Source organism: Lepidochelys kempii, chromosome 5 (genome assembly GCF_965140285.1).
Source record: "Lepidochelys kempii isolate rLepKem1 chromosome 5, rLepKem1.hap1, whole genome shotgun sequence".
NCBI classification, from domain to species: Eukaryota; Metazoa; Chordata; order Testudines; family Cheloniidae; genus Lepidochelys; species Lepidochelys kempii.
This window is the reverse complement of record NC_136384.1, coordinates 34,000,873-34,145,051: the sequence shown is the minus strand read 5'-3', so window position 1 is coordinate 34,145,051 and position 144,179 is coordinate 34,000,873. Positions and strand designations below refer to the sequence as shown.

At 39.0% G+C, this 144,179-nt stretch overlaps 2 protein-coding genes across 2 annotated transcripts; both read right to left on the bottom strand.

The window, feature by feature from the left end:
* Window positions 1–25,620: 25,620 nt before the first annotated feature.
* Window positions 25,621–85,822, bottom strand: NDUFS4 (NADH:ubiquinone oxidoreductase subunit S4). Its single transcript, XM_073343923.2, has 5 exons — window positions 85,651–85,822; window positions 55,154–55,232; window positions 33,637–33,809; window positions 29,129–29,202; window positions 25,621–25,835 (listed from the first exon to the last, which is right to left on the bottom strand). The coding sequence occupies exons 1-5, from the start codon at window positions 85,734–85,736 to the stop codon at window positions 25,732–25,734; spliced, it is 516 nt and encodes a 171-aa protein (XP_073200024.1). The 5' UTR covers window positions 85,737–85,822; the 3' UTR covers window positions 25,621–25,731.
* Window positions 85,823–116,181: 30,359 nt separating this feature from the next.
* Window positions 116,182–121,913, bottom strand: FST (follistatin). Its single transcript, XM_073346171.1, has 6 exons — window positions 121,731–121,913; window positions 119,819–120,010; window positions 119,183–119,401; window positions 118,605–118,829; window positions 117,201–117,431; window positions 116,182–116,498 (listed from the first exon to the last, which is right to left on the bottom strand). The coding sequence occupies exons 1-6, from the start codon at window positions 121,810–121,812 to the stop codon at window positions 116,416–116,418; spliced, it is 1,032 nt and encodes a 343-aa protein (XP_073202272.1). The 5' UTR covers window positions 121,813–121,913; the 3' UTR covers window positions 116,182–116,415.
* Between the last annotated feature and the right edge of the window lie 22,266 nt (window positions 121,914–144,179).

Genomic DNA, 144,179 nt, shown 5'->3' with positions numbered 1-144,179 from the left:
TTAAAAGTACAGGCTTGCTCATTAGAATAATGTATGCTATGTTGTTGTAGCCGTGTCAGTCCCAGGATATTAGCAAGACAAGGTGGATGAAACAATATATTTTATTGGCCCCAAAAAAGATATTACCTCACCCGACCTTGTCCCATTGAAATAATTATTTTTATTTAAATGGAAGGTTGGGTGAATTGAATTGGAAACCTGTACGAAAGTGGGGAAAAGGACTTGATTTCATCCTCTAAATGACCGTGTTTTGACCTCTGGTATTAGAGTTCCGTGTTATGTGAGCTAACCCAAGATGGCTATTTCAAAGCATTGAATTGAGAAGCTTCTAGGAAATATTGTGAAATCCAATAGAGTCCCTTACCCTTTGCAGCCTCCATTCAACCTGCATGCATACATACAAGCACATTCCAATAGGCACACTACCACACTATGTTTTCAGTAGCCTTTGGTTTATACCCAGTAGCCATAGTAGGAAAAATGGTGTTAACGTTCAAGACCATTGTGGTGGGCCTGGTATAAGAGCTGAATAGAATACTTGAGATATACCCACACTCCCAGCATCCCCCACATTCACCCTGCCTGCATTCCCCACTCACGAGTTACATAATTGTTAACAAATTGTTTTTGCATTATATACTTCTATAATTCATTGGAATATTTACTAACAAATGCAGTAGATGTCTGTTCTGTACAACAGATTTCTGTAAATACACAATACAAAGGACATTAAAATGTCCTTTTGCCAGAGGATATTGTGAAGGCCAAGACTATAACAGGGTTAAAAAAAAAACTAGATAAGTTCATGGAGCATAGGTCCATCAATGGCTATTAGCCAGGATGGGCAGATGCAAAATCATGCTCTGAAGTGTCCCAAGCCTCTGTCTGCCAGAAGCTGGGAATGGGTGACAGGGGATGGATCCCTTGATGATTACCTGTTTCTGTTCATTCCCTCTGAAGCACCTGGCATAGGATACTGCCTAGATGGACAATTGGTTTGTTCCAGTATGGCCATTCTTATGTCTCTCTAAATTTCTCTATGAACATTTCATTTCCCATGCACTCTCCACTTTCCTATCTCCCTTCATACTTTCTTTTTCCTCCCTCTGTAGATTCGCAGTAGGCATTCCTGAATTTCTCTCTCTCCTTCTCATATGTCCTTCTCAGTCTCTCTCTTTCTCTTATATCTAACTGTTTCTTCTTATCTTTGACTGATTCCCTTCCCTCTATTCAGGACAGTTGTTATGTTCTGCTTAGGCCAATAACATCCTTTCAAGTTCTTTTGAAGCCACGTTTTCAAAGAAAATATTCACTTTTTCATTGCTCTAATTGACCCTTCCATCAAAATCTTTCAGCATATTGCAGACGCTCCAAACCCAAGATCCCTTTCCTTCACTCTTTTCAACACCTTTCCTTTATCCACATCTAACTCCTCATTTTCAGAGTTGGGCCCTTGTCTGGCCTTTGCTACCTTCAGTCTGAAGCAGTTTTCAGAGCCTTGTGCAGGATAATGTGAGGACCTTACCTTTTGAAAAAAATTCTATTTAATCCAATTGCCCACCATCATATTATCCTGACTTGTGAAATCACTGGTATCTCAGATGTAACCCATACTAATGACACATACAACTCATCCTAGAAGCCTTAAGATTATCTCCAACTTTCTGTCCAAAATTCTCATTATGCTAGTTTTGTGAAAAGTAGGGGAAATTCTGGGTTTCTGAAGTTTTCTTTCAAGAGGATTGGGGCTCAGATGTAATCCTCTTCCCCTTTACAACACCCCTTTGCCTTAAGTGTAACATGCAGGTCATATCTGCTCCAGTGTCATAAGTCTATCTTCATCAATAGAGCGTGTTTCATTATACTGTCAACGAATAATCGAAGACAATAGGAAATACCAAATGGTCAACAGAAACATTTCCGTCAGATTTCTGCCTATCTTCCATCCCCCTATAACTCTATATAAATGTATCCCCCTGTTTGTAGTGCAAGACAAAGAAAAGTGAAAAAAATACGTCTAATTAGAAGCTGCACCCTGTGATTTAGAAGTGCTTTTTCCAGACGGCCTATAGGGCATTTGATGGGATATTTTTCTTTGTTCTTTCTCCCAGAGACACCTACGTAGCACTACGTGGATAAAGCTAGACTACTACTGATCTTTATTCTCCTTTTTTTTTCCTGTAAAAACCTTGTCTTTTCAGTCTCCATTAGATCTACAATTTTAGACGCTTGCTTTTTAGATGAAGGAAAATCTAATAATGCACACAACTGAGATGACTGCTGTTCCAAACATTTATCAGCAATTATTGCCTGGGCAAGATTTACTCAAATTTCAATAGAGTGAAAATTAAGTGATGTTTAATATCCAATCTATCTACGTATTATACTCAACAATGCTTCAGTTGTCGTTATCAGTAAAACTTAAGTAAGCTTTTGGCAGCGGAAAATATATTAGGAATGTTGTTTCGCTATCAATATTTATTTATAGTATTCTTTAGATCATCATGTTCTCTCAAAGATTTTTAGATCAGCATGTTCCAAGCATGTTTATGTCGCTTGTGGCAAAGCTCAGAGATGTGGTCTAATTCTTGCCTTCAATACACTTTTATTGAATCATTGTTGGGGATGATGAGCATATTTTAAATCTTTCAAGTCACAGAACAAATAGAAGAAAATAGCCAGCATAACAGAATGCTAAGAATTAAATTAAAAGCTCTTTGGATATAATCTGTTCCCCTGAAAAGGACTATAAGTAATGGATTGGAGGTTTAAATACAGCTAGATTTTCAGAAAGCAGTGAGACAATATTGTGAATAACAGCTGTAATAACAAGCTCACTGTGTTCCTCACCTCAATTTGGGGTGGCGGTTCTATAAAGAACACTGGGGAAATTAATCTAAATTTATGGGAAACATCGAAATTGACCGTTGAAATAAATGATCAATATGTGAAAGTGCTTAGTACTGGACAAATTGGATCCCTAATTTGACTTTTTCTTTTTTTCTTTTTTTTTTGCACAAAGCCTATGGCCTTTCTGTCCTATTAATAGATAGTTATAACCTAACTCAAATATATTGTGTCAGATCAAGAAGAGTTATCGCCCAAGAGGACACAGTATGGTATAACATCTTCTGGTAGTCCTGTCTCAGAACCCAAAATTTAGTTTACACCATTTAATGCTTAGGTTTCAGATTAGATCTTTTATAAATATTGTCTCATTCTTTGGGTTAGCTGGAATTCATATGTCCATCACAGTTATCCTGGAGAAGCATTTTACAAATAGGCATTTGTAGGACAATCAGCTTTTTATGTTCCTCTTTTCCCCCTTAAATAGAAATAGCAACATTTTCTGGTGTTGAACTGTATTAGAGTAATTCCCATGTAAGTTGTTCAGTACCTCTGAAAACCAGAGCACTCTGGTAGGTGTCTAAAAATGGGCACTCAAAATTAAAGACCATTTTTGAAAATGTTTTTTTCTACCCAGTTGTACTTGTCTACTTTGCTGTCACATTTAGATTTACCAAACCCAAATATTACAGTAAAAGTCTCACAAACTAATAAAAAGCAATACAATTCAAAGCTAACACACCCATTGATGATGATTAATCTTAACTAACACAAATACTTCAGAGGGTTCAGAGCAAGAAAAGTATATTAACATTAAAATCATGCCAAACGGTTGAATATCAATAAACAAATCTCTGAAAGGGACATATATAATTTATATAAAATTTATATAATTTTGTAGTCGGAAAATGTGCCATGTTTTGGAATACATATTAAGAAGACAACATTTTATCTACCTGGAACAAAAGTTTAAAATGTTAATTCTAATAGTATTTTCTTTATTTCTAAGTGATCTGAAAAGATGGCAACCTAAACAGAATTTTATGTTAGGCTTTGCCCCCCCATAACGTGAGAGACCAAGGGCCCCCTCCCCTCACATTTTTTGATTTGACCAGCCCTTCCCACCCCCACCCTCAAATGCATTAACATAGCATAAATGCCTTAATATAGCATTTTACATAAAAAATAGCCCATAGTCTAAAGGCAGATTGTATGGAGCAGATTTTAGATCGCAGATTTATCAGCCTCTGAGAAAATGGCATTTTATAACATCAGCTGTGACATGTGGGAATTATTACAGACCAGTTTTATGATTCTTTTCTTATCTTCCTCCTCTTGGATATGTTTTTACCTGTAGCTTCACCATGGTCATTTCTAACACAATGCCTTAGTTAAGTGTATTTCATAATGATGATGATTACTGATATTTAATTTCATTCATATTAACAATTAAAATGCATACTAACTGATATCATTTAGAGTCACTTCATTCATCCTGGACCTACTACCACACCATGGGTGGAAGGAATCAGTCTTTAAGAAGTATATCATTATGTAGCAGTTTAAGATAGAAAGTGATCATTTAAGATAGAAGATTATGATTATGCGTTTAAGATTATGCAGCAGTTTAAGATAGATAGAAACTACAAGGATAATTTAGGGAGGCAGAATATATTTATGTGAGTTGCAATTTGGCCAGGGAAGTGGGGTTAACACTCCTACTTTGAAATAAATGCACTTTGTGTGGTTTTTGTTTCTTTATTTTGTTTGCTCTTTGTTTTTTGTTATTGTTGGGGGTTTTTGCCGGTGGAGGGTTTATAGCCACAGGCATTCAGGACCCAAAGTTTTAGGTTTCATTTGAAAGATAATGTCTATGGAAGTAGGGCACCCTCAGCAAAAATGCTGGGGCATTTGGTCAGGAAAGTCAAATGTGAAGAGTGCCACCTACTGAATCACCCAGCTTGTGTTGAAAGGGGGGTGCCTCAGGCAAGCTAGAGATAAAATGTTAAGACTCTTGTTCACTCTGACACAACATTAAAGAGTGATTGCGGTTTCATACCAAGTTATCACTGACTTATTCCCACTGTAATAATCAACTATCTTTTAAACCTCTTACTAAACACCAAAAGAGAAGGAAAACAGTTAAAGTGTTTGGAATTTATAGAATTAAGTAAGGCTTCCATTTTAACAGTTTCCCTTATTCCCTCTCTGCTTAGCTGTATAGTCTTTTAGAGAGGAAAATTGCCTGCTTGATAGTCTTGTTTTAGTTATAAACAATCCTTTTTGGGAAGAAGAGAAAGTCAATTTAGACGGTCTTGAGCTGTTTCTATTGAAATCTGATCCAGTTTCCATAAAGAGAAAACGAGATAAACTCTCTCATGAGACAGGAAAGAAAAGAATGGCAAAAACAGAGGCAAATGCAGTATCTCTGATGCTTACTTTTCATTTGCAAATTAGCTGCTAGAAAAACTCAGACACAGCACATGGCCTTGTGAGCCACTCTGAAACCTGACAAATATTTACCAGCGGGCTGTTTAAATGTTGTTTCTAGCTTGCCTTGGGGGTCACAGGCTCACAGCAGTGTAGCAAAAGGTGGAGTTGTCTTGGCTGGTTAATCTAAACTCTGATTAGAAAAGGCAAAGCAAAAGTGAGGCCCAATGGTGGCATAGCGGATTTCAGGTAGAGCTGGGAAGGAGAAGGCTTTCCCCTACCATGGCAATTTTTGAAATTTCAAAATCTTCCCCGTTCACACTGGAACAAAATCAAGATATATCAAGGTTTGTCAGTGAAAAATGAGGGAGCTCCCACACCCCAGAATAGCCAATAGTTTCGTGTTATGGCACTTATTTGCGATGTGGAAGACCCAGATAGAAGTTCCCGGTATCACGGATTCAGACCAGGGACTTGAACCTGGGTCTCCCACATCCAGAGAAGTAACACAACTACTGGATATTTTGGGATTGGTCTTTCTCAATCGCCTCCTGTTGCAGTTCTTCAACTTTGTATAAATAATTAAATATGAGAGAAGGCAAATGACTCTATATCCTAGTGGGCCAGGCACTCAGTTGGATCTGTGCAACCCAGGTTTAAGTCTCTATTTTGAATCAGGTGGAACAGGGACTTGAACCTGGGTCTCCCATCCAGGCGAGTGCCATGACCAGCAGCTATTGGCTATTCTCAGAGTGAGGGCAGGGTGCCTGACTATCTCTCTGTCCTATTTTGACCAGAAATTCTGTCTTGGAGCTGAGAAAACTTTCCTGATGTAAGTTTCATCAAAGCAGGTACACTCCCACAAACATCTTTTTGCTTAAATGAATCACCATTTTCTGATGAAAATAAATGTCATCAAAAATTCCTCGCCAGTTCTAATCCCAGAGACCCAAGAGACAGTAGGGGCAGCCAGAGCTGCCAGGATGGTGTGGCTTGTTCTTCCCAATCCACCAGTCTTGCTGTCCCTTTCAGTGACGCATGTCCAAAAATGGGTGGCAACCTCATACAAAAAATTAAGGAATCAAAACACATTTAGGTGATTTCAACTTTAAACGTTTCAGACCATTTTTGGAATCTTTCAGCTCATTCCAAATATCAACCTATGGTTTACCAGGAGCCTTGAACGTCCCTAATCACAGATGCCACTTTGTACTACGTTTTCTATCCCCAATGTTTCCTTGTTTTTAATGAACTATTTTATATAACAGGCTGCGTTGGACTTCTTACTTTCAAGAATTTAGAATATAGGTTACTGCACAACAGATAGATCCTTCCAAGGACACCAAAATCCTCTCCCTTGGGACATTTAATAAACTGTGTATTGTTCCAATAAAATGGCTATTTCATCTCAGAGAGAAGACTATTTTAAAAAAAGTCAAGAAACAATTTAAGTGTGTTGAATAAAAATACAAGAAATATATCACATAAATTTAATCTATTTGGTATGGTTTTTCACTGGTTACACTATCTCTATCATAACATCAAAGTTCACTCTTTCACACCAATTTAATACCTTGGTAAACAACCACTTGATCTCTTGACATAAGCTGAATGCTTGGCCAAAAATCAGATTTTTTACTAATGACACCCTGATTAAGCAGTGGTCATTGTTGTGCAATATATTTAGCTAAAAATTATTCATGAGTGATGCCTCAATAAAGCAACTGTTTGATTAAGCCAAGTATGAGTAACCTGCTCAGTATAGATCTGTTCTTAACTCATGAGGTCTAGAAAGTTCAAAGGCTATATTTTTCCACTGAGATTTGGAGGATCAAGTTGAGACTCAACTTCCCATTAAGAACCAGATGAATCTTAACTTTGCATATGTTCTTTACTTCTTTCAGAGCCCACAGTTGTTGTTTTTTCAAAGCTTGTATATTTCTAACTTTCCATCTTTTAAAAACACCAGGTTTGATGATTTAACAGATTTGTTAATATTTTATCAAAGATTCCCATTACTTTGAGCCAATTCCAGGAAATTAACTAGGATTTGATATTCAACTCAGTGCCAGGCTATATTCTACTTAGTCACAAGGTTACATTCACATGGTTTCAATGGAAGTTTAAACAGTTTATTATAGGAAGATTTCTTTTGCCCATTTCTTCCTTGATCCCTTCTCTGATGACCAGAATGTTGAGTCTGCAAAAAAATACATTTGTTTTCTTAACAGTTTGGGTTCCACAAATCTCTCATTTGTTTCAACAGTTGCAATCATGATCTAAATTGACAACTTTCACACTGCAGTCTGCTATCCTGATGGATAACTTCCTTTCCTTCTCCATCCATCTTGTTTGTAACTACACACAAATAATCATCAAATTAGCAAGCTGTGTTGCAAATCTTTGGACCAGCTTTCAGCAAGATGGAATGTAAACAATAGCAGTACGGTCCCCACCAAGAGTACTGACATTCTGATAAGAAAACAAAAAACTCCACATTTGTTATATGTTAGCTAGATCCAGCTCACTGTGTCTCTGTCACTTTAAAGATTAGTGCTCAAAGTTTCCTTTATTGTGAGGCTCTTCTTTACATTTGTACCTAGTCTGATCTCCCTTGCACCAATCTGATGTTATCACTTTTATTGTATACATCAGAAATGTCTCATTAGGAGGTTAACACATTCCGAGGGTTTCAATGCCATTACAAGGCAGTAAATCTAGTGTTTTAATCATTTTCATATTTAATTGCAGTTTACTTTTTAAATTTTTATACTTCTCTTAAAAACAAAGCAAATAAATTCTAATAGGAAGATGTAGCCATGCCTAAATGAAAATTTCCTTTCTTCAGCTAATAAACGCCACAGATCTGTTACAATGGTATTCTGGCCTCCTTATAATTTGAGAGCAGGACCAGACCAGTAAATGGCAGTGGGGGAATGCCCCACTTCCTGAAACGCTCTCTAATTAAGATAACTTCCACAGCAGGATCATTCAAATTACTTTCCTAAATTACAGATAGTATTAAATATATGTTGTGGAAAAAGCATAACAATTTCTCCATCTGCACAGCATGGTAAATTCCACCAATGGTCCAGAAACCAAATCTCTGGATGTCAATTTCCATCTCTGTTCTGGATGATCCGTTTGTCTACAGGATGGGACAGCCCTATGGATCTTACTCGACAAAAGGAAAATTGCAGGTGGGCATAGATACATTTTCCTATTCTACGTTCAAAGATTTGGTATAATGGAATTTTCATAGCAGTGTGCCCCCCGGATGGGCAGCAAGAACATCCCTTAAATGTGGAAATCCAAAATGAGGTACGTGACCTATGTGCAGAATTTGTTGAGCTTATATATTGATGTTTATGTGGCTGTGTAGCAGATCTCAATAGAGGAACCATGATTACCCTGCCTTGAGATTGTCAGTGCTCCTAAGGATTGGACTTTGCTTAACTGAAGGAGGAATATTTCTTTACTTGGCTTAGGGAATGATTGCTATGACAGTTGTGAGGACTACCTGTCTGAATTAAAAGTACAAGACTGGAAACTTTCTCTAATGAGACCCAATTTCAGATTTTAAAAAAAACCCTCATCTGATTGGAGAGAGTAGCCTACTCTGGTGGATCGGAAGTATAATGACCCCCTCCTGTAGAGGTTCACTCTGGATAGTGCTTTAAGGACAAAATGAGGTTCCAAGGTCATGTTCTGGGACCTTCCAGGGTTGCAATAAAGTTTGGGCCCTAAAGAAACATTTAATGTTGGGAAATGTACAAAAAGTGTCCTTTTCTTAAACTATAGAAATTTGACCATTTTGCTTGAACACTGTTATATCCCCATTGATAAAACCCTCCTAGAGAACTAAAGATACTTTTTACTGGGTTAGCATGGTAGTTAAACTGTGGACTTTGCACCAGTATGTTCAATTTGTTATCTTCTATTTTGGGAGCCATAAAAACAACAATCACCTCCTCCAAGTATTCATTTTAAACCAGTCTGGGTCCAGATGCGGGTGGGTCTTACAATCCTCTATGTGATAGACAAATCTGACAATCCAATGTTAGGCTTTCTCAAATCTAAGAACCATAGCTTCTTCAACCAGAAAGGCATACACAGTATCAATGCTGCTCTCTCATTCCTGTATTGTCCTGGAAAATAGTGGAAAAAGTGGGAAGACATATACCAGGCACCTTACCCAGCTTTGCAAGATGTCATTCCCCACCTCAAATCCTGAGTCCGGAGGCTGCAGAACACATTATTTATTGTTTCCGAGTGCAAAGAATACAAGCATCAGCCCAACCAAATCAACTTACACCATGTGAGAAGTTTCTGGGTGCAGCAGCCACTCTGCTATTCAGACATCTGCCATGTAAATTTTTGTGTTAATCTCCACCTGGGTGAGAAATGCATGTATTGTTAGGAGACCTCGTTCCACCCAGGAGGAACTGCTCTCAAGGGTAGGACTGATTGTATTCTTCTTACTTATTATTTAACCCTATCAGACACACTGACTGTTGTGGACAGAAAACATTTGTTATCCACAGAAGAAGCAGTGTTCTGAATCAAGAAGATCCTTTCAAATTCAGTTGTGGGAGCACAGAATATACAATTAAAGCTAGTTTTCTCCAACGGGTGAGATATGGAGGGAATACCTAGAATTACTGGCTAGATCACTGAGGCATGTTTGTGATGTGTGTGTGTATCAGATTAATATTTCCAATAGGCTCCAGTAAGAATTGGATTTTTGTTTCTGTGACTCCACTTGTTTTTCATTATGGCCATCTTCATGTTCTGAGATCTGACCTTGTACATGATATATATAACTGTGTGTTTGTCTCAGCTCTCTCTCTGTACAGTACCCTGATCAGAAAAGTTGTCCAGAAGCTAAAAATGAATTTATGTTTTCCCTAAAGGCAATATTTTTCCAGCTCCATGATTCTGGACCTAGACCCTAGGAGTGCATGTAAGATCAAATAGTAACAATGGAAGTTGGTGGGAAAAGACTGCAATCTAACTGCAGAACGTAAGAATTGTCTGAGGATGGTGAAAAGGGAATGGTTTGACAACATAAATGAGATAAATGGTGTGCCAAGAGGACCTTTACTGCCTGACACTTCTTCTACATCTGGACTGTCCCTCTCATCACTTCATAGCATCCATTGTGGGGAGAAGATGGAATTGGAGGCAAGGCATGGCACCTGCAAGAGAAGCTGAGTCACATAACTTAGACATTAGGGCCTGGTGACCCAAGGGGAAGCTGAGAATGATGGTAATATATGGCTATAGTTTGTCTAGGGGAGCTACAGACCTCCTAACCATAGTTGCACACTACTCAGCATACTCTTGCCTGAAAGTCTACCTGCTGTGGTTTTGTATATATTGTATGTTACTGATTTGATCTGTAACTCTGATTTGGAATGCTAGGAGTTAGGATTCCCTTTGTAGGGGTGGACATAGGCACGCCCAGAGCAATTGTAACAGGTCTTTAGCCTGTCCTTTTCTGTGTTGATCTGCCATGCTGCACTTTGAGGGGGTCAGCAGGGGAACTAAGCACTGAGGAGTATCTGCCCTGCTGTATTCTGAGAAGGGTAGCAGGGGAACAAAACTGATTATTATGAACATATTTCTCCCATACTCTTGTTTCAGAGTGGGCAGTGAAACTGGGTGCAGAGATTGCACTGAAATTATTTAAAGTGGCTTGTTATCTCCCTAGCCTGAAAGAAGCTGGGCTTATTTGTCTCCTCTTTTCAACATGATCCCTTCTAAGTCTCTCAAGGAAAGTACTGGCCTGAGGCTTAATGATGGTGAAACACTGGAATGCGTTACCTAGGGAGGTGGTAGAATCTCCTTCCTTAGAAGTTTTTAAGGTCAGGCTTGACAAAGCCCTGGCTGGGATGATTTAGTTGGGGATTGGTCCTGCTTTGAGCAGGGGGTTGGACTAGATGACCTCCTGAGGTCCCTTCCAACCCTGATATTCTATGATTCTATGACTCTTCAGAAGCTCTGCCTCTTTCTATTGCATGGGATCCACATGGGCTAGATAGGTCTGTGTTTTCCTTGGAGATCAGGAGTAGAGATTCCCTGGGACAGGAGAGGGAAGGAGCTGGACACAAGGGCCCCTTATTGCACTCTTTGGTGTTGGCAGTGCACATGCTGAGTCCAGCACCCTCTATACATGAGAAAATGGCAACTGAACTCTGCAGAGACGTGGCTGCAGGTGCAGGCTGTAGGAACTCAGGCACAATATTCCATCTGACACACTGTCCTTCTGGCTTCACTCACTTCATGGATATAGAGGAGGGTGGTGCTTACTCTGGAGCCAGTTCTTTTCCAATCCTGCCTAACTCTTCTCTTGCCAGGGGAGGGAAGGTTGAGGCAACTTCAGGCTGAGTGGGCTATGTTTTTCCCAGCAAAGCCAACCTCACCCTTTCTGCCTGGCTCCTCTCCTGTCGGGTGGAGAGGAGACTGAATGACCCCTACAGAGACTGGGCTTTGAGGGAAATTGTGTCCTGCCTGCAGAGGTCCCCAGTGAGAGACTCGATAAGGGGATGAAGCAGAAGACACAGGCCCTTCCTTTTGCCTCTGTTTTTTCTTGGCCTTGCCCCTCCCCCTACAACCTGGGAGGACTCCAGCCACCACCAGTGCCTCACAGAGGTGAAAGCAGAGCTGAGGGGACAATCTCCCACAAAATCCAATATAGTTGTAGGATATGACTGGGAATTTGATACATTACTGAACCAAATTGTTTGTCTAAAAATTTGAAATAAAGTTTGCAATTTCCCTCAGAAAAGCTTTGCAGAAAGGCCTGGCTGAGCTCCTAGAGAACTTTAGGAGGTGAGGCATTCCCCTGCTGCCAGTGACTGACAAGTCTGGCTCTGCCCCCAAGCTGCAAGTATCATGAAGAAGAATAAATTTTTTGAATCAAACTTCAATTGTACAAAGTAGAGAGATTTATAAGGAAAGCTGCAAGTCCATCCCCAATGCATCCCACTGTTTACAAAACATTTTACTGCTCAGAAACCCACCAAATCACAAGGGGGCTATTTTCTGATCTCACCAATACCGGTTTCACACCACCATAAATGGAATGAGTTCAGAGGAGTTATTCCTGATTTACTATTTTCAGTTGGATTGGGCTCAATCCCCAGGAACCAGGTTCTGCTCAGTTACAGAACCATAAATCCGAAGTAACTTGGTTTCAGTGAAGTTAATCTGCACTTACACAGGTGTAATGGAATGGAAGGGAGAGGGAATCTGGCTCAAAGGGGTGACCTATGGCCAGAAAGCCTTAACTCAGAATTGCTTTGCTTTTATTGACATAAGGTACTGTAAAGTGTTAATTATTTTAAGGCTTATTGTGTATTTCTCCTGGTCCTGATATAACACTCAATTTAGAACAAAGTCAGCTCTGTCCTGAGCATTCTTGTTGTTTAATGCAACACTTCACAAACAAATTGCAAATGCTGAATCATGAACCTGGGTTATTGTAAACTTTATACAGCTGAATAAGTGGGTTTCTTATTTAATAGTTTATTTTCTGATATTTCAGTGGAGTTTCTCCACATATTAAAAATTTGGCTTGGCAGCTAATTGTTTTAATGGTTATAGACACATACTAGAATTAGAAATACTGTATGATTTGGGATGTTGTATGGTGCAGGAGCTTAGAGAGAATTCCCCTCTCCAAACTCCATGAACAATACCTCTTGTCTCAGACCTGAAGAACACTACCAAAGTATGATTTATCAGTGAAACTGTGTTACATTAGGTCATTTGAAGGGTGCTATAATGGCAACATATCCTCAGTTTTTATGTCCAGAAAACAAAGTTATTCTTAGGTACTATCCAGACTTTCACAAATGAGGTTGTCAGCAGTGTTTAAAAACAAACAAACACACACTTAGTGAAACATTTTTTGTATTCTTTAGAAAAAGCCCATTTGGCCACACAATATCAGCGTGCCCTTTAACCAAAATAATGAAACATCCAACAATTGACTAAAAGTGCTGTACTAAGCAGAGAATCTGATTTGGGACATATGGCTACTGCCTGTTATGAACTGTATGTTCTTGTGTCAAAATTACAATGTTTCTCAGTTTGTTTTACTTCACATAACTGGTTAAAAGTGGAAGGCAATAATGACTCATTTGCATTCAATTAGAAAAATAATTTGGATCAGCTGTATTCAGCATTACTTACATATGCTTATTGCAACAGGAAACTAAGTCATAGAAGAGGACAACTGCTTCATTGAATAGGCATGCTAAGGATTTTGTAATCTTACGTAACACTGGAAAACTGAAATCTCTCTGAGTAAACAGTACTTTCACAAATTTTCTTCGCTTTTTCTTTACTTAAACATGCTTTTGCTAAGAAGAGTTTTACTGTATGGAAATACATGATTTCCTAATACTTTAGAAGGGTAACTTTATACATATTACATATAAATACACATTTTAAATGAAGCCTAGATAGCCATACATAGTTTACAACTGCAAGTTTAAGAAGCAATTTACTGTTCAAAATTATATATTTGTGTAAGTTAGGCAGTTTTCAAAAATTTCAAATATCTGTTCAGTAAAAACCTGCTTACTTTCCCCTTCCTTGATTCTTCCCATGCATCCACCAGTTCTGGTGCTTTGAGAAAGTACATGAATTCCAAGAGTTTCTTACAACATGAGGTCTGTGGGCATGATTCTGTACTTCACCAAGGAGCGCAGCCAATGGCAAGACTGGTGGCCAAGATTATAAAAAATCCTTATTTTAGACACCTAAATAAGCATTCAGGGCACTTGGCATTTTTTTTAAAAAAAAGGTGTTATACCTAAAGGAGGATTTAAGAGGTATAACTTTAGGCACCCATTTTTTAAAATCTTGGCTTATCAGTTTAAATAAATACATTGATGCATTGGTTTGTAACATACATTTTTCTTCTCTCTTTTTTGAAGGAAGAGTGAAATTATTGCAAAAATCCATACGTAACATGTAATATTGAGGTTTCAAATGTATATGAATGAAGCGTCAGGAATTTCAAAAGTCAAGATTCCCGTAGCAATGTTAATTCTGACACTTTAAACCCTCACCATAGAAAAACATCTCAGAACACAAAAACAACAAGGAGTCTGGTGGCACCTTGAAGACTAACAGATTTATTTGGGCATAAGCTTTCGTGGGTAAGACACCACTTCTTCAGATGCAACCCCAACTAAATCATCTCAGCCAGGGCTTGCCCCATATCACCCTAAAACACATATCACACTATTATTTAATTGTATATTGTCAGATACAATAAAATTAAATATTTAAATAAAATAATGTGACGGGCTTAGTGTTTCTTTGAGAAGCTTTAATTCTGAATTTCTGATTTGTGTGCTTTTATATTCTAATCATTAATCAATTGATATAGTTTTTTTAGTAATGAAGAAAACACGTGCTTTGACAAGATATTTCAACTACTGTAAAAGACCATCATGGAATGCAGAAATATTAGAGCAATGACTTTTGAAAGATAGTTGCATTATCAGCATGCCATAGTTTGATTTCCATTGTGTCTTAGTTTGTTACAATTGTCTATTTGTCTGGAATGATATTTTTTTCTTTAGCTCATTGCAAGTTTGGCTTATGTTTTTTGCAATTTACTCCTCTGTGGAATGACAAAATATGCTGGCATGAGCAATAACCAAAGATAATGTAGTTAAACATAATGGTACATGTAATAAATCCAAGCAAAGCAAAACTGAAGTTAGCCTAAGTTTTAGCTTTCCTTTTCTCCTCACTGTGCCAAAACTTTGCAGATAAGGGTGATTACATTTTCCATTTCACAATATCACTTACTGGACTGATTTGTTTTAAATTATCCATTAAATCGTGTAGTGAAGTAATATACTGCTAAAATCTGGAACTGTGCTCTTATCTTCCTGGCAGCCTTTAAGTTTCATTTCAACTTCCAGAATTTTAAGACTTGAAGGGGCCTTGTTATAATACGAAATTGTTCCATGGAAGAAAAAGTATAGATATCACCGGACTTCAGAATCATTTAGCATGCTGAAGAATGTTGTTCTTTAAAAGTGTCAGTTTTACAAAATAAGTGTCTAGGCAAAATTAAATTAAAAATTAAGCACAGTTTCAACTCTATGTCTACATTTAAGGGAAGGAAAGATCAGTTTTAAAGGAAGCACCAAATACTCTCACAATATAACCCTTGTTGATAGTCTCAGGAGAGTGGCTGAGGACAAATGGACATGGGGAGTTACGTTTATATGAGATGCTGTAACAATATGGCGGAGGCATATCAGTGGGATGATGAGAGGAAAGTTTTCCCAGTCATTGCCCTGTGTATGACCAGGACAACCATTGCCAGAGCTGTCAAATTGGCACAATTTAGTAGCATTAAAATGAAATTTTGACATTTGTTTTATTCGGTATTGTTGCTCTAAATGTACAAGTAAAATGGACAAGTAAATTGGCACTCTATCACACTGAAGAGTTTTCATATCCACCACTGTGCTGCTGCCTTCTATCCCAACCCAATACACCTGAGTTGACTCCTTCTAAAGCTGGACATTTAGCATATTCTACTCTAATCTAATACAAATCATTTCGCCCAGTGAACTGTGATACTCATACTAGGAAGGTTGCCTGTGCCGTTGAATCAAGTCACACAACAATTAGAAAACGTTTTTTCTACAACTTTGCACAGGTAGCAAGTTACCATGCACTCATCCAAATAGCACTCTTGCAAAAAAACAATGAGTGGAAAAATGTGCAAGACATGGTATGGATTTAAGTAGGAAATTGCCACTTTATTTAACATTGGGAGGGGCATTATGTGTCCTGTGTCCCACTCTGTCAAACTAGGCATTTAACTGGGTCCATGTGACATTAAGGACTCCCACCACACAACCAATAAGTTTGGAGTAGAGCACTCTGTGCTCACTGCAGGACTCAGGTTGCCTTTGAATCTTCTCCAACTCCCCAACAAGGGGAACAAGGGTGGAGGTTCCCAACAGAGGAACTCAGTCTGCAAAAGACTTCAGATTTCCCTTTTTCTCATAGGAAAAAGGCCAGCAAAATCCTGGGTCTCATTTACCTCTGGGTACTGTTCCATTTTATCCTTGAAACAGGTTCATCAGTGTGAACCTTTTAGTTCACACCAGCAGGGCTTATACAGGACAGTTAGAGCTCTACATATTAGAGCACTTTACAAATCACACCCTGGTAGACTGGTCTACAGCACTGTGAAGACAAGCCCTTAGGAATTACGTCCAGAAGGAGTATTAAGATGACTTAGTCTGATCTCCTGCCTTAACTTCACTTAATTTTTTGGACATCTAATCGGATCACAGCAGAAGGTGGGATGGGAAGACTCTGATTCCCCAAAAGAGTCATGACTTTATGATGGAAACTCACCTATATACACTATAGCATTTGATAGAACAAGTTCTCTAATTTTCCTCTCTTCAAGGCTGTATCTGTCTCCTGAGCTGTATCAGCTACTGCATTTGAGTCTGGGATTGAAGAAGGAGCACTTTTCTGAATTTACAACAAATGTGAAGGACTTTAGAAGTACTGTAGTGAAAATTTCCTGCCAAACTCCCTTTCAACATTAGTATCCTTGGATGGTCAAGGAAGGTGCCATAATCTCCAGATGTAGAGATTTTGGCACTTCAGCACCAATAGCTATTAATAATCTTTGACGGAATGTTGTTTGGGATAGCTGAGGAATGGTCATTATAGAAGATGTATCTGTTTCCACAAAACTGGTGTCCAATTTCAGGATGGGACATGTGATAGAGAATGAACAAAGTAGCATACGGAAGGGAGTCTGAGCCAAAGAAGGCAATTCTTCAGTCTTCCTGAGGCTAATATGGCTGCTGATGGAATCTATAAAGTTCTTAAAATGTCACTTTTGGACGTATAAGACTAATGAATTCCACAACTTCACTGATGAATGTGACTCCACACTTGGTATGTCTAATCAAGAACTTGTTGGGACAAGGCAGCCATCCTTGATCAGTCCAGTGACTTGACTCTCAGACACTACCAAAAGACAACTGAGCAGGAAAGATGGGTTACTGAGGCAGAAGGAGACATTTTTAGGAACTGGGAAAGGGCACTCAATGGGGCAGGTTCCAAGTAATTCCAAGTAATATCCAAATGAGCCCAAGTTTAACCAATGTCAGTTCTCATTACAAACCCCCCTTTTGCAAAAGCCTTCCTGCAATAATGAAATCTACAGAACAAGGAAGAAGGAAAATATTTATGAGGCTTAATTGTAACACTAATATAAATTTCTGTACTCGAATGCATAGATACATGGTGACTTAAAAAAAAATCAGTGGAGAAAGACCATGAGAGCTCTCATGTACCATCAACACCAACTGGAAACAGAATGTGGTAGAACAGGACCAAAATCCTTATTTTGATTGCATTTAGTTTTTCAACAAGGATTTTGATTTTTTTGAACAACTGAGGCATTAAAACGAAGAAGGGCTTTGGTTAAATGTCAGTTATGGACTAGATGGAATCAAATCTTAGAATCAAACCTCCTGAATCAAAGCCTAAAGCCATTTTTTGTAAGAGGTTGGTAACAATTCTTTGTAACATAATTTGAACCTGATTCTCAAAATGGTTTTTAACATGCTGAATTTTGAGCGTTAGACCCAAATAAATATGGCTACCACAATTCACCAGAAATGTTTGATATACCAACAACGTGTGCATGGTTTGGCCCAATACTTTTTCTAGCTATTAGAATCAGAAATGAGAAGACACCCATCATTGTTTTAACAACTATTGCATCCTAATAGTAAACATTTGTAGTATTTAGTCATCCATATAGCATAATAATAGAAATATCAATCGTAACACACAAGTTATTTTTACTAGAATATATAAAATCACTCTTTCATGCTTAGAATTTTTTTTACAGTAAAGAATGCTTTGCAGCTAGACTAGAACTAACATAGAAGCAATGGTTAAAACGCCATAACAGACACTAACTAAATGTATATTCCCCACCCTCTCAAAACAAACAAACAAACAAACAAACAAACACACACACACCATCCAGTAAGAGGACTAAAACAATGCAACCATGGATAAACAGCAGAGTAAAAGAGAGAGAGGCAAAAAGGCATCCTCTAAAAATTGGAAGTCAAATCCTACTGAGGAAAATAGAGAGGAACAAACTCTGGCAAGTCAAGTTTAAGAACATAATTAGGCAGGCCAAAAAGGAATTTGAAGAGCAACTAGCAAAAGACTCAAAAACTTAGAGCAGCATTTTTTTTTAAGTACATTAGAACAGGAAGCCTGCCAAACAGTGACCATCAGGTGCTACAGGAGCACTCAAAGAAGACAAGGCTGTTGCGGGGAAGCTAAATGAATTCTCTGCATTGGTCTTCACTGCAGAGGCTGTGAGGAAGATTTCCATACTTGAGCCATTCTTTTTAGATGACAGATCTGAAGAACTGTCCCAGACTGAGGAATCGATAGATGAGGTTTTGGAACACTCTAAACAGAGACTCATACTTAGAAGTACATTCAAGATGAGTGAACGGATAATGAAGGCAGCTGTCTTTGACCACAACATGAGTGTTCATTTAGCTGGAGTAAATGACCTCAGAGCAGCTGAAGGCAAGTACCGCCTGACTTGTTACATCCCGTTTATGAGGTCTGGGATGAAAAAGAGTGAGGGCACCAAGATTACTGACACAGCAATGCTTTCTTTTCAAAATGCACTTCACATGCAGCCAATCAAGGCCATGTTTTGGAGCTTTCTGAGGTTTGGCATTATTACTGCAATCTTGCAAAGGAAACTGGCATTGAAATTTCAGTACCTCCTGAAATAGATCACTAGCCAAGGAAAATCTCCAAGCTCATATTGGGGATTTATTTCATTTCATTGCCTGATCAATCACCTGCTGAGAGACATACTCTTAGTTACAGCCAAGTATGAATATGTACCCATCTCACAAATGATGGATTCTTGGCCAAGATGATGAGATGGCCATCCCCATTTACCATCCGCAAGAAGATATATTTCTGTCACTGGTACATGTTGCATTGAAAATTTGGGGAGATACTTTGCTACAAATGTTTCAATGTCAGCGAGGATGGTACAGATGCTTGTGTTTCAGATGGTCTGTACATGTTCCTCCATCTGCTATATGAAGGACAAGCTCTTCTTGAGGGATACAAAGCCAGCAGAACTGTGCATTTAGAACAGATTTTGAAACATGAATTAATACCAGTCCCTTTAACATTAGCACAGATTAATGGCAGCCTAAGAATCACTCAAAAGCAATACTGGGTGATGTACTGACTGATGTCCACTGCCCATCAACAGTTATCCCCGTTGGGAGAAGCTGTCTTGTGATAGATGCAGAGGCTTTGGTACAAGCCATAGGAAAGCCATCTGGAGCCAAAACATTTGGAGACTTTGCAGGCACATTTTAAAAAATAGTACTTAGGAATGGAACAGTCTTCCACAGAATAGATACTAGTACTACAAGGAATCTATTAAGCATGGTATAAGACAAAAACTCTCAAGAGGTTCAAGTCCCACTTGAAGCTATGAGCCTCTTCAAAGTAACTAGATGAATTTCATTGAGCTTTCAGAAAAATATTGCAAGGTCCTCCTTAGTTTATCTGAGCACTAATTACTCCAGCACCGCATGATAAAATAGTCATTCTGGCTGGTGATTTCAGGATGAGGCTGAAATATGCTGCTCAGCAGCAAGAGTTGACACCAGTCAGCTGTTTGCTCCTCAGGAAGAAGCAGACACAAGAATGATGTTACACTCTGCGTACAGTATACCGACAGTATGCTTCTTCCAGCCAGGGACACTGATATGCTTATTCTTCCGCTGGAGACACACCAGTTGCCCAAATCCAATACTTTCTCCTCCAAATACAGTGAATTGGAAAACAGGAGGACAGAGGTCTGATGGCACGGCTCATGTCACTGCCACCAATCACAGCAGAGTACATCGAGGCAATATCCTGTGGCTGCACAACGGGGTGCAGAAGTCAGTGATGCAAGTGCAGGACAGTACTTGTTTGTACAGGATCAAACAAATGCAGAGAACTGGAACAGGGCTCTGTCAGTGCACCTAACACTTAGTGCTTATGGATAGTATTGTGCAAATGTGTCATAGTAAGTGACCTAACAACGTATCGATTCACTCTGCCACTATATACCAATGTTTCTTAACATCTGTGCTTAACTTGTGTATATAAAAATATCTAATGTTTAATCAAGAAAAAATTTTCACCTGCTTAAAATAGAGGTTTTCAGATTATGTATTGTATTTGAGAGTTAAATAAGTATATATACTTTTGTTTCAAGATGCTAATGCTCAAGTTATAAGAGACACGTCTTGCATGGTTGTATAACATATTTTGATCACTTTTCTTACATCCTACAGCTCATTAAGATCCAACTGAAGTATGTTAATCCTAAATGAAAAGAAAATAGAGTTAGACTTCAGTGATTTCCATGTATTGCTTTTTTCTCTTTGTAGAGATCTTTATACATAACCTACAGCTTGGTACACCCATATTTGGATTCAGCAAACCCTAATGATCTTTAAAAGACTTATCAACTTTTAACAAAAAAATGCCACTTACTATTAACTTTTCTGAAAGCCTGAATAGTCTATTATCTTATCTGGCTGAGAGAGACAATTCCATGGTGTACCAAGCTTGATGAGGAACTGGGTAGTTCTTGGGAGTTCCCAAGCCTGATTCTAGATTTCATAGGTCATATTGATGACCCCTCCTGGTTGAGAATACCTGACTTTACCCAGTTAGTTACAGAGTACTTACCCAACATATTACAGGTCACCTGTTTAATCACGGAATCCTAGACTTTAAGGTCAGAAGGGACCATTATGATAGTCTAGTCTGACCTCCTGCACAACGCAGGCCACAGAATCTCACCCACCCACTCCTGTAACAAACCCTTAACCTATGTGTGAGCTACTGAAGTCCTCAAATAGTGGTTTAAAGACTTTAAGGTGCAGAGAATCCTCCAGCAAGTGACCCGTGCTCCATGCTTCATAGGAAGGCAAAAAACCCCCAGGGCCTCTGCCAATCTGCCCCGGAGGAAAATTCCTTCCTGACCCCAAATATGGCGATCAGCTAAACCCTGAACATGTGGGCAAGACTCACCAGCCAGACACCCAGGAAAGAATTCTCTGTAGTAACTCAGATCCCATCCCATCTAACATCCCATCACAGACCATGAGGCATATTTACCGCTAACAGACAAAGATCAATTAATTGCCAAAATTAGGCTATCCCATCATACCATCTCCTCCATAAACTTATCAAGCTTAGCCTTGAAGCCAGAGATGTCTTTTGCCCCCACTGCTCCTCTTGGAAGGCTGCTCCAGAACTTCACTCCTCTGATGGTTAGAAACCTTTGTCTCATTTCAAGTCTAAACTTCCTGGTGGCCAGTTTATATCCATTTGTTCTTGTGTTCACATTGGTGCTGAGCTTAAATAATTCCTCTCCCTTCCTGGTATTTAGCCCTCTGATATATTTATAGAGCGCAATCATATCTCCCCTCAGCCTTCTTTTGGTTAGGCTAAACAAGCCAAGCTCTTTGAGTCTCCTTTCGTAAGACAGGTTTTCCATTCCTCAGATCATCCTAGTAGCCCTTCTCTGTACCGGCTCCAGTTTGAATTCATCCTTCTTAAACATGGGAGACAAGAACTGCACACAATATTCTAGATGAGGTCTCACAAGTGCCTCGTATAACGGTACTAACACCTCCTTATCTCTACTGGAAATACCTCGCCTGATGCATCCCAAGAGCACATTAGCTTTTCAGATCTAGTCTTTATAGTCTACTCCAGGGTTTCTGGAGCAATTAACACTCTGCTGCATATTGTAGCATGCACAGTTCAATGAAGAGATGAATTACACCTCATACAGAGAGCTGGAACTGGAGTCCTTTTCTTCATTGTTTTAGCATCAATTTGGTGCCATAGTCATGTAATCTGGTGCAATTTGAGGTCAAACCTGGAATCATATAGCAAACCATCTTCTGATGTTGCACTAGCAAGGGGATGGAGCCAATTATCTAAAAGGTGTTTCCTATCTCTAACATTATTGTTGTGTTTGTGCTTAGTTTTTCGTATGAGGCTCCTATATCCAATTTGATTTTGAGAATAAATTTATGTCCCACATAGCAGAGCAAAAAACTTGAAGACCTTAGTAGATATAGCTATGACTAGGGGGCAGCCACTCTGAAGGTTGAGTTTATTGCACAAACCAGGGGCTCCTTGCATTTCTCCATTCCCCTCCCACACTAGTTCCCTCTGTGCCACCCTCCCATCCCCTTTTTTCAGGGGCTCCCTGCAATTCCCCCTCTTGCAAGGGTTCCATGTGCACGCTCATGGAGTCAGTTTAAGGCCAGAAGAGACCATCCTGCACATCACAGGCCACAGAACCTCATCCACCAGAACACCTCCTACAATATGCCCACCACCTCTGGCTGGAAGTCCTTGATTTCAAGTTACAGGTAATTCACCACTCACTTTGCTCTATGCCCTCCATAGCAGAGGCTCTATGTGCCCATTTTCCCCTCCCGCCCATAATAGGCCGTCTGTGTAATCTCCCTTCTTCCAGGTTCCCCCAATCTCCACCAGCAGGGGTTCTTTGTGCCCCCTATAAGCCCTCCCCCTACTCCAGGGTCCCCCAACCTTCTCCCATGCAAGGGCTCTGTGTGCCACCCCATTCTTCTCCCCCCATCCTTCTCAACCTCCCTTCTACCAGGGTTCTGTGACCCATTCCCATTTCTCCCCAATATCAGGGTCTGTGTGGTCCCTCTGTCCCCCTTTCTGTTCATAGTAGGGGCTCTGTCCCCTTATTCCCCCATCTTCATTCAAGGGTCCCCCATTCTGCCCCCATAACAGGGGCTCTGTTTGCACCCTCATTCCCCCCTTCACCATGCCAGGAACCATCTGCCCCACCATTTCCTCCTCACAATTCACACCTTCCCCCAATTCAAGAGCCATTTTGTCGTCGTCCCCCCCAATATGAGGGCTTTCAAATCTCTTTCCACCAGGGGGTCTGTGCGCCCTATTCCCCATCCCCCCCCATACTAGGATTCCACAGCTGGGGCTCTGTGCACACCTCCATTCCTCCTTCCCCCAAAAGCCATTGTATTTTCTGGCTGGGTGATAAGTCAGTCAGGATGTCAATATGTAAAACTATTTCAAGGAGTACTGTTATGCTAAAAGGCATTAGTGGGTGCCAGGAACAAGTTTGATCTATTGACAATTACAGAGGTGCCTGAGACAGTGGCTTTGCTAAGGGCAAGCAGAGTGTTCATATGTTCCCTCCTTTTTCTCCAAAAAATATGGTTCTGGCCCTTGATGCCCAAACATTCCCTGACATTTTCAAATTGATCAAATGTGGCATTGAAAAGTTATTGCGTTATATACAGAGAAATGCTGTTGAGTTGAATGTAAGGAGTGATGGTATAGTGGCAGGCTCAGCTAATAACTGGCTCTCCACCATGATCAGTGTATTTGTTCCTGAGACACTTAGCCCTGTAACTTTTAACGGCTTGCAACCAAATGCTGGAAAAGAAAGCAGGGAATGTGACTGGAGAAAATGGATAGGGTCTGGGCTTGAGGATGACTGAAGACTTCATCAAAACCAGGTGAAACTCCACTTGGTGTCAATCTGCATATTTTAGGCACCAAAAAAGCCTTAAAAAAAAAATCTAGCCCATGATGGTTAAAGAGTACTGACAAGGGTTGAAGTGGGAGCCCCAAGTCCACTACGTGGAGGCTGGATCTTGCTGTTCAGGGCTTGTGAAAGGAAACCAAAAGATTCTATCGGATGGATTTAATTACCATTGTCTCCTTGGAGGACAGAGTGCTAGTCGGGTTGAAATAGGTAGCGATGCAATGGAATCTGGGCTGTTCAAAACTCCAGTTTGGTGCACACTGGGAATTCTGGAGCAACTCGGATACCACCACACACCATCGAATGCACAATGCAAAACAAAAATAATGAACTAGGGCATGGCTGGAACATGAGTTCTTTCTGTGTTTAGAAGGCAGGAACATCAGCCAGCCAGTTGATTACACTGAAAATGGGTAAAAAACAATGTTTTAAATAAATGTCAGCCAGCACACTGGGACAACTATGTGAAATAGGGACATTACAAGAATATCACAGAGTCTAAGCCACCCCCTAGACATTTGGTTGTGTTTTCCTTTGGTCAGTGTAGCAATGGACTGCAGTTACGCCATTTTCAAGTGTCTTGTCCTTTAAATAGCTGCAGCCATCAGAAAAATGGAACTTGTCTGAACACTTTTGTGGGACTCAGGGTAAACCATTTGTTGTACACAAGTTTTATACCAACATTTACAAGTCTTGTCAGTGACTATCCGCTGATGTCTCAACTTGTCAATTACAAAATTACTGAAAATAATAAAGGGTAAATAAAAGACACTGGTAAGTGAAAGACCATAAATATAGATTTCTACGTGACAAACATTCTAACAGTTAAATAATGCACCATGACGATGCTGGGTTAGATGTTTTAGTAGTAAGGCTGATGAAACATCTGTAGTATTTTTATGGAGCCCTCAGTTTAGGTAAGTGTTTGCTTTCTATATTATTAAAAGTTAAAGTTAGGTGTGATAAAATGTGTAATTAGCATAAGTTTAATGTTACAAGAGCACCTTATAGCTGCTACCTTGCTACTCTGATTTAATTTGTAAGTTTGAGTTAAGTATTAAAATTTCCCATCTACTTGTACTTTGAAGGTGTATCAAACAGGAGAGTTTACTAATCTTTATCTTTTATACTGCAGCTCAAACTCATAGGAATATACAATATTTTTTAAACACAACCACAAAATGCTAGCTTGTTACTGAGATTATGAATGCTTCTTGGAAGTCACATTTACAGTACCGTATTAATTTGGATTGAAAGGATCTTATAGTACATGCAGTTCCACCAAACAGCTTAAATAATAAGCAGATACTGGACTTTTGCATGCCATACCATGCTGTCAGACTGATGAATTTTTCCTGTACATAATGACAGCAAAAACAGAGGAGTTCCTGTTAACAGAACATCTACATAAAAGGGTGGTGATTTTACACAACTTATTGAACTACAAAATTACTATGAAAGGCAAGCCACAATCCTTACTGTTGCAGCTGATTTCAAACATTCCTTTTAATAGATTCCAAGTACAGCAATTTCCTAGAGGTATGAACACCCCAAATCTCCTCTCTATATAGGGAAGGCTGTAACAGGTTCAATTGGAGACATCAAAAACATTTTAAATAGACACCACAAGATGCATCTGTAGTTTAAAGGTCAAATTTATTAGGAGATTAAGAGATGTATTATACGTGGACTATAAATACAGCACAGCTGACTTTATTCACAGTGAGACAGAGATAGCCAATGCCAACCTATTTCGTGGACACCCTTGTTCTTTTGTTCCAAGAAAAGTTTTCACCATAAGACTTGGATTTAGGCTTTGGAATCCTCCTCTCTTGAACATCATAGCTCCAGCCTGGGGAAAAACATGCAGAGAATTCTAAACAATACACACACAGCATATAATACGGAGCAAATGACCAAAGAAATATAAATTAAAAAACTTTAAATATTTAACAGAAAAGAAATATAAACACCTCTGATATATAATATGTATATACTTATTAGTTTCTTCTTTTGTAATCAGCAGTACAGAATGATGCTGTAACAGAGAAGCCCTAAATGTGACCTATGCCTGTTCTCAGGCTTGTCAGATCTCAGCTATTGCATACTTCAACTTTCACTGCTCCTTCCTGGGGCATTATTTCAAAAGTTATCAGTGATCAGTGGGAAAGCACAAGAGGAAGCACTGACTGAGGTATATAGTCCCATAATCTTATGGGTCCACATCTCTATATTTTATGTTAGACTGAGACACCAAGACTCTGGGAATGCATGTACCCTTTGAGGAAGGCTGGGGGAAATTCAGCAAGATGGGAAATGAGACATTAAGGAGGGGAAGGAGAGACTGGGTGATGTGAGGAAAGATAAAGGAGACCTAGGGAAAAGGGAGCAGGAGAGAATCTGAAGAGAAGGGAGACCTTGCAAGGCGAAGGAGAAAGAGGGAGAAAACAGGCCATAAAAAAGAAGAAGAAGTAATCAAAGCTAGGTAGAAAGGAATAAAAAGAAAAGTATACATAAAGAGTGTATAAAATGGGGCTAAGAGAGAATGGAATTAAAAACATTAAAAGACAAGTAATATGATTAGTTCTGCAAGGGAAATGCTAAAAAGGTCAGAAAAGTGGATATGGGAACAATACTGTTTATGTAAATCAATATGCAAATTAGGTACAGCCTCCAGGTATCTGGAAAGTTGCCCATACAACACTTGGTATTATGAAGTTTGGGCTCCCTTTTTCCAACATGATTTCACCCAGTCATTAAACAGTTGAAATACTTCCATTTTTAAAAAGAACAGGAGTACTTGTAGCACCTTAGAGAGGTTAACAAATTTATTAGAGCATAAGCTTTCTTGGGCTACAGCCCACTTCATTGGATGCACAGAATGGAATGTACAGTAAGAAGATATATATATACACATACAGAGAAGGTGGAAGTTGCCATACAAACTGTAATAGGCGAATTAATTAAGATGAGCTATTATCAGCAGGAGGAAAAAAAAAAACAAAACTTTCGTAGTGATACTCAAGATGGCCCATTTAGACAGTTGACAAGAAGGTGTGAGAATACCAATATGTGTAATGACCATTAAACATATTGAATCTATTTCCCTATGTTAAGTATCCTCACACCTTCTTGTCAACTGTCTAAATGGGCCATCTTGAGTATCACTACAAACGTTTTTTTTTCTTCTCCTGCTGATAATTATTTTAATTAATTCACCTCTTACAGTTTGTATGGCAACTTCCACAAAGAATAGTAACTTAAGTTTCCAGGTCTGCCTGTTTTAAGATCCTCAACTACATACGGTCTGAAGACAGATTAAAGGCTACACATAAAATTGCACCAGTTTAAGTAAAGGTGTGAGATTAAAATCAAATCACTTAAGCCAGTACAAACATCTGTGTAGACACTTTACATTGATTTAACCCTAGCTTATATTGATTTTACTGGCATCGGGAAGTGTACTATTGCAAACTGAACTGGTATTAAATAGATATGTTTACACAGAGGTTTGTACTGTTTTAACTAAACTGTTTTTTTGTTTTTTTTTAAAAATCACACCCCTAGTTAAACTGGTGCAGCTTCTGTGTTTAGACAAGGCTTTGTGACTTGATCCGGCAATCCCCTACATGCTGCTAAAGGCTGAACCAGCACCACTGCCACTGAGGCACAAATAAGGTAAACTGGCAGGCACAGTCCTCCACACTGAGCAGTAGTAAATGTCAGGCATCATACTCAAGTCTGCAGATTAAAAGGACAGGAGGTGAGTGGAGACTAGGCATGTCCAAGGAGATGGGTTTAAGCCTGACTTTCATGCTAATGAGATGAATAAGTATGTGTTCCCCTCTTAGGTCTTGCACCTACTAAGCTGAAAATCTGTCAGTGGAACAGAAGTGCTATCATTAAGGCCGCTCTGGGTTCTCCCGATTTCCTGCTTTGCTCATCACCTTTCATCTAGGACTTTATACATGCAGCATTGCACATGAAATGTGCAGGATCAAGCCCTTGAGGAAGATGAAGGTGCTGTGATGACTGAGTGAATACTACTGCATTCTTAAACTTTTTCTGAAATAGTAATTTGTGTATCCCAATGGAAACAGGAAGATTTTTTGGGGGGTAATTAATTCAGTTTATTTTTAATTCAGCTGTGACCACTCTAAATTCAGAAATACATTGAACAGGGAGCGATTAGGCAACGTTGTGGTTTAATACCCTAGTCTTTCACCTCTGGAGATGCAAGTTATGACCTGTAGTGACAGGAATTAAGTGAAATCTCTTTGAGAGGCTTCTCCTAGTTCCCTGCATGTGTGCACACATCATAAATACCACATAATTTGGCACAATTTGATCTGACAGGCACTCCCTGCTCATGAGGTGCCTAGGACTGAAAAAAGTAATCGTTTGTAGGCCAAGATGAAGTTCATTGGCAGAGCTGTGTGGGGAAGCTGGAGTAATGGAGCAAATTCCTTGTGCAGTTGCAAATTCCACTCGCAAAGGACATTGTTAGAAAAATGTCTGAAAAGTTATTTAACACACTGTACACTGCTTACAGTATATGTGATACTTCTAATGGTCTGTTAGACGATTAAGGCCCAAATCCTTCAGAGACTTAAGCAAGTGCTTATCTTAATGCATATGAGTAGTCTATTAGACTGCCAGATCAAAATTAAAAATGACTACTACCTAATATACTTGCATTTCTAGTGCCTTCTAGAAAACACATTAATTGCCTTGCACGTAACATGAACTGAGCCTCTCAATACCACAGTGAAATAAACATCTCAATGATGGGGAGACTGAGGGAGAGGTTAAGTGACTCACACAAGGTCAGATACAACAGAGTCAAGAATAGATCCCTGATCACATGCTATCAAATCCTATCTCCCAAATTCATAAGTAGGCATATACAACAACTAAAAGTTTTCAGAGCTGTTACTGACTATGAGGTAACTACATAATTAAAGAGGGAATTTTAATATGCAATTATCAAAATTAAAACAGGTACTTAAAAGATGTTAGTTTCAAGACACTATTGCTTACTTTATTAAATGTAACTTTTCTTCTCAAATGGTAAAGTAAAGATTATCTAAACAAAATAGACTCAAACACAAATACTGCAATAACCTAGAATTCTCAAATACATACCATTTTTTTCAGCAAAGGCAATGGCATCTTCTTTTGTAGAGAAAGCTAGAACCATGTTGGACAAAGGATCAGCACTGTAAGAAGACAGACAAAATATTAATATAAATTTGAAGTGTAACACTAAGCGTTTTGTATAACAACATTTGCACCTCACGGTCTAACGTAATGCCACCTTACGGTCTCTTTAAAAATGTATACTTAAAGAAAATGTATCATCCCCAAATAAATTAGAGCCACCTAGAGTCCTTTTACTTTTAAATTAGGATTTAATTTCAATATTAAAAGATTTTCCCATGGGAAGATTTTTCTTTGTATTTCAAACAAACAATCTGTGTTAAACCTTTCATTTTATTTCAGAAACTGATATTTTAAAATTGTAACTATGTAAGTTCTTAAGCATATGCCAATGATATAAGCAACCAGTGGTCTATTGTCTATGACAACCTTTTAATGCTAAACTGGTTGAAAAAGGAAGACAAATTTTGAGGGACTGAAAAGGTGAAAGATGTAAATACTGAACAATGGAAGGAGACAAGAAGCCTGTCTTTACCCTATTTGCTTTGTGAATCTACATTCTTGCAGAAGGGAAAGCAGGACTTCAAAGCAAGTAGACCAGGAACACTTAGAGAATACCTGAGCAAACCTCGCATCTAGAACAGGCTGAAAATTGACAGAGTTATGTTTGTGATGACCTCCACATTCACAAGTGTTTCCAGAGCAGCATTTAAATGCAACAGAAGCCATCTCTACTCTAATAAAACAAGCCCAGAAGCCCTAAGAGCTAAAAACGAGTAGAGTTCAGAAGCCCAACCACATAAGCTAACTGTTACTTGTAGATCAGTTGTCTTAGTCTCATTTCTGAAAGTTGCAAAATGGTTTTTGAAATAAATGGGTCCAACCATAGTAAAAACTATGGATCCACTTAGCAGCTATAAAAACTCCACCTAGAGCACTAAAGACACAGGATTAAAGTTATATGGTAATCGATTAACCTGCAAATTTAACAGCAATTCTAGGAAGAAATTTGGGGGAACACTACTGGAGCACAAAACCTAGTATGGCGTCCTGTCTTTCTGAGACAGCAAGTGCTCAAGAAAGTGGGAGGTGGATCACTGAGAAAGCCAGAGGCTGAATGGCAAGAACTGCAATAGGTGTTTCCTCTTGGCTGTTTATCCTAGGAAGTCACAATGACGGATGAAGAGGAAAAGCAGTACAAAGGACACGACAATCTCCATAAAGAAGAAAGCCCCTGAATGAAAAAAAAACAAACAAACAAAAAAAAAACTAGCTCCAGTGCAGAAGAGACGAAACATGTAATCTTATCCAATGGGCAAACTGATGTGCAGATGGGATCCACCAGTGAGCCAACACCTTACTCCTCAAAGAGGAAAGTGAAGAGGGGGAACAGGCTATGAATCAGCCACCAAGATAAGGATTTCTCATAGAAAGGCAATGAAGAGAATTAAAAACTGGAAACTAGTCCTAGGCATGACCACTAGGTATATTAAGGGACCAAGTGATGTACCTTTGATCTTCGCTATAGTCTTCTGTGACAAAGATTCCACCCTTTATTATGAAGTAGCAGACAGAGAGGAGTAAAATCCTGTCTGGGTTACAAAACACTCAAGTTTGTTCAGTACCAAATACAGTGACAATTTTCCAGCATCCAGATACCATGGGGATGGAGGACATATAAAGCAGATTGCCTATTGATCTCTATGTTCACCAGGGAGTATCCTGAAGAAGTTGTTCATCCTATATAAAGGTACAACTGCTGTTCCCTCTTTCTGTAAGTTGGCTATTACCATAATTAGAATGCTGAAGGTCAGAGAGCAGATGTTAGAGATTAAATGAGAGGGCATGATATTGTTAACAGAGATCTCAGAAGCAAGATTTTTACTAATACACATTTCTAAATCGTCTATTACTATTGTATATGAGCACTCTCAGTTATTTGCATACAAGAAGTCACCTCAAATGGAAACACAACTGTCCTCTATCTCCTCCACGGCAACTATTCCAGGGCAGGGCATGGCATGGCGGCCATCACCAATATATCATGGAGGATTCCGGTATGAAAAGATGGGAACCACAGATTTTGGATGTTCAATGAAGAATATTTGTACTGATAGCCAATTTGCAAGAGATATGCTGAAGAAAATAAAATCTTAGCTATATCTTGCTTTGAACAGCTAGTTGGAAGTAACTATCTAGTAGCATTGCACCTTCAGTTATCAGAGTTCAATACAAACATTAATAGGTATGAGCTAATTTATAAAACCTTTGACCCAGTTGTGTTTACACTCAATCCAATGTTCAAGACAAAAAAATTGGATAAATTTCCTTTGGCCTACTTACGGCTTATGTACACAGAACAGCTACTCCTGAATAACTATTTCTACATAATTCTATGTGGGGACACTTATTCCAAAATAAAACTGTCTTTTTTAAAATTAGCTCAATCTTTGAAATTGAACTAAGGTAAAGTAGAAAAAGGCAGTCTTATTCCAGAATAAGAGTCCACATCTGGAGTTATTCAGACAGTTATTCTGAAATCACTATTCCACTTTGAATTCACACCCCACCTTATTCCGGAATAACTATCACGTGTAGACAAGCCCTTGGTAACAACACTAATTTTTCTGGAGGATTATTTTGTAAATTTAAAAGTTGCCTTTTTGGCTGAAATTAGGCAAAATTTCACCCAGAAAAAGAATTTGAGAAAAGCTGAAAAGTAAGGGATTAGGATAGAAGTTCAAACTCAACCTTAACTAAAGCAGGGGTTACTGGATACTGCTACAGTATCATTAGATGTTTACAAATATAGATAGAAATAAAGAACATACTTTAACTGTTAAGTACTTGGTTGGTGTGGGGGAGAGTAAAGGGATGGACAGACAGGGAAAATGGTGATACACAGCCTCTCTCTTCTGAACTACTTGTTTAAAAACATTTTGGTTATGATTTACCATTTGATGACAGTTCAGTGGTTATATACAGTAATCAGCCTAATCATATTTTATTACATTATTATTAGAGCCTGATGCCCCTAAAAACTGGTTTTAAGGCTATTAAAGATCAACAGGTGAAAAGCATGGAGTCTGAGGGGAGCTGTTTAAGATGGCAAATCATTAACAGACTACATTCATAGGCTTAAAATTTCAAAATCGTTTTATTAAAATATGCTGCTTAGCAATCATTATCTCCTTCTACCAGCTAAGAGCTCACTTCTGAATTCAATATTTTTCCTGCTACACTGGGCATTAGGGAGCTGATATAGGTGTTGGTCGTATCAGCTATTGTACAGGAAATGGAACATAGCAAACAGACCTGAGCACAGTGTTAATTTTCAAATAGAAATACATGCATCTGACTAAATGGGTATTCATCCACGAAAGCTTATGCTCCAATACGTCTGTTAGTCTATAAGGTGCCACAGAACTCTTTGCACATTTTAAAACAGACTATTTTTAAAATTATGCATATATTTTGTGATTGAATTTAGAATATTAAAGAGCTAAAGCAATAAACATAATCTATACTATTTCAACTTTAAGGTTTTTTTTTTAAAACACATAGGACAAAGGTAATTAAGGGTTTGGTTTCAGTCGCTTTGGTACTAAGCTCTAATGTAATGTAAAATAATTGCTAGGGGAAACTAATGTGGACTGCGCTCTTTTCAATGTTTCAAAAAAAATTCTGGAATGGGTAAGATATTGAAACAAGTTTTTGCTGACAATGTGTAGTGCTAACTTTTCAGAATATGTCTGTCGCAAATGATATTTCAGTGGCAATTTACAATGATGTTAGGAGAAGTGTGCCAAATTCTCATAATTTATGAAATTTGATACCACTAATTAAAGTGCCTATGAAATGCTATAAAAATTCTGCAGGATCAAAACAGGGACAAGACTGTTTAGCAAATGATACTGTATACTTATCACTGTTGCAATTTTTATTTCATTTGATCAAATCAACGGAACACCTTAAATCATACCAAACCCAGCAATATATCATAATTTTGAAAAGTGGGTAAAGTGATTAAATACTTATGGAGAAATATTTTTAAAGATTGTTCATGAACTAGATACATTTATTTGAAGTTTTGGCTAATTGAAATGGACCATTCAGAGGGATTTAGGACTAGATGTAATTAATGACCCTCAACTATAGTGAGGCTGCAACTCGCTACTATATTGCATATGCAAGCATAATCCTTGATTTTGGGGTCATACTCTTAAATTAGGTGGAGAAGGAAATTGAAGATTTTTTTCCAGCCTCTTCTAGCCTGGAACAATGCAATCTAAATTTGTTTCTAAACCTATTTATGTTAACAGAGAAAACAGCATGTGTACTGTTATGTTTAAAATTTCATCATGATCATCATGACCCATCAACCATTTATAATAATTAATGTTAAATACACATGGATTTACATATACAAAGGGCATTTCAAAGTAAAATCTGCGCAGATATGAGCGGAAAAATGATTTCAAAATCAGACTCACGTAGATGCCCAGCCCATTAAAGGATTTTCCCAGCGCTCTCTGGTATCAAATTCTAGTTTCCATTTTTTTGTGTTGTTGACACCGGCCTGCATGGCATTACGTGCTGGAACAAAAATCTGAACTTTTCTGGTTTTTATGTGCTCCTCTGGAACGCCAGTTAAAGGCGTGATATCCTACAGAATGAGAAAAAAAATTCATCTTGTTTAAAACTACTCTATGAAAGAAGCTAATATAAGTGTCAATGCTCACTACTCCCACACATTTTTTCTTTATTTTAGAAGTAGTGTTCCTTTAACTTTTTATAATAAAACAACCCAAGAAGGTATACCCTGTAAATTCATCTTTCCTCAAACAGCGAGGTCTGTTTGATGAGTTTCTGATATTATGACTCATTTCACTTAAAGATATATTCTGTCTGACATTTTTGATTGGGACATTTCTAATTAAGCTTCATGCAGTGTTTGTTGTATTGATGTTCTGAGATGATATTTTCTGTTTATAAGGGGGAAAAGTCTGCAGGAACTTATAATCTAAAAAGCAAAACTGTTTACAAGTTTTAGTGGAAGAGGTTAGTAGGAGAATGCTGTAGCTAATTAAGCTATTGTCTTGTAAGCAAATGTAACTGTACTCAACAGTAAAGCACTAGATAAAGACCATGAAGACACACACACAAAGTTTTAATAGATAACAAAAATAACAGATAAAAAAATAATAATCAAGGAATCTATTCATGAGAGAGACACCGGTGAGAGTAATTTTTCTGGATATTAATTAAATTAACACTTACAAAAACTAAACAGCAATTAAATATAACTAGCACATCAATTCATCCTAGCACAGTGACACCTGCTGAACAGAGTAAAGTGGATCATCAAATTCTTCATCCAAAGCTGCTGAAAGAAGCCAGCTAACAACTCATGACTTCAGATACTTTTAAGTTTAATGCCAATGGGAGCTTCTTGGACTCTCCTTGTCTCTCTCCAGGAACAAATGCTCATGTGGTGAAGGTCCAGAAATGTGCCGCTGAACTTCGGGCATATTGAACTAATCTTGCCAGTGGTGACAAGACTTGAATTGAGCAGGCAAACAAGTCATTCTTGGTTTAAGTCTTCAGCTACTAACTTCATAGGATTTTGTTCTGTGGCAAAACTTAAAAGCTTTTGATGCTGTCACCAGATCATCCCTAGAAATGAGGAATTTCATTTTTTGTTTCACTTCACAAAATAAACTTGAAAAGGTAAGTCTGTCAGAACTAAACCAGGGAGTGAGAGTGAAATCTTTGTCCTGCATTTATAACTAAAACAGAAAGAAAGAAAAACACAGGAAGTTTCCAACTTGTAAAATTTGAGCTCAGACTATACCTAAAGCAAACTGTCAAAATATTTTAACAACTTAATCATAATGGTTTTCCTTAAGCCCACGCAATGTTTATTTTGAATACCAGTCTGGCCATGATATGAAAAAAACACCACTAACAATTACTTAAATATTGCAGCACGTACACCGAACATACTCTAACAGACTGGCATTTCTAATTCTGCTAAAATCTCAAACTACAATATAAAAAGAAATGCTATGAATTTTGTATTTGATTTGGCAACAAATTTTGTGCTTAACCAACCCAATACTTTTTCATTTGCAGTAAACATTAGGTGTGGCTTTACTGTTATGGCTTGTCTGTTTATAGATATGAAATATGTTTTTTATACACACACAAATTATACATGGGGCAAGTATGCATGGGCAACAGAGAAACTGAACACTAGTTGATGAAGTAATATTGATCCTACCGTGTGCAAAGATAGTTACAAAAACTGTACAGTGAAAAGCACCTTTAATTTCATTAATATTTCCATTTTCACAAGTGTGATTTATTTTGACATTCACAAATTAGGTGCAACTAATTTTTTAATCTACAGTGATTCAGAAAGATGTCTGGATTTCGATGGTTAAACAGTTCTTGTATCTACCATATTTATGGCTTATCAAGTTTTCAAGTGCTTTTGGATCCTTCAGGATAAAAAGGTGTTATATTAAATGAGATTAAAATAAATTTAAGGCTACTTTTTAAATTCTCTCTTTTGGTGGAGGTAAACTCCCCCCAGAGCCCTAAACTCCACACCAAAAAGAACACAGAAATATTGCATATAATGTAATAATTTTAAAACTGGTGCAGGTTGAATATGATTTTTAAATTGCACTATGTTGCCCTCAGAACACAGTGATTATTGTATTTGTAAATTTCTTTAATAAATGTCCAGTCTAGTTTATTTGAAAAAAAAATTAAAAAGTCACAGTTTTGGGGCACTTGATTGGCTTCAACTAATAAAATTAATTTTACTAGCAGCATGCCATTCACCCTATGAAGATCTTTTCAAAGTGCAAATAAAAACTGCTTGTTTTAAGACATTAAAATAGCTATATGATGTTGCTAGCTCTCAATACTTTTGATTCATTATAGCTAAAGTTTCCATGCCTTCTGGGAATCTAGCAATTGTTTATTGATATCTTCCCCAGTTTAAAATTGGCAGTTGAACAGACAATTGTTAGGACAATGAGTTTCTGGATTTTGAAGCCCAAGTTGTCTTGACATAGAATCACTGTTTTTGCTTGCAGTAGACATGTAAGGTACTGTAGCATAGCTGAGCTGTTGCCAAAGATATGGAATAAAAAGGCTTGGCATCTATCACATACTTGACACCTAAAGAGCACAGAAGCTCTAAAATTCCTATTCCCTGTAGGCGTACTCTTAGTCTAGACTAACTGATTTCTCACACTTTTTAAAATGCATTACAACACTCTATTGTGATCATTTCATCCACACAGTTCCAGCTAGTGACAGAAGAACCTGTCCTTTAAGAGACATTTCAATGGGCTAAAGCTCGCGCTCCAAGATTCCATTAAAACAATATAATACTTGAAAAGAACTATGCTGCACTAAGTTGAACTTTCTCTGTGTCTTCAGTGCTTTGTTCTGAGTTCAAGTTCTCATTGAAATTACCTGTGAACAAACTCTCCAAAACAAAGATGTTTTTGACAGCTATTTTCAATTTGCTCCCAATCTTTTTAATATTGTGCTTCAAACAAATTTTTGCTTTTGTATTAGTACACTTAGTGTTAGGGTTTTTTTAAACAATAAAATGATAACGGTATCAAATATTAAAAGTAAAAAAAATTGAGAAATTTGAGATTAAATGCTTAAAATTAAGTAGGATGGCAAAACTGGATCAGATTTTAGTTGATGTTAATTATATTACCATACAAAAAACAAATTAGGACATTGTACTGCATGATGAATATACAATATTTTCTTTATTTTTTTTTAAAGAAGAAAATAACTTTAAAAAAAAGGTTTATCATTTTGATAGCATGTTGCAACAGATCATAAAACTTTGGTAATGTCTATTTTTAACCCCCCCTTAAAAAAGCCTTAATGTCTATCAAATCAAAGAGACATTTCTTTTTAATTGATACTATTTAGAAAGATTTGTAGTACTGAAAATCCAGGCTGTTGAACATTTGTATCATTTCCTACTGATGAGCTACAGAATCCAAAGAGGAAAAAACTGGTTCACAGACTTAAGGTCAATGAAAGCAGAATTCAACATGAAGGTAACCAACTTCATTTGAGGGGGCTGCTAAAGTACCCCACTATTATAGCAAAATCCAAAAGGTAAGAGTCTGGAAAAAAAGAAACTAATAAGGCAAGAGAGGAGAGCAAAAAAAAAAAAATTTTTTTACATATTAATATTTATGAAAGTTAACATTTTTGCTCATATGAATCAGGTGTGCACAAGTTTCATCTCTCCACTATGAAAACTCATACACACATGAAAAAATTGTGTGAAATGCTGCTATCAAATATCTACTGTTTAACTTTTCCCCCTTTTTTTAAATAAAGGAAGCAGGGAACAAGCAATGGGAAGTTGATGTCAAAATGCAGAAAAACCTCCCAGTAAGCTTCCAGCAGCCACCCAGGATTTAGAGTCTTGCTAGCTGCTCTCTTTTCAATACCAGAATTTCACACATTTCAATGACCATTATGACTTCAAAGAATCAAATTTTCCATCATTGTCCGTCATCTGCCGGTTGATTTGTATAAAGGAGTTCTTCTGCATGCACTGCAAACAAAAGACTCCTTACTTTCGTGGCTATATATCAAGTTTAAAAGTTCTGTTTGTGACAGTTGTCTGTGGTAAATTAGGGTAATACTGAAGGAGTGCAGCTGCTCTGCAGGACCCTCTTTTTTGGCATCATTTCACTTAAATAAAAACTGAATAATTAGCTTCTGCCTGTATTAAACCACAGAAATGCCACTGGCCTTAGTAATTACTTCCGGTTTCCCCACCTACTTAACCTCCACAGTTTACACTTGTTATAAAACAGGAATAAATACACATTTTCTGCACTTTACAAGAGTTTAAGAGTGTTTGTTCTTCCCCCAGCCCCTATATGTTTTGACAGGTCAGTAATAAATATCAAGTTTTGCTATAAAATCATAGTTTCCATTGCAATACATTTTCGAACTTTAAATCAAAGCACAGTTATGATTTAACACTCAAAACCAGGCCACTGGGCAAATCTTAATCCCATATATTATTTAGCTGCTGTAAATAAGAGTTTTTAATTCGCTGTGCTTAAATTGTTTGGGTTTTAATAAAGGTGAGGAGAACAAGTACATTTCTGCAATTCATTATGTCCTTTTGAAACAAATGTAAGAAAATAAATCAATGTGAAGCACAAGTAGAAAGATGGAGTAGAATGAGGTGAATATGGGCAGAAAACATTTATCCAATAGATATAGACATAAGGCGGGGTGAGCATATTTGCCCTTCGGAAATTCCATATTGCATGGAACACAGCATTCTCTTTAAGGTACGGAGAATATTTTCGCATTACTATAATAATTCTGTGGACAACATGTGTTACCTATAATGTGTTCCTCCATCTAAATATTCACAGCAGGATGACTTCATTATTATTTTTTAAAGGAAAAATTCAATATAATAGCAGAAAAATTAAAGTCTATACCTTCATTAGTCTCTTATTTCATGTTTACATTAAAAATTATTTTTTTGCTGAAAGTGAAAAATATTCAAGTAAAGAAAGAAGGGCGATGAATCTACAAAAGACATATTCTAGAGAGCATGTCTGTGACAGATGGGGGAGTTGTCAATCGGGCTCTAATCTGTTTTTGATAGAAGTACCTCTTGCAATATCTTTTATTTCACTAAGAGCATGTCTTCACTGAAATTAGACACCTGCGGCTGGCCCATGCCAGCAGACTCGGGCTCTCAGACCTTGAGCTCAGGGGCTGTTTAATTGTGGCGCTGACATTCGGTCTCTGGCTGCAGTCTGTGCTCTGGGACCCTCCCACCTTGCAGGGTCATACAGCCTGGGATCCAATCCGAGGCCACATGTCTACACTGCAATTAAACACCCCATCAGCCTGAGCCCCGCAAGCCCAAGTCAGCTGGCATAGGCAAGCCATAGGTTTTTAATTGCAGTGTAGATGTACCCTAACAGAGCACATGCAAAAGAAGCAGTCATCATCCAGAAGTGGTCTCTGAGCAGAGTTACCTGGTCAGAGTGAATCTTGCAAACACCCACCCCTTTTGAGCAGCCCTTTCCCCTCCTGTTTCAATGCATATGCCAATCTAACAGTAACTCTGTTTTCTGTCTCACCAGAAAAAAAAAAGCCTGGCATGCAAAGTCATTCCAAAACTAACATGCATTTGCCTGGACCATTTGGTCAATATCACTTGTGGTTGTTTTGTCCTGAGAGAAAGCAATAAAATGGCAAACAGTGGCATGTTTGATTACCATTCTAAAAACATTCCACTAATCCATTAACATATTTGACTGCAGATCCACATTACTTCCATACATTAATTCTCACCTCAAGTGGGAAACATGAAGGGAAGGAGAAGGGTGTAAAATCATGTCCCCTCAAAATTCATGCTTTAATCTGAACACAGGAAACTGTAAACTACTTTATGTAAATACTGCACTATAGTCATACAAAAATGTACATATTAAAGACTGGTCTTCTGTGACAAAGTCACAAAAATGATATTTACATAAGTCTTTTTGAAAGATTTGTTTAAAGATAGTATTAAAAATAAAAAATAAATAGAAATATTTTGCTTCCCTCAATGTCCTGATAAACCTCATAGTGAAGTATCAAAGTATATTCAACAAAGCAGCATCAGAGAAGGCAAGCACTAAAAAGTGTAACAGGTTCAGTCTGTTGCTGGATAGAATATTTGTGTCTTAGAAATTAAAAATAAAGTATCTGGAAAAGTAAGTAGTAAGTTCCACATACTTCCACTTGAGGTATAAAGAGATCTCACGCTCAAATATATTTTTGCCGGGAATTACAAAGAGGCAAGAATAAAGCATAGGAAATGAAATCTTTATTTTGAAATAAAATCATTTTTAATTTCTATAATTCTGCTTTCCAGTTTTGTTAACACTGGCCTGGTAAGTTTGGTGAAATTAAAAAGAAAAAGTGCATCAGCCTGATTTGACTAATTCCTGGAAGAAATTATGAATGTTTGTACGTGAATGGAAAGAAGAGAATCACTGTGAAACTGTATGGAAAAAAACAGAAAACTAGGCCTGTATTCTATAAGAGAGAGAGTCCAAACTTGCTCCCACTGAAGTCAATTGGAGTTTTGCCATTGGAACTTCAGTATGAGTAGAATTTATTCTCTAATTTAGAATAACGCAACAGCATGTTTAATGGTGGTGGTGAGCAAATCACAGCAGAATACCTTACAACACATCTTGTAAACTATATTATTTTCAAAGCATAATATTAAGAATAGACAGAATATTCTTTCTAGAAGTGTCATCTATAGAAGATGTATTTATTCTGCCAAAAGACACACCAAAATGTTTGTTACTGGTTGTATAATACAAATTTAGTGTTATGCATTTTTCTGCACTATAACATTTTTAGATTGTACACATACACTGTGCAGTATTTATAGATAAAACATATCACAATGAAATAGACAAGTTTCTGGATTATGGATTTTCAAATAAACGGAAATAGAGATAGTGTTTAACGTTACTTGGGCTTAGACAAAGAAAGATAACATTTACATAGCTGAAGTGATTTGACACTGCTTCCTAGCTTCCTATCATTTGCAATTGTTGGCAGTATGCCACGGCTATCTTGCTACCACCAGTATTTGTAACTACAGACATCATTTCTTGGTATCAAAACTGAAAGGTACAGGATGGAAGAGAGCTTAAATTTACTTAATTGCCATCAATACTTCCTGTAGCACCTAGTTATACCTCGTGGATTTGCCTTTTAAGCATGACCCAGCCCAATCTGTTTACTCCCTGAGATTAAGCATAAGTACAGCACAAATAATCAAGAGACCAGGAAGGAGCAGTCATACACATCATTGCTCTGTTTCCCTTGACTGACTCTTCAACTCTGTACACACTACAGATTAACAAAGTTATAACAATTGAGGCTGAGAGTTTTAGACAAAATATTCATCTTGCACTTCTGATTGTTTGTGCTGCACTTCCATTAGATCTCATGGACTAAACAGACTGGGCTGGGCCAGCACTTAGATAGGAAAGCAAAAAGGTACACATAGGTGCTACAGGAAGTGGTTATGGCAACTCAGTAAGTGACAGTCTTCCCTAAGTGACAGTACTAACCAGTAACCCACCATAACAGTAGCAGACACTAGCTTAAAATGCCGTTTTTCAGATGAGATGCAAATCTGAGGTCTTGACCATTTATTTCCGTTAAAGGTCCAACAGCACTTTGTGTAATAGCGTTGACAACTCATGTAATGGCCACTGGAAGTTACAGGAGTTATACACACACACACACACTTTTTTTTTTTTTTTAAATAAACAAAAGGACATACTGTCTCCCTCTCATGAGACTAGATTAACAGTCAGACAAAACTCCTGAAAAACAAATTACTAAGATCTCATGCCTATATCAATGTATCAAGTCACTACTTCATAGGAAATAAATCAGAAGCAAAACAAATTGAGCAGGTTTTGCTTTACTTTGTTCCTCTTTGGACAATAGTGAGCCCTACGGCATTTCCTTTTCCGCATCCATTCCCAGGAATCCACCAGTGAGTTATAAATTGGTCCAAATATGGACTAGATGACCTTAAATGGTCTTTTCTAAATACTGATAATAAGAAATCATACTGAACCATGTTAAAGTAGTTCCATTTTAGATATATTACACCTATAAAAATCAGAGAATTTTAATGCTAATTTATGTCAGATGATACAGTGTAGAGTATGGTCAAAGGATTATATTTACACAATAAAGAAATACTTTTAAATCTAGTGGCCTCAAAAATCACCACCTCTTTGATTCATGCAATTGGGGAACAACTCATAACTAGGTGTTCAGCCATAACTCAAAGGTTTAGAATTTAATTCAATAAGCTACTCAAGTCCTTGCACAAGTATTATTTAAACAAAAAGCATTGCATTGAGTGCGTGCACAGGAGCTACAGCAAACAAAAGCGAAAATGGATATTTTTAACTTTAAAGACCAATATTGTCAACAGCAGCAAATACTACTGTTTCACTCCAATTAAGTATAATTCCCAGACCTTACTCCCATGTAAGCCAAGACCCGTTTTTATTGGCACATGTGCTCTTTATTGTGAGAGAAGCAAAGAATGAAGAAAACAATTCCTACCGCTGTAGTAAGTCCCTGCTATAATGTGTAAAATGGTCTTAAAATCTGGAAGAGAACAGTGAATGGAAGTAAATCCTAAATCAAATTTTACAAATTGCAGTAGTGTTGAATGGGGCATTTTGTACCTCTGTTTAAGAGGTATTGTAAAATTTTAGGAATTCTAAGAAACCCTAGAATGTTAAAAGTTGTCCCCAACTGTAATGTGAGATGTAGTTCTTCCATACAATAATATGCATAGCTTTTAAATGTTGAAAGCTAGTTCCTAGTAGTGTGCACAATTTCCATATACAGCTGGTAAGGAAGAAAAAAACCCCTGACAGTTAACCCTAGTTAAAAGGGTACACAACAGAGAACTGTTATAAAGTGTTAGCATACTGCAGTTCTATGCATCAGGGATGTTGCAGCTATTAACAGTTTAAAATTTCACTGTATTTTGTTAATTAGTGCAGAGGACTTTTAAGCTTTTAACATGTTTTAGAAGGTTCTATTCTCTGACTGTGTCGTGTTAGTCATTTCTCTCTGTACAAATAAAGAAACAAAGCTTCAATGTTTAACCATCACTGATGAAAGCTATAGTTGAATACTATCTGGCAAAATAAAACAAACTGATTTTATGTACAGTATGATTGTTTAATTTAGATAAAGAAACTGCAAAATGTTTCCAATTTACTAAAAACCTGTGCACTAATATAGCGTATTGATTATTCCTTGTTTGCCTTATGGTCAAGCTAAGGTCTAGTTAGAGTTGTGCTTTTCAGAGTTTATCCTTCTCAAGTTGCTTACAGCCATAAATCCTGTTTCCATGCAATTTCTGTGATGCAACAGAGAAAAATCTAGGTCTAAGAATCTAGGGTATTGAAGTTAGACATGTCATATATAATATCTTTGCCTTTAATTTTCTATTGCTATGTAAAGAAAAATGAAAAACAGAAGAATATGTTTTACACCAATTATATATTCCATAATTAATTTATAAACATGAAAAGTTTGGTTTGGGGAAAAGACAGATGGTTACGGTAAAAATACATTTCTGTTTTAGTATTGCAATATTCAGCTATTAGCTTATCAGAAAGACAGAATTAATGGATTTGAAGGTGAATTTGAATCAGACGCAGACATAGTTGCATTAACAACTTTTTGGTCATTTACAAATGAAATATTTTAAATGTTACAATGTATACAAGTAATGTAAAGTGAAGATTCCCTACATCTATAGATAATCTAAAGAAGTTTTTGCCGAAAGGATTTATTACCTCTAGACTGCTACATTTTAAAAATATTTCAAATGATATACAAAACTATTCTACACTGCAAAAATCACTTACATATGCATAAGCTTTTATTCAAATAAGTGTGTATTTATTAAACTGTTTGCAAAGAAAAGTGAACTGTATAGTTCCTCATATGCAAGAACGGTAATATCATACACGTCTTTACAGGAGATACCTGCAAGTTTTTAGTGGCAAATTTTAATCCCCTTTAAGAGAGACAGAAACAACATTCAACATGTTTTGTCAGCCCTTAGTGGAGATCACTTGTAGCATATCCTCTCACCTGTTTACCCAACTATCACAGAAAAGGGAAACAATGACGCTTCAGTGAAGATTGTTTTCTCATGAAAAAGGTAAAGACACTGGGCCACATACTCTGTTCTACCTTATGGACTGAAAAAAAGAGGCACTAACCATACAAAAGGGGAGGAGCAATTTCTCTGAAGCATGTTCTTACCAAGATTGACACTGCGTAAGCCACACAGCGAGATCTTGTGAGCTGAAAAACTGATATTCTCTGCCACACTCATCCAGCCTCATTATACACAGGTTGCCTCTTTTGTGGGAAGCCAGCCCTGAGAGGGTGGTTCAAAACTAACTAAAAGATGCCAAACATACCAGTGCAACTATAGCCATTCTGCCATTGACCTTGGAGGTGGAGATAGGTGGCAGAATTAGTGCAGAAGCCGAGCCATCATACAGAGAGACAGGGACAAGCATAGATTTACATAGGTTTTAGGCCCTTAAACCTCTGTTCCTGAGGGGTAAATTGTGCTCCTCCCATCGAAGCCCAACAGAATGATTCAAAAGAAACCTTATGAGTGGAAACAGTTTCTTGTTCCTTATGCAAGATTTTCCTGTATTGGATGCAGTTTGGCCTGGAGTTGTTCTTTTACCCCCCCCCCCCCACACACCTCATATTTATGCCACAAATATTGAATGGAAATGATGCTTCCCCTAATTTACTCTAAAGTAACAGCAACATGGACATGACCTTTCCTTAAAAGCAATTCTGAAAAGGGAGTGGCTAGTCACGTTGGTATTTGGAGTTGTGAAAATAGCCACAATCATTTTTTAAAAGCAAAACTGAGTCATGAGACTTTAATTTAAGACTTGTAAATAATTTAGCCATATAATTATAATAGTCAAATTACTGTTTGCATATTTAGTTATAAAACCAAAACAAGATGAAAACTCTTAACTGTAAAATGTTGCCATATTTAGTATAAAGTCTTTTCAAAAGCTGTATTAAACTGCCACCATCACAGGTTCTAGAAGACCAGTATTCTTTGATGTAAAATGAAATACTACACAGTGAACAAAAACAAAAACCTCCTGTCTCCCCCTCAAAGAGACATATCCTTTGACCCAGTGCTTCAGACTAAAGCCTTGAAATTTTTGCACAAGAATGCTGCATGAGGAAAGTCCAGACAAAACAGACACTTGAGATGTTAGAAGGTTGTGTAACCCCAATCTCAGACACTCCTCGTTCCAATAACCTAGCAGAGATAGTGCTACCATGCACCACAAGAAAAGGATCTCAGAAAGAAAACTAATTCCTCTACCTTCTCCTCAAAAACATGCCCATGAGAATGTAACTCACCAGCATAACTACATTTGTTTCTAGATAACTTATTTAGAATCAATTTCTAGGATCCAGGGGCTAATTTAAAAATTCTGCAAATTTAGCATTACAAATATTTTCCATAATGAAAGAAAATTATCCTAATCCTAGAAGCACCAACATTTTTTTTTCCTTTTCAATGCTTATTCACACCAATTTTTTCTTCTTTACAAAAGAGGATGATTCAGTAATTTCTTTACTTGCACTGTCAGAGCTATAGAAAACTTCTCCTTTCTGGGTGAATGACTTGTTTCCTGCAGACATTCTTCAGAAAGCTCTATCACTATCAGCCAGCTGAGTTTGCTAACACCACTACATGCTTAATCAAACAGTAATTACTTACAAAAGCAAGTTGCAACAAGCAGTAGAGGCTGAACTGAGATAGGTTATTCTAATTAAAGAGGGATTTAATTGCCAGACAGTGAAATGCAATGAACAAACAAATATACTAGATAATCTGTAAATATAAATGTGTGCTGTATTTAAGATATATTTCTAGCAGCAACTGTACCAAAGAGAACCAAACCATATTTTAATATAAATTACAATTTTAGCAATAAATGTTTGTCTGGTGATCAAGCGGGTCACCAGCGTAAATTTACAACAGGTTGATATTTTGTGAAGAGGAAAAAAAAATCTCAAACATGGAAAGATTATATTTAAATAATGTTAATGGCATGACAAAGTTATCAAATTCAGGCTCTTTTTCTTTAATACTACATGGCAAACATTGTCAGCCTTTAATTGAGTAAGCAATTGTGCTTGTGTGCACTGTTAACAGCTTTTGCTTAAGAGCAAAAGAACTATTGGGCATCAAAATGTCACCATAAACAATTACTGTACCCAATTGTGTGGGCTTCAGGTTAATCATGCAAGTGCATATTCACTATAATTACCACTTCCACTTTTTGCATATGCATTTTTATTTGCAAGTATCTTATTTGCATTTTGTCCTCCATTTCTTAAATTGAAAATGTATTCAAGGGATACATCTAATTTCAAAATAATTTGGGGGGAGGGGGGAATTGTTCAATTTTGAAATACATTTTGCATTACAGGTTTTACAAAGTTAAAGTGACAACCACCAGAACAAGAGGCAACAGAATGCAAATAAAAACACTATCCTAAGAACAACAATGGAGAACAACAGAACACTGACTGTACTAAACTTTTTTAAATATAATCAACACCTTTAGATTCTCTAATCCACTAGCAAATAGTTATTAATTTAGGCTCACTCCAGAGCCCAGTATCTGGCTCAAATAGTCTGGTCAGCTACTAATTAGATGCAGTGGGGATGGGAGGAGATCCTCCCACAAACAGTACAGCCAATCAATCTAGTAGGACAGGGGTTCTCAACCTTTTTCTTTCTGAGGCAACCCCAACATGCTATAACAACTCCATGGCCCAGCTGTGCCATAACAACTGTTTTTTTTGTATATAAAAGCCAGGGCTGCCGTTAGGGGGTAGCAAACATTTTACATCCCTAGATAGAATGGGTAGTATACATCTCCAGCTCTGCCTCCTCTTCCACAGGAAAACTGTACCAATTCAGCTAGCACAAAAGAAATAGATTGGCTTTGTTCTTTGGGCACAATCTTCGTCTCTGAGACAGACAGCAGATCAGTTCTGATAGCCTGCACTTACATACGATAAACATGATGAACTTATACTGACATCAGTGGGAGTTCTGTGCATAAGGTGAGCATAATATCAAAATGTGAGTCACCCTCCAGATTTAGTGAAAAGTTTTGTCTTAATCAAGATAGAATTTAGAACTCTAAGACTGTATGAGTGCAAATATAAAAAGTCATGAAATATGACTGCCCAAAGCCAGACTCTCAGGTTTTCACTGTTTGTACTTTGAGGGAAGGAAAAGTAGAAGTGCTGATTTTCACTTCCTTCTGATCTGACAAAAAGGCAAAGGATTGGTTTCCCAATTTTCTGGCTTTTGCCTATTTTATGTAGCACATTTACACTTTTTGCATTTGTTACCTCAAATTTTCAACTCTAATTAGTTTACATAACCAGGTCTGAAGAGCTGCTCGTGTGATAGAGGCATGTACCCTACACCACAGGTGTGAGGAAAAGGGAAGAAAACTTATGATGCTGACATGGTTATTGGGAGAGCTAGCCTTTAGAGAGAAAGAGAGAGAGAGTGTGTGTGTGTGTGTGTGTGTGTGTGTGTGTGTGTATATATATATATATATACACACACATATATACACACACACACACACACACACACAATAGTACCTAGTTTGTTTACAAAACTAAACTAGAGTTATACAGATCATGTGATTCCAGCACTGTGCACACATTCATCTGAGGGACACTTAGGACTAACATTGGAAAAGGATTGGAGGAGGGAAAACTCTCTGCACCCAGTAAGGGGGAAGGTAGATTGAAAATGCATTTTGGTGAGTGGAGTTTCTTTCCTTTCTTCTCTCTGGAACCCTCAATTTACTGGACACAAAAGAATCAGATGTCAACAAACTGGCTGGAGAAAAGAGAGACCAGCCCTCAGTTATTAGTAAGATTTTCCCTGTAAAGCTTTAAGGAAAAGATCTCATAACAAGAAACCAAATGCAGGTAACAGCAAGGCTTCTTCTGCATCCACACTGTTGCTTACATTATGAAAGCACAAACTATTTAATTAAGGCAGCAATTCCCTTAATCTCACTGTTGGAAATAGCACAGGGTTACACAATTAACTATATATATTTTAAAATCCTGGCTGTAGATGTGAATCCATTCTAAATTATTATTTATATTATTGTAGCACCAAGTGGCCCTGGTCATGAACCAACGCTCTATTGTGCTAGGTGCTGTACAAATACAAAATAATACAGACGATAATATTTCTGGGGCAGGGACTAAAGTACAAGACAAGAGACAACAGATGATGCAATACAGACAGATTAAGAGTACAAGGAAATAATGAGATAGTACCAGTCACTATGATAGCCAACAGTCTCAGCACACTAGTGACCTAATGGTTGTCATTTTTTGTAGGTATCACAACAAAAGAGAATTTAGAGGAAGGATTTAAAGGTGAACAATGATGTAGTTTTGCAGATTAGAGGCAGTATAGGAGAAAGCACAAAGGACTAAAAGATTACCTTAAATTTTTGTATCCAGATACTGCTACCTAAGCAATCTACGTTAAAAGCATTCTGAAAATCCACATGCAGCATGTCCACTGTATCCCTATTGTAAAATGCAGTAGTATTGCTCAGAGAATTTCCAGTTAAGTAAGATTTCCTCTTCTTGAAAGTATAGTAAGTCTATATTTAATAAAGCTGCAATTTGCCAAAATGTTTCTCCTTTCAATTCACAAAAATAGCTTCTAAGACAAACTCCAGAAATATCACACTGATTTGCCTCTAACTTTGCAGTATATTCATGCTTTGTTTTCAAGGAGAAGTTATACCACCACACATTTTTTAGTTTTGTTGGATCTGCTGGAAAATGATCCAAACTTTTAAGGGTGTGCTAAAACTCTTATTGCTGTATCCTTTATATTACAGCATTGTAGACAACAGGAGACATTTGAAAAAGTCTAACTTTTCAAGATCATTTTCCACATATGGGTACCTATTTCTATTTTGTGCTGCAGTGTCACCCCTGTTTAATATACGCCATACTATGTCTTCTTCAATCAAACCCAAATTAGTTTCACTACTTTCCAAGCCTAGGCAAGACAGACAGATGAAGGAAGGTAAACTGGTTACAAGCTGACAAGGCTAAATGATGCTTGCTGGTAGGGCAAGCTTCTAGAGAAGTGGACTGGGATGGTTTCTACAATTGATTACTGAAAGTATATTCATGCCTTTTGCCAAAATGGCTCTCATGCTAGGAATCCTATTGATCCATAAATAATCCTGGATTCTCAGATAGTAAAAATCACTACGGGCCATCATTACCACCTATGGATAGCCAACAGGTTGCCACTATGACTCCCCTTTGATGTAGTCTTCCATCTGTTACTTCAAGGCTGGATTGTTGTAATGTGCTGTACTCTTGAAGACCTCTTAAAAGTTGCAGCAGGTGAGGTATGCAACTGTCTGCTTCCTGATTGGCGTGAGTGCTTACATTTTTGCACTAGCTTCCCATACACTTACACGTACAATTACTTCAAATGCCAGTTCTCTGAAATCCTGTCTACAGAAGGAAGCTGACCCATTGTTGACAGTTTTCAGTAACAAGTTCTCTTAACTGATTCAAGAAAACAGCTTAACTGATAATACAGACATAGTTGCTGAAATATCAATAGCATGGCCACATACAGGATTTTGTCACTACAAGCAACACTGCAAGTAGCTCGTCATGCTTGTAACACACCTCATTGTCTATGTACAAAAAAGAAAAAAAATGCAAAGAGCGTTCACAGCGCAATTGCACTTGTAAGCAAGGCTTCGCACGGCTCTATCCCACAGCAGGTCACTGTGCTCCATCACAGTGCTAATATAAACAGAAAGCATTTGTGTAGCACCTGTAGCCCATCAAGCAAAGACTCTTGCCATGTCTCCTGTATTTTTACTTCTTATTTTGTGTGCTACTGTAACTTATGTATAGTTATGAGTTTTCTCTTTAAAGATATAAAGCATGCAATATTATGGATTTTCTTTTCTAAAAATATTTTATGCAATACTGATGTCAACCAGTCTTATCCATTGAAAAAAGCTTTATGAAAATTTTGGTACAGCACCTCTTCAACTGTGGACAGCTACTTTCACAGAACTGTGCTTTGCTGGAAACTATGCAATAGGTACTCAGTGTACAATGGTAGTGTGCCAAATGCAAGGCCTGCTTGGGGCAGACACACTAAACAGGCTTACAATAGTATAAATGAAGCTTGTAAGCTGCAATAGTGGAATTTTTTAGTTTATGCAATACTAATCATACTTTCTGCAATGATGCTCAAACTATGTTGTCCCATCTACATTTGTAGTTACATTGTTTTAAGCATTGCTTGCGGGAGATCCATTGCTAAAAGACCTTGTCAGTAACAGCCCAGGGTCTCAGAACCCTTCTCACGCTGCCATTTATCCTAGCAGTTCAGAACAGACGGAATGCCCTTCCTGTAAGCTTACTGGGTAAAACGCCAGGCCTTTGGAATTAAACCCTGCTGGTGATCCAACAGAGCCTGAGTTTGACAAGAGATTCAGGATATGATGCAACACCCATGATTTTGTTTAGCTTTGTTCATTTTTTGTTTTGTTTTGGCTATTCATTGAAGATACCTTAACATCTACACAGGAAATGAAAATGATAATCATGACAGGGGTATTAGAGCATCATCACTTCTTGACGGTTATAGTGAATCACAAACTAAATGTGTGTCAAAATGTAATACTATTGCAAAAAAAGTGAACATCATTCTGAACTGTATTAGCAGGAGTGTTATAATCAAGATACGTGACATAACTCTTCCACTCTACTCAGCACTCATAAGACCTCAACTGGAGTACTGTATCCAGTTCTGGGAACCACACTTTGGGATGTGGACAAATTGGAGAAAGAGCAACAAAAATGATTAAAGTACTAGAAAACATGACCTACGAGTAGGGCCCTATCAAATTCATGGCCATGAAAAAAAACAAAACAAACAAACAAAAAACCATCACGGATCGTGAAATCTCGTCTTTTGTGTACTTTTACCCTATACTATACAGATTTCACGGAGGAGACCTGTGTTTCTCAAACTGGGGGTCCCGACCCTAAAGGGGGTTGCAGGAAGTCGCAAAGTTATTGTAGGTTTCAGAGTAACAGCCGTGTTAGTCTGCATTCGCAAAAAGAAAAGGAGTACTTGTGGCACCTTAGAGACTAACCAATTTATTTGAGCATAAGTTTTCGTGAGCTACAGCTCACTTCATCGGATGCATACTGTGGAAAGTGTAGAAGATCTTTTTATATACACACAAAGCATGAAAAAATACCTCCCCCACCCCACTCTCCTGCTGGTAATAGCTTATCTAAAGTGACCACTCTCCTTACAATGTGTATGATAATCAAGGTGGGCCATTTCCAGCACAAACCCAGGGTTTAACAAGAACGTCGGGGTGGGGTGGGGGGGGTGGAGGGGTGTGTGTGTGTGTGTGTAGGAAAAAACAAGGAGAGTGGTCACTTTAGATAAGCTATTACCAACAGGAGAGTGGGTTTGTGTGTGTGTGGGGGGAGGGGAACCTGGATTTGTGCTGGAAATGACCCAACTTGATTATCATACACATTGTAAGGAGAGTGATCACTTTAGATAAGCTATTACCAGCAGGAGAGTGGGGTGGGGGGAGGTATTTTTTCATGCTTTGTGTGTATAAAAAGATCTTCTACACTTTCCACAGTATGCATCCGATGAAGTGAGCTGTAGCTTACGAAAGCTTATGCTCAAATAAATTGGTTAGTCTCTAAGGTGCCACAAGTACTCCTTTTCTTTTTGCAAAGTTATTGTAGGAAGGTCATAGTATTGCCAACCTTATTTCAGCACTGCCTTCAGAGTTGGGTGGTCGGAGAGTGGCAGCTGCTGGCTAAATGCCCAGCTCTGAAGGCAGCACCCGGCCAGCAGCAGCGCAGAAGTAATGGTATGGTATTTCCATCCTGCCATCCTTACTCCGCACTGCTGCTGGTAGCAGGACTACCTTCAGAGCTGGGCTCCCAGCCACCAGTCCTTGCTCTCTGGCTGCCCAGCTATGAAGGGAGCACAGCCACCAGCAGCAGCGCAGAAGTAAGGGTGGCAATACTGAAACACCCCACCACCCTCCTTTTGGGTCCTGACCCCTATAATTACCTTTTTCCTACTAGACATTGTCATATATGCAACTGATCTACTGAGAAAGATGTGTCAGATGTAGGGAATGTGGTTGTGACAACGCGGTTCTTATTTTTTTAATGGTTTGCATGCAGAGCGCGTGGGACTCGGTTTCTCTATGTGCTGCTTGTTTAACAAGGTGATGGGAGAGGGGGTTTGCTGTTGCAGAGAACCAGCGATGACCTCGTCTAGCAGTTGGGACCCTGGACAACAGCCTGGAGATTGGGTATTCTAGTGACTGGTCACTAGGAGGCCCACCCCAGCTTGGAAGTCAGCTGGTTCAGGTCAGTGGGAGGACAATGGGCTGAGGAGAGAGGGCCCCGTGATCTGACCAGATGGTTCCAGCCATCTGGGGGAACAAAGGATAGAAGAGAGAAGGCCCAGGTGGCCTGTTTATCTGGGACCAAAGACAAAAGGACACAGGAGGGACTGTTGGGGGAGGTAATATAGGATGGTCAGTTAGAAGGAGGGGGCTTCTGGACTGGGGAGAGAGAGCAACCAGCGCCTACCAGGATGGAGGGAAGACCTATCTGAACTGTGTTGAGGGTTGCTAGGACCGAGGGCCCTGAGAACTTCCTGTGCTGTGTTCAGTAAACGCTTGTTTTACGCTGGCTGAGAATCACTGCAGCCTAGAAATAGGGGTTGCATTATTCCCTCTGGGTGTGGAGGTCTTGGGGGTCCAAGTCCAAGTGAGTGGACTTCCTGAGGGGTCCCACGGCAAGAGACTGGTGTGCTGAAGGTTCAGTGAGGTATGGTTCCAGGAGGCACTGAAGCACAGGGTTTAACCCCTGGAGAGAGAGCGCGAACCCCCGAGAAGGGCTGTCACACTGAAGGGGGTTCCTCCCAGGGACCGTACAGAGCCGAGAGAGAGCATGAGTCCTGTGAGTCTGGGACAATCATTATGATAAAATTAGAGGTGGGGTGGGGGTGGGGAAGGGTTCAATTCATATTGCACAGTATGGTTTAATGAGCTCTGATAAGATGATGTCTACACATGCAGCAAATATGACACTTTTCCAGGGGAGGAAAAAGTATCAATTTCTGGAATGTAATTTAACTATATAATTATGCATAGATACAGTGTGGTTTCATTATGCGTAACACCAGTTTTTGAAAAAATGAACAGAAAATTTATTAAAGTCTCTGAAAAGTGATTTGCTGCTAAATAAGGGATTTAATCCAAATTTATAACTGAGTTAATGTACAATTTAATAAAAATGAATTTATATCAACAACCAAAATCAAGTTATTTACATAGCAAACTAATCTACATCAGACATTCACTTGAAAGCTCTCCTCATTTATAAACATGAACTGTTACAGGCCTGTTATTTTTATTCAGGTGTGTTTTTCTGAAATGGTTTCTACACTGACTCCATTACAAACAAATCTAATTATTGACTGTACTCAAGTCTACAGACACAATAGTTGAAAAGATTCATAGTATTACAAAAATTATTCTCAAGCCCTGTATGAGCACAAAAGAAAAAAATTCCAGTAAGATCCACAAATAAATTGCAAATAAATAATATATTTGGTTAGACGTATTACCACAGTACTGAGAAGAACTGGACAAAATGAACATTTAACCATCTTATTTACTATTTAAAGGGCTGCCAGATTAATATTGTACTTACAGAATTAATCAGGGATTGCATTATCAAATTTTAAAGTATTGTACATAATATCAAAAAATCCACAAAAATGTACAAATTGAAGTTGACCCTTTTGTAGCCAGGATACATGTAACTATAACATAAATTACCACTCCAGTTAAACCTTTAGATTAGGGAACAGTGCTACAATAATTATATGAAATGCAATTCATAAATAATTATTAAATCTAGGAAAAACTTGAACATGAGTATTTAGGCAGCATCCAGTGACTTTTTATCCATATACTGAAAACTGAACTATTGTATTTAAGTTTCTATACATAAAATGGCACATGCTGCACCACAAGTTACACATTTGTCCAACTGAATAACCACATCTGCCAAAATAGAGGAAAAAAATCTTAACACGAAGTTTATGAACTAGAACTATGTTTATTGTTTTTGAAAATGAGATTCAGATAAAATGATTAAGGGTACTGTACTGTATTTACAAAGAATCTGAGCAGTTACCTGTTGACATAGACAAGGAAAGCATGACCCATATTTATATTATGGAAACTATGGGAAATAAAAAGTTTTAAAAAGATGTTAAACTATTTGAATTAATTTTAACAAGTCAGTTTGAAAGCTTTAGATGTCTCAATACTGAAGTTACTATTACACATTTTCAATTTAGATGATAAAAAAATTCAAGTATTTCTTTTTATTCCCAAGAAATTAAGATGCTTTTTTGTATGCCTGAAGATAAGTAAAATATGAACTATCTATTATGGGATTTTTTTAAAAAATTAAGATTCAAAAGTGGTAAGAAAGCCAATGAAAAACAAGTTTTTGCTATGACACATTCCCACCAGAAGTCCTGGAAGTCCTACAAAACTTATGCTATTTTATATTGTAAGCATAAGTATCAGGTTACATCTAAAGTAACGGACCACACATTGCAAAATTTATGAAGAGAAGGTTGCCAAAATTCTAATCTGCTACTGATTAGGAAAAGAATGCTATGCATTTGTTCCTAGTTGTAATCTAACCCTCATGCATATTCAAAAGCCAAGTATAGGTACAAAGTAACACTAACTTTGCGTGGTTCTTTAGACTTTATTTCTTCATCACTGTGGAACCCAGTAAAGTTCATTTTAGGAAGCAGTGGCAAATTCTGTGTGATTTCACTAAAAGGGCAAATGTATGGCTTTCAAAAATAGCACTTTCATTACAAAACTAGAGTTCTTACTGCTTCTTGACCACAAAATAGTAATACCAAGGTAGTTTCATAATTTTATATTGTTTAAGATGTGTAACCATGAATTTCTTTCACATACAGATTTCCTTATGGCTCAATAATATTACCACTTTAAAACATATGAGAGATTTTTGCTTTGTAGTTTACATTTATATGGCTTTCCTACAAGAGCATGGAACATCATACTGAATGCCTATTGTGCAGAAATAACCCTGAAGGCAGTATCATAGCAGTGTGCAGTAGAAAACCCTTACCAATTTTTCATCAACTGTGATGAGTTGCGTGTCTTGAGCTTGGTCCTGTGCCAGCCGCCATGTGGAAGTGCTCAGTGACCTGCAGTGCAAGATGTGAAGTTAAAAAATGATTCATGCAATGAGAAAATAGAGGCAGACAAATCTTACATAAACAAGTTACTTTATCAATATCCATCTTGTAAAAAAAATGGAAGAGGGAGAGATGAGGGCACAAAAATCCTTTTTCTCCCCAATTAGTTCTGTCTGCTGAGTTTTTGGCAGACTCCCACTTAGGAGTTCACAACAGGCTGCACTTTATGTCAGCCTACAGGCTCTCTGTCACAGAGAGACTGCCAGTGGCAAGGACTGTACTGCTCTATATGAACGTACAGTAGTTGGTTTGTCACGAACAGAAAAAAAAACCCCACAAAGCTGATGCAAGTATTCAGGAACTCTGATCCCTAAATGATGGCATCAGAGGAAAACAATCTTAATTCTATCCCAATGGCGTAAGCTACAGTTGTACCGTTTAATAACAGGATATTAAACAAACTCACTCCTCTTAACTGATCATTCAGATACAAATTCTGTCTTTATGACTAGGTACAACTCATTTTGATTCATTTCTACCTCAATTGTTGATCTGGTTAGTAACTTCCAAACATTTTGGTTCATCTTTTAGCATAGTTAGTAAAACCCATAACATTAAGTATGGGCAGAACTATGAAGCCAATCCTGCTCCCAGTTAATTCAGTGATGGTTTTGCCATTAATTTTCATTAAGTCATTGGGAGCAGAATTGGGACCTACAAAAGCAGTTGGTCCCTTGGCAAAACAGAACAGCAAGTGAAAGAGCAGTTTTCTCTGCTAACTCAGTGTGTTTCATGTTTAATTCAGGTTACTTTAAACAAATGATGCATTAAAGTGCGAGAATATATAAGAACAAAAAAAGAGAGTGGACCAGGCTACTGTAGTTTTTGACTGTCTTTCAGAGGTTATATAATTCAGAAAGCTAGATGTACTTCATAATGCAAATGAAATTTATGAGATTTGTGTTTATGAGGTGCCATGCTGATGATTTATTGCCATCTCTTTTAACACTACATTATACAATTTTTGAAAACCAACCATATGATATGAATACTTTCTGAAATCCAACTTTTTCAGGAACAGAATGACAGTATGTTCAGAATTATTTTTTTTTAAATACTATCTAAGCCAAAAATAAAAGCCAACAACTATGTACATTTGTTTAGTAGGCTACAATACGAAATACAGTTTAAGACCTATGAGTTTGCATACAAGCATTCAAGAACAAATTTGAAAAGCATGTCTTATAATGATGTACTGTGCTCTGAAGGGATAGAGTCCAAATGGCTGTTATAAATTCATCTATTCCCAAAATTTAGTAATAAACCAACTTTACTGCATTTTGCAACATCAACTAAATTCATTTCCCCATTTTAGAGAAAACAGTCCAATTGACATTTAAAGTGACTGAAAAAGTTATTTTAACAATGCTGACAAAGTTCTAGTTATTACTGCTTGGACAAGTTTAAGATCACTAAGCACAGGTCAAGCCACAACTATTTGATGCAAAGTTATAATTGGAATTAGTAGGATCCAACTCCATTTGTCCAGGAAAACAATAACATTCCAAGAGGTTATGTTACTATTATTTCAAGTTCAATGCAATTCTACTTCAGTTGTGTATTCCCATTGGTCTATGTTATGTAATGTGCATTAATGCAGTTCATATTTAACTATATGAAATTTGATTTGCCAAAAAAGCAGTTTGCCATCAATTACAAAACAAATTCTCTTTTATTATTTTTACTTTTTCATGATAATGCAGCCTTCTTAAGTACAAAAATTCTTGCATCATCCCACTTGACCACATGAACTCATCATTCTTGCTTGAGCTGACAGATTTCCTCTGTGGCGGCACTGGAATAATAGAGACCAATTGTTCTGGGTGACTTCAGCATAAATGCAGATGAACCACCTTCTTAATAAACTTAAGATCTCTTGGCTATCATGACAGCTGTGTGTCTCTCAGGTAGCTTTTGGCTCAATGCTAGCAGGTGGCTGAACTCTAGATCTTGTTTTTGGGACTGACATTGGAGGTGGTGGGGTGAGAGAAAGGGTATATGCCCTGGCAGACTGACCATTATCCACCTCTGTTTTGTTGGTTGAAGCACTCACTTCTGTCAAGTTTCTTTGATAGTCTGACCTTGCAGGCTTACTGGACTGCCTTTCATAATGTGCCTAGCCAAATGATGTTCTGATTATCACTGGGGCTCCTAGATACTACTGCAGTACAAATAAATTATAATCCACTGGGTTTCAGAGGGTTCAAAGGAAATTGGCAGGCTAGTAAAAGCAATGGCTTACTGGGACTTTTTAATGATATATCATCCTTTACCCATGAACACAACCTTCTCTGGTTCCATCTTACACAATAGTTTTTTTGTTTTGTTTTTTCAGATGAAGCAGAAAGAATTATGGGTGGAGCACTGGTGGGAGAAGTCTTGTTCCAAATAGGAATAACTGAAACAAAAGAACTTATATGGATATCTTCACCTTCACTAGAACACCTACCAAAGTATCAATCAGCAGAACAGTCCAGGAGGGTGAACCCCCAAGGTTAAATCAGAGCTGTTTAAATCCAGAAAGTTAAGGAATTTTCAAGCTATTTTAACAATAAGATCACATGAATCAGACTGATCTGTTTGTCTGCATGGTAGGAAAGGTACGCCTGGAAGAAGGTGGGCAGTGTCAGTACACAGCCTGGGTTTCAACTATTGCTGCTTCCTGAGGTTATTGGAGCGCTAGGGATGTGCAGACTATGACATGAAAGTCAGATCCAGGTCTCTCTTGGCTGGTGAAGGACAGTGGGGAGATAAAACCATAACTGGAACAGATTTTTTACGACTCCCTGCAGAAGAGCAAGATATCAACTCTGCTTAAAAGGCTAGCTGACCTTTGCTCAAGAAACCATTTCGATGCTGACAACAGTTCAATTTCACTCGGTCTTGAAACTGCCATACCAGGGGAAGATTCAAATAGTTTAGCAAGGCAACTACAACATTGTCTGTGGTCCTCCAATCTCTGATCCCACACAGCTGGGTCTTCAAATGTGGTATAGTACACAGAAGACCATGGTTTTTTTGGTGGACGATCATCTTACGGTGATGAAGATCATACACCCATGGCAAATTTTGAGGTGTATCAGCCAGTTTTTATTATCAACTGGCCATGAAGTGCAGATGATACACCTGTGGACACTGCAGATGTAGATTAGTTACTGAAGTTTCTCAGTTCTGTTCCTTCTGAAAGATACTAGGAGGAGTCTGTGATGGGTTCCCCCTGGGAACTGGGGTACCACTGAGCCCTCTGACCCACCAGCCTGGACTCCTTAGACTGTACTGCTATGACAAGCTACAGACCTGCTCCTGGTCTTACACTTCCACCAGCGTACACAAAGGTAGGGACACACCCAGCTGCAGTTACATGCAGGCTCTCTGACTAGCCACTGCACAACCCAACGAACAGTAGAAAGGCTAAAGCCAGGGTAACTAAGCTCCCCAGGAACACAGCCCCTCTGGAGCATAAACCCAAAATTATACTGTCTTGCGCTGCACCAAGGAACTGTATGGTGTAAGCTCAGAGAGTCCCCACCCCCGAATCTGGAGAGGAATATGCAACAGCTTCTCTGAGCTAAGATTCCCAAGCACTTCACTCCAACTCACTGGTTTAGATAAAGCAAAAACAAGTTTATTAGCTACAAAAGATAGATTTTAATTGATTATAAGTGATAGCAAACAGATCAAAGCAGATTACCTAGTGAAAACACACAAACTAAGTCTAAGATACTAGAAAGATAGGATATGAATTAGCAAATTCTCACCCTGACTGATGATACAAGCAGGCTGCAGATTCTTAAGGGACAAACTGCACTTGCTTTCCAGCTTTGAATCCCCAGGTCTTTCATACACAGGCTAGAAATCCCTTTAGCCTGGGTCCAGCACTTCCTTCAGTTCAGTCCTTGTTCTCAAGTGTTTCCAGGAGTCTTCTTGTGTGGGGAGTGATATTTCTCCCTGCCTTATATAGCTTTAGCATATGGTGGGAACACTGTTTCAAAACTTGATTCCCAGACCGGTTTGTGGAAAAATACTGACATCCCAAGATGGAGTCCAGAGACATGTGGTCTGATCACATGACCTTGCATATCTTGCTGAGTTATAGCAGCCATTACTTACATGCTGTCTAGAACATTCACAGGAATGTTAAGTTCTTCCAGGGTCCATTGTCTTTGTCTTCTTCACTGTTGTACCAGAAAGGCTAGTTGTGGGTGTCACCCAGAGTAAGCATGATTGAAATGCAGCTATATTGTCAATATTCCTAATTTTAGATACAAAAATGATACATGCATACAAATAGGATAATCATAACTTCCAATGAAACCTCACATGACCTATCTTGTACAAAATGCATCATAATTATACCATAATCATATCATATCACTGTGAGGAATATGGGGTGTAGTGTCACAGAGCTTTCAGCAATTACTTGTCTGTTCAAATGCTCCCATCTATTAGATCAGAAAGGAACTGTACAGGAGTTGGAGGACAATTTTGTGGCCAATAGAGTGCTGCCCACAGAGCACTCCTGAGGAGCAAAAGAAAAATAATTTTGAATAAAAATTCATTAAAGAGAAAAAACAGCAAAATGTTTAACTGAACTAGCTGTACCTGCTAGAAACAGAAGTACTGAGTGTGTTCAAACAACCCTATGTGGTGAAAATATTACAAGTCCTTTGTTTATTTTTGTGTTCAACAACTGTGAGAAGGAATTATACCCACTGCTTGGGCTGGTGTACAGGAAAAGAAGTTGAAAGACCAATGAAAACCCATGAACTCAGTATTCATTTTATTTTAATCTTTGATTTTAAAATAACTTTTTACTTCACTATAATAAGACATGCATACTAGTCTAGGTATCCTTTGGCTTAGATAAATAATTCTTTCAATGCAGATAGCATTTTGATCATAAAGCACTAGTAGAAATCTGTTGTTCTTGAGCTCAGTGGATAACCAAGACTTAAACTGAAGTTTTAATTTAAAAAGGTGGTTCTTAAAATGGCATAATGGACGCCGATGCTTATTCTTTTAATTTGCCTATCAAATATTCTCAAGTTTCTTTTACACTACTACAATTTTTCCACATTTACAATATATTGTTAATGTGTTCACTTTATCTTATATCTTTATAATTTCCACGTTAGTTTCTTTACTCTTTCAGAGATGTTACAAATTTAGTGCCAAACGACATTTGATCATGAATTTTCACCAAATTGTTCAGAGCCAATCCAATTCCTTGTTTTTAAGTTTGCGTTTAGGAAATTATGAGTAGTTAAACGGTCTTGGAATTTCTCAGGATTTTTCCTCTCTGAAAAATTCAGAGACACACCCAATCATTTTTTATTTGTGTAGGTAAATAAAGACTTTAAAAAAGGGACAGATAGATCACCAGTGCATTAAGTTAAAAAGGAGTGGCTGGCACTGGCCAAGCTAACAAAGCTTCATGGCCCTCCCTGAAAAGTACCTACCCAGGGAGAAGATCTCTCATAGTAGAGGGCTCTTTAATCTAGCAGAAAAACATATATGAGATTGAATGGCTGGAAGTTGAAACTACACAAATTCAAACTTGCATTATGGCATAAGATTTCATCAGTGAGAATAATCAATCATTCAATCAGCGAGGGTAATCCACATCAAGGAATGTGGTGAATTCTCCATTACTTGAAGTCTTTAAATTAAGATTGGATCTCTAAGAGATCTCCTCTAATACAACTACATGCTATTACATTTGATGCAGGAATTACTAGGGGGAAAGGAGGGCAGGAAACTGATAGCTTGTGTTACGTGGGAGGTCAGACTATATGATCACAATAGTCTTTTATGACCTTACAAATCTTTGATAAAAGGATGACGCAAAAAAAAAAAATCCAATGAGCCCTGTTTACCTCTGTTGTAGACATAGCTGATGAATCTTCAGGGTGTTTTCACTCAGAACTAATGGCAGATCAACCTGCAAAACTTCTAGTGTTTGAGGATTTATATTGCCTGGAGTTCAACATTTTTTTTCTTTTCTAGACTATAAACCAAACGTAAGCCAAATTAAACATATTCCAAGTTTATTCCTCACAGGTAGAAAGGTTGTCAGTTACTGCAGGGGACTATTCCCCACAACTACGTTATTTGTATTCAACAACCAAACCTTTTGACACAGTTTACTTACGTTTGGCTGATGTTAGTTAGAGAAAAGTGTGCAAGGACAATTCCACGAGGTCCAGAAACTATGAACTCTGAGCACAGAAGAGTGCTACTGGAACTACTCATTACTTTTCTTCAGGAATGGAAGGAGTAAAATAGGCCTACTGACTAATTTTGAAATAGTATATTCAGAGCCACTGTCTCCTGGCTCCTAGTGGGTCAGGAATAAACTCATTTCAGTCTGCTTACAAAAAGATCCTGGTTTTGCTATGGACAAAAAGACTCCACTGAGTTCACCTCTTGTCTACTTATCCAGTTGTGCTGTGCTGATTTTTGCTATGCTGACACCAAGAACAGTTTACACTTGTTTGTTTCTACAGGCCATCACTCTAGTTCTGTCCATTGTAGTGGACAGTTTGAAGTTACACCTGTTTTGGTAAGGGCAAGAAGAGCTAGTCAAATAGCTTGGTTCTCTAGCCAGGTTCTGGTTCTTTTCATTACTATCTTCCCTGTACTAAGGAGCTACAGCCAAACAGACTGGCAATCATAGCGATCATAAGCCCATATGTTTCCTCAATCAGATGACCTCTTTGAATCTGTTCTTGCTTGCTACCAGGCTAGGGAAGAGTCTGGGAGCTCTCTATAGGAAATGGGGTTGAAAATAAGCATCCAAGAGGGACTTGGTATTGTTTTTGATTCTACAGTATTTGATAATTTGAGTAGGAGTAACTTGACTATTCAAAGTTCACAATCATCGCAACAAATTTTGGTCAGATTTTCAAAGGTGTCAAATACCAAAAAATCTCACTGAAATGATCTCACAGAGTGCTACTTGTACTCAAAGTCAGCAGCTTCAAAAATTTCTCCCCCTTTCAACCTTTCATTATCCTCAGGTTCATTAACCTCAAAATACAGGCACATCTCAGACTTCCTCATAAAAACAAACAAAAAAGCAAAGCACAGTCTTGACTCTGCATGCCTCTGCTACACCATCTCCCTTTCCTACTTCACTTCCAAAGTAACAAAACATGCCATCTAAAGACACTGCTTTGAGTTCCCCTTTTCGAGTTCCATCTTTCATCGCCACTGAAACTGCTCTCACTCAATTCTTGGATGCACTTCTTGGCCAAAACTCTACTCTGCTCCATCCATATGTTTCTTGACCTGTTGGTGGCTTTTGATTCTTTCAACCAGTCCCTGCATCTTTAAAAATCATGCCCTCTGTTGGTTTTTTTGGCTTCATCCTTGCATGGTTTTTCCTTCCCTCTCCTATTGATCTTTCGGTGTCTCTTTTGGCAGGTCATCTGCCTTCCCCCCTTTCTCCTTGAGTGGCATTGTCCAAGATATGGTCCTTGTCCTCACACCATCCCACCCTAATTTTTGTGTTTATCTACCTGGCGCAGGGACAATCTTTGTGTCACTTGTTTGTACAGTGCAGTGTCTAAATGAGCCCTGATCCATGATATCCTGATATCACTGACAGGTTGGATCACAGAAACCCCCTAAGCATTGCCAACTGATGTGCCAAGACTACTTCTGCTCCTGCTTTCCTGCCCTGTCAGCTTAGGACTTCAGTGCCCTGCCTGGTTTGAGCCAGACCTGCTAGCCTGCTGCAAACCCAGACCCAGGTCTGAACCACATCCCTTAACAGCTGTAGGCTTAATTGAAAGCAACTTGGGAAGTGTTCCTGTCCTTGACACTCAGATGTCTAACTCCCAATGGAGTAATAAATCCGTTTCACCCTGTATAAAGCTTATACAAGGTAAACTCATAAATTGTTCGCCCTCTATAACACTGACAGAGAGATATGCACAGCTGTTCCCCCCCCCCCCGGTATTATTAATTAACCCAGAGTATGTATTAAGTGATTTTATTAAATACAAAAAGTAGGATTTAAGTGCTTCCAAGTAGTAACAGACAGAACAAAGTGAATTACCAAGCAAAATAAATAAAACATGCAAGTCTAAGTCTAGTACAGTAATAAAACTGAATACAGATAAAATCTCTCCCTTAGAGATGTTTCAGTAAGTTTCTTTCACAGACTAGACACCTTCCTAGTCTGGGCACAATCCTTTCCCCGGTACAGCTCTTGTTCCAGCTCAAGTGGGAGCTAGGGGATGCCTCATGATGGCTCCTCTTTAGTCTGTTCCACCCACTTATATATCCTTTGTCCCTCTGGGCTCCCACCCCTCCTTCTCAATGAAAAAGACCAGGTTAAAGATGGATTCCAGTTCAGGTGACATGATCACATGTCCTGTGAGATCCCAAGCCTCCATTCCTCCCAGCCTGACACAGGAAGGCCTGCCTGCAAACAGAGCCATCCACAGTCAATTGTCCTGGTTGATGGGAGCCATCAAGATTCCAAACCACCATTAATGGCCCACACTTTGCATAACTACAATAGGCCCTCAGAGTTATATTTCATATTTCTAGTTTCAGATACAAAAGTGATACTTATACAAATAGGATGACCACACTCAGTAGATTAAGATTTGTAACGATACCTTACAAGAGACCTTTTGCATGAAGCATATTACATTATATTCACGCTCATCAGCATACTTTCATAAAATCATATAGAGTGCAACGTCATAATCACTGCAACATAAAATATTTACACAAAATAAACAGACTGATAATTGGTCCAGTAAATTAGTTTTCAAATATGGAAATATAATATTAAATCAAATATTAAAAATGTTACAGGAGACAGCTGGAAAGATACCCCAAAATTGCAATAGTTCAGGGTACTCAAACCTTATTCATAAAGGTGAACTGGACAGCCACATGATTTATCTCCCAGACTTCCTTCACATTTGCAATCATGTACCTATTTGCTTATGTAAAAAAATTAGAATCTCCCCCCCCTTAATTGCAATTTAGCAGCTGGAAATAGGAAGCAGCCAGCACCATGTGACCTGCCATTCTCCATGGAATACTTGTGATCTGTAGACCACAGCCGCTTTGGAATCTTTGCTATAGACCACTTGCATTATCTTTTATTTCCAGTTTGTAAAAACAGATTAAAGAGCCTTCTAAACTTAATTGATAGAAGTGACAACGTAACCATCTTTCTGACATAACCCTGCTGCTAACTCTAGTGGTTTAACTCTTCCAGAAGATCTAAGAATTCTTTCAAGAACTTCTGTTTTCACTTCAAATTATGTCAAAAGGGTAGGTATCCTACACAAGCACTGTACAGATTCTTGGCAACATAGCATAAGGAGATCAATTTTAAACAAAAGTTTTAAGAAGCCAGAGGTCTGCAAGCAATAATATGCCTGCCCTTTAATGCACAAATAGGTAGGCATCTACTATTTACATATTCAAGCATTGTAACTATGTTCTCAAATGTACATGGATAAAGGGGCTAAAGTCACTGCTCACTGACACTTCGGTGCAAAATGTCCAGTTCTTAGTACTGCAGATCTGTCCCATACTAGATAGTTTCTCAAATATATGGTGTCTATTACCGCCTGGCAATGTAGCTGCTTTTAACATCCCAGATGAAGACCAACTAAAGTGACACTAATCAAAACTTCAATCTTTAGAGGTTGTCAAAACTTTGTTTTTCCAAAGGACAAAAGCAAAGGATCAACTAATCAGGCACATTTCTTATTGCAAAGAGGGTCTATTCCCTTTTGCAACTGGTCCATGTACAATTTGGCTTAGCAAAGTCATAGATGGTGTACTGCAATAATTTCTATTAATTCACACATTCTAGTTCCTTAATTTGACATTTTCTGGGATCTGTGACAGAGTCCCTCCTGATCTTCTACTAGGACTGCTGTGAGGGGGATCCAAGCCTATGTGCTCTGAATCCTCTGGGATGTGTTAAGCTTCTGGAGCCCCAACAAAGCCCAGCCACTGCCCCATGTTAAGATCCCTAGGCATATTCTCAGGGCACAGACTTCTGACACTCCCTCTGAGTGCTGGGACCTGCAATCTAGTTGCCTAGCCCCTCTGGGTGCAGCTCTGAACCTTCAAACTTCCAAGTACTTAAATACATCTCTCTCCTAAACTCCACCTCAAAAGGTGTGAAACTTTTGGTTTGTAGTTTAATTCTCTCAAGAGAATGCAGTAGTTTGTGAAATATATACACAAACACTTTGTAATGTCTAACAGCTTTATGCTGTTTTATACTTATGTAAAGCACAGGACAGTACGGATCATAGAAAACAACAAATGCTAAACACATGTGGCTGCCTCAGTTTCCTCATCACTCCAGGGCATTCTTTGTGCTCGAGGTCCAGGCCCTTGGATTGTCCAGTCAGAGGACATCTGGGCTCAGGAAAGCAGTCAGGCCCCCTGTACCTTGATATTTCTACATGCAGGGGCCATGTACATGCCCACCTGGACTGTACAATTGACTCTGAGAAGATTAGCTTCTGCCCTTTTAAAGCCTTCAGCTCCATGTCAGGGGACACTCTGGCCATCGCCCCAATATCAGCATGAACCCCTGTCAGATGACTGCTGCTGATGTGACTCCCCCTGGTTAAATCAGGTCTTCTGGGAAGGAACCAGTCTTGTTCAAAGTGAATAGATTTCCAGTGACTAGGTAATTCCACCAGCCTTTGTAATGCTCAACCTACCATGGAGGCAAACAAACCATGGAGATAGCAAAAGGCTGCATATTCAAATGAAGTTTGCAGCCTGACAGACACACAGTGTACATAATCTAACACGGAACACATCAGTTGTACAGATATAGCCCCAATTCATCACAGACATAACAAGTAGTAATGTGATTTTTTTCACCACCACTGTGATGTGAGAATCACTGTTATGTCAACCAGCAACCAAGTGGAAAGATACTGAATCACTCAAACATTAACAAGTTAGACACTTAACTACAGAAATATTGTTTGACATGCATAATAAGATCCACTGCCTATATTATGAGCCCTCAGCTAGGATCAAGCTATTTAAGTCCTTGCTTGTTCCGATTTGCTTCAATTTACCTTAACTCCTAGTTAGCTTTTCATATTGAAAAGTGTGCAGTCCTTAAATCCTGTTGAATGTCTTTTTTGTATTAAATTTTAAAGGCTGATTCTGATTGTAATATGTAGTTTATTTAAAATTTAAATTTTACATAATTTTTTGAAAGTGTCTTATCACATGATAGAGGTTCAGCTTCTCCATCTCACCTGTGCAGGAAGTGAGGGTGCCCATTAGGGAGTCATTTGAAATTCCCTAATCCTGACTAAGCAGTAGCTCTAATTTATAGCATTGGTGTAAGGTCCCACAGAAACCTTATACCTGTGGAAGATGAGGTACAGCAGCGCTCCCCATTCCCAACATGACCACTTTCCCTCTTTACATCAGGGAAGCAGGAGCCTGCTCTGTTGATACCATCGTATCTGAGAGTTCTGCTGTAAAGGAGAGGAGTACTTGAAGGTGCCACAAGTACTCCTTTTCTTTTTGCGGATACAGACTAACACGGCTGCTACTCTGAAACCTGCTATAAAGGAGAACTTTCTACTGACCGTTCCTCGCTAGTTTAAATCCACTTTGTGCCATTCAAGCTCAAAAAGTGCCAAGTGGACTTACCAGACCTGAACTTCAGCTCAGACTTGTTAAATATGGAAAAATGTTAAATTTTATAAAATTTTAGCTAAATTTTGCATGAAAATTAAGTAAGGCATTTGGCCTAAACACTAGTCTTGAAAATTTGTTATTTTTATTCAGATTTTAAGATTTGACTGACTGATTTTTAGGTGAAACTAAGAAGACGACATATTAATCAATGCATAGTAACAACTCCATTTTTTTTTTTTGCATTTAAATACACAACCAAAAAAATTAAAAAAAAAAAAAACATTTGGGAAGACTGATACAGACACTGAAGTAATAGAGACTTATCTAAAAAAATAAGGAAAATGTAAAGAAGTCACGTTTAGAAGAGGTCAAATTACTGTGCTTGCCTGGCTGGTACACAGAATGACCAGATGCAGAGTATTCATACTCCTCTGGTCTAATCAATAAGATAAGACTGAACTCACTGTAAAAAAAATAGCTACTTAATCACTATGTGGGAAACATCTTCTAGCACTGCCTTTTGGTCAACGGTTGGAGGCATGTTGAAGAAAATATGATGTTTTGAAAAGGGAAAATTGGGTCATAATAGGAAGACAGAGGAAAGCCAGAAATCAAACCCCATATCTCATTCATCATATAATAATAGGGCTTTGAAGGCACTCATGAAAAAACATGTACAGTATTCTGATCAAACGTAAAGGAAGTTTTAAGAAGGCCAATCCTGAACAACAGTAGTTACTAGAACAAATGCAATTCAAAACAGAACCCTGGAATACGCAGAACAGAAACTTACTTTTGGGAACCCAACAGTTTTTTTGCACAGAAAGGGACAAAGCAGAAATAATCTAAGAAAAAGTCAGACCAAGGATGTGAATGTGAAACAAAGTTATACATTAAACCAATGTAACTTGCTAAGCAGTATTTATTGTACACGAGCTCAAAGGCTCCAGGATGGTGCATTTTATATTCTAAAAGCTAGAAATATATTATGATTAAGAAGTAGATTCAAAACAAACTAGGGCATATTTTCATGTAGGATACAGATATCATAATAAAAATAGTTTATGGATCTAAAAACTCTCTCTCTATATATATACACATATGTGTATCTGTTTAAAAAACAGCTTATGTGAAGTCTGTGTATTACAATTTTGTGGCACATAGTGCATGAATAACTTAGTTTTGGAGGAGAAGCAAGTCCCCCATTTAAAAGTAGCTACATTCTTAGAAAATGCTGGCACATCATAATTTCTCCTGTCTTCAAAATGATATTAAATGATAAACACAGAAAACTGAGTTTCTGATAGGTGAAAGGAAAACTGTTCTAGTCTAATCTAAACTACAGAAATTGTTACTTTAAAATGGAAAAAAAAATTCAAACTGTGAAAATGAAAACTTTAAAAAGTGTTGCAGGTATAAGCGGTTATGATGAAGAGTTGATGTATAATGTAAATATATATCTCAATTTACATGTGTTAACTGAATTTGCTTTTCTGCTAGAGAAGACTGCATTTTAGGTATACAGGTGTTGCTCATCTGGAGCGTGCCTAAAAAAATACAAAAAAAAAAATTAACATTGTTTGACCTTTGGCTGCTAACTACCAAGTATCATATATCAAAGCCAACTAGTATAGAAGATCACCTGTCTTTGGAAATTGAACTCATGACCTTGTAAGTACTAAATACTTGATTAAAAAGGAAATAAGCACTTTTGTCAGAGTGGCTCAGCACACTAAGAATGAAGCAATCTAAGACCAACTTTAAATTACTATAGTAGCTGTCAGAGAACATGTGATGTAAAAAGGACAAGATTGTGGATATTAATTTCTTTAGCAATAGGGTCATTTATAAGATGTTCCACTCATGTCAAGTGACTGAATTGTTTTTACTATTGCAATCTGCTGTAGTACAACTTCTGATCAGCAATTTGGTGTGTAACTGCGGAAGGCCATTATGCACTACTCCCTAAACCAGAAGACACACATCTGGAAATTAACCTTTGACCATAATCCTGAGTTGGCAGATTCTCAATGCAACAGTGGAAATTTGGATGTTAGAGGGGAAACAATCCTAACATTTACTAGTATTTAATTAATTTGGCCTATGCAGCATCTTCTTAACTATTGACTGTTTTGGGGATTATCTATTTTTGGAAAGGGTCAAGAGAAATGGGGAGAAGGCTGAAAGTGGAGGGGATTTCAATTAAAAACACAGGTGATCTAATTTTGCTATGTCTGTTTTCTGAATGTCAAACTTCTCCCCTCACACACATACATACATTCAGGTCACATCAATAGTAACTGTAAATAAAAACTGTGCTCAGTGCTCTCTTTATAGTAAAAAGAACAGAAGTCCCAGGGTTTAATGCCAACACCGCAAGGAATGAAAGAAACTCAAGTTCCATAACTAGAGCCCTACAACTCTGTGGATATCTGCTTTATATCCTCACCCACAAATATCCACAGACCACTTTTCAGATTGCAGATTGGGTGTGGATGGCAGATTGGATGCAGATATACATTTTGTATCCACACAGGGCTCTATCCATAGCCCACCTCTGTGGTAGGGAAGTCTGTGCTCTTTTTCTGGTATAAAATGTATCCTGAACTGTGTAAAATTAAACAAAAAACAATGCAAAAAAACACTAGAAACTTTACATAAATTTTAGGCTATACTACATTACTGCATGTCTAGCCTTTCCTCTTGATGTTGCCTCCCTTTTTATTTCATTGAGCATTTATATTAACATGCACTGTATTGATAGGTCTGGATATAACCCAAAATAGTGAGGGCCACAAAACCTGGCTTGTAAATTTGTGCATCTTATTCTTGCCTTCCAATCCCCAGAATATTCCCACTTAAGAACCATACATCCAACTGTGGGGGAAATAATCTTTTAAAATATTATTGAGAAACTTCTTGGTTTCACATTTTCAGTCCGCAAGTGAAGCCAAGTTATCTGTTTGGCTAGCAAGCCACAATTGCAAGGATAGCTATGACACACACACAAGCTATTTCACACAACCAATGCGGTTCAATTTGAAATACTTCATAATATCAGTGAAAGGAAGAAATGCATTCTGGAAGTAGCAACTAAATGAAACTCACTATTTCACAGACTTGTCTGCAGTCAAGAGTTCACTCTAGTCATGACAGTGGAATTACCAAAATAATGGACTCCCTTGAAATCCTGCCCTGTTTCATTCTTCCTGCTTTTCTCCCCCAACCTTTGGTTTCCTTCCTGATCTATAGCTTTTGTCCTCAACTCCACTTCCATCTTATTCTCTGTCACTGTTCCACCATAATGATCCACCTTGCTGCTTACTCATCACACTTGCTTTTAAGCCTTATTATGCATCTGTGGATTTGTTTCCAGCTCTAATATGTTAAACTGCTGCTGACCTGCATTTTACAGTACCGAGTGTGGAACAACCATCATGACACTTTAATATGCTTCATTTATTGTTGCATCCAAACATACACAAGGGTGCAATCCCACATCCAGGAATCAACATTAACTGAACATCCAATAAAAGTCATGTTGTGTTCGAAATATCATTAGAATCCTTAAAACAGAATTTGGCCAGACTACAGTAGTCAACAGTTCCAGGTGGACTTCTGGTGGAACATTAGCGTGTGCAGCATATTTGCTTTTGATCTTTAACCTCATTACACTGTATCGATAAGATTTAAAACCTGCCATTAGAGACAACACAGAATATAAAAAGTATTACTTTTGTTTTGTTTTGTTTTTTACGAAGAGTCTAATCACAATGCTCTTTTGTTGTGGGCAATATTGTGAAATAATTAACTTCTATCATGCACATTTGCCTTTGGCTTGAAACAAATAACCAATTACAATGCAAGTTACCTCCTGCTAGGGTCTCCAATTATAGTTTTACAGAGTGTTACATCAAATATCTAGATACATCAAACTTTCTAGGACACATTTGAAAATAATAATTATGTAAAACTAATTTAGAAGGCAAGCCTGATATATATCGGAGAACATTATATCATGTAAATATCTACTCTCTTGGGACACTAATACTTTAGACAGATGAGGGATACATTATTGTATGTTATTAGCACATAAGGTGATTTTACCGTAGTTTATTTTGAGATAAATTAAACTGTATTTTTCCTCCAGCTTTTTCCTCTCCAGACTTCATGTTTCTATTTACAGCTAATTTCTTATTTGCTTTTCTGCTTAATCTAGAGTACTGTGAAAGACATTTTCAAAAACCCCAAATAAATAGTTTGCTTATCTTCTATATTTTCTTATGGTCCCCTGTTCTCTTAGTTACTGTATTATTCCCTTCCTCCACCCCATTTGATTTTTCTTTATATTTTCTTTCTCCTTGTTGTAGTCTCTCTCTATGCTCTTGGCTTTTGAGCAGCTATTAGCTCCTTAAAGGACTACCTGCTAATGCTGACTAGTTTCCAAAGTGGAATAATCCCCTAAGGCAAAACTAGTGCTCAGGATGCAAAGCTTACTCTTACTATAAATTCCAGTTCAAAACACAGGGAACAATATTGAGAGTATAACCTGTGGCTTCTTATTTTCAACACCATCACCATCTACATTCAGACAAAATATTACTATTGTGAAACTGCACTTCAAACAATTTACAGAGAGCATATAAAGATTCCTTGAATGCATCACAGAAGTGTCAGACTAGTGTAGGAAAAAGCTCTACATTATTGTTTTAAAAAAAGATTACAAAAACAATTAAATCACTCATTTTTCTTAGCATTAGGCCTTCAAATATTTAAAAAGAATGCCTTATTTTATTACTATAATCATGTACAGCCTCTCAATTAGGTTGTTTTAATATCTCCCAAAGAGCTTCTGTGCATGAAGTATCAAAGATTAAAAGACTACTTAAATGTCAATTAAAACCTAATATTTATTTACATTCTGTTATGTACATTAATACAAATTTTATCATTAGCATTTTGTGGGAGGCTTTTTACTTTGTTAGACTGATATTAAGATGGCAACTGGGAAAGGTATACAGATATTAAGGAGCACAAACTTTATGAAAGATGTGCCTTCAAATATTTGTTTAAAAGTAAACTCTAAATTTAGAGTCCATTTTTTAAAATAGTGAATTAAAGTTCAGTATGAAAATAAACTTCTATATTACTAGTCCAGTCTTATAAACAGCTGCAAGAAATGTTTGCCCACACAAATTCTGTGGCTGCCTACAGTCTGTCTAGCACAGTCAAAAGTTAATTTACTTTCTCTACATCAGTCGCAGGTCAAGGGAAGATTCAGGCAGCAATAAATTACAGCAGCTGGAGGTGGCTTGTTAACAAAATGGTATATAAATATACCATACTGGCCAGCAAGGAACAATGTCACCTTGAAATACATAATAGATAAATTTACACATATTTTTAGTTTAAAAAGAGACCTCTCAGGTCCCCAAGTACATCTGATGTAAACTTTAGTTCTAATATTAAAATTTGAATATACATTAAGAAGGTGAAATTCATTTTTGACCTTGTCTCCTGCTAGATTGATCAAAGGACCTATTTTATTTAGTTACAGAAGACTATATATGACACTTCTGAGCAATCTCAAGATACACATTTGTAAAGAAGTTAGACTTAAGTTCTTAGAAGAAGACAATGAACCTCATTATAGAAACAAAACATTTAGCAACGTGACAGTGCCTTGCTTTTACTTAACTGAACTAAAACTTTAAAAAAATTGAAATTCCTCACATTTTTGTCTCAGGATGAAAGTAAAGTAAATTCAGAAAATTGTTAAAGAAAATGTTTAAATCATCACAGGACTCAACCAAATCTATTAAGACTGCTAGATAAAATAGTGCAGAGAGTAAAGGCATCGCACAGACTTCACTCAGTCTATTTATACTAAGAGTAGGTTTAAGCTTCCCTATAAAAGTATGTAAAGCTTCTCAGGATTACAGTAAACATGGTTTTTCATTCCCACAACCCAGTCAATAACAGGAAAGTTAACAGTACGTGCAAAAGGTGATTTTCCCCCCCCTACTGCCACTGTTCCAGGAATAGTGGCCCCATGTTAAAAACTGGAGTCTAAATGAAAACTGTTCATTTTTTAGTTTCTAAAGAACCAGTAGTGCACAAAAAAACATCGTCAGGAAACTAAATATAAAAAATAAGCGAAACAGACATGAACAGGATTAAGTCTTCCCTTCATCCACATACATAAATAGCATAAGCAAGAAAGAACCCATTTCTTTAATATTTCCACAAATTTATGCTATGTAAAACACTGTTTTGAAGCTTACTTAAATAAATGGGAAAATTTAAAAGTTTAGAACATTGGAGTAGTACCATACTAAATGCCTTATCTGTAGTACAAATTATGTATACAGTGGCAACACAATAGCTGTTTTCAAATAACTTAGGACACAGCCAAGAATTTAAATTTTGAACACTTTAACCCACCCTTGTCCTACTCCCATATCTACTTAACATATTTAGGTGACAGTTATGAGAGAATACATAGGTATTAACACAATCACAGTTATCACGTCGGTTTGCTTTTATTTCCAATAAAAATAAAAATTGTAGATACTCATCCATAGCCTATTCTGTCTTATGCTGTGAGGAGCCATAAAAAGCATCCTACAGAGGTAGCAAGCACTGTTTCGTTTCTCAAATGTTTTACATTTAATTATCCAGAATTTCCATTAGTTCATAAAATTAAAAAATTCTGATGCTAACTACACTTGCAAAATGATTGCTTTGGAGGCAACAGCTCCTACCAGTCACTGAAGCCAAGCACCACCCAAAAAGTTGGCTTTTCTGATTACATAGTGAGGTAAATATTGTCTGGAGTTGAAATTGACAGTGGAAAACTGTGACTCCACAGTTGACCGAGTTATAATGCCCAAAGCCACAGAAGACATCTATTGAAGGTAATTTTTGTAACCCAAAAGGCAATATTTTTCCCACTATCAACTAAAAACTTGGTGTCCTCTCCTCTACAAGGATAGTTAGGGAGACAAAAAGGTGCAACTAGATGTAATGGAAAGGAGTTAAGAACAGGACATTTAGCCAGAAAACAGTGAGATCTCCTTCTGGTCAGATTTATCAGTCTATGAAACAGTTCCTCCAAAAAAGTGATAGAAGCCCCAATACAAGAGTCATTTAAGATTTAGTATACAAAGAGCACTAGAAAATAGACTGTTTGGAAAAATTTCTACTACCAAGAAAGTAAAATAGATGACATAAAAGGTGTTCTACCATCACCACTAACTTCTATCATCAGGGCCCTGCATACGCTGGGATTCCACTTCCCCTGAAAGTCTTTGGAATTTTGCCAAATGGCAGCAGAATTCTAAGTTTTGGCAGCTGAATTTATGATTTTACTGAAGATATAAGCTCAACATGTTGTTCCCCCTATTCCCTGGGTCAGAACATGGCTACAGCTTCTTCTTTCCATGTAGCTTTTACCACAAGGGGGAATTAATTACATAAGTAGAGCATTCTCACATTCTTGCTGCCCAAAAGCAGGACAATAGCTCTTCTGGCTCATCAGGATCAAATGTGTGCCATGGGAGAGAACATGGAAGTTGCGGGGCCAAGCCAATGGGCTGAAAGTCTCTGTCAGAGTTCTGTCTCATACAGGATGCAAACATGCACAGCTGGATAAAGCAATCTGGAGTCCTGAGAACACCAGTACATGGGGGCCTTGCATGGCTCCCCCCTGCACCAGAGCCTCACCCACCCTCCATCTGAGGTGGCAAGAGCCCCCCATCTCTCTTACAGAGGCTGTAGTATGCTTCTCATCCAGGCTCCAGCACTTCAGTTTTAATCCAGTCACTGACTTGTGCGGCATTGTGTATCTTTATTTTCTCAACTGCAAAGGAAGATAGCTACTTGACCTTCAGAAGAGAGTTGAGGATTAAAAGTTTATGTAATGTTATGAAAATATAAAGTGTTTATTATTCCTCTCAGACAATGCCAAACGGAAAGAATGTCAGTCACAGACACCCCTACAGACACACATAACTACTGCAGATATACCCATAATGTAAACCAAATCTGAGTTAAAGGGGGGTTGGGGGTGCATTACTAACTTTATCTGGTTTCAGAGTAACAGCCGTGTTCGTCTGCATTCGCAAAAAGAAAAGGAGTACTTGTGGCACCTTAGAGACTAACCAATTTATTTGAGCATGAGCTTTCGTGAGCTACAGCTCACTTCATCGGTGAAGTGAGCTGTAGCTCACGAAAGCTCATGCTCAAATAAATTGGTTAGTCTCTAAGGTGCCACAAGTACTCCTTTTCTTTTTAACTTTATCTGCTGTTCCTGCTATGTTCTCTGACAAAAGAACAATTTAAAAAGAATTTCTCCTGAAGAACAGCATTCTAACAATCTTATTTAAATAAAAATAAAAGCTTGGATGTGTCTTTTGCATTATTGACACAGCAGATATTTCCAAAGCCTATGTTTACATTTGCATTAAAAAAGGCTTCCCAATGCTCACTCTAAATCTAATGGCACTTCTTCTCTAACATGTTGTACCTGAAACAGGTTAGCGATTGTCATACACTAATATTAGATGCAGATGTGTAATTCCTGCAACATGCTAGTCATTCCCAATTTGAAAAATCTCAGCAATGGTAAATGACCAAATACCCCTTTCCAATATTCTTCCACCTATTAGTTAAGAGAAAAAAAATTGTTGTAAAAACCAAGATAGTTGTATCTAATATTAAATGAATTCAAGAACCTGTGGCTATCTCCTCAAAGTCCCAATTATGGAGAAATTTAAATAATCCATCAATAACCAGATATCAAGAGGACACGAGTAATGAATATGATCATCTGCCAACTATCAGAGAATGACATGTCAATTGATTGCTTATTACTAGTTATTTGTATTCTGGTACAGGTCTCCACTACGCACTAGGCACTGTATAAACACTATTCTCTCTGTGCGTAAACTATCAATGACTCCGTTCCCCAAGATCTACTTTACAACCACAATATCAAACATCCAACTGCAAGATGTGCACAGGCATATCTCAGCCACAGTTAGCCTACCTAGGGCTTAGTTCTGGGTGTGCTGAGGTAACTCCATTAGGGAGAAAGCAAACAAACATTTTTCTTGCTGTGATGTGTTATTTTTATATATAAAAATAAAAATCCATATTTTAAAAGAGAAATTGGAATAAAAATTTGTCCTACCCTATGATTTATGATTTCTGTTACCTTTTGAGTGAGTATTACCTTCCAGAGTCAAAATATTGTTACAAATCCACTATGTCACAGTTAAGAAAAAACGATGTCACTACTTCTAGAACTTCAGTACTTAGTGATTTGTTTGACATTGTAGTCATTCCAGATAACTGGAGAAGCACAAATTAACTAACACTATTTTAAGAGGTGTGCCAACATGACAGGTAATACTGGAGTACAAACAAGAAAGCAACCAAAACAAAGCTTCATTAAACACAAGAGTGAAAAAAAAAATCTGTTTTCCAAATGAAAAAATAATATTTGGCACAGAAGTTTTTATATCTGAAAGGAAGCATGTCTTAACAGAATTGAGAGCACAGAATTCTGAGCTAGGCAACGTGAGTTATTTTGCTACTGACTCACTCTGTGACCTTGGCCAAATCAATTAACAAGTCTGGTCAAAATTTTCATACTTGGGCACCTAAACCCACACAAATTACTGCAACTCTGACATTATCAAAAAGACTGACAAAGGAAGTGCTGTAGTCATCATTAACAGATTGGAATATGAAAGAGAGGCTGCTAGGCAACTCCCTGACACCACATTCTACAGGCCATTACCCTCTGATTCCACTGAGGGGTACCAAAAGAAACGGCACCATCTGCTCAAGAAACTCCCTGAAGAAGCACAGGAACAAATCTACACAGACACACCCCTAGAGCCCTGACAAAGGGTATTCTATCTGCTGCCCAAGATCCATAAACCTGGGAATCGTGGACGCCCCATCATCTCAGGCATTGGCACCCTGACAGCAGGATTGTCTGGCTATGTGGACTCTCTTCTCAGGCCCTACACTTCCAGCACTCCGAGCTATCTTCGAGACACCACTAACTTCCTGAGGAAACTACAATCCATCGGTGATCTTCCAGAAAACACCATCCTAGCCACTATGGATGTAGAAGCCCTCTACACCAACATTCCACACAAAGGTGTACTACAAGCTGTCAGGAACAGTATTGCTGATAATGTCATGGCAGACCTGGTGACTCAGCTTTGTGACTTTGTCCTCACCCACAACTATTTCAGATTTGGGGACGATTTATACCTTCAAGTCAGCGGCACTGCTATGGGTACCCGCATGGCCCCACAGTATGCCAACATTCTAATGGCCGACTTAGAACAACGCTTCCTCAGCTCTCGTCCCCTAATGCCCCTACTCTACTTGCGCTACATTGATGACATCTTCATCATCTGCACCCATGAGAAGGAGGCCCTTGAGGAATTCCACCAGGATTTCAACAATTTCCACCCCACAATCAACCTCGGCCTGGACCAGTCCACACAAGAGATCCACTTCCTAGACACTACAGTGCAACTAAGTGATGGTCACATAAACACCACCCTATACTGGAAACCTACTGACCGCTATACTTACCTACATGGCTCCAGCTTTCATCCAGACCATACCACACGATCCATTGTCTATAGCCAAGCCCTAAGATACAACCACACTTGCTCCAATCCCTCAGACAGAGACAAACACCTACAGGATCTCTATCAAGTGTTCTTACAACTACAATACCCACCTGGTGAAGTGAAGAAACAGGTTGACAGAGCCAAAAGGGCACCCAGAAGTCACCTACTACAGGACAGGCTCAACAAAGAACAGAACAGACCACCACTAGCCATCATCTACAGCCCTCAACTAAAACCTCTCCAATGCATCACCAAGGATCTACAACCTATCCTGAAGGAGGATCCATCACTCTCACAGACCATGGGAGACAGGCCAGTCCTCGCTTACAGACAGCCCCCCAACCTGAAGCAAATACTCAGCAGCAACTACACACCACACAACAAAAAGACTAACCCAGGAACCAAACCCTGCAACAAACCCCATTGCCAACTCTGTCTGCATATCTATTCAAGGGACACCATCACAGGACATAGCCACATCAGCCATACACACCATCAGGGGTTCGTTCACCTGCACATCTATCAATGTGATATACGTCATCATGTGCCAGCAATGCCCCTCTCCCATGTATGTTGGCCAAACTGGACAGTTTCTACGCAAAAGAATAAATGGACACAAATCAGACATCAGGAATCATAATATTCAAAAACCAGTAGGAGAGCACTTCAATCTCCCTGGACACTCAATAATAGACTTAAAAGTGGCCATTCTTCAACAAAAAAAAACTTCAAAAACAGACTTCAATGAGAAACTGCAGAACTGGAAATAATTTGCAAACTTGACACCATCAATTAGGCCTGAATAAAGACTGGGAGTGACTGGGTCACTACAAAAAGTAATTTTCCATCTGTTGATACTCACACCTTCTTGTTAACTGTTGGGAATGGGCCATATCCACCCTGATTGAATTGGCTCGTTAGCACTGACCCAACACTTGGTAAGGCAGGAATAAATGTCCATAGCCTCTGTTTGCCAGAAGCTGGGAATGAGTGACAGGGGATGGATCACTTGATGATTGCCTGTTCTGTTCATTCTCTCTGGGGCACCTGACAAGAGCCACTGTTGGAAGACAGGATACTGGGCTAGATGGACCTTTGGTCTGACCCAGTAGGGCCGTTCTTATGTTCTTAAGGCAACTCCCATCTTTTCAGCAAATGCTGTATATTTATACCTGCCTACTGTATTTTTCCACTCCATGCATCTGATGAAGTGGGTTTTAGCCCACGAAAGCTGATGCCCAAATAAATTTGTTAGTTTCTAAGATGCCACAAGGACTCTGTTGTTTTCACCAGTTCCAACGGTTAGTTTTTATGTATACATACAGCCACATAAAATATATTCAAACAAGCACTAGTAATGAGCAGATAAGCAGATTTTTAAATCTGTCAGTCCAGTTTGCTCAAAAATCCTAGGCATAAGAACTGTTCTAGCCTAGAAAATAACTAGAAACGCATATTGCTAATTAGTCTGATTTTGGAAACCACATCTCTGGAAGTGTTTGTACATCGGAGGGTTATGTAAATGGATTCTTTCTTCAACTTCTAAACTGGATAAACTAAGAAGTGAGACAGACTAGATGCAGAGAGAAAAGAATGGGGAGAGAGAGAGAAAAATGGGGTGGGAGAGTTAAGCCTGCTCATATTCTGGTATACCACCAGATAATTTTCACAGTTCTATGGTCTACCAAGCTCCAGATCTCTGAAGCTCATTCAACGCAATCCACTTTATTCACTCAGTGTTCCATTAAACTAACAAACAAAAACAATGAAATTATCTGATAAGTATGTTTATGGAAACAAATTTAAGGGATTACCTTACCTTTTATATTCATTACCATGCTCTCCCTGTACAATTGGCAAAGGAGCAAGATAGGAAATGAACAGATCTGTTGGGCTTCTTTTCTCTGTCATTCTTCTATGTTCTCAAGACTGGTTTCTAATTATTGTGAACATATATCTACATAGCTACAATACATACAAACTCAAGAACAAGATTCAACTACTACTCTGGTTTTCCTATTTTGCTTGGACACAAAGCGTGCATTTAATGACAGGTTTGGAGAATTTCTGCCACACCACCTCCATAAATACATCTCTGTTTTCACATACTGATAGTCGAGTAAGTACTTATGATGTACTACTCCAATACTAGCAATCATATTCATAACATCCTTACAACAAAATTATGCCTGGCAGGTAATACATCATTCAAGAAAGATCATCTATCCACCACAGCACACTGTAGCTGTCAGAAATTAAAGAAAAATGTTAAAGGACAATCTGACATTGTAGGATGCATGTTACTAGATGTTGAACATGAAATCGATTACTTCTGACATGGAAGGCAACAGTTTTCCACTCTGACCTGAAATACATCATGAAAAAAGAGAGAGTGTGTTTATTTTAGAAACAGAAATGTGGATTGCACTTGCATTACTAGTTAGAGTACTAACCTTCAAAACATTGATCTAAGCAATTCTAATGTAGTCACTCCTATGTCCTCTGTGTCAGCATATTAGCTCAAGTCATCTGCTGCTTGCCTGTTTGGCTCACCACTAACCAAAAAATGCCATGAGTGCCCACTGACTCAGGAATTTAGCATCCATGCACTGGCATTTCCTGCCTACACAAGTCAGAAATATTGCTCTCATTCAATTCTTTTAAGCAAAAAGCAAATACTTGTCATCCCTCCTCCACCTTGTGCTTTCAATTATTAGGTCAACATAGTTGAGAAGTTCAAATATGGCACATGTTTTGCAAAGTACTTAACTGCCTTGGCATGGTAAACCACTTCAACTGGAGTCATAATATAAGTAACAATCAAGGTCATCTGGAGAATCCAGAGGAGAACTTCTCATCAAATTACTGGAAAATGACCCCAAGAATAATTTTCGAACTCAGACGACACCCACATTGTCCTGCTCAAAAACTGAGAGAAACAGCAGAAACTTCATGTACACAAGACTGTAAGATTCGTTTAGGCCACTGCAAATGAGCCTGATGTTTGAAGGTACTCACTCTAATTCTAGACAGCTTCAATTCAAACTATCAGAGAAATTCTCTTTATATAATCTAGGCACATCAGTTGCTTTTGTACTGCATCAAGCCTCTATCAGTATGGATCAAATCTTATTTTGAACTTGGATAAGAGAACGCATCGTGCTGCTACAAGACCATCAAGCCAATCATTCAAATACCCTCATAACTTAAAATTCTAGCATCTTATTCAGGGACCTCTTGACAAGAACACTACCCTTTAGTGAAATGGCAGTGGCCCTAATAAGGCCTGGAACACTTTTTAAACCAAGGACAATGACATACCCATATTCTTACCAAAAGTGCTATGACACTTCAGAATCCATGCAGAGCAGATAAGATCTCAGTTTAAATTCTCATCCAAAAGAGATCCCCACACAATAAACTGCAAGGTATACCATTTTTCTGCCAGTGAAAGATGAAGGGTGATATCAACCTTGCTAGGAACTGAATCCAAGGTTCCAGAGTCCACCTAAGTGTGTCCCTTATAGAGGAACCAGCATCATGGTATCTGAATGCTCTACCAACTAATTATTCCAGAATAGGATATTAAGCTATCCTATTTAACATTTCTTATAGCAAACACTTTCTCTAAGACTTGGCCAACTCTGAATGGTAGAGTTAAATTGAGGACCCAAAATATAGCGGGCAAGTCAATTGTTACCACATGACCTTATGACAACATCTACTACCTTTAAAAAAAAAAAGTAAGTGTTCCTTTAAGGCTCCTTTAAGTTTATGGTGACAAAATTAAATTGGCTGCTCTTATATAAGTAAAAGCCACTAGAAAAGCAGGAGAATGCCACATTGCACTAACATCAGATAAGAATTCATAATCTAAAAGGTACAAATTATATATATATATATATATATATATATATATATATAAATAAAGAAGAGAACCAAGGCAACAGGCAGCCCGAGGGGAATATGTCTAGGACTCATGAAAAGAAACAAGTACTGTACTGGCCAATCCCATATGCAGGACAAAACTTCTCATTTACTTTAGTGAAAAGGTCTAGTTAAATGATCAGGATTTAAGAGAACTCTTGCCACCCTCCAGTTCTGAAGATTTTGGCAAATCCTGCTACATTATTCCTATATCTAATTAAATAGACAAAAGTTACATCCAGCGACAAGGCAGAAAACGCCTTCTGTAAATATCACGTGAAGTCTGAAATTCCTATCATCTCTTCGGAGAGAGGAAGCAAAACCAAAGCATTTCAACTAGAATAAAAAAAAATTAGAAAAAATGTAGTTTAAATGTAGTCTCTGTAGATTTTTTTTCCAAGTCCTCAAAAAATTTCATTTTATGACAATTTCAATACAAGACACCAAAAAAGATGAAGGTCTATGCAAATCATTATTATCTTGTTAAAAGCAGCAAAGTTTAACAGTTGAGATATAACACCTTAAAATCAAGCGCATTATGAAGGTGTACTGACACTTCATCGTAACTCAGTATCTTTCTGGCACATTGTCTTCTTCAGGTGGGGTGTGTGTCAAAATCCTGAAAGTTGCTGTATGTGGGCACATGGATGCACCCATGCAGAGCTCATTGCAGGACTAGAATGCACCTGCTGTTAAATTCCTACAGCTGAGATATTTTTGATTCAACTGTTTGGGTGGCATTTGACCACAATGCTAAAATATTTCAATTAAGAAATGCTATTTTTAGGAGGTTCCACCACTACACCCACACATACACTTATGTAAAAAAGGATTACGGGGTAAAACAGCAGAATAAAATTTTCACAACTACCACCACTTAAGTGTAAGTTCTTCCAACTATGGCTGGATTTAGGGGCAGGCAACCGCCTGGGGTGCCAGGCTTGGGGGATGCCAATTCAGGGTCCTATTTTTGTTGTTAGCAACAAAAGGGAAAATAGAATGTTTCAAGTAAAATGTTTCAGGTATTCCGTATGTAGATTCATTTTCATTAACCTCCTAGAATGTTCTGGACCTTTGCAGAATCTTGTGGAACCTTCCAGAGTTTCTGAGAACTACATTTTCCTCAAACTTCCAAGAATGTTATCAGCCATCCCCTTGTGGGTATATGAGGGGTGGGGCATTGCCAGTCAGTCTTCAATGACAGGGATAAATTATGCATCAAAGTCGTGAAATGGGCTACAAAATAAAATATAAGGTATTCAAAAGTTTAACAAATGGGCGGGGGACGCTGAAGACACTCCTCGCCTGGGGTGTCATTTGGTCAAGGGCAGGCCCTGCATCCAGCATCACTTTTCTGGGCTCCTGAGGAATCTTTACGTAATTTGCTCCAATAAGCTTGTCACATGCATTCCACTTTCCTCTTACTCTACTTAACTGCCACTTGATTTAACAAGATAAAATAAACTTCAGAGTTTTTTAAAAACTCAGGACAGAAAATAGTCACAACTTGATAGCTCTGAAGCTGCATGCTCTAATGTCAATTTATTTGTGAAGAATTATGGGGGTCCTGAATCTTCTGGGACTCTGATACCCTGTGTTCTGCTGGGTCTAAATATATATAAAAAACATGAATGCTGTTTCAGGCTGAACTCAGAATTTCCTTGATTGTGGGTGTTTAAACTCAACCTTAAAATCATTCAGAATCAAGCCTTGATCCTCCAATTCATTGTACACCGGTGAGTCAACTGCTGTGCTCATGCAGAGCCCCAGAAAGTTAATGGGGCTCTGTGTGCACTTAGCAACCCATGGTCATGCAATGAACTGTGTACCATAAAGTATTGCAAACCCTGAGCTCCTCACAGAATAAAGGTTCTATTTTCCATTTTTACTTATATGACTCCCCCCACCATTACCACAGTAACTGAGTGCATCACGTCTGCAAAACAACCCTGTGAGGTAGGGAAGTACTACACCTCAACCCCGATATAATGCTGTCCTTGGGAGCCAAAAAATCTTATATCGAACTAGCTGATGATCCACGGAGCGTGCAGCCGTGCCCCCCAGAGCGCCCCCCTTTACCGCGTTATATCCAGATCCGTGTTATATTGTGTTGCATTATATTGGGGTAGAGGTGTATTTTGAAGATAGGAGACTGAAGAGACCAAGTGACTTGCCAAAGGTCACATACAGGAAGTTAAAGGCAGAGAAGAGAATTGAACTTAGCCAGTGCACTATCCACCATCTTTCTTCTTCTTAAGTATAAACAAAGGTCATTTTGCATAGTTAAATAAAAACCTCAAGCATTTAGTATTAAACAAAAGGCTTTTTCAGTGCTATCTTTATTTTAGAATCTCTTGCTACACGTTATTTTAACTGATGTTTGACCTTTGTGCATGGGAATTAATAAAGTCAAGTTCATATTAACAGATTCTAAAGCAGGGGGTTGGACTAGATGACCTCCTGAGGTCCCTTCCAACCCTGATATTCTAGGATTCTAAAGAATTTCACAACAGATACAGGAATCATTTTACACAGTGTTGAATTGCTGTCACCTCAAGGAGGAGGACACCAAGTAAAAGGACAACCAGAGTACCAAAACAACAGAGGGAGAAAGAGAGACGGTTAATATGACCAAGTACACTCATCCAAAAAAGACCATTGGTCCTTGATGTTCCACAGAGGCTCTTTTTGTTTTTGAGATACCTCTGGAGAGAAACCTCCCTTGCAGTGAGCCGCATGGAACTCATTTTCTCCACTGAGGAAGGAGAAAGGGCACCAAGATAAGAAACTTTGGTCTGACGGTGTTTATACATCTCAAGCCTGATGTTTAGATCAGTGGTTCTCAACCTTTACAGGCTACTATGCCTTGTTCAGGAGTCTGACTTGTCTCCCATAGCCCAAGTTTTACCTCACTTAAACTACTTCCTTACAAAATCAGACATAAAAATACAAAAGTGTCACAGCACACTATAACTGAAAAATTGATTACTTTCTCATTTTCCCCCATATAATTATAAAATAGATTGACTGGAATATAAATACTGTATTTACATTTCAGTGTGATACTTCAGCCTGTTTTTCACTTGTGAGCCTTGTCTGAAGCCCAAATCCCACCACCCGGGGGCTGAAACATGTAACTTATCTTCCTGTAGCCCTGTGGCATGGGGTCCTGAGCAACTGTTCTGCTTGTAGCTCCCAGGTTAAGAAACACTGATCTAGATGAGTTGAGTACCCCCTGGGAGACCTCTGCATACCCCCAGGAATACACGTACCACCCTTGTTGGGAACTACTGGTTTAGATCACCAAGCCTAAGGCCTCTGGCTTAATAAACAATAACACAGAAGTCTTACAAAGCTTTCAGCCTTCAAGACATTTTGCAACCATTAACTAATCAACAACTTGTTGAGGGGGCCAGAGGAAGGGCCCAGGTGAACAGCCACTATATTTGATGTTCTCTGTGTATATAAATCTCCCCACTGTATTTTCCACTGAATGCATCCGATGAAGTGAGCTGTAGCTCACAAAAGCTTATGCTCAAATAAATTGGTTAGTCTCTACGGTGCCACAAGTCCTCCTTTTCTTTTTGCGGATACAGACTAACACGGCTGCTCCTCTGAAACCTATATTTGATCTGCAACACCAGAAGGGTGACGATAAAGCAAAAGCACTGCAGGAGGGCAGAGGGATCATACCAGGGGGGCAGAATAAGGACCACCACCACTTTCTGTCTCCCTCACACCTCGGCAAGAGGCCATCGCCCTCAGAAACTGGGCACCTTGGGCCTGTATTTCAGCAGCGCTGGGGGCCAGGCCCCTGGTAAGCCCGGGCTGCGGCGACACAAGCCCCTGCAGGGGCCCGGGGAGGGAGGAATGGGAAAGGCCCCGAGAACCCCTCCCCAGTACAGGGGCTGCGAGCGCCGGTTACACGAACCCCCAAGGGGGTGCTCGCTCTCTCCGGCGGGGAGGGAGGTGGGGACGGAGCAAGCACCCGTTATCCCCCGAAAACAGCCGCCCCGTTGCCCACCCCGCTGACACCAATGGGCCGCAGGGCCCGCGGCCGAAGCCAGTCATACCCCGCCCTCCGGGCCGGGAGGGGTGTCCGGGGCCCCCATTACCTGGCCGCAGGCAGGCAGGCAGCGAGCGCTCCTCTCCCCCTCACAAGCTGCCTCCGAGCCGCTGACATTGACAACGCCGCCGCCATGATAGCAGTGCCGGAACCCCTGCGAAACGGCGGCCTCCTAGGGTCAAAACTCCTCCGCCCAGAGAGGAAACGCGAAGGCGCCAATCATCAGCTACCTTCCGGCAAGCGCGGGACGTGGGGAGGGGGAATGGCAAAGGCAAAGGCAAAGAGGGTGGGGAGGGATACCAGGCAGGGAGCTACCTGGAATGGATCCTTCCGATTTTTTACATCCAAGCCCCTAAATTGTAAAATACAGACGTCCAGGGATTCTTGGTGTATCAAAAAATCCCAGACCCTGACATAGTGTAGTGCAAATGCATTACAAATTGTTGCAAATTGGCACCTAGGAATTTTTGGGCCTATTCCTCTCCTAATTAAATGTCATAAACAGAGAACAAAAGAATGCTTGTCTTATACAAACAATTCAGACCCTGATGCATCTGGAAGCAACTTCATGACAAATATTCCGATTTAGTGCCTGGATCCTGCTAGCTCAAGCTAAGTTTTGGCTACAAACTCCAGTTTTACCATGTAAACCAAGGGTGGCCAACCTGTGGCTCCGGAGCCAAATGTGGTTCTTCAGAAATTAATGTGCGGCTCCTTGTATAGGCACCGACTCCAGGGCTGGAGCTACAGGTGCCAATTTTCCAATGTTGGGGGTGTGCTCACTGCTCAACCCCTGGCTCTGCCACAAGCCCTGACCCCACTCCATCCCTTCCTGCCCCCTCACCTGAGCCACTGTGCCCTCACTCCTCCTCCCCCCCACCCCCAGCCTCCTGCATGCCATGAAACAGCTGATCGCGAGGGGGAGGCACTGATCAGGGGGCTGCTGGTGGGTGGGAGGTGCTGGGAGCGGGCAGGGGAAGGGGGAGCTGATATGGGGCTGCTGACGTATTACTGTGGCTCTTTGGCAATGTACATTGGTAAATTCTGGCTCCTTCTCAGGCTCAGGTTGGCCACCCCTGATCTAAATGTGGTGGATGTGCAGCTTTTCCTAGTCAACCAAAATAATCCATATTCCAACATGTTGACAGGGGTGCTGGAACAATTTTTATAGTGGAAGTGCTGAAAGTCATTGAACAAAACTATAAACCTTGTATATGATGGAAACCACTTCAAGCTAGGCACCCCCAGCAGCCCCAGTTCCAGCACCTATGCATGTTGTGGTTCACTTTCTACAATGAATGCCATTAGAACCACTATCAGAGGGTAGCCATGTTAGTCTGTATTCACAAAGCAACAAGGAGTCTGGTGGCACTTTAAAGACTAACAGATTTATTTGGACATAAACTTTTGTGGGTAAACCACAACTTCTTCAGATGCATGGAGTGAAAATTACAAATGCAGACATTATATAATGATGCATGAAGCGAAGGGATAACCACTCATATCTCTAAAAGTGGAGTGAATTTTTTTACTTCACCACAGTAACCGGAGAGATTGACATATATATGTTGTAGCCAAGAACATACTATGTTGCTAAAGGTATAGAAGAATTCCTGTAAAGGAAGACTCAAATGCAGTTGGTTAGTAATAATACGATTTGGGTCTTCCCTGCCAAAACCAGGTGAACCTTGACAGATTCAGTTGCTGGATACATGTTTGTGTGGTTCTGTGGTACCATGATACACTGAGATCTGGATTATTCGGAAGGGCTAGAAGGAATTGTTTAGATGGTAAAAATGGGGCCATACTGCCAAAAAGTTAACAAGACCAGGTAGATATGGGTGCCAAATTAGAATTTTTGCAACTTTCTTGTACCAGAATGGGATGTGTCCTGATTTTTTTGGTGAAATAGTAGGAACACTTGTTTTCAGATTTGACAGTACAACTTCTGGGTTTGTGGCCAACATTTGGCAGGTTCTGCAAGGACTCAGATGCCAGATCCAAGTTTTTGCAGTGCTGATTTACTGGGGCATACCAGTGTTTAGATTTGTAAGGTGCAGCTGGAGCAGCTAAAGCTAAAAATCTATTAAGTGGAACTTTGAAGATTGGAACAAAAAACTGGAAGGGCTCAGGTGCTAGATTCAAGCTCTTTGGTACTATTGTACTGGGATCCATTGGGGCCTGGGTATTTTATTTTGTATTTTTGTTGTTGAGGGAGCAGGAACAGTCACACTTGTTTTCTTTTTAAGCAATGGACTTTTTGAAGTGGGACCCACAACTGGACAGATCTGGGTATTTGCAGTGCCATCATACTGGGATGTGTTGGGTACAGACTTTTTTTCCGCCTTCATAGGAATTGCTTCTATATTTGTGCAGTAGAATTAGGAGGGATGAAACCAAAAATTGAGGTGCCAGATTCAGGGTTCTGTGACCCCGTCATGCCAGGATGTGTACTAATTTTATTTCGTGCAGCAGCTATACTTGTTCTCTGTTTAGCAATTATAATTTAAGGGATGGTTGTCAAAAATTAGCTGGATCCAGTAGTATCCTAGAGTCAGATCCAGAGTTTTGCCATGCTGTTGCCCTGGGGTGTATTGAGGTTAGAGCTCGTCAAAAACATTTCATAATTTTTTTTTTGCATTGCTTAAGTCAACTGATTGAGCCCTAGCAAATCCTTAACATAGGTCTGGGCTGTAAATAGAAGTTGCACCTGCTTAACTAAAGATATGATATTGCACTGATTTAATTAAATTGGTGCAGTTTATTGTGGACACTCTTTCATCATTTTCAAACAGGTTTACCTTTGTTTAGCTGATGATGTGTATCCACACATAAAGTTGCACTACTTTAACTAAATCGGTGCAACATCATTCCTTTAGTTAAACTGATGCAACTTCTATGTGCAGTCCAGACCTAAGTTAACTCCTTAGAAAATTTATGTGTTTCATGCATCCAAAAAGAGAATTCAGCCAAAGTCTTGATTTTTGACACAGCAGCAAAACAGGAATTACTTTGGGAACGTCCACACTCTAATGAAGACTTAAACATTTTATTTATAATGCTGGCTACAGGCTGGTCTACTATCACAGTTGTACTATGAAAAACGTTCCGTCAAGACTGAAACAGTCTGCATGGCAGCACTAATTTTGCTGAGTAATATTTATCTTCATGGTACCTATTGTTTTCTATAAAGATTTAGGGTAATATTTTCCTTTTAAATATGTGTGAGCAAGTCCCATATATTTCATTGGTTGTTGCACACATGTTGTAAGTACTCAAGAAGAAAATTTAACTTTTTATTATTATTCCTTTCCTGTAGGAATAAGATTCATACAGATGATTTTACTCCGCTTCAAAGTAAATCAGTCTGACACAGAGAATTCATTGGTGCAAATAGATAGCAGAGTAACCAATATAAAGCAAAGTTCTACTGACATTCCCTAAATTACTATTATTTAATGTTTGTGCTGTACAATGTGCAAACATGTAGGAAGACATAGCCCTGTCTCAAAGAACTTACCATCTAAAGAGACAAAGAACAGAGGAAGACTGGGGGGAAAGGATATAACATACAAGTAAACCAATCACAGTGATGACAGTTAACATGCAATATTAGCTCTGTTTTTATTTGTTTGTTCTACGGCTTTTATATATGGAAACTGTAGTTTAAGTGGCCATCCAGACTTAGGCCCTGATCCTGCAAACTTTTAAACATGTGAGAAGTCCCAACTTAATGGGTCTACTCACATTTGAAAAGTTACTCACATGCATAAGTATTTGAAGGCTTGGGGCTTTACTTTGAAAGCGTGGCTTCTTTGGTTCCATTTTGTAGCCAGAAAACTTTCTCTCACTGATGAAACGTCAGCCACAATTCTACTTGCAGGTTTTTTTGCAAGTGTTTGCAGTGGAGCAAAGTCTTTCCCCCTATTGTAAACCCTTCTAAAGTCTGCATGCCAAGATACTATTTAATGGAGGATTTTGCTTCAGAAGCCAATTTCTATCTTAAAAGATCAGTGAATATAAAAATGTGGGGTGTGGGAGGATATGGTGTATCTAAGTGCAATCCTCAAATGATAGCCAGGTTGGTGGGGAAAGGGACAGCTTTCTTCAACTCTGTTTGATTGCATGTGAAATTTACAACAGAGCTGGAGTTATCTGCTTTTAATTTTTTCCCTTTTGTCTTCAATAAAACACCACAGCTCATACAGGAGGAAAAAAAATTAAAACCAGGCAACCTCAACTCCATTGTAAGTTTCACATGCAAACAGACTTACAGAAAAACTCCCTTTATCCCTTGCACTTCCATCCTTGTGAACTAAAAATTAAAAACAAAAGCAACCTCTCCCACCCTCCCACTTTTTATACCCACTGTTGTCAAGTGATACACTGATGTGACCCAAAATCTTTTAAACTGTTTCCCCGGAGGCCACCAAGGAATCCCAACTGACCCACTACCATCAGAATGAGTGATGGGAGGCTGCTGAGATGGCAGCTCACTTCTCTCAGGCTTGTATAGCTGCCATCCTGAGAGATCTCACCATCCACCACTGGTGCAAGTGACATAACCCACGGGGCTTTAAAAATCCCTTTCAGGCAGATATTGCTGCCATGGTGGAGAGAGAACTCCTTCCACATGCACCATCCCAGTGAGTGATGTCAGGCCACTGGGATTTACAATAAAAACCCTCAGGCTTGTCTAGCTTGCCAGTGCTGAGAAACTGCTTTTATTGTTTGACGTCAGCAGAGATCAGTTAGCCTTTTTTGTACTGTTTATTTGGAAGGGGGTGCACAACTTAAACATCTGTGGGGTAATTTCTGCTTCTTCTTTACTTGAAGCAGGAGGCAAAGCAGATTTTAGTCTGAATTTTTATAGCCATCTGCTTTCTCATATTTTTGGAAGATTTTGGTGCCCCTGACCGAGCCATTTGGGATGTCTCAGAGCAATAAAAGGAGAGCAATTCATATTGGTTCTAGTGCTGTAAGCAGCCCAGGTCAGAAACACCTTGATAGATAATGTTATCTGATCACTATCTTTTCTGAGAAGAAGGCCTTGCCTAGTCCTTCATTTGAAATTGAGACTTCAGGAAATGTTTCTATCCAATATTGAAAAAACTGTTATTTGATTAGAGCCTTGTCTACCAATTTTCAGTGCCAAATTAAATGGAATCTCTTCAGTTCATCCATCTTTAGAATCTCTGCTGATGCTCTTAAGAGTATATCATCAAAACTAAACTTGGCCCGTGAGGTGACAAGTGGTTTGGGAAATAGGGCATTGGTTGTAAGAGAACACAGTTGGATATGAAAAAGAGGGATTCTGAGTTCTTGAATAAAATAATATTATTACAAACAAGTGCCATAGAGTAATTTTGCATAACTGTAGTACAGGTAACACCAGTTTTCCAAACTCCAAATTTCCATATTATCCAAAGTTAGGAAAATGGTCCTATATATATGTACATATGTAAGCCAGCATCCATTTTTATAAAGCTTTATGTTTTAAGAGGTTTCAGATGATCCATGAGACCTTCATAAAAGCAGATTTTTCTATATCATATAAAGCAGATGTAAATAAATAATAAAAAAGTTGAGAATTTAGAAAATAAATAACAGAAAAGACTCCTTGATTAACCAATCATTTATTTAAATGTGTACACTGATCATATCTTTGCACAAGTTTTTGTTTGTCTAGTTTATATCACTGGATGTTCACCCTTACACTGCTCTGATCCTTACTGAGCCATGTAAACATGTTTTAGAGCCAGGATGCAGCACAAAGTAGCCTCAATGCACCAGAGAATCTTGCCAATGATATGTCAAATGTTTCCTATCAATTCTTTCAATATGTTCTTAACTTTTTTGACTCAACATACCTCCAGCATGGCTTGGACTGCAAACTACAGATTTGATTTATTTGGCTGGTCTTGCTGAAATGGCATTAATGATTTTGGAGGGATTAGTAGAAGAAGAATAAAGATATATAACAAAAAGCACTTGTAATACAGTGGCCTTCCCCCACACAAAGGTAGGTGGAGAAAGAGTGAACTAGGGTCTTATTAGATCAGATATATAGGGACATAGGAATTACTATACTGGATCAGACTCAGGGTCTATCTATTTTAGCATCCTGGCTCCAACGGTGGCTGGCACCAGATGCTTCAGAGGGAAGTTAAAAAAACCTCATAATAGGCAGGTGTTGGATATTTTGTTCCCAGCATGAAGGTCTCATCCTACTCTCTGTTATTTAAGATGGGAAACAGTAGGTTTTATCTCCCTTTCAATATATTTTTGTAGCATTAACTATTTTAACTCTGGATATTCTTATTATTCATATAAATGTCCAATCCATCTTTGAATCTTGCTAAATTCTTGGCTTCAACAACATCCAGTGGCAGTGAGTTCCACAGTCTAATTATTGGTGGAAAATATTTCCTTTTCTGAGTTTTGAATATGCCATCTTTCAGTTTTGTAGGAAGGGGAGAAATATCAAGGCTTATTGTGTCTCTCCACCCGAGCCCAACCAAGCTCAGAAATAGGATCATGAACTGAGAAACTGACAATTTTGCTGCACTGCTTAAAGAAGATGTTTTAAGATGGATGTGTTTGCTTTCTTTCCTGGTTAAGCAAGCCATCTGTTGCAAGCTATTTTGCTCCTTCTTGTGGATCAGGCTGAAGAAAGTGCCAGTTTTGAGTCCCCACATGTTGGTTCTAGGGGAACCCAGACATCATGGAATGCAGCACAATGCAGCCACATCCTCAGCCACTCACACCACCAGCATGTCCCCAACATATTTCCTACACTGGGGTGTCTTGGAAGAGGGTGGTGCATAACAGTTTAGGGTTCCCACATGCAAGGAAAATCCCCAGCTATCTATCTAGGTGAAAGGGAGTCTGTAGTGTGGGCTAGGATTTGGACCAATATATCTAGGAATACTGGAAAGAACACATTTAAATGTGACAGACCCCTTTTTGCCAACCCCAAATATTTAAAAATCTGGAGTCAGGGTCCACAATTTCATGAGATTAAGAACACAAGAACATAAGAATGGCCATTCTGGGTCAGAGCAAAGGTCCATCCAGCCCAGTATCCTATCTACCGACAGTGGCCAATGCCAGGTGCCCCAGAGGGAGTGAACCTAACAGGTAATGATCAAGTGATCTCCCTCCTGCCATCCATCTCCACCCTCTGACAAACAGAGGCTAGGGACATCATTCCTTACCCATCCTGGCTAATAGTCATTAATGGATTTAACCTCCATGAATTTATCCAGTTCTCTTTTAAACCCTGTTATAAAAACAGGGGCTGTGCTTTTGATTCCCTATGCAACAGCTCAGGGATTGTAAACACTAATGTTATGGCTGCTTCCTTCCTGCATTGGTATGCTGCTTCCTGGTGTATCCAAGCAGGGGCAATCAGAATCTTTTACTAAAATCCAGCCTCACATATTTTAAATTGTGACAGTGACTTTCACCAGATTAACGACGTTTGAAGTTGAAGTCTGTGTTTGTGGTGTCACAATTAGTTTTTGCAAAGAGAATTATGATGTCACAAAGAGACTAGGACTCCTGTAGGACAATGGTTGATGAATTCTTGAAGAATAGAAGTACTGTTTTCATGCAACTATCCCTAGTACTGAAAGAAAAAGAAAAAATATCAAAAATCTTATTTGTGAACTGAATATTTTCTAAATAGAATTTACAAAATTTCTAATGAGAAGTTTACAGAGCTTCAGTAAGGAAACATTTTTAAAAATCTGGTTTTGCTTCATACATTGGTAAAAGAATACTTAAACCTTACCAAAAAATAGTCCAAAGGTCAGGTTTCATGCTATATATATATTTCATGCATTTGGAATCTTGCCAAGAGTAGCTTTAATTTGCACATCACACTTTTCCCAAGATTTGCTGTTCATTGCTTTTGTAAATCAGTGCTTGTGGTTTGCTTATTTGAAATTAATCTTCCAATTTTTCTCCTTTTCAGACCCCCTTTAGATTTTTGTAGCCTCTCTTCTTACTGGTCAAAAATCTTGTATTAAAAAAAATTCCAGATGGGACTGCTAATTTCATGAATGTTAAATAGGAGGTTTGTGTTCTATCACTTTCCAATGTATCTGAAAAATCAACTATGAAGGATGTAAATCTTGAGAGAGTAGGACCCTCAGCTGTTTATTAAATAGTCAATAAAATGAGTACTTCCCAAAACTCTTGAGATTATGTTAAAGGATATTTTAAGTTCATCTTTACAGGGTTTAGTTTAAAAAAAAGCTACCTGTTAAAATCATATTTAGTTATATTGCCGGTGTTTGGTCACAGTGTCATTTATGATGTAATTTCTACACTTTTTCCTCCAAGTGATATTCTGTAACCTGTATTTAATTCATCACAAAAATGAAGATCAGAAAAAAGTGAACTACTCACTCATGCACTTCAGTGTAGTTTCTCTGAAGGCCTGAAATCTGTTTTGTAATTAAACTGAATCATGTATTAGCATAAAAAGTTACTGATGGGATCATCATTCTAGTAGCTATGCAGTTTCTATCTCATAGGTAGGTTTGTAAACATGATATACAAAATAATATAAAAATGGAGTGAAATGATCAATTTATTCTATTTAAGTTTACGTGAAATTACTTTGGAACACTAAATTGTCATTATTTCTATAGAGTAAAAATAATGTTCTTACTTTTGGAGCCTATAGATTAAATTAATACCAAAAACAGACATTAAATTCTTCAAATCAAGTGATGAGTTATAGCACACTATTGCAACAGTTGGGGAGTACAGGATGGAGCTATCCCATGCCATTAAAAGGCTTAGCATATTAATAGCCCTTTGACACTATCAGTCATTCAACTGCAGGACTCTGCCATACAGAAGAATAGACTACTCAGTGGCAACAGGAAGCACTGGCAAAGCAAAAGTGACGTTAATTCCCTGTTAAATGAAACTGAACTATTGTTTTGAGATACATCATATATGAAAACAGTTGCCTACTTAGGGTAACTTTCTGTTACATTTTGCTTAACAGAGATAGTTTATCAAGTTTAATTTCAGCAAAGACATTAGTATTGCAACACAGCTACTACCATTTAAACTCACATTTAATCTGAAACAGAAAATGGAAGATCCATATAAATCTTTTTTTCCAGATCAGTATATCAGGGCATCCTATGTGAGTTCAGTTTTAGCCAATATAAACAGTTAAGTTATTCATACTTGCCTCTTTTGATTCAAACATTAACATGTCAAAACTAAATCAGGGAGGATATAATTGATCCATGTGTTGTCAAAGCAAGACTTTAACTTGTAAATTATGAGAGGTTATATACTCATTACAGGTTGAACCTCTCTAGTCGGCACCCTCTGGACCTGACCGGTGCCGAACCAGAGAATTTGCCAAACCATGGGAGATCAATGCAGAATGTCAGCGGGTCTCCATAGGTGCTAGAAGTAGGGGTGCAGGAGGTGCTGCAGCACCCCCAGGCTTTACGCCCAGCATGGCCCCCCGCCCGGGAGCCCCGTTGCCACCCGGGGTCCCGGTTGCTACCCGGGGTCCCGGTTGCTGGCCCCAGGTCCCCCTCCCTCCCATACCTCGAATGCCATGAATCAGCTGTTCACAGTGCTCTGATAGCGCTGGGAAGGAGTAGGAGGAGTTGGTAAGTGTGGGGCTGCCGGCGCAAGACAGGCACGGGGGGGAGAGGGGCAGAGGGGGGAGCTGGCGCCGGTGGATGCTCTGCACCCACTAATTTTTCCCTATGGGTGCTCCACCCCGGGAGTCGGTGCCTATGCCAGACCATGGATGTTGCCGCACCAGGGAGTGCCGGATTAGAGAGGTTCAACCTGTACTTTTTCTCTTCCTGCTTCTCAGTGGAGCAGTCACTCAGGTGACAGATTCATTAGGTTGTAGAATTACATAATCTTTGCCCCCTGCTAATTTTATGTATGTATTTATTATTTCCCCTCCAGTATTTAGTCTGGTTTCTAAACCTTATTTCACCTACTATCTTTTGTTTAAGTCATTGTTTCAAAAGGGGGAAATATTTATTTCGGGGAAATTATCTTTTTTTCCAGGAAGGAGGGAGAAACAGGTTTGAATGAGGGAGACTTCAACGAAGAGATTTGTGCAATCCCTATTGTGTCTGTGTACTCTTCCCATCATTTCAGATGATTTAATTACAAACAAACAACCCATCTCATTGAAATTACTATTCTCACTTATTTTTTGTTCTTATGCCATCTAAGTATAGTGGAAAAAACAGACAACTCTAATACAGTAATTTAAGTTACAAATTTATTTTTTCTTCATATACAACATACTAAAATGTCACTGTTACGCTCACATTTGCTTCTTTGCATTTTTATTTATGTTTGAATGCCCTTCCTAATTTTCATTTCCCATTATAGTTGTATATCAGTTTTATATTGGGAAAGAGAAGAGTTAAAATATCACACCACTGTAATAAAATTGCCCTGGTAAGATGTACATATTTCAGTGGCCACAAAAATTGTTATGAGAAACATTACATAGGGATATCAGAGTTTTGTGTTGGGGGCTGGGGGGGAGAGGGGGAGGGCTGTGGTGTTTTGTTTTTTTTTAGCTTATCATTTAGCTTACCCAGTGCATTTCCCAGACGCTTAGTTTCAGAGCCAGCCTGACAAAATAATGGTTGTTTTAGCTTTTCCTGAACAGTAGCTCAGGAACATGGAACTAAAAATTTTCACAGCTTTTTGGTGTTTCCAACAATTCATAGTAAGCCATAAAGATTAATTTTTGCATTGTAATTTTCCTGCACAAATCGTCTGCCCAGGTTTCCATATGGTTTTAGTTTAATGCCCATGAATCTTTACCTCTGTTATTCCTTGCCCCCTTTTATTGGAGTTCACTGGAGGAAATGCTATTAGATGTTTCCTTTTTTGCAGGAGAGGTGGTTGCCTTGAGAAAAGGGAACACGTGATGAAATATAAGAATACATTTCTTAATAAAATGGACACTATATTTAAGTTCTCATGAGTTTGGACTACAGAGAGAGTCATGAGAATTTTAAAAGATAACACAGACTCCAGAAAAAAATCCTATAATTTTAATTTCCCTAGTTGGTTCTGATCTTTAGATATGGGAATCAATTTATATCCATTCACAGGTGGCTCTTTAAAGAAAAAGGTCACCATTAAAAACAAACTTTCCCCCCTGTTAATATGAAATAAATACCAGAGTTTTGCAATAATTGAAGTATCTTCTTTATTCACAAATTCTGAGATTCATAATACACAAGTGCGACCAATGTCACATAGTATAGGAAAAATGCATAAGAATTCCCATTTTACATTCTCCCTCCTTATTCCTGTGCCTTCCAAAACACTGGTTACAGCTATTTCAAAGTGTTGAAACCTGATATACTGTGGCTATAAGTGTTCGGTCTCTAACTTAGAGAAAAGTCTGCTAATTGCAAAATTATAAAGTCCATCCACAAAATCAACAGATCCCAAGGTTATCTAATGAACATGCTAGTTTTATCAACAAGGAAAATGGTTAACTTACCAACAAAACAGAGTTTCTGGGATTCATATTCAGCTTTATTTATCCCCTACTGATTTACTACTAATTCGGAATTTCAGGATTAAAGTAAGAAACTTCCTTTTCCTCTACTTTGAGCTCTGCCTAGAACAATAATCTTTATAACCATCGCCATCAATATAACTTTCTCCTTTAAAGGTCTCCCCAAAAGGGGAAAATTCATGGTTCAGTTCCTAACTTTACTGTGATTTGTCTGTCACCTCACCAGATTCAAAATCTTCCATCACAATTAGGACTTCTGTATCGAGCTTTCCCTTTCCTTGAATGCCCACAAGGTATTGCAAAGATGGCTTTTCAATGAGAAGACCAGGGACAAGAGGATGAATTCCACAGAAAGCCAGATTTGGTGAATGAGTGTTACTTGCAGGCTATTGTGCTGGTAAGTAACATGTTGGGAGGTAATCACTGGGTATTATGGTCTTTCTTAGTGTCTCATCTGCATATCAACTTCATGGGACTTGAAGCCTTTTTTACTAAAGCTTTAAAAAATCTGACTTCTGGGTGTAGATTTCTCAGTATGGCCTACATTTCTGCCATTTGATATGTTAGCCACCTGAATTATGTAAAACAGTCTTTACCCCTGAGCCAGCAAAGAAAAGATTTAGTGTTTGGATGTCTGCAACATCCAATATCAGCTAAAGCTGAAATACTCTTATGCAAAAATATGCTCTAAACACAGACTTTCTTAGGAATGTCATTATTCGCAAGTTTATGTTACCCTAGTCCAATTTAGTTCTCAGTTTGGTATTATTCTTTCCCTTTTCAACAAATCACCAGCAGCCCTTTCTTTGGCACAGGCCATCCTGCATTCCTATAGTGAAATTAGCAAGAGAGGAGTCATGGGGAAGAAATCTCAGAAGGATTCCCTTGCAAAATATCTGCCTATCATTCCATTGAAGGGAGGGAGGATTTTTTTCTCATTCTGCAGAATGGGCTGCAGCGTGTGTCCACAGATATCCAGGAGCATGCGCAGATCCTGAAGGTACTCTTCTGTGTGAAAGCCCTATAGCTTTGGAATAACTCTGGCCCCTGACATCCCCATCCTGTCATTAGGTCTTAACTGCAGAAGCACTAACATGGACTTCCCATACCCCATCTGCCTTCCAGAAAGGGTGGGTAGAGCTGGCTGAAAACGTATTTTATTTTCCATGAAAAATGTTGAAAAGAATTAGTTTTTTTATTGTTTGGTTGAAATTTTTCTGCAGAATTTTTTGGGTTTTGTCAAAAAACAACACCCTCCCCCCAAACATTCTCAGTTTCCAACAACTGAAACACCAAAGACACATAGCTTGTCAGCTATTAAAAACGTACTTGTTTGGGGTTGGGAGGAATAGCTTTTTGTAAGAAACCCAAAAATGTAGACAAAAATGAAAATTTACTGAAACAAATCCATTTAATCCAAAAGCCATTTTTTCTTTAAAAAAGTTTTCATGAAAAAGTTTTGGCCAGCTGTAGGGATGGGTGTGAGCCCCATGGAAATGACAATACAGCCACTGGCTGTATCTTCCTAGGGCCTCTGGAACATTCTCCACAGGATCTGGAGGAGATGGGGATGGTGCCACAAAGGCCATTGACCTCACCTCCCAGCAGAAGGGGAGAGATCTATGTGCCTAGTGCCTCCTCCATCCAGCATAAAAACAATTAGGTCTTTGTTTGGAGGCAATATCCAGACTCCAGACACAGTTATAGCAAATGTCTTCTTTCAGTTAGTTCCAATGAATTAATAAATAAATCTTAGTGGATCTTAATTCTAAAACTAACCTCACAAATTCAACAATAAACTGTGGAAATATGCTGCTTTCCTTCGTATCACTTCATCTTTTCTAGGAGGGCCTCATATTGTAGCTCCATTTGGAAAGGCTAAACCCATTTTCTACATACGTAATCCAATCGAGTAAGAAGCTGTAAAGGCAATAGTGGAATGATTAAATATTTTCATCACAGTTGTCTTAATCCTTAAATTATTTTGTGTAATATATATGGGAAGCTATCAGCTTTTTCTGGCCTTCTCTGTCATATTTGGTTTGGAATTTGGTGTCTAGATCCTTTTTGCAATGCAGAAAGGATAAGTTTAAATTTACCCTTTTAGCATGAATAATACAATGAATGTGCATAAGCAAGATACAGTCTTAGTTTTAGTTTAATGATGGTACTGTGGGTATCCTGATCCTCTCATAGTAAAATATAAAAGTGAAAAGGTGTCTGGTCTTGTGCTGCTGTCCCATATCTCAGGTACACCACCTGAAGTGACTTGAGATATTGTTCTGCCCTAAGACTTATCTTTTACACTGGATCCCTTATACCAGTCATTCTCAACCTGGGGCACATGTACTACTAGTGGGACACAGAGGTCTTCCAGGGGGTACATCAACTCATCTAGATAGTTGCCTAGTTTTACAGCAAACTACATAAAAAGCATTAGCAAAGTCAGTATAAACTAAAATTTCATACAGACAATGACTTGTTCATACTGCTCTATATACTATACACTGAAATGTAAGTAAAATATTTATATTCCAATTGATTTATTTTATAATTATATGGTAAAAATGAGAAAGTCAGTAATTTTTCAGTTATAGTGTACTGTGACACTTTTGTATTTTTATGTCTGATTTTGTAAGTTGTTAAGTGAGGTGAAACTTGGGGGTACACAAGACAAATCAGACTCCTGAAAGGGGTACAGTAGTCTGGAAAGGTTGAGAGCCATTGCCTTATACAAAGGGACTGCTATAGCCCCAATTTTGTATTCTGTGCTCCTAGGATTAATTCAGCCTGAAGGACATCTCATTCTTCAGCCTGTGCTATGTCCGTTGACATTTTTAACTGACCAACCATCTTCCTTGAAGTACAGAAAACTCACCACTTCTATGGCACTTTCACTGTATGTCTTCACTGCAGAGTTAGCCTGGGCTCTCACCCAGGTGTTGCCTTTAACTCACCTCCCACACACTCACAATAACCTCTCGCCGAGTTTTAACGGTGCTGTCACCAGGGGCAAGCTGGCAAAGCTGAGGATATGGGTTACAGCCTTGATTCCACTACTCAGGCTGGTAACCCATCCACTTTGCAATGAGGATACAGGCTAAATAATCCTCATCCTCTAATGCCTTCCCACAATTCCCCCCATATGCCCAGAAGGACAGACAAGTTCTTCCGCAATTAATTGGGAAAGAATCATAGAGTGTCTCAACTTACTGCAGCACAAAGAACTATGGGATATGCCCCCAGAAGTCCTAGCAACACATATGGGGAAGCACAGCACCAGTGAGGCCGTAGAAACTCAAATAGGGCTTTGCTGTGTGGCTGCTCGCACCTAGTCTAGGCTATCCTGGGTGCAGATCACCCATAGAATCATAGGTTTCAGAGTAACAGCCGGGTTAGTCTGTATTCGCAAAAAGAAAAGGAGTACTTGTGGCACCTTAGAGACTAACCAATTTATTTGAGCATGAGCTTTCGTGAGCTACAGCTCACAATGAAGTGAGCTGTAGCTCATGAAAGCTCATGCTCAGATAAATTGGTTAGTCTCTAAGGTGCCACAAGTACTCCTTTTCTTTTTTCATAGAATCATAGAATCATAAAATATCAGGGTTGGAAGGGACCTCAGGAGGTCATCCAGTCCAACCCCCTGCTCAAAGCAGGACCAATCCCCAACCAGATCATCCCAGCCAGGGCTTTGTCAAGCCTGACCTTAAAAACTTCAAAGGAAGGAGATTCCAACACCTCCCTAGGTAACGCATTCCAGTGTTTCACCACCCTCCTAGTAAAAAAGTTTTTCCTAATAGCCAACCTAAACCTCCCCCACTGCAACTTGAGACCATTAGTCCTTGTTCTGTCATCTGCTACCACTGAGAACAGTCTAGATCCACCCTCTTTGGAACCCCCTTTCAGGTAGTTGAAAGCAGCTATCAAATCCCCTCTCATTCTTCTCTTCCGCAGACTAAATAATCCCAGTTCCCTCAGCCTCTTCTCATAAGTCATGTGTTCCAGTCCCCTAATCATTTTTGTTGCCCTCCGCTGGATGTTTTCCAATTTTTCCACATCCTTCTTGTAGTGTGGGGCCCAAAACTGGATACAGTACTCCAGATGAGGCCTCACCAATGTCAAATAGAGGGGAACTATCACGCCCTCGATCTGCTGGCAATACCCCTACTTATACAGCCCAAAATGCCATTGACCTTTTTGGCAACAAGGGCACACTGTTGACTCATATCCAGGTTCTCGTCCACTGTAACCCCTAGGTCCTATTCTGCAGAACTGCTGCCGAGCCATTCGGTCCCTAGTCTGCAGCGGTGCATGGGATTCTTCCGTCCTAAGTGCAGGACTCTGCACTTGTCCTTGTTGAACCTCATCAGATTTATTTTGGCCCAATCCTCTAATTTGTCTAGGTCCCTCTGTATCCTATCCCTACCCTCCAGCGTGTCTACCTCTCCTCCCAGTTTAGTGTTATCTGCAAACTTGCTGAGGGTGCAATCCACACCATCCTCCAGATCATTTATGGAGATATTGAACAAAACCGGCCCCAGGACCAACCCTTGGGGCACTCCACTTGATACCGGCTGCCAACTAGACATGGAGCCATTGATCACTACCCGTTGAGCCCGACAATCTAGTCAACTTTCTATCCGCATTATCGTCCATTCATCCAGCCCATACTTCTTTAACTTGCTGGCAAGAATACTGTGAGAGACAGTGTCAAAAGCTTTGCTAAAGAAAAGGAACAACACGTCCACTGCTTTCCTCTCATCCACAGAGCCAGTTATCTTGTCATAGAAGGCAATAAGATTAGTCAGGCATGACTTGCCCTTGGTGAATCCATGCTGACTGTTCCTGATCACTTTCCTCTCCTCTAAGTGCTTTAGAATTGATTCCTTGAGGACCTGCTCCATGATTTTTCCAGGGACTGAGGTGAGGCTGACTGGCCTGTAGTTCCCAGGATCTTCCTTCTTCCCTTTTTTAAAGATGGGCACTACATTAGCCGTTTTCCAGTCGTCCGGGACTTCCCCCGATCGCCGTGAGTTTTCAAAGATAATAGCCAATGGCTCTGCAATCACATCCGCCAACTCCTTTAGCACTCTCAGATGCAGCGCATCCGGCCCCATGGACTTGTGCTCATCCAGCTTTTCTAAATAGTCCCGAACCACTTCTTTCTCCACAGAGGGCTGGTCACCTCCTCCCCATGCAGTGCTGCCCAGTGCAGTAGTCTGGGAGCTAACCTTGTTTGTGAAGACGGAGGCAAAAAAAGCATTGAGGACATTAGCTTTTTCCACATCCTCTGTCACTAGGTTGCCTCCCTCATTCAGTAAGGGGCCCACACTTTCCTTGACTTTCTTCTTGTTGCTAACATACCTGAAGAAAACCTTCTTGTTACTCTTAACATCTCTTGCTAGCTGCAACTCCAGGTGTGATTTGGCCTTCCTGATTTCACTCCTGCATGTCCGAGCAATATTTTTGTACTCTTCCCTGGTCATTTGTCCAATCTTCCACTTCTTGTAAGCTTCTTTTTTGTGTTTAAGATCAGCAAGGATTTCACTGTTAAGCCAAGCTGGTCGCCTGCCATATTTACTATTCTTTCTATACATCGGGATGGTTTGTCCCTGTAACCTCAATAAGGATTCTTTAAAATACAGCCATCTCTCCTGGCTTTCCCTTTCCCTTTCCCCCTCATGTTATTGTCCCAGGGGATCCTGCCCATCAGTTCCCTGAGGGAGTCAAAGTCTGCTTTTCTGAAGTCCAGAGTCCATATTCTGCTCCTCTCCTTTCTTCCCTGTGTCAGGATCCTGAACTCAAAAAGAAAAGGAGTACTTGTGGCACCTTAGAGACTAACCCATTTATTTGAGCATAAGCTTTCGTGAGGTACAGATCACTTCATCGGATGCATCCGATGTTCTGGCCAGGATAAACTCCAGAATTGTGAAAAGTAGTTTCCTTTAAACTCCTTGTGTGGAAGGAAAGGAGTACTTGTGGCACCTTAGAGACTAACCAATTTATTTGAGCATAAGCTTTCGTGAGCTACAGCTCACTTCATCGGATGCATACTGTGGAAAGTGTAGAAGATCTTTTTATATACACACAAAGCATGAAAAAATACCTCCTCCCACCCCACTCTCCTGCTGGTAATAGTTGGGCCCAACTTGATTATCATACACATTGTAAGGAGAGTGATCACTTTAGATAAGGTATTACCAGCAGGAGAGAGGGGTGGGAGGAGGTATTTTTTTATGCTTTGTGTGTATATAAAAAGATCTTCTACACTTTCCACAGTATGCATCCGATGAAGTGAGCTGTAGCTCACGAAAGCTTATGCTCAAATAAATTGGTTAGTCTCTAAGGTGCCACAAGTACTCCTTTTCTTTTTGCGAATACAGACTAACACGGCTGTTACTCTGAAACTTGTATGGAAGGGATCTCTATCAATGGTGATGGCCATATGAATTGTGTTTCCAAGTGTACTAATAACAAGTTCATTTCTTGTTATACAAATAATAAGCTATTTGTGTATTAATTGAGTACATTAATATACTTGCTCTCCCCCACCCTGATTCCACCTTCCGATTTTCCAAGAAGAATCTCCCTAGTACAGTGTTAATAAAGTATGGAACAGTTGCCTATGCATTTACTGGAAAATTAACATGCATATATCATGTACAACTCATTTGTGGCTTTGAGTCATTTCATTCCATCACTCATAAGTTATGCAGTCAACCCCTAAACCATAAAAATAAGTATCTCACACAGTCAGCATACTGATAAAATACAGTGTTGTCACTTTAAACATATGACAATCCTGAAGATTCCATAGCACTCTCACCCATTAATGGGTCATGAACACCCACTACACCGCTTTTGGTTACCATTCTAGATTCATTTATATTTGTGGAACTTAGGCCCAAGTACACTTTCCAGTGTCCAGCCCAAGTAGCTGGAGTGGACAGTGGGAGGATGCATACATAGCAAGAAGAAAAGGAATTCTTATCTTAAGGCTACTTACTGATTGTGGAACAACTCCGAAGCAGGTCCCACTGCCTTTGGAAAAGAAACAGACAATGCACGCAATACAGATCTCTGGGTGCCCAAACCCCTGACACCCAAGACAATGAACTTCAATCCCTGCATGCCCCATTTTTCTATCTGGCCACTTCTACCCTTGTATTGTGGAATTGCACCAATTCCAGTGCTTTGTTTTCTGTTGTAATGATATATTTCAGCATATATTTAAATGTGTTTTGGGATGGGAATTTATTCATGGATATCACAATTCACAGGATATTAGAATTCACAATTTCAGAGAAGTAAGTCCTGTGCACACTAGTAAAGCTTTAAGGACCTGATTTCCAGAATTACGTGCATATTGTTTTGCACCTAATTAGCATGAGAAGTCACTGCGGCTGAGTGTGCAAATCAGCTAATTGCACATGCAAATTGCTATTTGTGTGTCTAACTGAATCTTTAATTACTCAATTTTCATTTGCAAATTAGGCATGCATTTTTGCATGTGCAGTTGCAAAAATTTTAACCTGAGAACTTTACTGCCTGTTACAAAAGAAGTTTTCAGAATATCAAAATGTCACTGCAAATTCAACTCTTCCCCTTCTCTGGGTCATTTATATATATTTTAAGCACATAAAATATCATAAAAATTTTCATAATCACAATCATCAAGACAGAGACTGGGTGAGCAGATTTTGTGCTTGGTCTGTTACATTTTGCACACTATTCTGTGAGACTACAGTAAAAGTCTATTGATATGATCTTATATGATTTGCTACTGTAGTAGAAAACAAAGCTGTTAAAACTTTATAAGCATCCATGGCTTCTTGGTCTTCAGAAATAGCAAATCCCAAATGTCATCTTGGCTTTTGTGGCTCCTGCAGGACCCAGAAAATATTGAACACAGGTCTGGTCTACACTTAAGTAAAAGTGCTACCAGATTCAGTAATACTGGTAGAAGGCACTTTATACTGAAATAGTTTATTAGCTTAATTATAGCTTAATAAGCTATAATTTTATAAGCACTTCATACTGATATATATAGCTGACTACATTAGAGTTGGGAGTTGCCACTTTAATTATGCTGCATAATTAAAGCGGAAAAACTTTTAAGTGTAGGCAAACCTTGGTTTCATGGAGCTGCAACACTTTTACAGTAGTGCTCTCTACACAGGCATAGCAGTTAGTGTTACCAACTCTCACAATTTTATTACAAGTCTATTATATGTGTTTTTCCTTAAAACACCAGCTCATGGAATGATATGATTAGGTGAGAATCTCAGCTTTCATTTAAAAAAAGAATAAAAGGTTCCAGCAGTCATGATTGTGGAGACAAGCTTGACAACATGAACCTTAAAGCCAACTCCCCACCAAAATCCCAGAAGGCAATCAAAATAACCCAATTTTTTTTATTTTTAAAAATCTTATTATTTTTAAGTCAATTTCATGATTTCTGGAGCTTGACTCATGATTTCTGAGCACTTGTGTTTTGGCAACACTGAGAAAATTGGCTGTTACAATGCTCTTTTAGCATTAGTTTGAAATATGGAGATTCTCGGTGGTTCAGATACAGTTGAATAAGACAGAAGTGAGCTGTAGCTCACGAAAGCTTATGCTCAAATAAATTTGTTAGTCTCTAAGGTGCCACAAGTCCTCCTTTTCTTTTAGTTGTATAAGATGTATTTGTAATAGGATTACTACAGATATGCATTAAAATGTATGTCTTTGAGGATCAGAAGCCTCTGTCCTAAATTGTAGCTGCACTGCTCTTAACAGGGTACGTTGAAACAGACATACATATCTATTTGTGATGGTACCTGATTAACTAAAACTGTCTTGTTTAACTCTGTGCAGAGCACTGGTTATTGACATCCTGGCACTAGTAGATCTGTAGAAAATTTTATGAGTGCAATATATCCTATGAACTTGCTGGAATGAACAATGCTCATGAGCCTCCTCGCATGCCTTGCCAATAGGGGACTGTCTGCCTATATGTGATTGTACACATCTGCTAACTCAGAGATCTAAATGCAAAATCCAGTGCTCAGGGACATCAGGTGGATATCTGATACTCTCTAGGGAAGTTACAGTCCATAAACCATGGATTATTCATATCCATGCAGGTTTATTTCCACTTGTGACAGCAAAAATATGGATAATATACCTAAATCAGTAATCAGTCCTGGTATTTCAATGTAAGTAACAAATAAGTTAGAAACAGTGACATGTCACAACCAAAAATCAGCTTGTGATATGCCTGTCACTTTACTGAGGTGACATGCTACACATCACAAAATGTTTCAGTAAAAAAAAGGACAAGACCATTTTATTGGTGGGCTATGCATGCTGTCATTTGTGATTGTAATGGTCAGATATAGGATATTAGAAATAAGTCAATATTATATCTATTTACTATTTAGTTTTAATATAAACATGCTTGAGCTCTAGGCTCACTAGGTAAAGTATTCAAAACTGCTTAAGTGACTTAGGAGTCTAAGTACCATTTTCAAAAGTGACTTAAGAAGGAATTTAGGAGTTGATGTGTCATTGAAAGCCTAAGGGCCAGATATTTAAAGATATTTAGGTGCCTAACTGTGCAGATAGGTTCCTAAGCACTTTTGAAAATCCTGCTAGGTGCCTAGCTGCATCTTTAGGTGCCTAAATATATTTAAAAATCTGGCCATCCATGCCTAAGTCACCTTTGAAAATGGGATTTAGGCTCCTAAGAAATGTAGGTGCTTTTGAAAACATTGACACCTGACAATAATTAAACTCACAATCCCTAAAGAGATATCACTCACAATAAAGCTAACACATCAGCCAGTAAATATAGCAGCAGAACAAAACCTGTCCCACTCTATTCAGAACTCCATGTGTTCAGCCTTCCCCAGAAGCCTTCTCTGATAGATGTGGGTCAGATTTTCAAGCACAAATACCCACACAGATATTGCTTTGTGCAGATGTTACCCTTGTCTTATATTCTCACTGTGGGATAATTACATGTTTAAAATGGGTATTGAAAAATGTGGCCCTCCATTTCTTGCTTATTCATATGTTGAATGCACTCCTTACATTTATTAATCTTACACAAAGGTGTTCACAGTTATTGTGTGCCAAAAATATAGCTCTGGAGACACTACTGTTCCCCACACATAAACAGTAAAACAAACAGAGGAATATACAGTGGAAATTGTGTTGTCCTTAGCAATTAACCACTTATATCCTAATCAATTCCCCTCCTCTTCCTTAACTCCTATTGTTCTTTTCTCCCCTCCCACCTTCTTCCTCTTCTGCTCTTTCCTTTTTTTCTTCTCTCTCTCCTGCTTCTTTTCGTTACTAGAGTGCTGTACAATGGATTTATATATATATACTGTAATAATTAATAATACCTAGTTTTTTATACAGCACTTTTCATCAATACATCTCAAAGCACTGTATAAAAGGAGCTCAATATCATGACCCACCCTCATTTTACAGATGGAGAAACTATGGCACACAGAGGTGATATAACTTGCCCAAGAACACCCAGAAGGCCAGTAAATAGAACTTTGGCATCCTAAGTACCAGTCCAGTCCAGCTGCAGTCTAGCCAATACAGTTAACTAATAGCAAATGTGCCAGTAGATGGCACTCAAGAGTATTTAGCATTGTTCACATCTTTTCTGGGAACAATAAAAATTGTGGCTTCCTCTGTGCAGCTCTTTACATGCAGCTTGTACGTTTTTAATCTCTTTTTCTGCTCTCCCCTGTTTGACCTTTCTTCCCTTTTCCTCTTTTTCTTTGCCCTTGCCACACTATCTTTTCTACTACTTCTCTATTTCTTTGTCTCCCTCACACTCTGATTTTCAGGTCCCTCTCCTGTCCTCATTTTTTCCCCTTATGCCACTTTCTTTTTTGGCTGAGAGAAGAGACAGTATGAGAACAGCCTTCTAAGAAGGGTGTCCATTAGCTTCCACTAATTGTTCAGAAGGGTGTGCTCTAGGTACTGTACAATATACTCCTTAGGGCTACTCCGGTGAGTAAGGTGGGCAGGATTTGGCCTCAAATGTCTGATGTCTTTAAATTCCTAAGGATATATACCTGATCTTTTAGTTCTAACAAAGCACTGTAATGTGCCACCAAATTATAAACAGGCGGGCTGGTAATGTATTTAAAAACAAAAATAGTGTTTGCCTCAGGAATGGGTCCTGCAGCCTGTGCACCACATATTTTTTCAATAATACGATAAAGACTATGCTTTTTAAATTATTTTTGATTTACAGTATCCATGTGGATGAGCTCAAAATGCAACTGAGCATGTCTCCAGACAGATTAATTTTATTATATATAGATTTCCTTTATAACTAAGCAAAATGTAAACAAGAAGTGGACATGGGCTGTAAAGTCCAGCTCTAGATGCAGCCATTCCTCAGGTTTGGAGGGGTACAGATTTGGGGTTCCACGTAAGGCCCTCTATAGATATAGTTCCAAACTGCACACTTCAGATCCGGATAAAGCATTTTCAGCAAGTTGGGAGTGAGGGTTTAGATACAGGCTTCTGGTCTGGGCCTTGGTTTGATTCACCCCAGCGGACACACGTGGATGCAATTTGCTATATTACACTCAGTGGAACACAACTTTCAACTGCAGCTGAGAATGCCTGGGACATTAAATGAATCATCACAGCTCCCAGACATACTGTTCTGCCCCATCTACCCTACCAGTCTTACACACTTGGTGGGCTTTGTTTTTCCACCAATCTTTAGGATACCTGCTCCATCTCACACCCTGGAATAGGATTGCAGGCAGGTTGAGTCACTGCACACTACTTAGGACAAACTTTCCACTGCCACAGACCGCAATCTGGGCTCTGCTTGCAGAACTTAAGGACTAAATCAATTCAATATTTAAAATGTTTAAAAAGTAGGAAATCTACATGACTAGCATTAAATTAATTTATTTCTGTGAAGATTGGATTGGGATGTGCAATTTATTTTAGTCCCTCCCCCCTTCTCATGAACTGAGTGAGAATGTTAATAATTTTAAGTCAAATTCCAAAAGAAGAAATGATGAAACATTCAATTTTGAAGTCTTAAGCAGATGACATATTTGTAGTATACATTCACTACAAAATTAAGTACAAAATCCCATTACTCCATGTGCAACAGTTTGTAACTTGGCTCCTTCTTTATTCCATCCATTTCATAAGTATTGCAGTTTTGATGGGGCCAGTGTGTAAAATAGAATTTTCAATTGCCCTGCTTAAACCATCTATCAGCTGAAAAGTATTGTGTGAAACATTATCCGTTATTTCTCAAAGTGTCTCTCCTTGTTTTCTTTTGCTGTCCTTGCTGTCCTGACCAGTTTAGGTCTCATTCATTATTGCCTCTCTTCCACAATTATTTTCAGACTTAACAAATTTGTAAAATTGGACAATTTCCTTATTTTAATTTACTTATTTCCACTACTTGGTTTCTGTCATAAATATAAAGGGATGGGTAAACACCTTTAAATCCCTCCTGGCCAGAAGAAAAAACCTTTCACTTGTAAAGGGTTAAGAAGCTAGGATAACCTCGCTGGCACCTGACCAAAATGACCAATGAGGAGACAAGATACTTTCAAAGCTGGTGGGGGGGAGAAACAAAGGTTCTCTCTGTCTGTGTGTTGCCTTTGCCGGGACCAGAGCAGGAATGCAGGTCAGAACTCCTGTAAAGGGCTAATAAGCAATCTAGTTAGATATGCGTTAGATTCTATTTTGTTTAAATGGCTGAGAAAATAAGTTGTGCTGGAGGGAATATATATTCCTGTTTTTGTATCTTTTTGTAACTTAAGGTTTTGCCTAGAGGGATTCTGTATGTTTTGAATCTGATTACCCTGTAAGGTATTTACCATCCTGATTTTACAGAGGTGATTCTTTTACTTTTTCTTCAATTAAAATTCTTCTTTTAAGAATCTGATTGCTTTTTCATTGTTCTTAAGATCCAAGGGTTTGGGTCTGTGTTCACCTATGCAAAATGGTGAGGATTTTTATCAAGCCTTCCCCAGGAAAGGAGGTGTAGGGTTTGGGAGGATTTTTGGGGGGGAAAGACGTTTCCAAGCGGGCTCTTTCCCTGTTATATATTTGTTAGATGCTTGGTGGTGGCAGCAATAAAGTCCAGGGGCAAAAGGTAAAATAGTTTGTACCTTGGGGAAGTTTTAACCTAAGCTGGTAAAAATAAGCTTCGGGGGTTTTTCATGCAGGTCCCCACATCTGTACCCTAGAGTTCAGAGTGGGGAAGGAACCTTGACAGTTTCTTTGCCTTTATTTATTTGTTTATATTTTAAAATACAAATTGGAACTCAATTTTGTGTTTGAATTTAAATGTTCCGTTAACAGTATGCAGAACAATGCATGTATTAGGACTGGCTGGATCCTTCATTCCTTGCTCATCAAAAACTCAGAGTGAAACCAGTGGGACAATGGGCTATATAAGAATGCAGGACTAGGTCCCTAAACTGTAAGGAAAAGAAATGTAAAAGAAAGAACACTTTATGTTTCTCTATGAAAGTCCATACTTCATCTTTTTATTTGTATTCAGCTGCTCTTGTGGAACGGTGCATGCACATTTTTCTAGTAAGAATTGTTTATTATCAGTTAGTTATTTCTCCTTGATCTTGGAGTCCCCAAGACTCAGGAGTTAACATTGATTTTATTTTTAACCCTCATTCATATAGCACTTCAGTTTAACTAACAGTTTCCCATTTAGACACTATGTTGTCACGTGTGGGTTTGAGGAACAGACTTTCCCTCCAAGTGATACTCACAGTACTTTTCCCTTAAATTTGACATAGAGTAACAACATCTTTGTCTGCTGGAATATTTGAACATGTGATCTTCCCTCTGTGTCTGAAAGCTTGTTTTCATTGTCAGAATACTATACTGTCATCAGTCTCACCTTTGTGCTCTGCCATCTGTCTAAGGACCTGCTTAGCTACATATCTTGCCCTGTGACCTCTGTTAGCAATGTTTCTAATTCAGAAGTCAAATGGTGGCATATTTTAGTATCTTCGAAGCCATTAAATGGAATGTTTTTGCACTGGCTATCCTTTCCTAAGTGGCATTCTTCTGGTTCCAGGTGCCTCTTAAATAAAAAGTGATGGAAATTTAGAATCAGTTTGCCTACATGAAGTTCAGCAGAAGACTGATGGAAGCAATGTTTGTTTGAATACAACATTCCATGGTGCTAAGAGGTCCATTTGGATCCTAATGGGAAACAAATTAAAATTGTGCTTATGAATATAATCGGCCAAATTAAGAGTAAATTGACCATTCAAGCTAAGGATTAGATCCTGCCATGTGATACAGTGTTTGGTGCAAAATCAGACTTCACAGGAGAACAGTGATTTCTTAACATGCAGCCTTGCTATGCAGCTTACATTCAATGTCTGGTATTTCCTGAACTACCTGGAAGAGAATTTAGGCCAAAAATTTCAAACCTAAGTTAGGTTTCAGAGTAGCAGCCATGTTAGTCTGTATTCGCAAAAAGAAAAGGAGTACTTGTGGCACCTTAGAGACTAACCAATTTATTTGAGCATAAGCTTTCGTGAGCTACAGCTCACTTCATCAGATGCATTCAGTGGAAAATACAGTGGGGAGATTTCTGAATCCCCATTTAAACACCTCAATAAAAATGACACCTATTTTCAGAAATGCTGAATATCTACAAATCCCACTAGAGTCAATGGGAGATTTAGGTGCTTTTCATACATGAAAATATGAATATGTGAATTAAGAAGCCTAATTTTAGGCACTCACATTTGAAAATTATAGCCATTTTTAAAAAACGGATTATCTTCCAACTTTTTAGCATCAAAGTCCAAAACTCCCCTCCGTTTTCTGTCTTCTGACACATTTGGGAGTGTTCTTCAATCTTATGGCAAAATTCAAGTAATCCATTTGAAAATTAGGAAATCAAAACAAGATATTTATAAATTACAAGAAAATTAGCTATGCAACATGGCTTTCACCCCAAATCAATCTCAGAGCTGAACATCATGACCTTGAGTGACTTAAATACACCTTCGGTTTCATGCCTGATCTCTCCAGTATGTGACGTTAGAAAAGCTTTATTGGCCACATGGGTGGTGGGTGAACCGCGGGCTCAGGGAGGCTAGCCTCCAGCCCATCCCTACCCTTGTGCCCAAGACTGCACCCCTCCTGCCCCCTTTCCACCACCAGAGCCCAGAGCCCCCCAGCCCTGGAGCACCAGGTAGGCGGGTGACACAACCCCCAGCCCCGAAGCACCGAGCTCGTAGCGCAGCCACCAGCCCCGGAGTGCCAGGCGGGCAGCACATGCTCTGGCTCCAGCTGCCCAGAGTCCCTGGCTGCAGGCTGGCCCACACTAGCCACAGCCCCCAGCCCAGGGCCCGGGCCACAGGGGAAGAGCTGCAGAGCGCTGGGAAGCAGGAGGGAGCATGGGGGGGCGGAGCATGGGTGGAGTCACACAAGGCTGTTTGGGGAGGCTCAGCGTCCTCCGGCCTTTGATACCCACCGCCCATGATTGGCCATATTAGTCAGGAGAGGTGAAGCCATGAATTATTCAAGTCATCCCAAATGAGTGCTAACAAGGCCTTCTTAGCATCAAACACCATTATGCATTTATGTATGGAAGAAATGTTATTTTAGAAAATTCAGCGTTTTAAAAGTGTTTACTAGTACTATTTTTTTTTCATATCTGTCTACCTGCAAAAGCTGTCTTACTGATCAGGTAAAGGCGGGCCTCTGAATTACAGAGATATCAAAATACAAATGTAATTACTACCTCTTTACATCAGGGAGTTATGAATTTAAAGTCTGATATCTTGTGAATGCTTAGGTCTTCAAACATATGTTATGTTTCAGCAGAAGGCATGGACTCCTATCTCTTCAAAGTGATAATGTACTGATGTTTCTAGCCTTGGTTATTCATGATATGTTAAAATGTCATGGTCTAGAATACAGCACTGTATATAGAAATTTAATTTCACCTGATTCCCATGTGGAGGGAAAGAAGGAAGCATTTTCAAGTCAGATTCTTTTATAATTGAAAAAAGCTTGGCCGCTGTTTGAAATTTTTTGAGAGATTTGGAATATCTGGCTGAGATGGATTAGTGAGCAAAGTGCAAGGAAAGAGGCAAAAGGTGCTACCATATTATATGGTTCTTGAATTTATCCCATGGATGTAGATATAAGAAATATATTTCATGTTTAGCAAAACCACTCACACTTACAGTCCCACATATATACACCTGCACACAAAAACAAACATGGGTGCCTGATACTTATAATTAACTTTCTCATGGGCCAAACACCTCAAATTTAGGGTCCTAAAGTTAGGTGCCTAAATCCAAGAAGTAGCGTGATATTATTTAGGTGACAAAATATGGATTTAGAAGCCTAACTGCAGAGATCCAAGTTGTACATTTTGGCCCTACTGACTAAAATTGCATAGTCAAACTTTAAAACACCCAGAACTAGTAGCCAGCCACTTTTGAAAATTTGAACCTAAGTGACTTTCCCACAGTTACTTTGTGAGTCAGTGGCAAAGATGAAACTAGAACCAAGAAGTCCAGACTTCTGCTTGATTACTGTAACCAGTAGACTACACTCTCTCTGATTATGTTCAGTCAAAATTCTTGTTTAAAACTAAAATAAGAATATAGCCTTTTTATTTTGTCTTGTCAGAGGTGAAGTAGGATGCACTTTAACTGAATTTCCAGAGAATTTCCTTTCTTGTCTCTGATCATTCTAGGTATCTATTTTAAACATTTACTTCTCCTTATATTATCATGCTTTTTTTTCTTGAGAGGTTACAGATGTAAGAGTTTGTAATGATTACATCATTACATGACTAAGGTGTCCACATGTCAGGCAAAAATGTATGAGATATAGCTTTATATTTTTCTTCTTCAGCGATTAGGCCTTTTGGCTTTCTCTTCTTAGTCAGACATTGTTTCTGATTGAGTTCCCTCCCGCCTGCATTTCTTTTCCGAATGATATTATCTTCAGTGGAACAAAAACCTGCTCACCTTACTAGCACCCTGCCGCAGCCTCCATCTTCTGAAAGGACTATTTGTCTGGATAAAGTGGAGGGGGGAAGTATCTGCTATTATTTTTAAATTCTACATTACTTAAAACCAAAAACCCATCATTTTTATTTCTTAATTTAAAAAAGGAATAATTGATGTGTCCCAAAACAAATGAAAACTATTCTCTAAATTAATCCTAACAGCAGGGAAATTGTAGAGCTAAAATATTATGGAATATAGGGGACTATTGGGGTAAGCAATGAGATCAGGAACTAGCTCTTAGTTGTGATTGTATTTGGACAGTGAAGACTTAAAACCATTGAGCCAAATAATTCTCTCAGTCCCCGATTCAGAAAATTGCTTAATCACATGCTAAAATATATTCCTATTCAGCAAGGCACTTAAGCATGTGCTTAGAATGGGGCCTTAGTTGAGAGCACAATATAGTCCAGTGAAGTTACTTGAAAAATGGATTCTGGTCCATGCAATACTAGTGGAAATTACCATTGTTGTTTTTTCCTGCTCAGTTCATTGAATAAAGTTTACAGTGTTCTGAATATATACATTTTATGGATATCCACCAGGAGGATAAGATACTGGATTAGCTCATTAAAGGAAATCCCCTAGTGAACTTTACTTCTGAAAGCAAATCACCTTCCAGAGATACTATGTCCGTTGCATTTTTTCCCCCATGTTCTGTGATTATTGTTCTGGTTCTTCTCTTTAACTTTTTTTTGGTTAACTTGAACACCTTTGAGTGTTTGTATTTGTCACAAACACAAGTTCCATCACTTGACTAGTGATGGAGCTTCAACTCAGTGCCCCAGTAACATGGCATGGATCTGAAACTTAGTAGGAATGTAAATAGATAGTCAAACCATCCCAGAAAGATGCAAATTAAAGCAGTTCAATTAATGACAAACCTATCTCATTACCATAGAGAGAAGGAAAAAAGGGTTATATCTATTCTCATTCAGAAGTGTATACGGATTTACAACTATTTGCTGTCAGTGCACTGGTGACACTGATCAAGAAAATGTATTTAGCAAGCTGGAATTATAAGTGTTGTGGATACGGATTTTCAGTTGAAAGCTGTGTCCTTGAACAACTCCACTTCATCCCAATGACATTTACAATTCCCTTTCCCCTACCACTCTGTATAACAGGGACAAATCTCCCCAAACCCTTTACAACCAGTAATTGAGGTCTGCACACAGGGAAAATTCAATTTTTTTCTGTTGTGTTCACTCATCATTTATTTACAAATACACATTATAACTTTTATATACATTGCACATTTACATGGTAGAAAAGTACAAAACTATATATTTAAATGAATTTATATTTAACTCACCATGTTTGAAAATATAAAATTGCATCAGAAAAAAAAGTATTATGACAAGCAAGAAACTTGAACTGATAAAGCTTTGATACACCTTTTTAGTGACAGTTTAAAAGAACTTTAAAAAGTGGTATTGCAGGACCATCTTAAAGGAACCACCTGATAAAGCATTTATGTAAGTTACAAAAAATAAAAAAGAATAAGAACGTTGTTCTCATTATTGTTCGCCATGTAGTTATTAACAACCTTCATAATTCAATTTCTTTGGGTCCAGAATTCTTATAGTACAGTATAAATGCTCAGCACACTGAGAGCATGTCAGTACATGAAGTGATTAGAAGCAGAGCAAAGTTAAGTGGAAGAGGTGTCCTTAAAGTTGCCTCACTGCACCCAGAAAGTATATTTAAATCAGCGCCTTTTGGTCAGTCAAGATTCCTTGTAAACAAAAACCCGAGGGATCATTTATGTACAGAGGGGCAAGAAGAAAATCCAATAAATAAACATAACAGAAACTGACATGCAAGTTTGTGAAAGTGGAGAGGAGTTAACAGCAGTGAAAAGAAGAGATGAGAGTCATATGGGTAAGCTCTAAGGAATGGACTTTTATAGTTTACAAAAAAAAAAAAAAGCTTTACTTTACAAGCAAGAGACCTCACAATAAATAACACTGCTCTTCCCGTAACGAATAAATTTCTTCAAAAAACAAGGTGTACAGTCAACCAGACATTTTATGTATAAATTATAAAACATGACACAGTATAAATAAATGTCTACAAGACTCAACTATATGTATACTTTTCTTTCTCCCCAAAATAAATAAGCATACACTTATTTACAGTATGGACATTGATTTCTTGCCCAGTGGCTGTTCCAATAGTGATGGAGGTTTTACCACTCTAGAATGGAAGATATAGGAAAGTTGTAGTCCGGGTCTTCATCTTCCTCTTCTTCCTCGGGGTCTTCATTAATGGCTAGATGGGGGAATACAGGGGAGCTGTTGTTTAAATAAGGACAACAACAGCGCAGAAGCAGCTCAGTGCATGTTTTCAAAGCCCTCTGAACAGCCATAATACAGCGTTGCATTTTACGTGACTTGTAGTGAGATGCTCTTTGGCATCTGCTGTTATGTAATATGGTTTTTTATACATAAGCTATGAAGTCATAATTGCAGAAAGTTCTGAAGAATCAATGGCTCAGGTTTTATTGGCAGATTCCTGAAATCAGATAAAAAGCGCTCTTGTGTTCTAGGTTTAACTGCTTTGTGTCCTTCATTCAGAGTTAGTAGAGGCAACTGCTCTAAGACAGCAGCCCATGTGCTAACAGTAAGCTTGGTTTTTTGGATGGAGTTAGGATATATCCAAGTGTTAATAAAGCAAACAGCGAAGCACACACAAATTAGGAAAAATAGCTAGTATGATGCTCTTAGGGCAACCCCTTGCTGATAACATGACTTTTCCTCAAAAAACAGGTATCTTGAAAGTGTCCAAGCCACAGACGGTTGACTATCTGTTGCAATTTACCAATCACACACATGTGTATAATATATATTATATATATATTTCTAAGGGAAAAATCTTTAAATGAAATTCTCATTTTTAAAGGCATAAGTCTTCATTACCTAGGGATTGCCTTCAGAAGCCTTAAATGTCTGCAAGGTTTAAAATCTCACTTACAGTTGCAAGATCCAGAGTGCTTTACTTCTAAAAGCACACCCATGGAGCAGGCTGCTTCTTTCATGGCACATTCGCTTGGGTAAGTAGTGTTGTCACTGGCACAGACTGCTTCATCTGACTTGCTTTCAGGGCAGAGCTCATCACAGAGGGCACATCGACCTCTGCCAACCTTGAAATCCCACAAACATTTCTTCCCAGCACTGCACTGGATATCTTCACAGGATTTGGCTTCTAAAAATACAAGATACCAGAAATGAGTAAAGCAGAATCTCTCTTCTCATATATCAAGAACTCATAGGAAAATGAATATGAAATTTATGGGTAAAATCCTTCTCACTTTACTCAAGCACATAGTGCATTTGGAAATCAATGGGTCTGTGTGTGGGGGGAGGTGGGTGTGGAGGAGCAAAGCAAGCAGAATTTAGCCTCAGGCAGGTGGAATTAAATTTGCATATTGTAAATGACCAGGTCCTGACCTTCTCTGATTGAAATCAATGGGAATCCCCTCTCCCCAGTGTCTTAAATGGGAGGTCTATAATTGGCCAATTAATTAAACATTTCTAAATTGATTATTTTTCAAGCTAAACCTTATAAAATAGTTGTTTATGTCATTAAAATGTTAATTCACCACATGCTATCAAAATGGAACTAGATTTGAGATCTTTAACTTGTAAAGATAATTTTTCAGACATGAAGTTACCTGAAATGTGTATGATAAAAACAAACATATTGTGGTGACAAACATTGTTAAGAATAACAATTAATATAAAATACCAGGTTGTTTTGAGGTTATTTTCTTATCTTAATCCACAACAGCACTCCCCAATCACTACAAGATTTTTTCTAAGAGGGAAAAGTTATCAGATGTATCTGATTGACATTAAATAACATTTGCCAAGACCTCTTGAAGACAAATGTTTCCAAGAAACCAGTTCAGCTGAATGTTGAGATTGTGTTACTCTGTTGTCATATCATAATACATTTGAGGACCTGACTCCAGCTCCCATTGAAAACAGTGTCAAAACTCACACTGATATCAAGGATTGAACCCTCTGTCCCCTCTTGGGGCCCAAAATCTTACAGGTTTCAGAGAAGCAGCCGTGTTAGTCTGTATTCGCAAAAAGAAAAGGAGGACTTGTAGCACCTTAGAGACTAACCAATTTATTTGAGCATATTTGTTAGTCTCTAAGGTGCCACAAGTCCTCCTTTTCTTTTTGAAAATCTTGCAGGTGTCCCTCAAGTAAAATTTCCCCCTTTTCTTTAGTAAAAACTGCAGGACTGCACAACACATTCAGTTCTAGGAAATAATCTGCATCCAGAAACCCTTCTACAAAATTGTGAAACAATTAGTTATGAAGAACTATTCCCCTCCCCCCATAAGCACCCCCAAAGAATGATACCTACTGATACATTTTCCCTCGTAGGCTAATCCAATGGATCTGCCCAGTAGGCAGGTAGCCTTTCTCAGGTGGCAAGCACTAGCATATGTTATTCCATCATTCCCACAGAGATACTGTTCAGGGGAAGTAGGCTCCGGGCAAATCCGATTACATGTCACACAGTAGGCATTATTAGTTTGATCAACCACACACGTGGAACTGCCTGGACATAAAACATCCCTGCAGGTCTCTGAAATAAAGACGGAAACATACAATAATTAACAGGAGATCCAATGCCTCATACAGGGAGTGAACATGTGAAACAATCAAATGACACAATCAAAGTCTTCAGCAGCTTTCCTCATAAAAAGGCCACTGGGGAAAACCTTCACATCTCAGGGAAGCTGGTGTGAACACAGTGTTTCATGGCTGTGGGGGATTCTCAATTCAGCTATGTTCTTGTCGGTTGAACGTGGTTTAGTGTTTGTCCCTCAGTATTTGAAACATCATCTTGTTATTGTGGGAAAGTACGTCAGCTCCTCCTCCCTACATTCAGACACACCCTGTGGTATTCGGGGGACTTGGTTAGATTTGTAAACCTACTTTTGCATTTGCCCTGATATTGGACTTCAAGTTCGGGTTGCTCTTTACATCTGGCTTTGAGGAGAGCACACTCGTTCCTGTAGGTTTTCCCATCTAAGCCACACACAGGACCCTTCCAAGTGACATTAGAGCAATCCGGAGCACAAACACACCGAGGTTTGTTCTTCTTGTTCATTTTACATTTCTTCCCAGGTCCACAGTCCACGTTCTCACACGTTTCTAAAGGGGAGGGGATGGAAAGAAAGAGGCAACATTTTAATACCTCGTCTGCTCATCAGACTTCGGATTAATGGTGTTTACACAAACACCGCGACAAACCCCCAAGGCACAAAGGGAGCCAACAAGTTCCCTCCCCCCGCCCCGTCCAGAAAACAAAATGTGGGGTCCTGAGAGAGATCCACCAAAAAGGAAGATCAAACTGCTGGTTTGCACACACACATCTATTTCACCACGCAGAGGCTAGATCCCTTCCCCTTCTTACTAATACAGTGTCCAAGTCCGGGCATTTACTTTACTGGATGAGCTTTAAAATCCAGATTGGAGAGTGGCATAGGGAAACATTGCTGCCCCTGCTGAGTCCATCCCGGCCACCGCCATCCCCTGCACATACGGGTTCTGAGCACTTTTCAAACACACCTTTGCATGGGATACAGTTTGGGGCACCACCGTTAAAAATCATCCACTTAAAAAGCGTGTTGTCGTTGACGTCTTCTTCAGTCCATGAAGTGGTTAGCCGGCCCGTTTTGCAGCACTCCTCCTTGCTCAGATCAGTCTTATAGAGGACCTGGCAGCGGCCGTTCTTTGCCTGCCGGAGCCAACAATTCCCAGCTGCAAGAGCGAGAGGGAGAGAGAGACCCAGCCATATCAATGTCAGTTACCAGTGACCCAGACACAACACGTGCGGCTTGCATTGACTTTTACTAGACTGTTTACTTTTATTTGTCCCATTTCATAACCTGCAGCTACTCTGGAGCAATAGGCAGCGCAGTTTAAATAACCTGATCGGAACAGGGCAAGGCAGTTTTCGGAGGTATTTATTCCATGTGTAGACCAGGGGGACTTGCATACGCGTGACAGAGGTTTGACAAGGATGTGCATTAAAAACCAGGGGTAAAAGAAAAACACGTTTGCAAATACTTTTTTCCCCTTCCTCAAAAATTCTGTACAACATTGGTTTAGAGCTGCCCAGAGTTTCAATCCAGGCCATTTTACAATCGGCAAGAATTGGTAACATTTGCCTGTTAGCAAAGTCTTTCGAAATCTCGAAAGGTTGCTGCTGCTTCCCTTAAGAAATGACTTTTTCTTTGCTGAAGCAAGTTAGCTGCCATCCAAATAAGGGTGACCAAAGTAAACAAAAGGCCGGGGCACAGAAATAGGAGACCACTAGAGAGTTTACAAACCAAAAGTTATAGGTATCGTCTCTTCCGACACAGTTTCATAGGGAAGTGCACTGCACGTAAATCGGATAGAGATTTGTTTTACTTCTATCTCTGCTGTTGATGGATTCGAGCCAAGAACATTAGTCCAAGCAACTGCCCCTTTTTTAGTTGGAGAGTTTTGGTTGGGATGAGCCTCTCGTGAATAACCAGTGTGACTTCTAATAGCAATTGATTCTAATCCAGCAGGGGCTCGATCCGGTTTCCTTACTCCAATGGGAATTTTCCCGGAGTGAGAAGTGCAGGATCGGCCTCTCAGATCGATATATATGGGGACACGGTGGAGGGGGAGGATAGCTCTCCCCCCCCAAGCAATAATTGAATAAACAACACCCTTTTGAAAATCAGTTTTCATGGATCAAAAGAACGATAGAAGTCAGTTTTGAGCGCCTTACAGTTGCCTTCACAAGGTTAACCTATGCATCCAGCTCAGCGAAAAAATATTCAGTAAAAACCATCAGTCTAACTCGTTCAGGTTGTTGTCGGAGCGGCAGCAAGAAAAAAAACCTCAGTAATCACCCGTGGAAAAGACAGCTGTTACATTTTCTGTTTTTTTGTTCGCCTGGGACATGTATTTTAAACACATTCTCCAGCTGCAGCAGAATTCACAGCCCAACAAAATTCACTCACAAATGTGTATGTGCGCGGGGACGGGGGGGTGTCCAAATATTGAAAGGATAGCCGGAAAATGACTAATATTAGTGTCTGAAAATGTCATTTGTGATCGTGGAACTCACCATCCCCACCATCCTCGCAGCCAAGCAGTCGAGAGGAAAATCTAAGCTACATTGCAACAAAAACTTTGAGCACCTATTGGGACTAAGCAAGTTGCTGTGTGGGGCTGCTGTTCATTCATGCTGCATAATAATAATAAATAACAATCATCATCATCATCGCTGCTCTGTACTATGCATAGCAGTTTAAGGGGCCGATCAAAAATATCTCTAAATGTCAGCTCCATACATTTGTGCAAAGCGGTCCCATTTATAGTTAACTTGCGGTCCTATTCCTAAAGCTGGTCCCTTGTAGAGAGACGTTCAACAGGAGAAAGCTAAACACAGAGAAAAATATAGAAAATAAAACACATCTACAAATAAACAATCTCATCTTACCCAGTCCTGTGTGATCTTCCATGAAGTGGCACAGAAGCATCAGGAATAAAAGCATGCCCGGGTGGATTCTCTGATTTAACATCCTCAGTATACCAGCGAGTGAAAGAGACAGAAACAATATCAAGTGGAGCAGAGAGAAAGAGAGAGAGAGAGAAAGACAGAGAGCACTAGTCAGTCTGCTTATGATCGCTCTATTGAATGAACGTCAGCCTCTCAAAGCAGTCTCTCTTTAAATCTATAAGGGGGTCTTAGCTGTCTGCGGTGGGCGGTCTCCTAATGTGTGTGTGTGTTCGGGGGTGGGGAGATTTAAAAAGTTCACTGTGAATCAGGTGACATTTTCCACCTTCTGGAAACCCTTTCCAATTATCTGGTTTAGGTGCATATACACATTCTCTCTCTCTCACTGTCTCTCTCACTCTCACACACACACACTCACAGTCTCACATCAAATCTGCAAGAGGGAATCGCTGGAGTTCTTTGCGTAGTAACAGGAAGGAGGGAAAAAACAGAATGGTAACTGGAGCTTAGAGAGAGAGAGAGCAGAACTATCCACTCGTGTCATTAATACCAGGAGGCGCGCACGCAGAGGAGCTAGGGGCTTTAACACAATTTATAGGACTAAAGCAAGAGCCATGTCACTTGACTGGGGACGGAGAGGCGCGATCCTTTCCCCTAGCCCCCCACAAAGGAACTTGAAAACAAAACTACAACCTGATCAGCATGCGGAAATGTTTTCGCTTCTTGTTAGAAGTTCTGGGGCTCAGCAAAAGGTGATGAAGTCTCTCGGGAGATATGTTGTTGTTGTTGTGGTGGTGGTGTGTGTGTGTGTGGGGGGTGACATGCCCACTCTATGGTTGTGATTAATAATAAATCTACCCCAACACCTCAAACAGTAGTTAGGTGTCTGGCGCACACACATCTCCCTCTCCGGGACTGGTCAAAAACAAACAAAAGTTTAATACCTGGGGTTCTACCCAAGTGACAATCTTTTCACTGGGAGCGCCTGGAATGGGGGCGACGTAGGCGGTCTCCTTTCAGAATAAAAAAGGTTGCAACATCGATAATGAACTTCTAGAGCACTAGTTTACTAAGCACAGTCTGGCATTATTCTTCCCCTTAGAAAGTTGGCGGTCTCTCATTTATAACATTTTTTGGCACCGCTGAATGAAACTGAGTAGGCGATATTTCCTTTTATACAAAATGATTACTTAACGGAAAATGGTATTGTTTATTCAAAAGCTGCCTTTTTAATTTCGATTCTTTCGCTGCTCTGAGCCACCAAAGCACAACAGACAGCAAAGTATGCAGACAAAAATTCTTGGACACTGCCAGATCATTGGGATTCATGCGTAAATTCTACCGATTCCTCCCCACCCCTTTCCCAGTGCTCTTAACCCCCCCCCCCCCAGCTTTTATTCTGCAGGCTTTTCCCCTACTTCCCCCTCCCCACAACTGCAAATAACTCAGTGATAACAGATTTTTTTCCACCAACTGCAGGAGATAGTGCTAATCTTTTAATAAAAGATCCCATTACAATGGGATCTGTCTGGACAGACTATAATAGATCCAGAAATACAGCCGTGCTAATATTAGAAGACAGTTGTTTGGGTGCCTCAGACCGGGGCCTGGGTCCTGCTTTGAAAGTGAGCGTGAATCACAATGTCCCATTGCACCACCTGCAGTCACACACATTAAGAAGCAGACTGGTAAATAACTGACCTCGCTACAATTTGAGTTATTATTATTATGATCATCACCGTGAGCAGCCCTGGGGCATTTTGATCGCTTCAGAAGCTTTTTTTTGGGACTCCACATCCCTTGTTAATCTTTCCCCAAATCGGTGTCACTCTCCCTCTTTCTCTCTCTCTCTTTCTGAATCAGCATTAATGCAGGGTTGTTTAGTGCCCTCTAATGGCAGACGACATTAACAATTAATAGCAAACACCCCTTATTCAGGAGCCCCCGATAAACGGCTGATTTCAAAAGCTAGATTTCCTACTGAAGGGATATGGCTTTGATTCTTGTGTTGTAACATGTTTTGAAAAGTGTGGTTTCTCTCAGCTTCCCGCAACAAGGCACAGGGAACAAAAACATGGGGATAACCCTCACCCCCGGAAACAGCCTTGTTAAACAGCAGCGTAAAATTCAGGTACAACTTTAACCTTATTCCATCCCTGTGTAGTTAGGAAATAATACAAAACTTCCAGGAGATGTGAAACTTTCATAGGTCTGGAACGTTTCACGGGGGTCCATCCATTCCCCATTCCTACCATTCATAAAGACACAAGGAGTCTCTCTCTCAGGGCTATGTCTGTGGCGGTGAGCTGAGTTCTGCTAACCTTTCACTAGTGCGCCTGGGATCCATGACATGAATTTTGGGGGGTCTCAGCTTAGTCCCAGTGGACACAGTAGTCCACATAAAGCCACCTCTGCACACATAATTAAGCAGTTTGGCACCAGGGGCAGACCCAAGACTGAATGGCCTCTCACCAAAGTGAGGGTGGCCCCTCCAGGTCAGGGTTGGGGTCATTGGCAGGGCAGTGTGGGAAACACAAATTGCTGCTGCCTCTGTTGCCCTTGTGAATAGGGACCTCACTATTTGTTTTGTGATACAGACACATGCTGGTTTTTTTCAGCTTCACCTTGGATTTTTATTGATCTGTCAGATAAAATGTTTATACTGATTCTAGACAGTGTTTGTTATTATATTGGGGCATTATCTGGCCATATTCCTGGAAATGAGTCCCAGGATGGGTCAATAATGATTGCATATGTGCCTCATATGTGCATCATCAGGAGATCAATATGATTGCGCTGGTATGGAGACTTGTATCCCACCTGTTTTTTGACATCACATAGAAACAGCTGCTGTTTCTTTTATTGTATTGTCTTTTTAAAATGTTAAATATTAGGTCAGTACATAGCTAAATGTCGGGGGTGCATTGTTTAATCAAAAGGCTTTTTTCGTTTATCTGTTTGCCTCTATTCACCACTTTTCCCCCTTTTTTGCTGTGCCAACAAGTAAATATAAATGACAGAAAAGGCACAATAGGGCCACTCTTTAACTGAATTGTCAGGACACAAAAAGACTGCTTTTCTCACACTGTCAGTTTTAAAAACTATCTCCTTCCAAGAAGTTTATAAATTAATATATGTTTTTGGATTTGGATCTAAACTTTGCAGCTGGCCCCAGTCTCCAAATAAAATTAAAATATAATTAAGTTAAAATGCTAGATACAAACGTAACAAACTTTAGAGAAGTTCAGATTTAGCTCTAGATTCAAATACACTCTTGCAACATGGGCCCATCTCTGATATATGTAGGACATGTATGGCTGTAACAAAATCTATCTATATAGCACAAATATTATGTAAATATTGACTAGCCTGGCTCTGAGGGCAGTAGCAGTAAAATACTGCCTGAGGGACAAAATAGTTCTTGAGGTTCACTTTGTGTAACATGTACTATTGAATAAACTATTTTTGTCATTTATTGTTGTGGCCAGTCAGTATTCATTTTATTAATGTCTTGGGATTTTCTCTTGCTTTCTCCCAAGGCCCACTCTCCTCACAAAGTAGCAGTCTTCATCTTCTAGTGAGAAAGGGCCCACCTCTAGGCCCTTTCTCCTAGCAGAAGCAGATGTTTTGGGAGACAGTTTTTTGGGGGTGTGGGTCAGAGTTTGGGGCTTCACTCAGAAAAAGTAGTCTTTGGGAGGGGTCTGGATTTGAGAGTGGGCACATGTGAGGGCATTTTCTGCCACATCTCCACCAAGAATTCAAGGGAGGGGAGGAAGAGGACTCAAGTACACTCCATTTTCCAGATGGAGATTTCTAGACTAGTTGATTTTGGTCTGCCACAAAATCAGTAGGTAGCTGTGCTCAGCTGGGTGCCTTCTCTTCCTGACAGGAGACAAAGTCAGTCAGCTTTCCACCCCTGGCTGGCTTCTTTGAAAATTGCTTTTGCAAAAGGGAGGGTGCCTTTCTGAAAATTTACCCTTTTCCATAATAAGTTCTCTTTTCTCAAAAATATGTATGTAAATAATTTTCTAAGCACCATTATACTATACACTCGATAGGAATTTATTTTTCTCACTGTAGAGAGATTCACCTCAGCACAGTCTTCATTAGCTATAGAATTTCACAAGCTGCTTCTCAAAGAAATACACAAAAAGAGTTATATTGAAAGGGTGCATTTTTATAATTTCTTGTTTGGCCAGGCCTTTTCAGGTTAAAATAGACTCTTAATAATGCTTAGTCTCACACTGTCTTAACAAAGTTCAAATATTACTTTCTCCAAGTACTGGATGTACTTTAAGATAGACTTCACTTGTTTCTTTAATGAGTGAGAATTTGTGTACAGAATTTATACTTGCATGCTACTGATATGAAATGTATAATTATATTTCGAACTAGACATGGACAAGTACATTGAAAACTTATTTTTCCAAAAGCTGAGAGAAAAAAAGTATGTGGATGTTAAGATATTAAACATTTGATTATATAACAAATAGAAATGTATTTACATAAGATATATTAATGACGCTCCACTGATTGTGGTGTAATCATTGCAAGAGTTAATGTTGTAACTTGATTCTAAACCCCTATATTTCCTCTGTATTGTATTGTATTGTATGTATTCATTGTGGACTGTATTGTTAAATTTCACCTGTAATATGTTTAAAAAGTACTGTTTACTGTGAATATTCTACAGAAATTACTTTCATGGACCCTGTGTGAAGTATGCAGAATAGTTAGTACACATAATACTATGAATCGGCATATATGTATAATTATTGTACAAAAATGTACAATATAGTGTATTATCTGAATAGTATGTGATCACATAAGTAAAGACTGTACCATAATGTGTACATACAAGAGACCACGGTTAAAGTTGCAGGGTCAGTTTTAACTTTGGCATTTTCTCAAGTCTCAGTGTTTAATTGTGCAACCACAATGCTCATTTAAAAAGTTATTTATGTTTAATTTCTAAGGGTTTTTTTGTGTTCAGTTGTGGTTTTTGTTGTTTGTTTTGTTTTTTGTCTTCTAAAAAAAACAGGGAGTAGGGGAGAGAAGGGAAGAGAAGAAACAAAAAAACTTCATAGCTTGGCTGGTTTGGAAGAAGATGCCAATCAAGTGTACAAGATCCATAATCAAGAACTATTTGGCAACTATTTGCCATCCTTGACCAAGGCCACTGGAACTATCCTACTTGGAAAGTGCATCCAATTGATTTGGAGCACTTAGGAGGAGAAAGGAATTCAGTATGCACAACACATCCTTTCTTAGATGTGCAGTAAGTAATGTTAGCAATAAACTCTATTGCATAGGCTCAGAATATCTGGATGACACCACTGGGCCTTTATTAGCCCGGATGGCTCCTGTTGTGTATGTGGTTATTCAGGAGCCAAGGGAAGAATAAGGAGGTGATTTGGCTATGAAGACTGCCAGTGACCTTAAATATAGGAAGTCTCTGGTGGTGTGTAGAACTTTAACAACTGCTGTGACTGTGTGTGTGGTTAGCAGAATGCTTTGTGCAGACAGTTAAAAGGGCATGTGAGCAGGTGGCATTCCCATTCTAGTAAAATAAAATCTACACATGTTGTATAAGGTCAAACTCACCCCCCTTCCTGGGGTTTACTGGTAACTCAGAGAGTAATAACAGAACCTTATGTCCCTATGCAGCATTGTAGATTCTGCAACCCTGAAGGCCATAAGAGAAAAATTGGGGTTGAACCCTATGACCATGTATCACAAACTTTCTTTTCTCATGTCAGTCAGTATGGCAAACAAGCCCATGGAAAACTCTGCAGAGTTATTTCTTAAATTTCAGTTACAAAGAGATCTGATTTGATTAGACCAGATTTAAGAAAAAAGCTAGATGAAAAACACCACAGATTAAAAAACCAGCTACAAAAGTTTCAATGGTTGTTACACCTCGACCAAAGGTTCAAAATTACAGAGAAAATGAGAAGTGGAAACAAACAAATAAACAAAAAACATTGTGAGAAAACAACATAGCGGGTGAAGGGAAATGAAGAAGAACTTGCTCTGCTGTTTCTCATCTAAAATGGTTCAGAAAATAAAAAGGAACTGAAATGGATATTGCCAGGCAATTTCACTGAAGGAGAACTGCTATCCTCTTCCTGGAATGATGACGATATAAGTGGGGGTGGCAATACTGCAACTGAATCTCAACATGAAAATGTTACTGACAATGAATCTGAATCTGTAAAACTAAATGAGAAACTGAAAATGTAAATGACGACAACTGCATTCTCTGACAGGCATTTCTGACCAAAACTGCCTCTGAAAACAGTGAAGCCCAGATCCTCACAACTTGTTTGGCTCCTTAGTGCTGGTCAGGTAGTGCAAAGCAGCTGGGAAGCTGTCATAAAGAGGCAACTGGGGATTCCACTTGTGTAGGAGAAGCCCTGGATGGGATAAAGCCAACATAGCCAGCTCTTTCCCACCCACTGCCCACCAGACACAAAGGAGGCATGTCAAGAGAGTGGCAAGAGCAGTCACTGGTAAGTGGAGCAGTCCCTAGGAGACTATTCCAACGAGTGTAATTTAGAGCTGCCCTCAGGTTAAGTTATGTTGGATCCAAAATGGCCCCCACCCAGCTCTAGGATTGGGGATCTGCCATTCTCTTCTTAACTCTGCCAAGCAGAGCTTGGCCACAGCTGGGGATACAATCCCAAATTTATCATTTTAAAATTTCAGTCAAGCAAGCCTGATGTATTGAGCTTTAAGAATTGTGAGGGCTGCATGGGAGTATTGTACTTTTAAGGTCTGGAACATTTTGTGTGGCAGACTTCAAAAGACTTGTCAGTTGGCAGCCAATTGCTGCTGGAGCTGGGCTGGAAACTCAACCCAAGATTAAAGTGGTGTGGGATGTAATTTACAAATAACTACTATGAAATTTCAATTAATTTTTGCTGTTACTTATTTTTTCTTCTTGGTAGTCTAAATCAATGTAAAATGCATATCTGATTAATTGGATTTGTGGAGACACATCATTTTCTACTCCAGTTCATTTCACTGTGGATCCTGGAATGAGGTTAAAATGAGGATTTGACTGGTATAGAGACTGCAGAACTGCATCTTGGTGAAACTGGTTGGACTGAATGACTTCTTGTCCAATATAGTTTGCAACTACTGACACAGGTTGTCTTGGGTGATAGCAATATCCGACCAGATGATGATTTTTCTAGGCTAGTTCATGAAGTTATGGTCATAATGGCAACCATGGGACTATTTCTGTCTCAGTGCATAAACAGAGTGACAATCTCTTGTTTCTGTGTGTATTTTTATGTGTATTTGAGAACTACAGCCTTGTGATGGATTTCATTGTGAGGTTTGAGTTCACTTTTGCTCCCATCCATGAATAGGACTAATTATAACAGTTTACTTTTGGAGATTAATGGAACCAGATGCATTTCAGAATGCTGTTTAGCCAGTGATAGTTTAGTGGGACATTATCATCATCTGTTGTCCTGAATTGTGTATGTGATAGTGCCTAAATGACACCTTCTCTTTCATTTTTCTTAAACATCATCTTGGTGAACAGACAACCTGTGACAGAAGAAGTGGGATGAAAAGAGGCGAGAGCAGGTATTATGATTTGAATCAGACTGATTGTGCCAAAGAATTGTTGAAATGTCAAGGTAATGGTTGTGATGGAGGCAAATAAAAGTGTCTTCTCCACTGTGGCATTTATGAAGAACAAATCAGGGGGACTCTTCTAGGTGATGACAAGCCTGGTTTGTCTGCTTACACACAGAATCATGGGTTTCCATCTACTTTGCGAACAAGGCTGCTTTGATTTAGGCTGGATTGAAGGTCTTCACGCTTGCAGATACGTACCCAGGTGTGTATATGTGTGTGTGGAGGGGAGGAAGGTAAATGCAATCTTTTCTCCACTTGTGTTTTGACTACACTTGTTCATGGTAGTCCTGGAGGTGTTTAAGGAGTTTTGAACTATTACCTGTGATTTAGACTCATGCCCTTCTTGCTTGGTAAAATCTAGTGGGGTGGCATTAGATTGGTTGTTGTTGGAGATTATAAATTCCTCCTGTTGGGTTCTGAAGCATTGTTAAGACTCAGGAAGAAATCAACTCTTGATGCTGATAATCTTGACAGTTATCACCTGGTCTTAAATCTTTCATTTTTTAAGGAGTTTACCAAGAAGGTTTTGGTGAAGCAGAACAACCATGAAGTCTTTAGATTTCCTTACTCTTTCATCTGGTGTTAGGCCTAGATTTGGTAGGCCCAACCAAAATGCCAACAGACTCCATCAGTGGTTCTGTTGGCCTTTAGATGCTGAAGCTACAGATTCCTTCAACCTAATCCTATGAACCAATAGCTTCAGAACCTTTACACCAATAGACCCATTGGTCTGTTCCAAATCCAGTTGTCAGTGGAACCACTAGTAACTGATTTAACAGTTTTAAATGGAATTTCCAGTAGGGAGACCTGAATATGATGCATTCCTATTGTTGATAATCTGTCAATGGACAAACAGTGAACATATCTTTTGAGTGTTTACAATTGTAACCTTGTTAAGGTAAGCTTCTATATTTCATATCCTGAAACTATCTTGAATCTTTCTTTCATTTCCTAATTTCTTTGTAATGAAATAAATTGTTCATAATGCACCAAATTTTGAAACACATTTTTATTTCAACATTTACTGCATCGTCACTCATGTATTACACAACTTTGTGGTTCATCAGCATTTTGACTACAGCTTATTTTAAAAAAAATCAGTGCTGTTGCATAAATAGCAGTAATTTACATTTAGGAAATGAATTTGTCATCACAAATCAAGGAGATTATGTTATATTAGCTAAGTGGCACAGAAGGTAACCTTGGTACTGAGGTGTACAGTGATGGTGGTCTGAGAAGCTCCTGAAGCAAGCCTGCTATGCATTATTTTGCTGTCAAAAAGACAGTTTTGTACTGAGAGACGAGATGGGTGAGGTCATATTCCTTATTGGATCAGCTTCTGTTAGTGAGAAAGACAAGCTTTTGAGCTTAAACAGAGCTCATCTTCAGGTCTGGGAAAGGTACTGGCTCCAAGTCCTGTATATTTCCCATTTTTTGCCTCCAGGTCCCACCATAATGGAAGAATCCCTACAGCAGAGGAGAGCATGGCGCAGAGGGCACCGTCAGTGCGTGCATGAAAAGGTCACAATATCACCCAATATTAATAAATTAAAGGCTAAATCCTGCACACTTTCACTAGGGCTACTTGCATGAACAAAGACAACATATCTGTGTAATATTTGGCAAGATCAGGACCCAATATTATAAGAACAATAGTAATAACTGTTGTCTAGAAGGCAGCTCTTTAATTCTCACTAATTCCCTTGTGAGGGAAATAACTAAGTATCTGACTTGAGACATCTGCTCTCGTTAGCAATGGTCTCTTTCCTTAAGGCCCTTCAGTAACATCAACACCAAGTGTTCATAATTCATGAGTGCACATAATTATGAGATTGGCTTAAAAATCATGAGAATTTTAAAAAATAATGCATTTTGCATTTTTTTTCCTTGCCTTCTGGCTTCTGAGACTCCAGGGTGCACTCAGGTCATGTATTCCGCACAACTAGGAGGGCTAGAGACTTCCTTTTTTTAAACCAAAATCTGAGATTCTCATGCAATTGCTTGATTTTAGCAGTGGGGGGTTTTAAGAAAAACTCTAAACATCACAAGACTTATAATAAAATCCTGACAGCTGGCAACCCTGAACTAGGCCTTAATCCTGTGAGGTCTTTGCAGGTCTCTGCTTCATATAGAATCAGAACAGAATGTGCAATAGAGGCCCACTTTGTGGAAATGTGATCTACAGTGCAGATGACACAAGAAAACTTTTCTCCATGTCGAATTTTCATCTATGTAAACTGAATTTCCTCTCAGAGAAGAAATTACAAGGGCAGGTAGCTGAACAATTAGGTTTCTGTATTTAAGTACCTTGGGGGCAGGTTAGTGGCAAATGGAGAAATCTACAGAGAATTGCAAGCAAGACTACTGAGTATGGGTGAAGTCTGGTGCAAGATAAGTGGAGTGATGTATGATAAACGAATGCCCAGACTACTTAAGGGACAACTATACTAAACTATAGTAAAACCAGCTCTACTGTACAGATAAGAGACACAAGCAACTAAAGAGAGGCACTGGAAAAGACTTAAAGCCACTGAAATGAGTTGCTTGAGGGACATGCTGGACCACAAGTGGAATGATGTCCTCAGGAGGGAGACCGAGGTCTGTGGTTTCAGGGAGAAACTGCAAGAGAGAAAGCTGATATGTACAAAGGATGAATGAAAGGAATCCTGTTAGGGAGGCATTTGTGACTAGAGTTCATGGATGGAGGACAAGAGTATGGCCAAGAAAACATTGGATAGACTGTGTATGGAGGGATGGAGTGGATATGGAGCAAGCATTGGACCAGCAATGATCCTTGGAAAAGGCCTCAACCCAACCCCAGTTAGCTGGGAAAAGGGAAAGAAGAAGAAATAGCTGAACAATTAGGTCTCAGTAAAATACTGCATGAGAACAGGAATCAAAACAAAGTGGTACTGTCCGGATACTGTTGGTGATCATCAAATTATGAGAGGGAAGCTGAGCAAAGTTGAGAAAGTAATTCAACAATTATACATTGTAAGGCAATGAAGAGCAATAAGACAAGTACTGGGAAAGTGTGGGGAAATCTGGAAAATATGTTTATTGAAGTAATGTTAACAGCCATGAGTAGCTTCTTTGTATCTGCTGGGAATTCATAAAATGAGCGACCTCTTGAGGACCAAGAATGAATTCTATCAGATCAGATCCTTCTCTTTACACATCTTCAATTTATATTTTGCTTGCTTACCAAGAAACAAAGAAGAACAGTATAATGGGATGTGTAAATGACCTATTCTTTCCTGTTTTCTAAAAAGACCTTATTCACAACTGAAGATCTCCACTTACATTTCACAGGCATAAATTTGGAACAAAGCAGAAAAATGTCTGAAACCAAAAGAATGGTCTGAAATTAAGGCCTAATGTTTCAGCAAAACCTTTAAGGACACTTTATTAATACATTACACTAATAAAATACAAATCTTTAAAACATGTCATTCTTTAGTTTTAAAGGCAAGTAATAATTCAAAGATGAAGAAGTAACAAATCTAGGCCATATGTACAAGAGACATTTTAATGTCAGACTCAGCGTGCTATTTGGCTCAAAATTTAATGCCTGAAAACCACATGGTTAGCTTTGGAATACTGTGTCCTGAAAGTGAAGTGCCTTGTTCTTCTGAGGAAAACAATAGTTTACCAACAAAATAATCTGGAACTCCTGGGACCACTTAAAATTAAATAAATCTAATTTTAACCTGTTTTGTTTAAAGCTACATCTCTTGTTACTCTATCACAGGACATAACCTGGGTGATACTGTAGTCTTTGAGTGGAATTGCATTATAATGATGCTGATTTTATTTATTAGTTATATAGAACCATAAACAGAGGGAACAAAATCCTTTTTCCTACACTGATGATCTTAAAATCTAGGAGTCCAACCCTGGCCAGGATCAAATCCCATGTTAGAAGAGATACAACTGACACAGGGAGGAATGATAACAGGCACGGGTAGGAGTGGGATTCTGAGGGAGAGTTACACAGTACTGTATAAGACGATGGGGTTATTTGTATTTGGTGAGGAAACATTGTCCTAGTTCCTCTCTTTTTAATCTAAATTTGTTTTAGTTAAACTGGCAAGCCTGAGTGTTGTATGTCTGCACCAGTGTCCAGCTAAAGAGCTGAGACAAGAATAACTTCAAATCTAATCTCTCGCTTTTAGGTATTATGAGGGCATCCGTCTCCTTGGCATCTAAGCACTAATCCTACACTGCCTGCTATTGAACAAAATATTTCTAAATCCTTTTTTAGTGTAGTAAATATTTTATCATCAATAAGGGGGTCAATCAGAAACACTGACACTTCCAAATAAGATCTCACTTAGCAGTTTTATTTTCTTGATGTATCAGTCCAATGTGCTTTCTTGTTCCACAGGCACCAAAATTAGGAAAAATTGGAGGAAAAAAATATCAGAGATTTGAATTAGGGAAGATGCAACATTTATCATTTTCATGCCTCATAAATAGTATATGCACCAAGTACTACTGAGTTTAAAAACCTAAGGGGAAGGGTTTGAAGTTGGCATTATGCCCACAGTTTTGGAAAATGAAAATCACAGATGAGGTTTAAACAATGCAGACTGGCCTAGGATTGTCGCTACAGGTCTGTTCTATAGGAGCCACCCTATAGTGGAATTGTATAGGATTTCATTCTCTGTGTTTATACTCTCTTTGTGTAAAAGCAGCTATTAGTACATAATTGGCTTCCACAAATGTCTGTTGGAGGATGTAAGAGCTCTGAGGCTCTTAAGGGTATGTCTACACTACAATTAAAAATCCGCGGCTGGCCCGTGCCAGCTGACTCAGTCTCACAGGGCTTGGGCTAAGGGGCTGTTTAATTATGGTCTAGACCAGAGGTTCTCAAACTGTGGTCCGTGGACCAGCATTGGACCACGAGCTCCATTCAGGTGGTCTGCGGATAGTTCCCTCTAAGGTGTGCACCTGGGCGGCCGCACACGAGAGAATGAAGTATAGGTGTGGCACATGTAAGTGAAGATGCACATGTAAGTGATTGTGGTGGCCTTGGGGAGAATAGGGGTTAGGTGGGAGGGGGCATTAGGGTTAGAAGAGGGGATGGGAGGAGTTTGGGATGTGCAGGGCTGTGGTGGCCAGAGAAAGAGGCGACTTTCCCCAGCTCCAGGGCTGCGGCTGCCGGGGAGAGACGGACCTCCTTCTCAGGCACAGCTCGGGGCCTGCTACGGCAGGGGAGAGAGGGAGAGAACCCCTCCTTTCCAGCCCCAGCTCAGGGGCTGCTGTGGCAGGGGAGGGAGGGCACATCCATTGCATTAGAAAGGTAAGACTACTGATATTAAAATATGAGTTGTGTGCTTTTATTTGTAGAACAAAAAAGGTGAATGATTATTGTTTTTTTTTTATGGTGCTTTTATCCAAAGCACTTTACAATAGTTAGCTAGCAACAAACAAACAACATTTGGAAAGATCATTAAGTCTGCTGAGACCCTCAGCAATTTTCAAGTGGGCCACGAAAAAAAAAAGTTTGAGAATCACCGGTGTAGACATTTGGACTCGGGGTATCCTCCCACCTTTCAGGGTCCTAGAGTCCAGGCTCCAGCCCAAGCCTGCACATCTACAATGCAACTGAACAGCTTCTTAGCCTGAGTCCTGGCCAGCTGCAGGTTTTTAATTGCAGTGTAGACATACCCTTTGTCGTTTATTAAATACCTGCCTCAGAAAGGCAATTCACTTGGTGGTGGGCAGGTGGCAGTAATGTATATCCTGTGGGTTTTGTTAGAGAGGAGCAGTTTTATAATCAGCTAGGGTCCATAGGAACCCCACTGGCTGAGACTTTGAGAGATGTGCTGAACTGGTGCATCTCTTAGGTGACTTGGCCTGCCCCAGCCTAGTTAGTGCCTACCACTTTCTGGGCTTCATTAGCTGGCCCACTAATGGTGTACAACTTCTCTGGGCAGACTTTCTGCTGCTGCAGCCTGAGTTCTGCTGGCTGTCTAGAGAGATTTCAGAGTAGCAGCCATGTAAGTCTGTATCCGCAAAAAGAACAGGAGTACTTGTGGCACCTTAGAGACTAACAAATTTATTAGGGCATAAGCTTTCGTGGGCTACAGCCCACTTCATCGGATGCATAGAATGGAACATATATATATATATATATATATATGATAAGATAACAGATAAGTTGGAAGTTACCATACAAACTGTGAGAGGCTAAATAGTTAAGATGAGCTATTATCAGCAGGAGAAAAAAAAACTTTTGTAGTGATAATCGAGATGGCCCATTTAGACAGTTGACAAGAAGGTGTGAGGATCCTTAACATGGGGAAATAGATTCAATATGTGTAATGACCCAGCCAGTCCCAGTCTCTATTCAAACCCAAGTTAATGGTATCTAGTTTGCATATTAATTCAAGCTCAGCAGTTTCTCATTGGAGTCTGGTTTTGAAGCTTTTCTGTTGCAAAATTGCCACCCTTAAATCTTTTACTGAGTGGCCAGAGAGGTTGGAGTGTTCTCCTACAGGTTTTTGAATATTATGATTCCTGATGTCTGATTTGTGTCCATTTATTCTTTTGCGTAGAGACTGTCCGGTTTGGCCAATGTACATGGCAGAGGGGCATTTCTGGAACATGATGGCATATATCACATTGGTAGATGTGCAGGTGAATGAGCCCCTGATGGCGTGGCTAATGTGATTAGGTCCTATGATGGTGTCACTTGAATAAATACACGGATAGAGTTGGCATCGGGCTTTGTTGCAAGGATAGGTTCATGGGTTAGTGGTTCTGTTGTGTGGTGTGTGGTTGCTAGTGAGTATTTGCTTCAGGTTGGGGGGCTGTCTGTAAGCGAGGACTGGTCTGTCTCCCAAGATCTATGAGAGTGAGGGATCATTTTTCAGGATAGGCTGTAAATCTCTGATGATGCGCTGGAGAGGTTTAAGTTGGGGTCTGAAGCTGACAGAGAGAGAGAATCAAGTGTGTTCCATTTTCCTGAGAAAACACTCAGAAGGCAATAAGTTTATTTAACTCGATTAGTTGTATCCTAAGATGTAAAGTAAGCAAAGAAAAATCAGGTTTAAGGACTGTAGGGTTGAAAGATAATTTAGGATTGAAAATCTCTGCTGTTTTTTGGCCATAGAAAGCTGGGCAATAGTCACTCCTATCATATTAAGGATCTTGGGGCTGATTCCTTCTTTAAACTGCATTTGCTGATATTAGCATATTCAAATACTTCTTTGGCTCCACCTCCTACTATTTTATCAGAAGACTTACATTGGTCATTTCTTTCCTGCAGTAGTTTCCTTTTCCCAGCCTGATCCAAGGAAAGATGGAACCTGAGGTATGCAGATCAGCCACTTTCCGGAGATACCTGTTACTAGTCATTAGGCATGATAGTTGCTGCTGGATTTAAGGCGATACAGATGTCATGCAGAAATATGAAACCAAGGAACAAGGATTTCTCTCCCCCAAACCTACAGATACAACATATTGATTTGTATGAATGCACAATATAAATTGTACAAACCTTGCAAGAATCCCTTTGAGAATCTATTCAAGAATCTATTGTCAATGGGTAATATACTGCTATAAGAAGACTAATGGGTAAAATACTGCTATAAAAGAGCCTGTACTGTATTGCTAGACTTTATTCTCAAGAGAAAGGATGGAACTGTGTTAAGGCATAGCCTGAGAATTAGAAAATCATGATTGCTATTCCTTGTGTCATCTTGAGCAGAGTCACTTCAAGCCACTTTGAGCAAGTCCCTTCATTTTTCCTTGTCTCAATTTACCTCTCTGTAAGTGCACTAAAATAATACTTATCTTACAGCATAGTTGTGTTTTGAGGCCAAATTCAGTGGTGTTCATTGATGTCTTCATCAAGGTGCTATGAAATTGTCAAGTATTTTGAAAGCTGTTTTAAAAATCTGGCCCTGACTATGAGCACTGAGCCCTTGAAAATCTGTCCCTGACCTTTTCGGAAAGTCTGCCCCAAAGTGTATAGCATGCACATATTGGGATAGCTTTTGGGGGTTACATATTCATCATTGGTCAAATTGAGCCCTTCTTCATTACCTTCATTAGAGGAAGCCATATAGATGTGCCACCATAGGAGGAGCCCAGAAAAGGAACTACGACTCCAAAGGGGAAGAAGAAATGTGTGCCAGATCTTTATCTGGTGCAGATTATATCCCTCCCACCCTACCAGCTCTGCTGGCTGTGTGTTAGGAGGCGCAGTCAAGATTCTGCCTATGCCTTACTCCTCCATAACCATTCCCTCATCCACTTGCTTGTTGAGGGAGTTAGCAACAGCATGACGCTTCCTTTTCCCACTGTTCCTGAAGCCAAGATACAATGCAGCCATGCAGGAGTGTGTGTGTGTCGATTTCAGAGTAGCAGCCCTGTTAGTCTGTATTCGCAAAAAGAAAAGGAGTACTTGGGGCACCTTAGAGACTAACCCATTTATTTGAGCATAAGCTTTCGTGAGCTACATGATGCATCCGATGAAGTGAGCTGTAGCTCACGAAAGCTCATGCTCAAATAAATGGGTTAGTCTCTAAGGTGCCACAAGTACTCCTTTTCTTTTTGTGTGTTGATGTTATTCCTTTTATTTCCCTGTGCAGCTGTGTCAGGGCTAGCCTCGAATCTATTGTTATATGTCCTCAGCTCTCTTTAATCTTCAACTGACACACCAATCCCAGCATTATAAAGGTCTGTAACTGTGTTGCTTAAATATATTCCACTCTTCAGGAAGAATAATGCTTTCCTAGTTCATCCTAGGGAAATTGGATTCTGGTAAACTCTATATACTTGGTCAGCTGTGCTTTCTTAGGCTACTTTGCACTTGCAGTGTTTCTGACACAATATATGTTTTTAAATATTTGTGGGTATCCTGGTAGCAGCATCCCAGTGCCTAAGAAATGAAAGAGACTCGGGCAATGGACAAACTTGGCTGATGATATGCTACAGCTTATAAACCGAACTACATCACAACTAGTGTTTAGCCAAGATCTAACTCCCTCTCTGCTCAAGCTGAACTTGTAAAGTGATCTATAATAACACCATCTATTGATTCACAATAAAATTGCACACTTTGTGCCAAACCTTGCAAACAATGCAAACCTTACTCTTTAGTCTGTTGTATTATTTTAAGCTGAAATGGGCTCAGACCCAAACTCTAAATCCAAACCTCCTCAGACTTGTACCCAGACCTGGATCTGAACTATGTGGCTTACACTTATCTCTAATTACACAGATTCTTTCCTTTCCTATGGAAGATGGTGGAGAAATATCACAGCCTGAACCTTTTCCAGACTGTGTAAAGTATTTTTTCCAAGTCCTGATAATAATTCTTCATGATATTTATAAACATTCTAAGAGATTCCGGTTCCTGATTACTTGCGTGATAATTATACAAAAACAACCCACCTAAGCCTAACACAGGACCAAGATTACGTTAGCTGAGTAGACTGTTCTTGAAAGCAGTGACTCATTTACAGAACTGTGTTCCACAATAATTTATAAACAAGGGAAGAGAATATTGTCAAGGAAATTGTGGTTAACTGGATTTTCATAATCCTTCCTAGATAGAATGATGTGGGATACATTAAACACAGAAAATCTAAAGAGCAGGAGATGTTTGGCAGTAATGAATCATACAAACTAGGAGTCAATGAAACCTGCTGCATAATCAGATTTCTTTTATATATACACATGTATAAACAAAAGATACCATTTTGCATGGTTTAGTTTGAACAAATGAACAACTTCAGAGCTAATGGAGTATCATATATGGTTGTGATGAGAGATGCTTTACAATACTGCAGAATAATTTTACACAGAGAGTAAATCCTACTTGCCTTCCTTATACTAGAAGTGTAAATAAAAGCAATAGGACTATCTGCATGAGGAAGGTGAGAAAGATTTGACCTATCATCTGATATATGAAGTATCTTTACATTTTATTACCACATATAGCTGAACATGAAATGCAACTTGTTAATGCCAAACTTATGGAGAACAGGAGGGGAAAGAACAGAGCAGCACAGAATCTTTCCTATGTGCCTTATAAAGATATTTTTCAATAAACTAATAAAAAGCTCATGGACATAGGTGCAGATTATAAATTAGCTTGGAGGCAGGTTTTCTGTGTCTGGTAGGGAATCAGTGCCAACATGTTTTCACACACTGTAGCCAAATATACATACTAAAGTAAGTGCCAGTACTTGAAATAGACAACAAATGCACATAAGATTATGATGTTGGAACATATTTTCTATCTACTGAAACTAAAACTGGAACCATAAATACTACAGCTGGAAGATGCTTGTATAATCTTTGATCTCAGTGGGTAAACCACACCTTTAACATCGCATCTCAGATGTTTGGATTGTATTACGCCTACTTCAAAATGTACACATTTAAAAGCTTCTGTATTTCCAGTTGTGACTTTTTTTCTGCTCCCTTCCCTTGTTTCCCTGATTAAAATAATTAAAACTGTGGGGAGGGGGGAAATCTTATTTATATATACAGGGACACAGAAATTGCTATACTGGGTGTGATCAGTAACACTGCAAAGTCAGCATCTGTCTCTGACATTGACTAGTACCAGATGCTTCTAAGGGCTTATTTACATGGCTTGGCAGTTCACAGTTCGGACTACAGGGGTGTGAATAGCAGTGCACACCACAATGCTGCATTATAACTCCCCTGTGTGGAGGCTATAGGCACAAACTGAAAAGTTCCTAGTTTGCATTAATGTAATTCTCTTTAAACAGGACTACATTATTGCAAACTAGGCACCTTTTCACTCACAACCGCCGCCTCCACACAGGTGAATTACAGCGCAGCACTTTGATGTGCACTGCTGTTCACACCCCTGTGTCTGAACTGTGGGACAGTGTAGCCATAGTCTAAGTCATTTTCTGGCATATAGCTTCTGATGACACAAACAATGAGATAGAAGATTGGGTAATTGATGTAGCCACTCTATCACGGCAGCATCATCTGAAGATGTCAAGTGCATCCATCCACCATCAAGATGATAAAGAGGGGAGTCCATAACCAGACAGCACATTCTTTGTTCTTGAGCTCCACGGGACAGCACAGGGAGGTCAAGAAAGAAACCTACCTCAGACTATGGCCAGTGTCAGATGCCTCCGAGGATGGTGCAAGAAACCCTGTAACATAAAATAACGTACATTTCAAATATTTTTTAAAGCATACTCAACTCCTTGCCCCAATATCATTGTGTGATAGTGAGATTCACAGGTTAACTGTGTGTTAGGTACAAAACTGTTTCCTTTTCACAATTTTAAATGTGTTTCCTTTTAATTTAATTTAATTATCTCTTTGTTTTGTATCATGGAAAAGTGATTATTATTATTGATTGTGTTTGTTACGGTAGTGCCTACTGACCAATCTAGATCAGGGTCTCATTGTGCTGGTCACTTTACAAGTTTGGAGTAATAGACAGTCCCTGCCCCAGAGATCTTACAGTTTAAATAGACAAGGTAGACAAATTGTATGGGAAAGGGATCAAACACACAAGCCAAATAGTAGCATCCAATTCACCTCTTTTATACCATTCATTATTTTACTGTCTGTGCGTTATCACGGCTGGTTTTATTTATTGCTAAGCTAAAAAGTCCTAATTTTTTTAAATGACAGAAGTCTTCCCCTGCTTCTAATCAGTTTTGTCACCTGTCTCTGGATCCCTTCTATTTCTGCTAAATCCTTTCTGAGATGGCGTAACCAGAATACAACACAATATTCAACATAAGGGCATGCCACTCATTTGCATAATGGCATTATGATATTTTCAGTATTATTCTTTATCACTTTCGTGATATAATCTAACATCTTCTTTACTTTTTTGACTACCAATGCAATTGGAGCAGATGTTTTTACTGTGCTGTCTACAATGACAACTAGGTATTTTCCTTGAGTGGTAACTACTGAGTGTGTCTGAGTAGTCCAGATTGCACTGTCCTATGTACCTTACTTACCATATTATTACAGTACTATTATTTATTATCTGCCAAGCAAACAGTAGGAAAAATGAAACAACTCAGTGATTTTCTCCACTGGTCTTTGTAAGTAAAGATGGTGGAAGGCTTTCCCCATTTTAAGACATCAGACATCTGGACCTTTTTAAGTATTATATACCATATTATTAAAATGTTCTTTTGTCAACTTTGGCTATGGAGAAATTTCCATAGACCGAGAAATGGCGATGGAAACTCCGAGTCTTGAGAGGCTGCATAATTATTACATAATCCTCAGCTTTCATGTTTATCTTCAGACTCCAATTATGAGACAAACACTTAAGCTTGTAAGCTGAATTTTGAATTTTCCCTTTCCCTTTTTTGGAGCCCTGTCTGAAAGATAGTTAGTGATGCTTTCTGCAGTGTCCACTAAGGGAAGACTGTCTTCTGACCCTGTTTAAACAGACACTTTGGGTAGTTTTACATGTAAATAATCTAAATGACTTTGGCCAGCAGTTTCTAAGGGTAACGAAGCCCTATTGTTTGTGGAATAACAACCAATCCAAACTTATTCATGCTCAAGGCTTTTGCCATGGCATATAAATGTCATATGCACAGAGAAACATAATACATAGCAAAACATAAGATAGAAAATATTTGTGGAAGAGGTTATATCCACAGGAATTTAGGACACATATTTCTGCAAATACCATCACATTTGTTGTCACAATATTTCTGCTTTTTATTTTTTTATTTTGTTGCAAGAGACATTTATGTACCAACGTGTTTTACTATGAAAATTATCTTAGCCACAGAATCTTATGCAATGCCCTTGGACAAGCAAATAAGCAACTGATGAAATCACATGCCTACTATAGTGCACCTGCACATTTTCTCTTTGAGGCATGAAAACGAACAGTTCTCCAGACTGAGCTGGCGTCCAGGCAACAGACCTGTACAAAATGAGAAAGTTTGAGGGTTTTGTGTGAACTTTTATAGCAGATCAGAAGAAAGCTGTTTGGCACAGGTGTTTCTGTAATTGTGATACACTGGAAAAATTCAGTGTTCAAGAGCACTTGCACTGCGGCTACAGCTGTTTTAACTCATACTTCTACATGCCTGGTGTGGTGTTTTAGAGTTAACACACTTGGTTGTGTAATATAAAACAAGTAGGAAGGAATATTAGCTTGGCCAAGGTGGGGTTTTTTCCCCCATTTATTTTTCTTTAGTAGAAACTCCATTGGGGGCATGGTTGTAAAATTGCAAAGTAGCTAGGAAGGGAGAATGGACGAGGCAACCAGCAAAACCTCCCACCCTCCCTTGGAGTCAGTCACCTACTGACACTGAGGCTCAATGGACCAGGACTTCTCTCCTGCTGTCATCCCCACTCCCCTGTAACAGGATGCTCAGGCTCAGAAAGAGTTGGCAAATCAGGCAGGGGCCTTTATCCTCTTTGCCACCTTGGAGGGACAGACCATTTAATTATTCTTTCGCTCCCCAGACGGTGGTGGTGGATTTTTCTCTTTCCTGTGTGCTTAGAGGGAGAGGGAGAGTGTTTCAGCTACAAGACCACTGTGGGTAGGTCTACGCTGCAATTAGACACCTGTGGCTGGCCTGTCCCAGCTGACTTGGGCTCACAGGGCTTGGGCTAAGGGGTTGTTTAATTGCAGCATACACATTCAGACTTGGGCTGAAGCCCAAGTGCTGGGACTAGGGTTGCCAGGCATCTGGCATGGGAGACGTGCTATAACATACAAAAAAATGAGTCTTTAATTTAGATTTAAACTAATCTGGTTCGTCTGATTTTCCTGCTTCTACTCTTACCTACCTTGGTATAGCTGTAATGACTTCAGTGGAATTATTCCTTTGTCATATTGCTATAACTGAGGAGGGAATCAGCCTCAATAACACCAGCTGAATATGGTCTCAGTAGAAGATTCTGCTCTACATCTGAGTGGTGAGAAATGGAGGAAGGATATACTTTATAGATAGATTTAGTTAAAAATCTACTTTAGGTTTTTTGGGCTCTGATTCTCCCCAATAGCCAGATCCTCATTGGCTTCAACGAAGTTATACCAATTTGCATCAACTGAGGATCTGGACTGGCCCCTTGTCTCAGCCATGTAATTGTAGGCCAATCAAGAGCTAAACACAGTAAGATTTCCAGCCTTCACAATATCTGTCTATAATTGTAACTTACCTGTAGCAACACTTGAAAGGCTTTACACAATGTGTCTGGGGCCTTCTTCAAAGGCTGCACATGGCTAAGTGGTGACCCCTTTTCAAGAGTTCACAGTGCTTGCCATTGCTTTCTCCTTCAAAAGCTCCCCATCACTTTTGAAACATCCCCTTCAAACATGTTTATGTCTTTGGAGATTTTGTTCCTCTTTGAAACTTTTCCCGTTGTTCATGAGAGGGGATTCCCTTCATGTTAATGAAGTTGTGGGTCTCATTTGGATGATTTCCATATCAATATCATGTTCCAATTCAAAGATCCCTATGTTATAAAGGAAGACATCACCCTTTGTAAGATTTTCATAGTGCCTGAGTGTGTCATTTCAGGGTTCTATCCCTGAGTGTAGAGAAGGAGTGGGAGTTGAGATCTTCTTTAAAAGATGTTCATGTCTTCTAGGAGTGGATCTTGGAGTATTATCTTCCCTAAAGAACTATCTTGAAGGGGAAAAACTCCTCCTTGCCAGGGTAGTGTTTCTTCTTCAGACAATGTTTCTGCATGATGCCATCAATCTTCTTATAGTGTGGCGATAGCATCTTATCACAATACATGAAGAATAACATTCTTGTGCCATTTCTC

Bases quoted from the DNA above. Each gene is read 5' to 3' on its own strand.
- NDUFS4 (XM_073343923.2), bottom strand. From the start codon at position 85,736: ATGGCGGCGGCGTTGTCAATGTCAGCGGCTCGGAGGCAGCTTGTGAGG. The intron at 33,810-55,153 runs GTAAGGGTTTTC...CTCATTCTGTAG, and splicing joins TCACAGTTGATGAAAAATTG to GATATCACGCCTTTAACTGG. The intron at 25,836-29,128 runs GTATGTATTTGA...GTTTTTCCCCAG, and splicing joins TGCCTTTGCTGAAAAAAATG to GCTGGAGCTATGATGTTCAA.
- FST (XM_073346171.1), bottom strand. From the start codon at position 121,812: ATGTTAAATCAGAGAATCCACCCGGGCATGCTTTTATTCCTGATGCTT. The intron at 117,432-118,604 runs GTAGGTATCATT...TTGTATTTTTAG, and splicing joins CTACGAGGGAAAATGTATCA to AAGCCAAATCCTGTGAAGAT. The intron at 116,499-117,200 runs GTAAGTGAGATT...TCCCCCATCTAG, and splicing joins GCACTCTGGATCTTGCAACT to CCATTAATGAAGACCCCGAG.